We start from the raw sequence: 130,627 nt of genomic DNA on the forward strand, positions 1-130,627 counted from the left end.
AGCTCTTTTTCTTTGGCTTCAGCACGGAAATGCTTTCAGTGCTGACCTGTGGATGCTAGCTCCCTTCTGCAGTTAGAACTCTGCTGAAAGTCAGTGATTGCAGTTGGGCACAGACTGTGATCCTTTCATGGTCTATCACCAAATACTCTTTTGACATAAGATTCATGGCAGAAGCCAGGGGTGCTTCACCTCTAAGTACAGCAGTTTGTGCCCTAGAACCCCAGGCCTTCCCAGCTAGAGGTGACTGAGACCAAATATCTCTCCTTGATAGCTGTAACCCCTTGTCCTGTGCTCTATAGGATGACGCGGTCCTGTCTCTTACTTTTCAAGGACCAAATCTCAACACTGCTATGACAAGCATGGGGACCTAGATCCAGATCACAGGGTCCTGCATGACAGCCATAGTCACAACTGCTGAGCACTAAAGATATGGGACTCTACACAAAGTGTAGAAAATAACAGTTGCAAAGACTTCATACAAAAGAAAGGGGCACTATCTCAGTAATTTTATATATTGACTACGTGTTAAAATATTTGGGATATATTGAGTTAAATAAAACGTGTTAAAGTCATTTTCACTCTATTAGCTTTTTGTTGTTGTAGCAGAATACCTTAAAAAAAAAAAAAAAAAAAAAAACTGGAGTGTACACCTTTAATCCAAGCAAAACGCAGAGACAGGCAAGTCTCTGTCTTGAAAAACCAAAAACAAACAGAACAAAACCAAAAAAAAAAAAAAAAAACTTGGGAAGGTTGACTTGGCCCGTGGGTTCCAAGGCTTCTATCTGAGCTCATCTGTCTCTTGTCACCCTGCAGTGAGGCAGGATGTCATGGTGGGACCCTGTGAGCCAGACTGCACAGTTGACAATGGCAAGGGAGCAGAAGGGAAAGACAGGCAGCCAACAGGACAGACTTATCCAGGGCATAGCTGGGAGCTGCTTTCTCCAGCCAGTCCCCACCTCCTGATAATAGCATCAAATGGTAGATTGGTGGCTGGGTTGGTTGGAGCCCTAATGATCCAATCAGTTCCTAAAAGCTCACAGCCAAACCTCTAACACACACACCTTTGCGGCCACTTATATCCAAACCACAACACACATCAGTGTGGTTACTAGAGATTTTTTAATTACATACATGGTGTGCATTGTTTCCCTTGGCTAGTGCTGGAGTAGATGAGACACTGGCCTCCATTTCAAACCCAGCTCCCCCTGGCTTCCATAAATAAAGTCTTATTGAATCTCAGCCTCATCCTCGTTTCTGTTGTGAACTTTTTTATCAACTGTTTTCTAGTGTGTTACTGTGTTTGGGCGGTAGATTGTCTGACCCACAAAGCCCACGTATTTACTAGCTGATACAGCTGCTGAGCCATAGCTCTTGAAATCTGGGCTCTACAGCTACCAGAAATGGAAATACGTTATAAAGAAAGCTGTGTCACGGTGGTGTTCAGAGCCGGGTTGCGGTCCGTCCTTCGCAGCTGTGCCACAGTGAGTCTGCGGGTCAGAAGAAAAGGGTGGGGTGGGTTCTCTCCTGCATGCTTTCCTGGGATCAGACTCGGGTCGCCAGGCTGCCACAGCACACGCCTTCACCTACCAAGCCATCTCACCGGCCCCTCCGTCATCTTCATTATCTGCCTTTTCCAGAACTCTACAGTCAGTACCTCAGGTGATAGGTTTGTAAAGCCAAACAATTTGTTTAAAATAGCCGAATAAGTAAATAGTAGACCACGCTGCGCTGGAGCTCATCCTGTCACCGTGTCTGCGTCGCCCTCCAGGCTTCATCCTTAGTGCTGTGGCCCTTCAGTAGTGACTTGGTGGTCACAGCCTGCCTTTGTCAGCGTGGTGCAGAGTGTGCTCAGTAAACTCACGGGGGCGGGCAGGCTGACCCCTGGCTGGAGTCTGGCGGGCACTGCAGCAAGGAGCATCACCACCTACAGCCAGGTCCACTGGTGCCGAGGAAGGGCCTTGGCTCTGCTGTGAAGGGGCTGGGGACAAGTCAGGTTTCTTTCAAATCAACCAGCCAGAATGTCAGATGAGAACATTGCCAGCTCAATAAAGCGTCAGACAAGTCTGGTGTTTGAAGGTTGTTATTTTTAAGGATTTATTTTTATTTATGAGTGCGTCTATGACGTGGATGCAGCGCCCACAGAGGCCAGAAGAGAATATTAGATTTCCTAGAGCTGCAGTTGTGAGCAGCACAGGTGGGTGCCCTGGAAGAGGACTTCTTAACCTCTGAGCCAGCTCTCCAGCCCTGGCCAGTGTGCGTATAGTCATACTAAGCAACAGCTTGCTTAGGTAAAACAGGTGTAGAGCTCAGGCTCCAGCTCGAGCAACAGACCCCAGTTTGTGTTTTGTGTTAGAAGCTGTAGGCCCATTTTCCTGGCAGTAACAATACATTTACTATCTATCCATAAAGTGTAGAAAAAATTACACCAGCTTAAAGAGTGTTTTTCAATAACAGGTAATCACTTTGAACTGTTTAACTTACTAAAGATTACAGTAGGTCTTCAGATTAAAAAGTCTAATTTTAGACGTCTATTATAAAATGATGCACTGAAACACCATGCTATATAATGAAGTCGTCGGGTTGGTCTTTTTGTGTACCACGTAACCAAATTTATACCAGTTGGGTTGCACTGAATGCAACATCCAGCAAAGGTGTCATTTTACAACAGTTTGCAAAATTGAGTATGTGACAGATACCTCTACAGTAACACTCAGGGACATGAACTCTTCAGATTAAGTAGATAGTTTTTATTTACACAGATCAGAAAGTGAGGAACCCTTGTGAGTTCAGGCCCCAACTAACTATTCCAGGGAGCTGACAGCCCAGTGACATAGAACATCTTCACTTCAATTCCGGTACGAGTATTTCTCAGTTCTGCCCTTCCTGAAAGTGAAGTACCTATAAATAGCCATGTCATTGCCATTGGCATCGGTAGCAGTTTTAAATTAGTGCTACAGATGGGGTGGATGGGGTGTAGCTCAGTGGTAGACAATGTGTGTGGCATACATAAGGCTCTAGGTTCCATCCTCAGAATAAAATAGAGAAGGAGAATTAATAAAAATACTATCTTAGGGTTGTTGAGATGGCAGAGCTCATGTCTAATATATGGAAAACCCTGGGGTCCAAGCCCAAGTCACACACAAGAAAAACAATTCTTATCTATAAAGTGTGTGCACAGTGACCTGGAAAGGCCCTTGCCAAATAAAACACTCAACATGGTGATGCACAGCTGTTACCCAACACTTGGGAGGCGGAGGCAAGAGGATCAGGAGTTCAAGCCCAGGCTCCACTACATTGTGAGTGGGGGCTAGCCTGGCCTACAATGCAAACTTGTCTCTAAATACAAATAAAAAAGCATGTTACTCATTTTTTTTGGTCTTTTATTAACACCTGCTGGTGTTATTTAAAGACTTATCACTACAGGACACATCTCCAAATTCTGGGCCTTTTCTACTTGTCATTTTATTAATTTTAGTTTCCATATTCAGAAATAATGTGGCTGCGTTTCACTGAAATAGACACATCAATCCACAGCTTGCTCTTTTTGTTTATAGCCACAGGCCTATTTAAATTCAGTGTATCCAGGCACAAAAGGTGTTAGAAATTTTATTTCAGGCCTGCGAGAGAAAGTATAGTGGAGTGTGATTGAAATCTTGAGCTGGGTTTTATTTCTGATCCCCTGCAGCTAAGATTCTTCTCCCCTGCAGTAGTCATTGGAGACAGGCACACACCTGTGGTTCCCATGAAAACTGAGGCAGAAGGATCAAGTGTTCAAGGCCAGTCTGAGGTACATAGCAAGACCCTGTCTCAAAAGTCCCAAAAGATAGGGCTGGAGCAGTGGCTTGGCAGTTAAGAGCTCCAGCTGCTTTTCCTGAGGACCTGAGTTCTCTTCCCAGCCCCACGTGGCTTTTCATAACCACCTGGAACTACAGTTCCAGGGAATCCAACACTCTTCTGGCCTCCACGAGTCACCAGCAAATACATGGCATACATATACAGACGAAATGCGTAAAAATCTTCAAAAAAAAAAAAAAAGGAGACATTAAAAGGGCAGAGAAGTCACAGCTCTTGTTCACTATTTAAGGTGGAGTTATCGCCAACACTTCAGTCCCAACTTCTGCGTCTCTATCTGAGATGAGAGGTGTCCCCAGCCTTCATCCAAGAAGCCTTTTACTGCCGTGGGAAGGGGTTAATGACTGTCCAAAATGTGGAGAGTAAAAGATAGAGGAATACAAAGTCCTGTCCCAGGACAGCCATGTCACCTCTTTGGAGACTCAGGAAATGTCACGGAAGGGGCAGGGGACGGGCAGGAGGCGTCTTCCGCACACAACGTCACCATGGCATTCGTGAGCCCACTGCAGCTGGGGTTGTCTGCAAGACTGGGCCTGTGGGCACCTCATCATGGACGAGGTACCGTTGGCAGCGGTGTAGCCGCGGAGCAGTTGCCCGGGCTCCCACACTTATGTCAGTAACCTGATTAAACTCAGCGGGTCACAGTGAAAAGGGAGACATGATGCGGGCTTGTTGAAAGAAGAATGGCTTCAGTGGGAGCGGGCAGGGTGCGAGAGAGAACGGGGTGAACACAACTAACATCCCTCGTATCTGGGAATAAAACTGCCAAGGAGTGAAAAAGGGTATTAAACGGGCAGAGCTTAACAACACTTCCCGGCTGCGTTGCTCGTGCTGAATGAATGAGAATGTCCCCCATAGGCCCGTTATCTCAACACTTAGTCCCCAGCTGGTGGCACTGCTTAGGGTTAGGGCTAGGAGGTGTGGCCTCGTTGGAGGACATATGTGCCTCTGGACCTGCATGGCCTTGGATAGTTTAAAGACTCACACGCTTTGCAGTTGGCTCTCTCTGCGTCATGCTTGCACTAGAGGATGGGAGCACTTGGCTTCCTGCTTCAGCCGCCATGGCTGACACTGGCTGCTCCACTCTCTGCCCCCCGCCACACACACACACACACACACACATACACAGACACACACACACACACAAACACACATACACACATACACAGACACACACACATACACACACACACACAGACACACAGACACACACACATACACACACACACATACACACACAGACACACACACACACACAAACACACATACACACATACACAGACACACACACATACACACACACACACAGACACACAGACACACACACATACACACACACACATACACACACAGACACACACACACACACACACACACACACAGAGACGGTGGACTCTTCTCCCCCTGGAACGGTAATACCCATAAACCCTTCCTTCCTTCCTTCCTTCTGTGAGTTACTTTGGAACAGTTTACTAAATCATTTAACAAACGTCTATTAGTTGAGTTTCTATGTCCCCGAGATAGCTCTTCAAGAAGAACTTACCTCATAAAATTCTATTTCCCATTTAAAAGGAGAAATTCAGAACTGTAGGTGTGGCTCAGTGGTAAGCCCCTGCCTAGAATCCCCCAGTGAGGGGTGGCTGGGGGTGTGGCTCAGTGGTAGAGCCCCTGCCTAGAATCCCCCAGTGAGGGGTGGCTGGGGGTGTGGCTCAGTGGTAGAGCCCCTGCTTAGAATCCCCCCAATGAGGGGCTGGGGGGATGTGGTTCAGTGGTAGAGCCCCTGCCTAGAGTCCCCCCAGTGAGGGGCTGGGGGGATGTGGTTCAGTGGTAGAGCCCCTGCCTGGAATCCCCCCAGTGAGGGGCTGGGGGGCGTGGCTCAGTGGTGGAGCCCCTGCCTAGAATCCCCCCAATGAGGGGCTGGGGGTGTGGCTCAGTGGTAGAGCCCCTGCCTAGAATCCCCCCAATGAGGGGCTGGGGGGATGTGGTTCAGTGGTAGAGCCCCTGCCTAGAATCCCCCAGTGAGGGGCTGGGGGCGTGGCTCAGTGGTAGAGCCCCTGCCTAGAATCCCCCAGTGAGGGGCTGGGGGTGTGGCTCAGTGGTAGAGCCCCTGCCTAGAATCCCCCAGTGAGGGGCTGGGGGTGTGGCTCAGTGGTAGAGCCCCTGCCTAGAATCCCCCAGTGAGGGGCTGGGGGTGTGGCTCAGTGGTAGAGCCCCTGCCTAGAATCCCCCAGTGAGGGGCTGGGGTGTGGCTCAGTGGTAGAGCCCCTGCCTAGAATCCCCCAGTGAGGGGCTGGGGTGGCCTGCCTAGTGGTAGTGGTAGCCCCTGCCTAGAATCCCCCAGTGAGGGGCTGGCTCAGTGGTGGAGCCCCTGCCTAGAATCCCCCAGTGAGGGGCTGGGGTGTGGCTCAGTGGTAGAGCCCCTGCCTAGAATCCCCCAGTGAGGGGCTGGGGTGTGGCTCAGTGGTAGAGCCCCTGCCTAGAATCCCCCAGTGAGGGGCTGGGTGTGGTTCAGTGGTAGTGTTTTTAGAACTAATGCTGAGGAAAAGTCTATTCTTCCATAAAAAGAGAAACATGTACTGCATTTCATACCAAATTAGATAATCAGTCATTTTTAGATTGCCTTTGGACCATTCACTGGTATTTAGTTATTTTGGCTCTGCTCTCCTGTTCCAAGCCATTCCCACACACTAGCTTTATTAATCATGCTGCTTAAGATGCTGACAAAGAGTTGAAGAAACAAGACTTCCAGTGTACATCACACAAAACACCTTTGACGCTGGCCTTGAGTAGAAATGTTTTCCACTTGAATTGGGCCAGACAAACTGACAGTTCTTCTGCAGCCTCCATTCTTCTCTTCCACAGAGTAGAACTTAAAAACGACACAAAAAAAAAAAAAAAACACGTAAAAATTATGCTATGAAAAAAATTACACTACAAAATGTTTGGTTGTTTAATCACTACATATTGTTTAAATCAATTAAACATATTTATCTTCTCATGTATAAAATCTTTTAAAGATTTTTTAAAATTATTACTATTTATTTTGTGTGGGGTGGGTGGGGGTATTTTGCCTATTTGAATGTCTGGTGACCTTGGAGTTCAGGATAGAGCATCAGATTCCCTGGAACTGGAGTTAGAGACAGTTCCAAGCTACCATGTGCATGCGTGGAATCAAACTCCTGTCCCCAACAAGAGCAGCAAATGCTTTAACTGGTGAGCCATCTCTCCATCCCTCATGTACCAACTCTTTATGGTGGGTGGGCATCTGCAGATCTTCTCTTGTGGTTTTTGGAATGTATTACACAAATTTCTGTCTGCACAGTAGTGCCTGTTAACGTTTGATTATGAAATTTTTCCCAAGGAGCATGTGGAGAACTCATCTGGACCATGATGCTATTTGAGGAAGTTTCTGGAAGTGCTGGGAGATGGGGCATGGTTAGAAGAGATGGTTCACCGAGCCTCAGACCTTGGAGGTCCTCTGTAGCCTCCAGATCCTTCCTGGCTCTCTGATTCCTGTTCACTCTGAGGTAAAGAAAATTAGCTTCCACTCACTGCTTCTGCCATGATGTTCTGGCCAAGCCAAGTAAGCATGGGCCGACCCCTCTGCACCTGTGGGCTAAACAAATCCTTCCTGCCCTGCTGTTTTCTGAGATACTTTTGGCATAGCCATGTAAAAGTAAAAGCAAATACAGAACCCAGCAGCCTTTACTGGTGTGTAAATAGAATATAGCAGCTATTGATCCCCAGGGGTAAGATATTATAGGTGTGTGTGTGTGTGTGTGTGTGTGTGTGTGTGTGTGTGTGTGTGTGTGTGTGTGTGTGTGTGTGTGTGTTCTGTGTGTTTGAAGGCTTGCCTGAATTTTGTGCGCCATGTGTATGCACTGCCTGTGGCGGCCAGGAGAGGGCATCAGAGCCCTGGGAACTGGAGTTACAGATGGCTCTGCCCCACCACCCAGGTGCCGGCAACCAAACCTAGATCTTCTGGGAGAGGAGCCATCTCTCCAGCCTCCAAAGTGGGTACGACTTTCAGCTGAGTATGGGGTTCCCAGCCTCTCTTGTTGCCCTACAGGATATGTGGAAACACTGTGGTAATGAGATCCGTGATGGTCCATCAGCACCAAGGGTACTTTCATTATCCTACCTTCAAAAATGGGCAAAGAGCGTCAGTAGACATTCCCTGAAGGAGATGCATGAGTGGTCATAGTTAAATGTACACCATAACCACAGTCAGGGTGTGGGGAGACAATTATTGGCTAAGGCCCTTGTACTTCAAGCAGCAAGCATTAATAGTGTTGTTGGGATCTTCAGAACCCACATAAATGCCAGGTGGGCACAGTGGCCTGCCTGTAACTACAGTGCTCAGAAGTCTGAGACTGGAGCCATAGGGCGAGCTAGCTGGATCTGTGAGCTCTGGATTCGACTGAGAGACCCTGTCGCTGGCTCAGTGGGTTATGGCACTCACCGCCCAAGCCTGGCAACTTGAGTTTGATCCCAGGAACCCACACGGTGGAAAGTGATAACTGACTCCCAGAAGTTATCCTCTGACCTACACACACACACACACACACACATACACACACACACGCACGCACGCACGCGCACACACACACACACACACACACACACACACACACACACACACGAAATGTATGGCAGAAAGGAGGCAAGGGAAAGGGGGAGGAGGAAACTCATCCCCACCCTGGGCTCTCAAGAAGATTCTAGGGCAACAATTGAAGAATGTCAGTGAAAACCTAGCCCAACGCTATATTGGGATGATAAAATAGCCGGACTCGAGGGTTCTGGAAACACATCCATTTCCAACTCCAAGTTCAAAAAGAATCTGACCCCTGACGATATGCCTCCACATCTGTCACCAGGGAGACCTCGCTTCTGGGTCTCAGCACCCAGACCGATCTGTTGCACAGGGAGTGGCGCTCAAGTAGGTCCAGAAAAAACAAGCCGGAAGGCCCAGCCAAGGCCAATGGATGAGAATTGCCATTAAGTGGGAAGGATCACCCTTGAACAGCGTCTGCGACTGAGAACCATCGCCTGCTGCAGTTGGATAGTTCATGCCGTTCGTGTCCCTCATTCAGAGACACAACACTGGGAGCCCCGAAGATGAAAACAAGTGTAGGAGGTAACCATGGAGATGGGGGCGGGGGAAGCACAGAGAAGTCAAGGTAAGAAGAATAGCAGGTGCGAAGTAAGAAAATAAAACAAGCCGGATGCTTCAAAGCTCTGTGAACTTAACTCTGCCCGGCCCCGCCCTTAGCTTCTGGGATGCTGCGGATGGCGACCCACCCTTGTAGTTCAGTTTCAGACCATTGTGAATCTAATCAATACAAAGTTTACAAAAGAAGAGAAAAGTAGTAACAATATTTCAAAATGCCTGGTCTACAGACTCTCACAGAGCAGGGGTCACACTGGCTGGAAAGAAGAAGCCAGGATGATGTCACTTCCCACGCAATTATGCAATGATCTCTGAGCACTGGCAAAGCTCAGAGACCGTTGTATGGCTTCCTACAGAAGTAAGAATTAGGACTGCGAGCACTGCTCAGTGGTAGAACCCCACCTTAGACTCCCCCAGTGCGGGGCTAGGGTGTGGCTCAGTGGTAGAGCCCCTGCCTAGAATCCCCCAGTGAGGGGCTGGGGTGTGTCTCAGTGGTAGAGCCCCTACCTAGAATCCCCCAGTGAGGGGCTGGGAGTGTGACTCAGTGGTAGAGCCCCTGCCTAGAATCCCCCCAGTGAGGGGCTGGGGGCGTGGCTCAGTGGTAGAACCCCTGCCTAGAATCCCCAGTGAGGGGCTGGGGGTGTGGCTCAGTGGTAGAGCCCCTGCCTAGAATCCCCCAGTGGGGGGCTGGGGGCGTGGCTCAGGAATAGAGCACTTGTCAGCTCTGCATAAAGGCCCGAGTTCATTCTCAGCATTACCAAAACCACAAAAGCCTTAAGTGAGTCAAACCAGGCTGAGAAGAATGTCAAAGACAGACCCTATCTCTGTGGTTGCTGACATGGAGCCATACACAAGGAAGGTGAGGAACAAACCAGGAGGAAATAATTAGTATTTCCACTTGTGCTGGCTTTAGTTGAACACATTTAAATGTATACAGAGAGAAGCCGAAGAGAAGTAACTGGCACATGCTAAACCTCTGCGGAAGACACTGGAAGGCACGGATGATGGCACCCATCTGTAGTCCCAGCACCAGGGAGGCACCGATCCACAAGGGCAGCGAGCCCAGCCTGGCTCCTCAGCAAAGACAGCAAGTGCTCTTAACTACTGAGCTGTCTCTACAGCCCGGGGCCAGCTGTCTTGAAACATGCATACGCTCCTGTCATGGACACTGTGTTGTGAGGACCCCATTTTCCCCACATATGTCTAAGTGTTCAATACTAGTTATGAATTGTTTCACAGAACCTGGAAAATGATTACAAGATTTATCGAAACAGTGTACACAGTGGCTGAACTATTTGCCATGCTTAAGAGTAGACTGCTCTCTCCGATTTTGGAGAGCATTCTTCTGCAGAGAGAGAGGACTTTCAGTCTTGTGGCACTGCAATGCTGGTTCTGGTTGCTGTGTACTTTCTCCCTGGTGCAGGGAATCAGACCCAAGGCCTTGTGCGCATAGGTAGGAGCTCTACCATTTAGCTACAAACCCAGCCTTTGTTGTTGGTTTGTTTCATTTTTGTTTTCACCAAAAATTCTTATTACTGCTCTTATTATTCTTATTATCTTGGTTTTCTGAGACAGGGTTTTCTCTGTAGCTTTGGAGCCTGTCCTGGAACTCGCTCTGTAGACCAGGCTGGCCTCGTACTCACAGAGATCCGCCTGCCTCTGCCTCCCGAGTGCTGGAATCAAAGGCGTGCACTGGAACCACCTGGCTTCTTCTTATTTTTAAATTATGTGTGTGGGAGGAGGGGTGTGTGGATGCAGGTACCCTCAGAGACCAAACAGGGTTCCCAGTGCCCTGAAACTAGAGTTGTAGGTGCTTGTGAGCGGCTGGCGTGAGTGTTGGGGACCTGACTGGAGTCCTCTGCAAGGAAATGCTCTGACTCATCGATCTTTCTCTCCAGCCCCATCTATCCTTCAGCCTTAGCCTCTGAAGTGCTGGGATTATAGGCATGCCCTATTGGTTCTTTTTATTAAAGAGTATTTAAGCAGGGGCCAGAGAATAGCTAAGTGGTTCGGAACACTTGGTCTTCCCGTAGAGGACCCAGGTTTGGTTTAAGGCCCCCACATGGCAGCTCACAATTGCCTTTAACTCCAGTTCTGGGAGGCTCCATCACCATCTTCTGGTCACACACACACACACACACACACACACACACACACACACACACACACTAAAATAAAAAAAAAACCTCTTTTTTAAAAAAGAACGTGATTTGGGTTTTAAAATACTCAGGTATAGTTCACAAGCTGGCTGTAAACCTGTGAGAATTTATTATACAGTATAAGTAATTTAGAGCATCACAGTATGGGTCATGAAAAAATTGTACACTTAGAAAAAGATTATGTTGGGCTGGAGAGATGGCTCAGAGGTTAAGAGCACTGACTGCTCTTCCAGAGGTCCTGAGTTCAATTCCCAGCAACCACATGGTGGCTCACAGCCATCCGTTATGAGATCTGGTGCCCTCTTCTGGTGTGCAGATAGACATGGAAGCAGAATGTTGTATACATAATAAATAAAGTCTTTAAAAAAAGATTATGGTACATCTCTCATTCTGTATGAAAAAGATTCTGAAGCCAGACAGTGGTGGCGCAACCCTTTAATCCCAGCACTCGGGAGGCAGAGGCAGGCAGATCTCTGTGAGTTCAAAGCCAGCCTGGTCTACAGAGTGAGTGCCAGGATAGGCTCCAAAGCTACACCGAGAAACCCTGTCTCGGAAAACAAAACTAAACAAAAAAAGAGTAATTTCCAGGCCAGTTTGGGCTACACGGAGAAACCGTGTCTTGAACTATCACCCCCCCAAATAAGACCCTGTATTTCAAATTATGAGAAAAAAGGACTCAAGAAAAATTGATATTGAAAAGAGAGAACTTGTTTACATTATGAGCTAAAAGAAAAACAGATTTATGAGAGCTGGAGAGATGGCTCAGCCATTAAGAGCATTGGCTGCTCTCCCAAAGGACTACTGTTCAATTCCTAGCACCCACATGGCAGCTCACAACTGCCTGTAACTCCAGTTCCAAGGAATCCCAACACCCTCATACAGATATACATGCAGGCAAAGCATCAATGCACATATAAACAAACAAATAAATAGCAGACTTAATCACAGAAACCTAGGAGATTCCTAAATAGCAAAAGACACACAACAGAGAATGCAATAATGAGAAGCCATCTGTGATATATATGACAAACATTCACAGTGAACAAATGATAATTTCTCGGCATTGAACACCTGAGCAGGACAAAGAATATAAAAAGAGTGATATTAGCAAAAATAAATAAATAATTAAAATCCCTGATATCATCACGTCTACCTAATAAAACATACAGGGGTGTGGAGGTACACACCTATAATCCCATGGCTTAGAAGGATGTTTCAGAATAATCCTGAGTTCACAGTCAGCCTGGACTACTTGATGAGTTCAAGGCTAGCCTGGGCTATAAACCAGATTCAAGGTCCTGCTGCAAAAATAAGACACTGAGGAGTAAGGCTGTAAATAAATGGTAGAGCATTTGCCCAGCATGAGCAAAGTCTTGTGTGCTATTCCCAGCAGGCCATCCCCACACCTCAAGATCCTGTAAGATAATAATATATTATTTTTCATTTAACATAGGCAAAGATGAAATGTGTCCACTGTTGGCAAAGGCACAGAGAAACCCGAGCTGTAATACAAACTGGTAATACAAATTAAAGTAATGGAAGCATTCATCCTTTTGGAACGTACTTTGCCAGCTTCCATCACAAATTAGAACATGGGTTCTTTCAATTCTATTTCTAGAAACATTTCCTAAAGAATTATATATGTCTAAGAATATTCTTGCAGCATTGCTTAAACTTGCATAAAACCAGAAACAGTACGGTGGGTGCTACATGTCTTTAAACCTAGCCCTGGAAAAGCAAAGGCAGGTCTTGGAGTCTAACCTGGTCTACAGAGACAGTTCCAGGCCAGCCTGAGCTACCGAGACCCTGTCTCAGAAACAACAGAAAGACAGAGGCTGGGGAGGTGGTTCAGTAGTTAAGAGACCTTGCTGCTCTTGCAGAGAGAGACCTGGGTTTGACTCCCTGCACCCACATGGTGGCTCAGAGCGGCCTGTAACTCCAGTTCCAGAAGATCCAATACTCTATTCTGGCCTCCTGGGGCATCAGGCATGTTTGTCGTGCACAGACACACGTGTGGGCAAAACATTCATACACGCAATGTATCAGAAACAACCCAGATGTCTAGCTCGGTGGGAATGCATATGTCATGATATATCCATATGGTGGTTAGTATTGTAGGATGTATCTGTCACTGTATAACACCCCCAAGTCTCCCCCTCACAGCAGCAACGTGAGTCTATTGTCCCCAGAGTTCCATTGTGTGAGTGATGAGCAGAGATGGTTCAACCCAGGATCCATCCTGATGTCCACCAAAGCTGACCTCAGCTGCCTGATGGGATAACCAACAGCTCACTCCATGGCTGCCAGGTGGCTGGCTAGAGGCCAGTTGCTGCTCCCATGGCTCTCTCCATAGGCTGTCGGGGTAGCCTCAATGGAACCACTGAGATTCTCCCCTCGGTGAGCAGCAAGCCAGCCGAAGGCTGACGACGACATAAGGACATTGGATGAGTTAGCTTTCCACCACTGTGACCACAGTACCCGGAAGGACACCTTAAGGGAGGAACCTCCATTTACAGTCACCGTGACAGGGGGATGTGCGGAGCTCACTGCTCGCTGTAAGACGGACAGGAAGAAAAGAAGCCCCGAGTCCATGGAGGCGATTGGTGAAGCATATCCAGGGTATCTTTGAGAAAAAGGATTAACTGAGTGTGAAGACCTGCCCTGAGCGTGCATGGTTCCATCCCCCAGGCCCAGGTCCAGACCGGGTGACCTCAAAAAAGGAAGAAACCCGCCCTCTGCTGCCACCTCCTTTCTGCACGCCTAGCACTGGCTCTCCTCTTCATTGCCCTCCCTCTACCATAGACGCCTCAGAAGCCCCAGAGTCCAGAGTCTTGAGGCACTTCCAACAGTCTGTGGAGAAAGCCCCGAAAGCAGCCACTGGCATCTAGGAGGCCCCTTGCCAGCCACACAGTGGCCCATCAGACAGCTCCAGTCAGCCTTGACTGGTATCTGCATTGACCCTCGTCAGAACCCCCTCTGCCTATGAGAACCCCCCTCCTTTAAGTTGTCACAAGCCCCAAGCCTGCTTTTCTGTTGGTGTATCCCACTGGCCTGACTGCTCAAGTCAGAAACGTAGGAGCCAGCATAGCTTCCTCCCTCTTGGGTGACTGTCACCCAAGTTAATATCCTTTATTTATTAAAATTTTTAAATATTTTATTTATTTATTATGTATATCTGCACACCAGAAGAGGGCACCAGGTCTCATAACAGATGGTTGTGAGCCACCATGTGGTTGCTGGGAATTGAACTCAGGACCTCTGGAAGAGCAGTCAGTGCTCTTAACCTCTGAGCCATCTCTCTAGGCCCTTTATTAAATTTTTAGAAAGATTTATTTTATATATATATGAGTGTTGTGCCTGTAAGTCTGTGCACCCTATCCATGTTTTGCCCTCTGAGGCCAGAAGAGGGCATCGGATCCCCGGGACAGGCGTTGCCAGCACGGGAGCCCTGGGAATCAAAGGGCGGTCCTTCAGAGGGCCAGCCCATGCCCTTAACTGCTTAGCCCCTGACTTATATTTTTTATGTGTGTTTTGCCTGCCAGTACGCGCACCTCATGGATGTCTGTTGCCGTAGGGGACCAGAAGAGGGCATTAGATTTCCTGGAATGGGAGTTGCAGATGCCGGTGCTGGGTTTGGGAACCAAACCTGTGTCTTCTGCGAGGGCAGCAAGTGCTGAGCCATGTCTGCAGCCCCGGGGTAGGATGTCTTCTTTGAGATTCCCGGGTGTCTGGGGGACATGAGTGAGGCCTAAACAAAGATCAAACACGGAAACATCCTTTCTCTGTGTGCAGCCTTTAGTTACAGCGAGCTGAGATGACTGCGGGGAGACCGGGGTTGGCTGGGGGTGGGGGGAAGGACAGGGACGGGACAGGACTGGGGGGACTGGGACTATTAGCCGGCTGCACAGACGCCTGTGCATGGCTCTGGGCGCAGGAAGGCCGGGCTGCAGTGTGGTGCCCTTAGGGCGGTTCCTGCCTCGGCTTACACAAACTGTCAGGTTTCAAAGCCAGCACCGACGGCTGTGGTGCCTCTTTAACATATCAAAGCCAACCAGGGTCTCTCTCCCACCACACACACACTCACACACACACACACACACACACACACACACACTCACACACACACACAGAGACACACACAGACATACACAGAGACACACAGACATACACAGACATACACAGACACACACACAGAGACACACCCAGACACACACACACACACACACAGAGACACACACACACACACACAGACACACACACAGACACACACACACACACACACAGAGACACACACACACACACAGACACACACACAGACACACACACACACACAGACACACCCAGACACACACACATACACACAGACACACCCAGACACACACACATACACACAGAGACACACACACAGACACACACACACACACACAGACACACCCACACACACACACATACACACAGAGACACACACACAGACACACACACACACAGACACACACACACACACACACATACACACAGAGACACACACATACACACACACACAGAGACACACCCAGACACACACACACAGACACAGACACACACGCACGCACACACACTCACCTGTCACGGGGCCCCCTGGCTGGCACAGCCTGCTCTACCCTGAACTCAGCCCACTCTCTTGTACCTTTGGACCTGATGGCCGCTGTACCGGGTTCCCCTCCGTCCCCTCCCCTGTGTCCCCAGGTTCGGGGTCACGGCCGCTCTGCACGCTCCCAGATGTCCCTGCCCGCCCGTGGCCCTGCCCGCCCGTGGCCCTGCCCGCCCGTGGCCCTGCTCGCCCTCTCGTCCACAGTGGGCCTCCTCCTCCTCCTCCTCCTCCTCCTCCTCCTCCTCCTCCTCCTCCTCCTCCTCTCCTCCTCTCCTCCTCTCTCCTCCTCCTCCTCCTCCTCCTCCTCCTCCTCCTCATGCCCAGGCACAGCTCATCTTTCCCTTTTGTTTCTTCCTTTTCCCTTCAGCCATCAGGCAGCGGCTGAACCCCGTTCCCGTCACCTGAGGAGGACGGGGAGGAGAAAGCCCTGTGAGAAGCCAGCTCCAGCTCGCGGTGTTGACACCCCGGGGACAAAGGTCTGCAGGGTCTGTGTGAACTGTGCAGGGCGCCGGGACATCAGCGCGGCTACACACTGGAGGAGCGCGCTAGGGAGCACAGCGAAGCCCGGAGCACAGGCATGGGGGAGGGGGACGGGTGGGTGGGTCGCGGGTGGGAGGACAAGTGGGGGGATCGCGGGGGAGGAGGACGGATGGGGGGATCGCGGGGAGGACGGATGGTGGGAGGACGGGTGGGAGGACGGATTAGGGGGATCGCGGGGAGGACGGATGGGGGATCACGGGTGGGAGGACGGATGGGAGGACGGATGGGGGATCGCGGGTGGGGGGACGAGTGGGGGAGATCACGGGGGAGGACGGATGGGGGATCATGGGGGAGGACGGGTGAGAGGACGAATGGGGGATCACGGGGAGGACGGGTGGGAGGACGGATGGGGGATCGCGGGTGGGGGGACGAGTGGGGGAGATCACGGGGGAGGACGGATGGGGGATCATGGGGGAGGACGGGTGAGAGGACGAATGGGGGATCACGGGGAGGACGGGTGGGAGGACGGATGGGGGATCGCGGGTGGGGGGACGAGTGGGGGAGATCACGGGGGAGGACGGGATGAGGGGGATCACGGTGGGAGGACGGATGAGGGGGATCACGGTGGGAGGACGGGTGGGGGGACGGATAGGGGGATCGCGGGTGGGAGGACGGATGAGGGGGATCACGAGTGGGAGGACGGGTGGGAGGACGGATAGGGGGATCGCGGGTGGGAGGACGGATGGTGGGGGGATCGCGGGTGGGAGGACGGGTGGGAGGACGGATGGGGGGATCGCGGGCGCACATGCATCTGCGGGTTCCGTCACTACACGTCTAAGCACGGTGGGGGACACTGGGGACACTGGGGACAGGCGGCAGCGCCGGTAAAGCCGCCCCCCACCCCACCCCGGGCGAGCAGCCCCCGGGCGAGCAGGGCCTCCCAGGACAGAGCCCGGCCGAGCTTAAGAATCGCCTGCGAACGCAGCTCGCCCAGCAAGCCCCTGAGCGGAAGTGCGCCTCTTCCTTCCGGTCTGCGCCGCACGGGACGGGGCGGGGCGGCGCGGGCGGCAGGGGCGGGGCCCGGCGTTGACGGGCAGCTCCCGGGGCCAATGGATGCAGCGGCCGCGGCCCGGCCTCCCCGGCGCGCCCCTTCCCGGGGCTGTGACGCCCCCCAGGCCCAGCCCGGCTCGCACCGCGCCTCCCGCTCCCGGAGTCGCCGGCCGAGGGTGCTCCGCGTCCCCGCCTCGCTCCGGCCCGTGGTGCGGGCGGGCGCGCGCGTCCCCAAGGCCCGGGTGCCGGCGCGCAGGCTTCCTCGGCAACCCCAAGCCGCCGCCGCGCCCGCCGCCCGCCCGCGAGGACCGCGAGGCCGCAGGTCTGTGGCTGCGGGTCGGGCCGCGAGGGAACCGGGCGAGCCGGGGCTGCGGGACACGTGGGTGGGGCGGGGGTGGGAGCGGGAGCGGGCGCCTCCGGCCCCCGGGGTTGGCCCGCACCTGGCACCTGGCCCGCCTTCTCGTGGGCTCGCCCGGTGCGCAGGAGGAGGGTCTCCAGGTGCGCAGGAGGAGGGTCTCCAGGTGCGCGGGGGAGGGGTCTCCAGGTGTGCAGGGGGAGGGTCTCCAGGTGCGCCGGGGAGGGTCTCCAGGTGCGCGGGGGAGGGTCTCCAGGTGCGCGGGGGAGGGGTCTCCAGGTGTGCGGGGGAGGGTTTCCAGGTGCGCCGGGGAGGGTCTCCAGGTGCGCCGGGGAGGGTCTCCAGGTGTGCAGGGGGAGGGTCTCCGGGTGTGCAGGGGGAGGGTCTCCGGGTGAGCCGGGGAGGGTCTCCGGGTGCTGCCTGCAGGTCCCTTAGGTAAAGTGTGGCCTGGGCTTTGCGTCTTGTTTCCTAGTTCCTACTGGGGCTGCTGCCATCCTGACGCACCCGCGCGTTTAAGTTTGTGTCTCACCAGGCTCAGGGTGATGCGCGATGGGCCCTCGGTAGCCCCTGCCCCGCCTGTAGCACTCTTTAGCCAAGGTGGGACGGGATCCCTCCCAGCTGTGGCTGCAAGACTTTGGAAAGATCCCTGCACACACACACACACACACGCACACGCACGCACGCACGCACACACACACACACACACACACACACACACACACACCAGTTTCTTGTGCTTTGAGGAACAGCATATGTGGTTGGCTCGCCCTGTTGTGTTGAGCAGGTGGCTTCACCGTTAGGTGAACATGGACTTGGGTACCTCGGGTGCAGGTTGGATTAGCTGCCTGAACCATCGCGTCTCGCTACTCCTCGTCTTTAGTAGATAATTAGTAAAACGCTGTTCATTATTCCAAGGAACTAGGCGAGATGTCCTGGGGGAGCCGAAGCCAGCTTACTCACCCCGCCTCCCCCTCGCTGCTGCTTCCAAACGGGGAGCTGCGGCCACCCACCGCCCGCCGCAGCTACTCCCACCCTGCAGCTATACCCGCAGCTACACCCACCGCCCACCCCGCAGCTACACCCACCCCGCAGCTACACCCACCACCCACCGTTGCACCCCAGGGAGAGCAGCCCCTGGATGGGCCCAGCCCCGCACTGTCTGTGACACCCAGCCTTACAGAGACACACACAGGTGCTAAAATTCAGCTTTCAGAAACAATGTTTCAGTTCTTCAAAACCCGGCTGTCACAATTTTGCCAGGAATCCCTCCCACGTGGTCAGTTCTGCGGGAGACCCAGACCCACTACTTTGTGTAGGAACTGTAGAAAATAATGTAAAACCACATAGTGTTACAGATTCCGGGGAGGCAAATGTCACAAGACTTGGAGCATCCTGGGAGAAGGGCTGGGCTTCACAAATGTGGTCGAGTTAAATATCTACGTTGTGTCTTTAAAGGCTGCTCAAGATTTGTGTGGTCTACCAGGAGACCCTTGAGTGGAGCCATTTACACGTAAGGGTGTGCTGGGGTAGAGAGGATGCTGACATTTACCTGGGTGGTGTTTGTAGGAGTGCTTGGAAGAACAGTGCCCATGAATCTCTGACACCATGATGTACATCCGGCAAAGAAAAGAGACCAAAACCATAGAAGTTTCTGAGGATTTTCCGTCACCAAAAGGAAATGTGAAGCTGGAAGAGAAACCGCCATCTGGTAGGTCATGTGAGCTAAAGCAGCATTTGGGATTGCTTTTACTTCTGCATATTAACGAATGCCACACTCTAATAGGGTTAAAAAAACCAAAAAAATTGGTGAGACTTAAGAAGGACACTTATTCCCACACCCACATCTTCTGATTGTGCTTTGACTATGCTGGCTTTCCAGCTGTAATCAGGAGAAGAGCTTTGATGAGAATTCTTGGTAAGTTGTCTGTTAATTAACTTACGGTGGCAATGACATCGGGTCCCTGGCTCTTCACGGTGATGCTTGGCCTGCCCCACCTGACCATCTCTTTCTCTAGTACCTTGTCTGGTTTGTGAGTGCCGTACCATCCATGCGGTCTTATCTCATTTGAGTCCCATTTTATTATAGTCCCTGAAAAAGACATTTAGCGTTTTATATTCAGTCAGATTCCTGAAGTCATCTCTTTTGCTTTATTTGGGGGGGGGGCAGGTAGGTAGGAATGGACGGGGGAGGAGGGAAGAAACGAGAACTTGGTGAGGCGTTTATATAATGTCAGAACAGTTGCTAAGTGACCCCCGGTCACGGTTTGTAATTAAATATGGCCAAAATTTTAAAAGCTAGCCTGTCAGCTATTTTCGGTATCGGACATAATTAATCCTTTGTAGCTAGATGAATTCTTAGCAGCCAGAGCTAATAGCAGAAAAAGCTGTTTAAAAAGATAAATGAGGCCTGTGTTGGAAAGCCAGATCACTCAGCTAAGTTGATTGGAGCCAATGCATGGTAGGTAACTTGGAGTAGTTTCTGGAGATGTTATGCAGTTAAAATGTATGTTAGATTGTGCCTTTCTTTTTTTTTAAAAAAAAATTGCATTTACATATTTACGTTATGTGTATGGCGGCTCGACTGTGTGCATGTGAAGGTTTGAGGACAGCTAGCGGGAATCTGTCCTCTCCTCCCACCTTCTGTATTGCAGAAATCAAACCCAGGTCACCAGCTGTGGCAGGCAGCAAGTGAGCGGCCCCAGCAGCCCTTAGGTTGTTTATTGGTTTGCTTTTAAGTTTGTATTTATTTATTTTTATGTGTATTAGTGTTTTGCCTGCATGTGTGTATATACACTTCCAGTGTGCCTAGTGCCTATCAAGGTCAGGCTTGGGTACTGGATCCCCTGGAACTGGAGTGACAAGCGGTTGTGAGCCACCTTGTGGGTGAGAGGGACTGAACCTGGGTCCCCCTCAAGAGTGTTAAGCGCTCTTAAACTGCTGAGCCATGGCTCCAGCCCCATTTTGGTTTGTTTTATTTTATTTTATTTATTTATTTATTTTTGGTTTTTTGAGACAGGGTTTCTCTGTGTAGCTTTGGAGCCTATCCTGGCACTCGCTCTGGAGACCAGGCTGGCCTCGAACTCACAGAGATCCGCCTGCCTCTGCCTCCCGAGTGTTGGGATTAAAGGCGTGTGCCACCAACGCCTGGCTTTTTTTTTTTTTAATTTAAAAAGAAAACAAAAACTTTGAAGATTGCCCATTTTATGGAATCATGTTAGAAAGAAAAGCAACCCTGAACATTGAAGACAAATTTAAAAAAAAGAAGGAAACACTGCTTCACCAACCTCCTCATCCTGAGAGTAGCACGATGACCGTGTTTATCTTGCTGTCTGAATGTCGCTGTCTCCACACGGTTGCCCTCATGCGGTCATATGTAGCTTTACAAAACCGAGTAAGATCCATGTACCCTTTGGAAAGGTGCTGCTCTGCCACTACCATGCCCTCAGCCTTTTCATAAGTACGCCCTGTGCACGTGCCTGGTGCCCTCGGAGGGCAGAAGGAGGGCATCGGGTTCCCTGGAACTGGAGTTCCAGACACTTTCAGCCACCGTGTGAGTGCTGGGAGTGAAACCAGAGTCCTTCGTAAGAGCAACAAGTGCTTTTAATTCCCGAGCCATCTCTCCAGCCCGAAAGAAGTGATGAAACACCCTGAACAAAAGCAACTTGGAAACTATATAGTGTTTTCTTATGTAGCCCAGGCTGTCCCCCAGGTGATGGTGACAGTGTATTTCCTGCTTCCTGAGTGCCCAGACTGCTGGTGTGTGTTAAAGGCCTGTGTTACTGTTAAGTTTTCAGAACTAACTTCTCATCAGTTATCATTTTCATTAAATAAAATGATTTTGAATAAGAAAAAAAAAGCCACTTGGGGAGGAAAGGGTTTGTTTTGCTGACATTTCCATAGCAGTGTTCATCACCAAAGGAAGTTGTTAAAAACTCAGGCAGGGCAGGAAGCTGGAGGCAGAGCTGAGGCAGAGGCCACAGAGGGGAGCTGCTCACCGGTGTGCTCCTCAGGGCTGGCTCAGCCTGCTTTCTTCTAGGACCCAGGACCCAGCCGCTGCACAGCTCACAATGACTGGGCCTGCCAATATCAGTCGCTAATTAGGAACTGCAGACTGGCCTACAGCCAATCTTACCGGGGCAATTTCTCAAGTGAAGTCCCCTCCTGTCATCTGAATCCAACTTGTGTCAAGTTGATATAAAAACTAGCCAGGCCATTTCCCAAGCAGTTTTCTGCTCCGTTACCATTTATCTCTCTTGCCATGTTGGTCATACAGTGCAGGGGCTCTACCACTGAGCCACGCCCCCAGCCCCTCACTGGGGGGATTCTAGGCAGGGGCTCTACCACTGAGCCACGCCCCCAGCCCCTCACTGGGGGATTCTAGGCAGGGGCTCTACCACTGAGCCACGCCCCCAGCCCCTCACTGGGGGATTCTAGGCAGGGGCTCTACCACTGAGCCACGCCCCCAGCCCCTCACTGGGGGATTCTAGGCAGGGGCTCTACCACTGAGCCACGCCCCCAGCCCCTCACTGGGGGATCCTAGGCAGGGGCTCTACCACTGAGCCACGCCCCCAGCCCCTCACTGGGGGATTCTAGGCAGGGGCTCTACCACTGAGCCACGCCCCCAGCCCCTCACTGGGGGATCCTAGGCAGGGGCTCTACCACTGAGCCACGCCCCCAGCCCCTCACTGGGGGATTCTAGGCAGGGGCTCTACCACTGAGCCACGCCCCCAGCCCCTCACTGGGGGATCCTAGGCAGGGGCTCTACCACTGAGCCACGCCCCCAGCCCCTCACTGGGGGGGATCCTAGGCAGGGGCTCTACCACTGAGCCACGCCCCCAGCCCCTCACTGTGGCAGGGGATCCTACTGGCAGGCTCTACCACAGCAGCCACGCCCCCAGCCCCTCACTGGGGGATCCTAGGCAGGGGCTCTACCACTGAGCCACGCCCCCAGGCCTAGGCCTCTACTGTCACTGGGGGGATTCTAGGCAGGAACTCTACCACAGAGCCACGCCCCCAGCCCCTCACTGTGGGGGATCCTAGGCAGGAACTCTACCACAGAGCCACGCCCCCAGCCCCTCACTGTGGGGGATCCTAGGCAGGAACTCTACCACAGAGCCACGCCCCCAACCCCTCACTGGGGGGGGATTCTAGGCAGGAACTCTACCACAGAGCCACGCCCCAGCCCCTCACTGGGGGATTCTAGGCAGGAACTCTACCACAGAGCCACGCCCCAGCCCCTCACTGGGGGATTCTAGGAATGTGTTTTACCACTGAGCCACGCCCCAGCCCCTCACTGGGGGATTCTAAGCAGGGGCTCCACCACTGAGCTACACCCCCAGCTCATGTATTAGCAATTTTAAATTTCATATTCAACAAGAATTTTTTAAAGTTCCAGCTCATTCTTTTGTCAATGCTAGAGAATTTGAATGAATTTTAACATGTTTTCTTCTGTCTGTTACATTTATTGGCCATTTTTTCCATTGACTATCCATGTCCCTACTAGAATATTCATCCTTTCTTATTTTCCTTAAAATCTGCTATATTTGTCCTTTTTTGTATTTTGTTTGTTCTATGGTCAGTGCTATATTGTTTCTGTGAAATTTATTTTTATTTTTCGCATGTGTCTATGTGTGTCTATGTGTGTATAGGTTGTACCTATAAGCACAGGCCAGAAGAGGGCATCAGGTCCCTGCAGCTGGAATTACAGGCAGCTGGGAACTGCCTGATGTGGGTGCTGGGAACCAGCTCAGGCCTTCTTCAAGCGCAGCCAGTGGCCTTAGCGATGGCAATGTCTCACCCGCCCCAAATTCTATATTCCTGTTTGATGTGTTTCACTTTTGTAAAAGGTTGTGCCTCTGGAAGGTTCTGGAAGATCCTGTCGTCTGTGGTTGGTGGAATCGTGGCCCTTTGCATTGGACTTCTTACGTCTGTCTACCTGGCTACCCTGCATGAGAATGACCTGTGGTTTTCCAATATTAAGGTATGGGCTACTTTGGACGGTTACTACATGATTTGCTCATTTGTTTCCCCAGTAGTTAACCCTGTAAGTGGATGACCAAGACCACACAGTTTAACCACGAGAGAGAATCTAACCATGTTCTTATCCTGGCATGGTAGTGCATATCTTTAATCCCAGTATTCAGGTGGACAAAAGAAAGAGCAAGCATTCAAAGGCCAGCCTGGGCTACGTGAGACCTTGTCCTCCCCCCAGACGAAAAGAATCCCGGATTTTGAAAAGGTTTGACTCAAGGATAAAACGACTTACTTGTCCATCAAAGTTTGTATAATTGAATGAGTTTCTCACTCATGGTGGTGGTTCCCTCATTGTCCCAGCACCAGGGAGACAGAGGCAGAAGGGTTGAGAGTTGAGAGTTCAGGATAGCCTGGGCACATAATTGCTGAACCACCTTTCCAGCCCTTTATATAATGTTTCTTTCTGAACATTAACATCTTTATTCTGAATAAAGGCTGAAATGCCCCATGGGACTTTGTAGCCAAAGTTAAATGCTAGTGACAGTGTGCCAGGAAGACATGTTGAAAGGAGTCATATAATTAATTGCAAAGCACTAAGTTAAGCTGTTTAAAGTTTATGATTGCCCTTGCTCATATCTTTCAAGAACCATTCTCCACCATCAGGATGGTTGGGCCCCCTTGGCTTTCCGTGGGTCGCAGTGGTCACTGTGCTATGTTTTCAATAGGGTTGAGTCGTTCTGTGGGTAACACTGAACAAAATCCTGTGGAGAAAGTGGAGAGACTAACAAAGGCCTCAGCTTGTTTAGCACACTAAAGAAGTAAACAGGTACTAGACAACTAGACAACTGCAGTGCTTAGCAGGCACTGTGCTTAGCGGTGTCGGGACAAACGAGTGAGACAAGACCCTTCCTCCCTGTGGGGAGACGGCTTCAGATGGTGGCACATACCCAGAATCTGTGCTCTGAGCTGGGCAGAGCTCTCAGGAAGCCCACCGGAGGGCCAGGGAAGGTTTTCTACACGTATTAGGTAAGGAATCCTGAAGGGTGAACAAAGGAAGAGACCCGGAGGTTGGGGTGGGGGGGTGATGCGATCGGGGAGAAACATGTGCCAAGGCCAGGGGCAGGGGAGACTTGGGTGGGCCGACAGCAGTGCGGCGTGGCTGGGGAACAGAGGGGGAAAGGGTGGACTAAGTGTGGCCACAGCTGATGGTGACGGGACTGTGCTCGCTCCTGTCAGACAGAATGGCCTTTGAGCCTGTGGTGAGCCCTGCTCCCTGCTCTACGTCTCCGGCTGCGGTGTGGAGAATGGATTGAGGAGGGCAGAATAAAGCTTGAGCCCACCGCTGAGTTAATCTTGTTCAGTGGATTCTGTGAGACCTGAATATCCAATTAGGATATCCAATAAGCGATTATCTTCTGTGCGCCAGCCCTCCTCCAGGCCTGGGAATCCGGCATGGAAGGAGGTTTAACTGTCATGAGAGGGACAAAAACAGAAAGAAAAATCAAAGCAGACGATGAGTGACTAGGGGCTCCTTAGAGTCGGGGTAAAGCTGAGCCCTCAGGGGTTAAGACGTGAAAACCAGGACCTACGTGGTAAAAAAGGAGTAGATGCCATCGCAGGGACGTGGCTCCAAAGTGGGAATGAAGTTGGCAGGTCCAGAGTCACCGGGGAGGCCGCGCCTGGGGCCAGATCCGTGAGCATATTAAGGAGGCGTAAGGGGCTGTTAAAAACCAAAAACAGCACAGCTCTGGCTCCAGAGGGAATGAGAGATTGTTTATTTTGAGCCAAATGTGAGTTGAGCATGTCCTGGATACGGAGTCATGCTGCTGAGGAGAGGTTATGGGAACTTCTGTGGTCACAGATGGGAGGAATCCTAAATCAGAGCATTTGCCCAAATAATTTGGTGGGGACTCAGTTTTTTTGTCAACTTGACACAAGCTGGAGTCATCTGGGAAGGGGAAACCTCGCTGGAGACGATGCCGCCGTCAGCCTGGCCTGTCAGGAAGTCCCTGGGGCATTTTCTTGATTGATGATGGGCGTGGGAGGGGACGGTGCCGTCCCCAGGCAGGTGGTCCGGGTTCTGTAAGAAAGCAGGTTGAGTTTGCATTAAGCAGCTCCGCTCCATGGCCTCAGCTTTAATTCCTTCCCTGAGCTTCTGCCCTGGTTTCCCTTCATGATGGATTGATGCGTGAGGTGGCGGTGTTTTCTCACAGCAATAGAAACCGAAGACATGGGTTACAGCAAAGCGGGGCGATCTCTGCTGTGGGTTCCAGATGCTGTCTGATGACATTCTTAGTTTTGAATCTGGAGAAGCTAGTGGTTTGCTAAGTGAGGGCCTGCCAAAAGTTTCACCTGCTAGACAGACGTCTTAGGTGGGGTAGCAAGGTTGGGGATAAATGACTGAGACGAGATGAGTTGGCTGTGGGTCTGCAGCCGTCCGTTTCCCCACAGGCGTGGAGCTTCTGGTCAGCTCTGATCTGTGAAACCTTCCACTCCAATGTGCCTTCTCTGGGGAACTCGAGTTTGCACTCCCTGAAGGAATTGGAGAGAAGACAGTGGAGTCAGAATTTTCTAGGAAGTTGATTTGGAAGACATTTTGCCATTTTTATTGAGGGTGACTGACAGGGCACATTTTGCCATTTTTATTGAGGGTGACTGACAGGGCAGAAAGATAGTGACAGCTCAGTGTCTCCTGTGAGCAGTGTGGTGGCTGGCTGGATGCTTCTACCACTCCCTGTGACAATACAGACTGCACCATGCAGTTCTCCGAGGCACAGGGACTTCTCTCCAGGTACCACCGTTAGTCCAGACTTTCCAGGTTGAGAACTAGCCCTCGGCAAAACCGCCCTGGCTGCAGACTCCAGTTGCTGCTGGGTGGTGATGGCATACACTTTAATCCCAGCACTTGGGAGGCAGTTGAATGTCTTGAGTTTCAGGCCAGCCTGGTCTGCAGAGGTCCAGGCCAGCCAGGGTGACAGCCAGACCCAGTTTCAAAAAGCCAGTCTCAAACTGAGGAGTCCCCAAGTGGCTGTCACCTCTGAGTGTTTGGCTATACATTCTGAAGTGCCCACTAGCCGTCCAGGAAGAGCCGTTAGGTAGAATGTCTTGTAGAGCTCAGGGGCACGCGTCCTGGAAAGATACAGACTAGAATCAGCTAAAGGGAAAGACGCCCCAAGCATCCACCACCCTTCCTCGTGAGCTCAGGTTCAAGTACTCTCTTGGCACAGTGTGGCAGTGTGTGGTTTGATGCCAGCTCACCTGGACAGCTCACCTAAGCCCCATATAGACAAGTGTCTAGGGTTTCTTTTGCTGTGATGAAATGCCATGACCAAAAGCAACTTGAGGAGGAGAGGGTTTATTTCAGTCTGTGTGTCTGTCTATATCACGGTCCGTCATTGTGGGAAGCCAGGGCAGGAATCTGGAGGCAGGCTCTCAAGCAGAGGCCATGGCGGAGTGCTGACCACTGGCCTACTCATGGTGGCTTGCTGAGGCTCCTGGCGTGTACTGTATGCTTAGGGGTGGCGCCTCTCACGGTGAGTTGAGCCCTGCCACATGGATCAAGAAAATGTACCACAGGCTAGTCTGCTGAGCTCATTTCCTTAATTGAGGTTCTGTCTTTTATAAGGACTAGGTGGTGTCAAATTGACATAAAAATAAAAACTACCTGGCGGAACGTTGGCCACGGCTGAACACAGTCTGCAGCCTACAGAGGTCACATTGATACCGGGTGGCTCTCACCTTCTAGTTATTGGCCAGACTTACTGATGTCCTGAGTCATCTTTGTACAAACAAGCGGCCCATTCTGAGTCAGCAGCAGCAGCTGTCAGATGGGGACTTTAGAGAAAGGACACTGGTCACTGAGGAGTTAAGGGCTGCCTTCCAGGAACAGAGGGCTGAGAACAGCCGAATTCTTGATTTCTGGAGCTTGGAAGTTCCTTCCAAGGACACGCGGTCTCAACTGTGTAGTCCAGGCTGGCTCTGAACTCAGGATTCTCCTGCCGCCACCGCCAGCTGACTTTTGATACTGAAGGCACTTTCAGAGTCATCGTGCCAAAGACAGGGAGTTGAGGAAGCTGGATTTGTGCTCCGAAGGCAGCACTCCATCTGTGTTGAAAAACGGACATTTTCATGTTACCAGCTTGTAGATGTGTGGGTGAGATTGTTTCAGAAGTGTGTAGAATGGGAACGAAGGAGAAGCCTGGACAGCCCCTTTCTGAGCCTCCGATGCCATCTGGGAAGCCACAAGCTGGCATATCCTCTAACAGGTTTCTTCCACCCACCACCCCCTGTCTTGTGGAGGCTACAACTGAGCGCAGTCTTCCCGGCTCCCCTCCCCCACTCCTCCTCTTTGTTTCAACACAGGGTTTCTCTCTGTAATCCTGGCGGGCCTGGAACTCGCTCTATAGAACAGGCTGGCCTGGAACTCAGAGATCCTTCTGCCTCTGCCTCTGCCTCCCAAATGCTGAGATTAAAGGTGTGCGCAAGTACTCTTGGTACTAAGTTATTTTTCAGTGAAAATACTTTCATTTTGAGTACTTGGAATTGTTAATTATTCAGATACCAAAAATAATTCCTTGTAAGATAAAGAGCTCATGTGTTGAGTTTCTGTGTTCCATATGATCTACTGGTTTAATTTTTTTTAAAGATTTTATTTATTTATTATGGATACAACATTCTGCTTCTATGTATATCACACACCAGCAGAGGGCACCAGATCTCATAACGGATGGCTGTGAGCCACCATGTGGTTGCTGGGAATTGAACTCAGGACCTCTGGAAGAGCAGTTGGTGCTTTTAACCTCTGAGCCATCTCTCCAGCCCTACTGGTTTAATTTTTGCTTGATTTTAGGATAACATCCAGCTATTGGTCCTCCAGACTCATCCTTGAGTGCTGGGGTTACAAGTATACACCTCAATACCATGGCCTGGTGTTAACAGCCCTTTTGAGAAAGTCATGGACTGCCATACATAGAAGGCCAACTTGAGGTCTTTATTAGTTGCCAATGAAGAGTAGGCTCTTGCCCCAAAGAACTCTTGGCCCCAAAGCTCAGGGGTAAAGCGTTTCTAAAAGCAAACGCCACGATGACGTCATTGTCAGGCGTGGGCCAGGGGAACTGTAGCTTTTTTTTTTTTTTTTTTTTTTGCCAGAACACATCAGATGTTTTGCTGACACATTTGGGCTATGGTTTGGGTCATGGAAAATCTCAAGTGTTGCCCAAGAGGAGATGGTCGTCAGGGGTGCTTGGGGCTGAGACATGTCTGAACAGACACAGAGTCTGGGTAAGATGAGGACACGATGGTGTCACCTCAGTCACTTCACTGGAACTCTGAGAATAAGCCAGGCTCACCTTGACTGTATGACAGTCTCCTTCAAAGTGACTGTGGGAGTGTTCTTTGCAGTGTCAGAGTTTGAAAAGTGGGAACCTGCAGGCGTCAACTTGGAAACCGAAGGGAAAGATACTGGCTTAAGCAGTATAGAAAATCTATTTCAAACCCCTTCTCAGCCTCGTGTGGGTTAGAGGGTTTATGTCCTCCTGTTCAGTCACTGTGCTTTTATCTTCCTTGGCACGAAACTTTAAACGTTACAGATTAAAAAAATACATATCCTATGTTGAATGTCTGTAGTGTGCCTGGTACATTTTATGGTTTTCCTTGTTTCCTCAGTAAACACCTTAGCTTTAAATTGGCCTTTAAAATGCAGCCTGCTTTTTCTACTGTCCTTTATCATAATCAGAACAAACCAAAAGGGCATTGCCCTTAAAGCCCAGTGCGTTAGTGGGGCTAAGTAAATAAGCCGTGTTTAAAGCATGTGGACCTCTGGGGTTGCAGGAAGGGAAGGCTGAGGAGTTGGGAGGCAGCCGGCTGCTGGGAAGATCTGGCCGGAGCCGGATCAGAAGGAGCAGCTTAGTTTGGCTGACCGAGGGGGTGTTGTTAGTCCTGGCAAGTGGGGGACAGCCAGTGCATTTTAATGATCGCTGTCGAAAAGGCTATGGGAAAGCCATGTTGCCATGATGCTTCTATTTATTGAACATTTCTTATGCTCTATTTGTTGTTGGCATACGTGTTACACTGTGGTGGTGGAACAGACTTGCAGGTGAAAAATATCGCTACGACTTTTAGTTTGTTTATAATTACATCACTTCTCCCTTCCCTTTCCTTTTAACCCTCCCAGATGCTTAAAATCATGTTTTTTTTTTATTAATTGTTGTTATAGATAGGGAAGGGCATACCGATTGATTATCAATACCAAATGATCGAGCCTGAAAGCATACACACAAATAACATTATAGAGACTGAACAGGTTGTACTTAGGAACACAATTGAAGATAAAAATGTGGTTTAGTGTAGAGCGTTTGGCTAGTCTGTGCATGCCTGGGTTTCATTTCTGCCGTCACCACCAAAGACAAATATTTTCCCTTCCATTTCATCCTGCCTGCATATGTGTCTTACCTGGCAAACCTAATGTCATATGTACAGTTTGCCATATCTGATGTCACGTCATACACTTTTTACACAGTGACATGTCTTCACCAAGCTTGCACCATTATTAGATTTAAAATGTATGCTTATGGAATTCAGCGGATTTGACATGCGTATACTCTTTATTTATTTCACTCTTTGAATGTGCCCCAATTTTGGAGAGTTAGATTGTTTCTAATTGTGTCATTAAATTCCCAAAATTACTTACTTAACTTCTCACTTTAAAGTGGCAGTAAAAACATGTCACTTTCTACTCGTCTTGAAATTGTGTCAGAACAATTAAGGAAAATGAAGAGAGCTGGATTCTCCTTTCCCTCCCTCCCTCCCTCCCTCCCTTCTAAGGCTTGTGCATGCAAAGCTACTCTGCCACACTGTGCCCCAGACTTTGCATCTCCTGAATTTAAGAAGCCTATTATCCGAATTCCAGGCAAATCCGGTTAGGCCCAGAGGAGAGTAAAAGGTGCTGAGCGAGGGCTCTCCAGCTGGCCCTCCTTTAAAGCTGCAGTGTGTATAGATGTGCCTGAGGTACTGGATGACCACCCATGGGGGCCGTGGGAATGGGCACGAGGAGCCACAAAGCCGTTTTCCTAGCTGTGCATCTGGGCAGTTTGAAAGGAGCCCTACCAGGGTTTGACCATATCCGTACGACAGGTCTTCTCCTGCCCACTGTGGATTTAGTAGACCAGGACCTGCGGTTTGAACAGCCCTGACAATGCCAATCACTGTTCACTAAACTCAGGAAAACTAAAGAAATCATTATTGATTGTGTTGTCCTGGCTGGCCTGGGACCCACCGTGTAGCCCAGGCTGACCTTGAACTCAGATTTTCTCCCTACCTCTGACTCTGCTTCCTGAGTGCTGGGATTAAAGGCCTGCACCCCCAGGGCAGGCTAAGAAATCACTGTTGAGAAGTAACCTCTATCCTAAAGCCATTTTTGCTGGTCTGAGTATGTTCCTCACCTCTCCCCACCACAGCCATTTTGGAAAGAAATGATCAAGAACTTGCCAGGTATAAAAATGGAAGAACTGATCAAGAAAGAACTTGTCAGGTATATTCACAATGACTAGTGACCCAGAAGGAGCTAGCAGAAGGTTGTGAAACAGTAGAGTAAGAGAAAAAGGGAGAAGAAGCCAGCCAAAGTTGATAGCAAAGACTTGAAGACAGAGACCAAATACATCACAAATCGCCAGGCACAGTAGTACAGGCCTGTAACCCCAGCACTCAGGAGGCTAAGGCAAGGGAATAGAGCTTTAAGGCCAGACTCAATTACAGTGAGACTATCCCCAAAGTAAAAAGTATTTGCCAGTTTGGAAGATAGACTTTTTAAAATTTAATTTCTGTTTATGAGTATGAGTGCTTGCTTGCATGTCTGTCTGTACCAGGCATCAGATCACCTGGAACTGCAGTTACCTGGTTGTAAGCCTCCATATGGACACAGGTCTTCTACAATTATTCCTGCCCACTGTGGGGGTTTGAAAGAAAATGGCCCCAGAGGCCCATGGGAGTGGCACTATTAGGAGGTGTGGCCTTGTTGGAGTGGGTGTGGCCTTGTTGGAGGAAGTGTGTCACTGGGGAGGCCGACTTTGAGGTCTCCTTTGCTCAGGCTACACCCAAGTTGCTCAAGCAACACAAGTTGCTTCTGCTGCCTGAGAGGCGAGATGTAGAGCTCTCGGCTCCTTCTCCAGCACCACGTCTCCCTGCATGCCGCCATGCCAACTGCCAGGACGATAATGGACCAAACTTCTGAATTGTCAGTCAGCCCCAATTAAATGTTTTCCTTTATAAGAGTTGCTGTGGTCATGATGTCCCTTTACGGAAATAGAAACCCTGCCCCGATCCAGCTCTCAAAGGGATAGAGAGGAGGACCACAAAGGGAAAGGAAACAGAGTCAACGGAATTTAGAAAAGAAACAGAAAATAGGACCAAACAGGATTGAGCGCCCTACAGATGCAACTGTGGGAAGAGACAGAGTTGGACAGGCATGCGAATGGAAGAAGCAAGTGTTGGCGGGAAAGAGGTAGCCAGGGAAGACGAAGATTAGCAAACATACCACACTGTTGTCCCAACAAAAGAGGAGGGAAAGGGTGACACAGAAATTTGTTGCCCTAAAAATTCAAGGATAAAGGGAAATTTGGGTATCCAAACTGAAAGGACATCAGTGGTCCCAGGGAATGTTAACCCAACAAAACCACAAAACCGTTAGCTTGAAGTAACACCTTGAGAATGTGATGAGGCAGAGCAGACCTGCGATCCCAGCAATTGAGAGGAAGAGGCAGGGAGATCAGAGGTTCAAGGCTACCCTGGGCTACATAACGGGTTTGAAGCCAGCCTAGGATATGTGAGACTGTGTGTGTGTGTGTGTGTGTGTGTGTGTGTGTGAGAGAGAGAGAGAGAGAGAGAGAGAGAGAGAGAGAGAGAGAGAGAGGAGAGAGAGGGGGGAGGGAGGGAGGGAGGAAGGAGGGAGGGAGGGAGGGAGGGAGGGAGGGAGGGAGGGAGGGAGAGGGAGAGAAAGAGAGAGACAGAGATGGCCTGGTGTGTGGAAGCACTTTGGACATAAGCCTAATGATCAGAGTTTGATTTCTGGAATCCATGTAAAAAGGGGAAAGAGGGGCTGGAGAGATGGCTCAGAGGTTAAGAGCACTGGCTGCTCTTCCAGAGGTCCTGAGTTCAATTCCCAGCAACCACATGGTGGCTCACAACCATCCCTTATGAGATCTGGTGCCCTCTTCTGGTGTGCAGATATACATGGAGGCAGAATATTGTATACATAATAAATAAATAAAATCTTTTTTTAAAAGGGGGGGGGAAGAGCCAACTCTACAAAGTGGTCTACTGAACTCTGTGTGTATGAGGCGTGCACAGAAGAATAAAAAGTATAGGACAGTGTGAAATTGTAAGACTTAGCCTTGGGGATATAGCTAAGTGATAGCGTGATTGGCTCACACAGCCCCTCAGTTTCAGAGAGTGAGAAGACGGGGGAGGTGGATTGCAGGACTTCATAAAGAAACCAGTGCGCATTCCAGATCACATGACCTAAGGGGGGGGCGTCGTGGGTTAATCTCGCTTCTAACTTTTCATAATCCCATATGAAACTCAGGGGCCACGAGTGGAATTGAGTGTGGTGGTACAATACCTATAATGCCAACACTCAAAAGGCTGAGGCAGGGGATCTCAAGTTTAGAGCTAATCTAGGCTTACAATAGTGGTGCGTATTAGCCTGTCACACACACACAAATCAATTCTGAATGATACTTACAGAATATTATAAGCGATTTACATGTTAACCTCCTCATTTCGTCATATATAAAGGCATCGTCTTAGTCACTGTTCTGTTTCTACGAGGAGACACCATCACCAAGGCAGCGTTTTAAAGAGAAAACATTTAATGGGGGCTCATTTACAGTTTTAGAGGTTTAGTCCATTATCATCACGGCAGGGAACGTGGCAGAATGCGTGGCTCTAGAACAGCTGAGAGCTACAAGCCAAAGAGAGAGCGTGGACCTGTCATGGGCTTTTGAAACCTCAGTGCCCACTCCAGTGACATACCTTCTCCAAGAAGGCCACACTCCAGTGAGGCAACACCTCCTAATCCTACTAATCCTTTCAAATAATGTCACCTATTAACTAAGCATTCAAACATCAGCCTGTGGGGGACATTCTTATTCCAACCACCCCAGTCATTATATAAGCACTTATTATCCTGGGAAATTATTTCCAAGCTACTAAAGAAATTGAAAGAGGAAATACTTAACCCAGCCTTTAGACAGATTTTAAAACAGTGACCGAGGCCGGGCAGGCCTTTAACCCCAGTACTCGGGAGGCAGAAGCAGGCAGATAGAGGTCAGTCTGCTCTCCATTGTGAGTTTCAAGGCAGAGGCTATATAGCTAGATTTCATCTCAAAAACCAAATAAATATATGTGGAATAGAAGAAAGGAGTGTCAGAAATGCTCTCAGTGGAACTCGTATTTATTTACTGTAGGACCAAGGCTGCATAACGTCACATCACAGAGTGTATTGGATGTAAGTGGCGCAGGCTTACGTGTGTAGTGATTGTGTGATATGACTCAGTAATGGCGTGTTCGTAGCGTAACATACGAGAAAGAGAGGAAGGCAGTGGAGACATCCTGAATTCTCTCTTATAGCTAGAAGCAAACTATTCCAAATGGTAGTTGGTCTGCAGATAGGTCTTTGGTGGAGGGCTTGCATAGCATGCAGAAGCCCTGGCTTGTCTCCAGCATCATATAAACCGTGCGTTGTGGCGCACACCTGTGATCTCAGCAGTGGCAGGCGGAAGCAAGAGGATCAGGAGTTCAAGGACATCTTCAGCTAGAGATTTTGGAGTCAGCCTGGGCTCCATGAGAGCCTGTCTCAAAACAACAACTCGATAAACCAACAGATAGATCTGGGTTCCTGTAATCCTAGCACTGAGGAAGTGGAAATAGGAGACTTGAGAGACCTGGGTTCAAGACCAGCCTGGGCTCCATGGTGATACTGTCCCAAAACACCCCCCCCATAGGTGTTGTTATAAAGGAGAACTACTCAAAAGCACGGGAGAGAATACCCAGCATATGACGTGGTTACTCATTGCAGAGTGTCAGTAGGTAATACACTGAGGTGGACAAGTTGTCCTGTGTCGTCATAGTTGAAAAGGTCACCCTATAAACCTTCCTAATTAGAAGGCAGGACACAAACAGAGAGAGGAAAAGGGGATAAAGAGAGAGAGGGAGAGAGAAAACAGACACTATCAAAGATGTATTCCCAAAAGCAGAACTTAAAAGGCATGAGCACAGGTGCATCAAATATAGCCAAACCTTTCTTTTTTCTTTCAAATTGAAACGGGATCTCTCTACTCCTGGCTGGTCTAGAACTCATATTGTAGACCAGGCTGGCCTCAAACTGACAGGGGTGCACTACCATATTCCAACTTCCAGATTTTTATTGTTTTTATTTTATTTTTTTAAGATTTTATTTATTTATTATGTATACAACACTCTGCTTCCATGTATATCTGCATACCAGAAGAGAGCACCAGGTCTCATAACGGATGGTTGTGAGCCACCATGTGGTTGCTGGGAATTGAACTCAGGACCTCTGGAAGAGCAGACTTTTATTTTTAAGTTACATGTACAGGTGTGTGTATATGCAGGCACACACGAGTGTTATGCCCCCAGGGGCCAGAAGAGGGCGACGGATCACCTGGAACTGCAGTGACAGGCAATTGTGAGCCTGCAGATGTCGGCGCTGGGAACTGAACCCAGGTCTGCTACAAGAGCAGAAAGTGCTCTCGACTGCTGAGCCGTCTCTCTGGCTCCCCAGAGTTTGTTTTTGTTTTATTTTGTTTTTAGCAGACAAAATAGACCTTACTCACCCAGAAAAGTAAGCACCCTGGTTCCTGCCTCAGGATAAAATAACACTTGTCTCTTTGATTCATACATTCCTTTAAATGAAAATTCAGGCTAACCAAAACAAACATCTTTGCTACTTGTAATTTTAAAAGTTTCATTCCCTCCCTCCCCCTTCTTCCATTCCCTTTCCTTCCTTTTCACTTGGTTGTACCCCTGAGGATTGAACCCAGAGCCTGGTACTTTGCAGGTAAGTGTCTAAAAGTTGAATATTTAGAAATTAGAAATGAGATCTAGAAAGCAGAGATGCATTTCAAAGCAGTGTGCAGAGTTTTGTTGCTTTAGGTAGCAGTATCGTATAGAAAAAGCATGAGTACCCAGAAATGAATGGAATTAGAAAGAGAACCATCCGGCAGGAGGGTACAGCTAAAAAGCAGAGTGGGAAACAGGCAAATGTTTGGTTAAAATGGAAGCTTCCAGTGTGGCCTCATCCACCAAAGCACTGAGATGGACGGAATGAAATAGAAATACAGAAACTAAAACCCAGAAGCAGGTCAGAACTTCACAGGTGGCTTGTCTGTGCAACTCTGAGGTCTTAGAGCAAAGTGGATTCTATTCTAGGTAGGTAGCAATCGCCAAGTGTGGCCCCAGAAAAAACAGTTTCTGTATTTTTAATAGGAAATACTTGGCCGATTCTTCTCCCTAAAAATACTAGTGATATTTTTTTAAAGATTTTATTTATTTATTATGTATACAACATTCTGCTTCCGTGTATATCTGCACACCAGAAGAGGGCACCAGATCTCATCACGGATGGCTGTGAGCCACCATGTGGCTGCTGGGAATTGAACTCAGGACCTCTGGAAGAGCAGTCGGTGCTCTTAACCTCTGAGCCATCTCTCCAGTCCCTGTGATTTTTTATTTTAATGAGAAATTTCCCCTGAACTAGGGATGCAAGGAAGGGCTTTCTTTGCCTGTTGGGGAAATGATCTACTTCTGAACCAACCCCCACACACACACTGGTAGGTTCTAGGTGGGCACTCCACTCTTGAGCCATAGCTGTCGTCATACAAACGCTTAAAAAACAAACAAAAAACCAAGTACTCCTATAGTATTCAAACCATTCTAGAACACATTTTATGAAGCTGTTGGAGTGCCGGCATCAGAACTGCCCACCCCACCCCACCCCCACCCACCACCCCCCCACCCCCTGTACTCCTGTGTGGCTTAGCATCTATGCAGTGGCTGAGAACACAGACCTGGCCAACGCTGAAGCATTGCTCCTGGAGGAAGCACGTTTATACACATGGATGTGTGCGTGACATATAGGTTATACCCTGAAATCTTGAAGCCCTCCTCCTCATAGAGTGTGTTGTATTTTATGAAAGAGAAGGTTGAGGTTCAAAGGACTGAGTGACGCCACTGTTTCTCCACGCTAACGTCACAACTGAGTCCTTGCTACACTGACCCCCCCCCATCCTCTTCATCCTCTGTCTTCATCTGTGTGTGAGAGCTGAAAAGGGCGACTCACTCCACCTAGGACCCCTGGACGCCGGGCGTCTTGGAGCTGTCACAGCCCCGAGTTTGAGCACAAATGACTGCACGCCTACTGGGCGCAGCCTCTGCAGCTCTGAGGTTAGCGTGTGCGACCAGACCCAGCTCCTAGCTCGGATCCTCATCCCGCCTGTGGACTGGAGGGCAAGGCCTCACGCTGCGCCTGACTGCTGCTTGTGCCCGTAGCTGAGCCTTTGGCTTCTCTCCACCTCTGCAAATGACGCTTTCACCTCCGCCCTGTCTGGGGGGCGTGTCCGCTGTGCCCCTTTTCCTTTTGAGCTGCTGTCTCGTTTTAATTACCCATAGGCCCTGTTCGGAACCCTTTCCAGTTGGGCTTGAGTTCATAGCCCTGCTCTAAAAAGGCGCTTAGTGAGATGACCAGTGATCTCCCAGATGCTAAATCCAGCGTAGTTACCCAGCCTTGCTTGGACTTAGTCTGTCGCCATCCTGTCCTGGCTTGCAGGACACATTTGGGAGTTGGCTGCTGCCTCTGCAGCTGAGCCCTTGGGTCTTCTAAGGCTGACCCTCAGCCTCCAACCTCTTCTTGGCTGAGACCCCAGGTCTCTTCTATCCATCTTCATTTCTAAGATCTTCGTGCCGGGGGCTCCCAGTGAGGACCCCACTCTGGTATCCCCTGATCGAGACCCTTAGCGGGCCACCGGCGGGCATTTCGGATGCAGCAGGCCAAAGCCCTGGTCTTCCCGGGCCATGGTGTTTCCCACACCTGTAGCTCACAACTTCATGTCTGACTGGGATAGACCAGAAGGCTTTGAAAGGTCTTGTTCTTGCAGACCCTACATGAAGTCCCTGAGCAAATCGCACTCCTGAACACGTACCATGTGCAGAAGGTAACCGTCCTGAGACAGACTGTCCGTCTGTCACTACAGACACATTAATGCAAGCCCAGCTTTGTTCCTTTATTTATTTATTTATTTATTTATTTATTTATTTATTTATTTTGGTTTTTCAATGCGGGCTTTCTCTGTATTGCTTTGGAGCCTATCCTGGCACTCGCTCTGTAGTCCAGGCTGACCTCGAACTCACAGAGATCTGCCTGCCTCTGCCTCCCGAGTGCTGGGATTAAAGGCGTGCGCCACCACCGCCCGGCTTGCTCCTTTATTTTTTAAAAACGCGTATAAATAGTGGCTTTCATTATGAAATGTCAAACATGCTGTCATTGTACTTGGCTCCATTCGCCTCCCGTGACTCTCTGCTGTCCCTGCTCGTCTCCTTCCTGCTCCTGCTTTCATGACTATGTCTGTTTTGAAAATCTAAGACTCTGCATATGAGGGAAAAGTTGAAATATTTGGTCTGGTTTTGTTTGTCCGTTTACCCCGTCCTGTCTTGCTCCCCTTCGCTCCAATACCCCTCCCCTCCACCCCACAGAGCTACCCTTGTGCTCCCCCTCTCACACATGTGTGCCGTACGGACAGCTCCTGCATGTGAGGGAATGCGTGCACTAGTTACCTTTCTGAGGCTGCCTTATTTCACCCAGTGATCCACTTGGACCACTGAATTCTGCAGGGTTTTTTGTTTTGTTTTGTTTTTTTAAAGCCTTTTAAAACCCAAAGGGCCGGACTTTCAGAGGACTGGATTTTGATTTCCAGCTCCTTGGGATCTGACGCCTTCTTCTGGCCACTGTGGGCACCTGCACAAATGTGGCATACACTCACACAGACACATAGACACATAAATAAAAATCTTCAGGTTTACAATGCCTATGTATTATATAAGGGTGGGTCTGTGCGTGCGTGCGTGTGTGTGTGTAAGCATAGTGGTACGTGTCTATAATCCTTACATGAGTTAGAAGCACAAAGATCAGCTCAGTGCCAGCCAGCTTGAGCTTCCCAGTGAGACTCTGTGTCTAAATAAAGTATAAATCGCCCATGCTTTTCGAGTCTAGTGTAAAAACAAACTCCTAACTCCCCTCTGCACACTTCCCCTTCCTAGCTCTCAAGCACAGGACCAGAGTCTGTGTCACCTGTGGGAGCAGGAGAGGCAGCCTCCGTTTCCTGCTCCTGACCCCAATGCCCGCTCTTCGTCTGCCTCCATCTGCACACAGGTTGCCATGCCGTCCTGCCTGGTTCTGTACGGTTGGCAGACCTTCCCCTCAGGTGTCCACGTGGCCCACGGTTACCTCTGACCTCTGCACAGACACCTCCTCACCACTCTGTCTGTCAGTCTCCCTCCCTCCGTCCCTCCTTCCTTTCTTTGAGACAGGGTTAAACTATATTAGACCCATCTAGCTTGGAACTCGCTTTGCAAACCAGGAACTCAAAAAGATCCACCTGCCTCAGCCTCCCAAGTGCTGTGATTAAAGCGTGCACCACCACACCCAGCTACTTAATTTTTTTTTTTTAGTTATTTTTTTATGTGTGAGTGTTTTATACCTGGTGACGGTGGAAGTCAGAGGAGGGGTTGGATCCACTGGAACTGGACTTACTTGTGAGCTGCCAGGAACCCTTTCGTTAGTTCACTGTGCATTGTCCCTTCTTGTTCTTTTGGGTCTGGGGCTGATTCTCAGATCTCCTGTGTGTCCACCATCCAAACATGCTCGGCTCTCTTGCCTTCTTCCCAGGCCGTTTCCTCGGGCTTGTGTTTCACCAGCATGCCTGCCGTTATAGGTTCCATGCTGTGGAATTTGCAGGCTTCTTCAAAGCGAGGCGTCTCTGGAGTAGCCGGGGTTAATCCACAGATGCTGATGGCTTCTGGGCAGGCCCAGTGCGAGCTGGTAGAGCCTGCACGACTTAACCTTCTCACCAGCGCTGCTTGTCAGCTGTCACGTGTCACAGCTTTAATCAACTCTGGGGCAGGAATCCTTACATCCTAACAGATGGATGCGAATTTAACCAGACAATAAACCATGGACGTGCCGTAAATACGTTTGCCAAGGGCATGGTTCCCAGCGCGGCTTTCTGCACAGCTGTCTTCCCTTCAACTCCCGATATCTCGGGGAGATGATTTGTTAGTCTAACTCTGAAACAGCGTTGCAGAGAGTAAATGCGTCGTTGGCTTCTCCATTCCCAGCAGCTTAACTATTGGGGGGTGGGGGGGGACAGTTTTTTATTAACAAAAGCTACTGATGTGAAATTTTAAGACATGAGCTTGATGTCTACCCGAATTGGGTGTCATTTGTCTCAAAGGGGCTGCTAACCTTTCAGGCATGGCCAGAAGCTTGCTTGCACACCCCTGGGGTACCGACCAGGAACTGTGTTTTCCCTTTGAGTACTTAAATTGCTAACCAAGCTACTGCTGCAGTGTTTTTAGAGATGCAGATTCACAGGTCTAGAGAGGTGAGTTGGAGGTTAAGAGCTGAGGACCTGAGTTCAGTTTCCAGCATCCAGAGGTCTGACGCCCTCTGCTGGCTCTGCGGATTTGTGCTTGGGAGTGCGCGTGTGTACACACACACACACACACACACACACACACACACACACACACACACACACACCTAAAAAAGAATCCAGTTCATCTGTCTTTGTTCTTTCCGTCATTATTTTCAGACACGTTTTTTAAATTCTTCTACCAAATACTGCTCTCCCCTCAGAACCTATGCAAATTAAACTGTGGAATATTTGTCCGCTTTGCATTCTGCCGAGGGTGGCTTCTACTGATGTACACTTTCATTGGCCCAAACCACCAGACAAAGTATAAATTGCCGTAGAACTGGGAAAGCGTTTGAGTGAAGCAGATGTTGTCTTAGCATGAAGCAGATGTAAAACTTGCGAGTGTCTGTCTAATAAAGGGATAGCATTTGGTTCTAGACAGCTGGTGCCAAGATTACCAATTAATCATGTCTGAATGCGTTTTTTACTAATTAGATCCCCCTTTGGTTTTTACTGCTCTGGGTGTAGTAAAGAGGAGTGAAGGCGTAAGAAAGCTTTCTACTTTTTACACTTTGAATAACCCCATCTTTCTAAGACTTTTTTTTTTAATTCTTAGAATCCTATAGGAAGTGAAGCCAAAGATGTGAATGACTGAGCTGGCTCCCCCACTGGGAGTCAGAGTTCCCTGTGAAGGCAGTTAGTCCCCTGTGAACACTGGGAGGCAGCTGGCAGAAAAGAGGAGTGTAATTACACTTAATGTGGGTTTATTTTCGTTTCATTCTCTTGCACGGACAAAAGCTAGTATTTGCTCAGTTAACACCAATAGGCAGTCTCCATGGTTATCTGCCTGAGTGGGAGTTTGAACAGCACAGGAACACAGAGTACCAGTTTGGTTTTACATGATCAAGAGCAACAGAGCCTGCGTTCACAAAGATGGGGATGGCCGGGTTGGGGTAATTACTGAGAAGTCAGCACCACTGTGGAAGCTGAGGAGGCGGGGGCGCTGGCCCCCAGAGTCCACTCCACAAAGCAGGGGTGCTGAGGCTGAGGGATGTGTGGGGCTTTTGCACTACAGGGATAGAACCCATGTGTAGGCCAGGCTAGTGTGAACTTCCGTGTCTGTAGCGCCCTTTGTTGTTTGTTTTTTGAGACAGGGTTTCTCTGTGTAGCCCTGGATGTCCTGGAACTCGCTCTGTAGACCAGGCTGGCCTTGAACTCACAGAGATCCACCTGCCTCTGCCTCCCGAGTGCTGGGATTAAAGGCGTGTACCTACATCCCTTTTTAAACTTTTATTTTGAAATGAAGTATCACTATGTAGCCCAGGCTGGACTTCCAACTTGTGATCCTTTCTCTACCCCCTGGGTACCAGAACTACAGACCTGAGCCACGCTGCCTAGAAGACTCCTCCTCGTCGTCCTCTTCTTCTGTCTGCCTCCCTCCGTCCCTCCCACCCCTCTCCCTCACTCTTCCTCCCCTCTCTTCCTTAATGCCTGACTTCCCCAGGATACGCTTATTTGCTATGAAATCACATTCAATATATAAACTTTGTCCTCACATGTTTCTAGAAGGAGTAAATACCAGCTAATAGTTTCTTAGAGTCAATAGTTGGATATTTTGACATTCTTATAAAATTTCTTTGTGTGTGTGTGTGTGTTGTATTGTGCCACCTCTATGGCAGTCAGAAGTCAGAGAACCTCTTGCAAGAGTCTGTTCTCTCCTTCAGCTGTGTGGGCTCAGGGAATGAAACTCAGGTCATCAGGCTTCATGGCAGGCTACCTGCTGAGCCATCTCAACAGCTTGTGTTTGCACACTGTTAGTTATTAGTAATATTTTATTAGTGGTTTTTCCATAGGCACATGAGTGGGTTCTTAGTTTTTGTATATTTTACTCTATTTTTTTGTTTTGCATTTCTCTCTCTCTCTCTCTCTCTCTCTCTCTCTCTCTCTCTCTGTGTGTGTGTGTGTGTGTGTGTGTGTGTGTGTGTGTGCGCGCGTGTGTGTGTACATGCATGTGTAGGTCAGAGGATAGCTTATGGGAGTATGATTTCTATTTCTGCCAAGTGGATCCTAGGGATGGAACTCAGATTGTCAGGCTTAGCAGCTTTATCTGCTGAGCCTACTCACTGGCCCGAATTCATAGTATTTTTAAAGGATGGGTAGAAGAAACACATTAATTTACATGTCTGAAGATAAATAGCCCAAGCGGTTCCCCTTTTAGAAAATTACTATTTTTTAAAAATGTTATTGTGTGTTGGGCGTTGGTGGCGCATGCCTTTAATCCCAGCACTCGGGAAGCAGAGGCAGGCGGATCTCTGTGAGTTCGAGGCCAGCCTGGTCTCCAGAGCGAGTTCCAGGATAGGCTCCAAAGCCACAGAGAAACCCTGTCTCAAGAAACCAAAAAGAAAAAGAAAAAAACGTTATTGTGTATGACTGTGTACCTTGCGTGTTTCTACGTGTATCATGTTTGTGCAGTGCCCACAGAGGCCAGAAGGAGGCGTCAGATCCCCCTGGAACCAGAGTTACAGACAGACGTGAGCAGCCATGTGCTTGCTGGGAATTGAACCCATGTCCTCTTCGAGAGCAGCCAATACTCTTAACCACTGAGCAGGCCTCCAGCCCATAAACGATTCTTTTAATAAAATGCTTATTACTCTTTGAATGGCTCATGGCAGGCAGAGATGAGCAAAGAAGAGCTGAAATGAGGATTTTTAGCAGCAAGTGGTGCGTGTCCATGGCCTCACCTGGCTACCCAAGGTGCGTGGGATGCAAGCCTGTGGTGACGTGCACGACACCACTTTTCACAGAGCGATCTCAGCTCTATGACCTGGCTTTCGGAACACTGGTGTAAAGGTGTCTGTGGTAGCATAGATTAAATACTTTCTTTTAAAAGTGTGTCTGGAGTCTCTTCATTGCTGAGCCATCTCTCCAGCCCCCAGGCTCTGAGCTATTGTTAATATTACTTGGGTCTGGGGTGATTTTTGAGAGTTTTGTGTGTGTGTGTGTGTGTGTGTGTGTGTGTGTGTGTGTGTGTGTGTGTGTAACTTTGAAAATGCCCACTTAAATGGAGCAAATTCTGTCAGGTTTTAAAAAACGGTTTCTTACGGAATTACACCTCCAGGACATCAGGCCTGTCCCCCCAGCATCAGCATCCTCAGCCTTCTTTTGGCGGTTTTGAGGCAGGATCTCTTCATATAATCTCCAGACCAGTCTTGAACTCATGATCCCCCTATCTCTGCCTCCTGCTGCCGGGATTGCAGGCAATTGCCTGCATGCCTCCCTGTGTCGAGACTTCTGGAATTTGCAGAGTGTCTCTTTCCCTTCCCAAGTTCTGTAGTTCTGCATCTCGTTTCTATGGTAACGGTGGGTGTTTCAACAGAACTAGGTCAAGTAAACCCAGTAGTTCTCACTTTGTTTCAGGAAGTAGAGCGAGAAATCTCATTCAGGACAGAGTGCGGACTGTACTATTCATACTACAAGGAGATGCTGCAGGCGCCGACCCTCCTGCAAGGTACTGGTAACTGCTGCCTCTGGGGGCTGTGCTTCTCTGCCATCAGTCAAGGCCTGCTTTGCACTGATGCGTGCGTGCGTGTGTGTATGTACGCGTACGCTCGCGTGTGCATGCGTTTGTGCTCTTTTTTTTTTTTTCTTTTGAGGTAGAGTACTCACTCTGTACACCAGGCTGGCCTCAAACTCAGAGATCCTCCTGCCTCTGCCTCCCCAGTGCTGGGATAAAGCCATGAGTAACACACCCGGCTCATAATTTTAAATGTATGAATGTCTCGTGTACTGTGTGTGTTCCTGGTATGTTCCTGTGGAGGTCAGAAGAGACGACCAGGTTCCCTAGAACTGGAGTTAGAGATAGCTGTGAGCTGCCATGTGAGTTCTGGGAATCAAGCTGGGGTCCTCTGGAAGACCCCTGAGCCGTCTCTCCATTCCCATAGCCCCTGGTTTTATTTTATCAGATTGTAACCCCGTTCAAGGCCCCACTGGAGCCAACCTGTCTTCTCAACTTTTCAAAGAGGGAAACAGAGGCAAAGGAGGCAGATGGTGTCCCAAGAAACAGAGGGCAGTGAAATCCCCACAGCTCCTAACACCTTCCACACTTCACCTTGGAGCACAAGAAACAGCGAGCTCTCTTACAGCAGCCACAATCTGTGTCTGGGTGTGTCTGGGATGTGTTCACCCTCTCTTCTTTTTTTTTTTTTTTTTTTTTTGTTTTTTTTGGTTTTCGAGACAGGGTTTCTCTGTGGCTTTGGAGGCTGTCCTGGAACTAGCTCTTGTAGACCAGGCTGGTCTTGAACTCACAGAGATCCGCCTGCCTCTGCCTCCCGAGTGCTGGGATTAAAGGCGTGCACCACCACCGCTTAGCCACTTTTTTTTTTTCTAACACGTTTCCGATGTTTCGTCAAGTTGGGATGCCGTCTTTGCATGGGTTTATTGCTGGGTCCTTTGCTGTTTCCCGTTGTCCTACACGTCTGTTTTTTAACTTACCGTCACGCTGTCTTTGTCACCATAGTGCTGCAGTTTACTTTGAAGTCAGTTGTTTTCTCAACAAAATACTGAATAGTGTATGCGTTGTGTTGAATGGATGGAGAGGCGTGGTTGTGATTTTTTCCTCTTGATTTTTTTTTTTTTTCAAATACCCTTAGGTTTTCATGGCTTAATCTATGATAATAAAACTGAATCCATGAGGACAATTAACCTCCTTCAGCGAATGAATATTTACCAAGAGGTTTTCCTCAGTGTTTTATATAGAGTTCTCCCCATACAGGTATGTAACAGTCTCTTCATTGGATTCTCAGTGTCTGAGGAAGGTCCTCACCTGCGCTGGTCAGAGTGGAAGTCTCACTGTGGTCTTCAGTTTCTGCTGATTTGTAGACAGTTGTCACCACGGGCTTCCATGGTTTTGCTTTTTTAATCCTGAAAAATACTGTTATTTATTTTCACCAGTGGATGCTTCCTGGCTTATATACTATGCATGCAGTCTACAAGCTTTAGAAGTAGTTTCACTTAAAAATGTGTAACCATTCCTGACTAACCTGTTTTTTTTCTATGACATCTTTTTGTGGAGGAGGGATTTCAAGACAGGGTTTCTCTGTGCAGCTTTGGAGCCTATCCTGGCACTCGCTCTGGAGACCAGGCTGGTCTCGAACTCACAGAGATCTGCCTGCCTCTGCCTCCCGAGTGCTGGGATTAAAGGCGTGCGCCACCACTGGTCTTTATGATTTAAAAAAAAAAAATACATAACACTATCAGATCACAGTGACCACTTCTCTCGTTAATGAGGCAGATTAGGCAAAGTTGGTTTGTCTAGAGGTCTCCTTTGTATCTTCTTTTGCTAGCTTGAAGAAAGACAGCTGCCCTTGAGAGGTCTAAATTTCCCCCATTTTATAGCCGGATCAAGGTTTCATTTTTTAAAGAGTAAACAAGTTTTTTTTTTTTTTTTTTCAACAAAGGGCCATTAGTCAAGACTGCCCCTGATAGCAGAGACAAGGAAAGCACACTTGAGGCCTGAGCTTGCCCCACAGTGTCCCAAGTCAGTGACAAAAAAGGACAGCTCTTATAAACCCTGAAACAGGCCGTACTTGCCCCGGTATGCCCAAAGATGGAAAAAGTAAAACCTCAGCCAATCAAAACTATGTTAATGTTACCTGCTCCAGCCTGCCTGCCGCCATGAGTCACCCTCTGAAACTGCACCCAAAGGAAACTGTTTCTTCTTAACCACTGAGCCATCTCTCCAGCCCTGGAAACTGTTTCTTATGTGTGTTGCCATGGTCACAATGTCTCTTCACAGCAAGAGAAAAGTAACTAAGACACCAGGCAAATAGGCTGCCACAGAGTTGCACCCCCTGCCCTGATGATCAGTTTGTTTGTTTTTTTTTTAAGATTTTATTTATATATTATGTATACAGTCTTCTGTCTGCAGGCCAGCAGAGGGCACCGGATCTCATTCAAGGTGGTTGTGAGCCACCATGTGGTTGCTGGGAATTGAACTCAGGTCCTCTGGAAGAACAGTCAGTGCTCTTAACCTCTGAGCCATCTCTCCAGCCCTGATGATCAGTTTTTATTGTTGCCTTTTACAGAAGTATCTAGAACCTGTTTATTTTTATATCTACACTCTTTTCGGGCTCCAAGCAGTCTACGTGGCAGCCCTTTATATGACCAGCTGGCTCCTTAGCGGCACCTGGCTGTCAGGACTGCTGGCGGCTCTCTGGTACGTCACCAACAGGTGAGTTGCCCCCGTTTGCTCTTCGTCCTTTCCTGGTTTTGGGTGAGAGTGAAGAGTGGCTGTGAACAGTGTGGTTGGTGAGCCAGTGCGCATTTCCTGGATTGAGAGGGCTTTTCTTGTGTCGTGAGACAGAAAGCCCTGTTGAGAAGATTTCCCTCTGAGAAGCGAGGAGCATCGCACCACAGCCCATCCTTACAGTCGTTAGCCACTCGATCTGTGGTCAGGCTTTCTTTAGCCACACAGCTCATCTCCGCACAGCTAAATGACAGCAGAGGTGTGTGAGAGAGAGTGTGAGTGTGTGTGTGTGAGAGTGTGAGAATGTGACTGTGTGTGAAAGTGTGTGTGTGTGTGTGTGAGAGAGAGAGTGTGAGAATGTGACTGTGTGTGAAAGTGTGTGTGTGTGTGTGTGTGTGTGAGAGTGTGAGAATGTGACTGTGTGTGAAAGTGTGTGTGTGAAAGTGTGTGTGAGTGTATGTATGTATGAGTGTGTGTGTGTGTGTGAGTGCATGTATGTGAGTGTGAGAATGTGACTGTGTGTGAAAGTGTGTGTGTATGAAAGTGTGTGTGTGTGAGAGAGAGTGTGAGAATGTGACTGTGAAAGTGTGTGTGTGTGTGTGTGTGTGTGAGTGTATGTATGAGTGTGTGTGTGAGTGCATGTATGTGAGTGTGAGAATGTGACTGTGAAAGTGTGTGTGTGTGACTGTGTGTATGAGTGTGACTGTGTGTATGAGTGTGTGAGTGTGTGTGTGTGTGAGTGTATGTATGAGAGTGTGAGAATGTGACTGTGTGTGAAAGTGTGTGTGTGAGTGTATGTATGAGTGTGTGTGTGAGTGCATGTATGTGAGTGTGAGAATGTGACTGAAAGTGTGTGTGTGTGTGTGAGAGTGTGTATGAGTGTGTGTGTATGAGAGTGTGTGTGTGTGTGTGTGTGTGTGTGTGTGTGTGTTGAACCCATGGCATTGTATTCACCCTGCAGGTGTTCTTCTACTAAACTATGTCCCAAACTCTTTGTAATTTTTAAATTTTGTGGCAGGCTCTCACTAAGTTGTCTTTGAACTCATTCCGTGGCTGAGGCATTGTTTGAATTCAGCTCCTCCTGCCTCATAGGCTTCCCCACCACACCTGACTTCCCTGTCCCTCATAATAGGATTTGCAGAAAAATATACAGTGCTGTGTATATGCAATGCCTTTATTATTTATTATTATCAATGTATATTTCCATATTAATTTGTAAATGTGGAAGCCTTATCAAATAGCAGTTTAAAAACATTCAGGATTACTAGATTGGCATGTTGGTTTATGCCTTGTAATCCTAGCACTCAGGAGGCTGAGGCAGGGGGAGTACTACAAGTACAAGGGCAGCCTGGACTAAATAGCAAGTAATGGGCCAGTCTGGACTACATACTAGGTCTTGAAAAAAGACTTACTAGCTTGTTACCCAGCTTACAGTAGCAGCAGCAGCAATAGTTAGAAAGGCCCTTAATGTTTTAACATGAATTACCATATAGATTTTCTTCTTAACCATATGGAAATTATTTTTTTTAATTTTTTTTAATTGTATTTATTTATTATGTATACAACATTCTGCTTCCATGTCTATCTGCACACCAGAAGAAGGCACCAGATCTCATAACGGATGGTTGTGAGCCACCATGTGGTTGCTGGGAATCGAACTCAGGACCTCTGGAAGAGCAGTCGGTGCTCTTAACCTCTGAGCCATCTCTCCAGCCCCGAAAAATTATTTTTTAAATTAATCATATTTTATGTATTTGTTACCTGCATGTGTGTATATGCACGATGTATGTTCCTTTTACCTCTTAAGGCCAGAAGAGGGCATCACAGCCTCTGTAACTAGCATCAGAGACAGTTGTGAGCCTCCCTGTGGGTGCTGTGACCTAAGGCTGGGTTCTCTGTGAGAGCAGCTAGGGCTCTTAACCTTTGAGCCCTCTCTACATTGTAAGTCTAGCGAATGCTTGTAACGTGCTCAGCACCTTACAAAGTCTTGCCTTTTAACAACCCTATAAGGGGCTGGGTTGGGTAGTATACCAAAAATAGAGTTCAAGTCCAGCCTGGTCTACATCGTGAGCTCCAGGACAGCCAGGGCTACAGAGAGAGACCCTGTCTCAAAACAAAACAGCAGCAGCCTCACTAGGTGGACACTGTCACCTGAGTTTTAGAGCTATGAACCTTGAGACTGCGCTCACGCACTCTGAACGGCACTGTCGATCTTTGTGGTTGGCATCAACCCAAGTGTAGGTGTGTGTGTCTCAGTACTGCACACAGGCGGAAGTTTACCTCCTCTTGCCCACTGGAGGGGGACATTCTACTGGGATAAGCCATTTGAGAAGTTCCTGCCATCAGCAAGTTTCAGATATAAAGCACTAAGGAAAATAGGGTCTTAGAGCTGGAGAGAGGACTTGGCACTGGCTGTCCTGTCAGAGGACCCAGGTTGGGTTCACTGACATGCAGCTCTCAACTGCCTGTGACTCCAGTTCTAGGGGATCCAGTGCCCTCTTCTGGTCACTGCTGGCAAAACACTCGTATACATAAAATAAAAATCGATCCTTAAAAGAAAAAGCAAAGAAAATTTTGCCTGCAGCATCTAGAGAAAAATATAAAGGGGAGTTTGGCATGGATCTCAGTGTCTGAGTATCCTCGAAGCCATGGGCTTGAACCCCGATCCCACCAGTTAGTTAATGAGCGCAAGGGATTTCATGTCCTGGGGGGTAATAGTGATGAAGACGGTGATGACAGTTGCCATTGAGAGCCCATGGCCGGAATCTGTGTGTCCTGAAGAAAAGAAAATGCCCTGTAGCTTTCCCCTGTTGAATTTCTTGAGGAAATGATTACAAGAACTGTTTGTTATTCTGGTTGTCTGTGTTCTCTTCCTATAGAACAGATACCACGAGAGTGGAGTTCACCATCCCTCTGAGGGAGAACTGGGCTCTGCCTTTCTTTGCAATTCAGATTGCAGCAATTACCTACTTCCTGAGACCAAACTTACAGCCTCTTTCTGAAGTAAGTTTCTAGAACACTTTAATTACTGAGTCGTGTGTGTGTGTGTGTGTGTGTGTGTGTGTGTGTGTGTGTGTGTGTGTGTGTTTCTATGAGTGAGTGTGTGTCCAGGTGTGCGTGTCTCTGGTGTGTGCACCCCACTCATGGAGGCCCACCACTTTAAAGACCCAGGGATTAACCCAGGGCTCTCAGTGTCTCTTCTCAGTCAGGTATTTTGCCAACCCGAAGTTTCTAGAGTACTTTTTGATCCCCTAGTTTTGATTAAGAAGCACGATGCTGTGTTTCACAGAGACAGCTCTCATTCCATGGCCAAACTTATTTTTTACTTTTTATTATTTTGGTTTTTTGAGACAGGGTTTCCCTGTGGCTTTGGAGCCTGTCCTGGAACTCGCTCTGTAGACCAGGCCTCTGTAGACCCTGCCTCTGCCTGAAGAGTACTGAGATTAAAGGCGTGCTACCCACCACCTGCTTCACATGTATTATTTTAAGGATGCCTGCAGGCGTGTGTCTGGGTCGGGGTATAGGCCCTTGGGTTCCAGTGCCTGTGGAAGCCAGAGAAGGGCACTGATCTCCTCAAGCTGGAGTCACAGATAGCTGTGAGCGGCCCCTGGTGGGTGTTGGAAACCATACTCGAGCGGCAAGCACTCTTGACGGCTCAGCCAGCTCTGCACTTCCAAGTTGAGCTCTCTTCCTCCGAGCTTTTTCCTCCTTTGCAAGGAAAATGTTTTCAAGTTAAAAATGTCTTCTTTACAGTCTACCTTCAAGCAGTTGCAGGAAGCCCACACACAGTTCTGTGAAGCTGTCAGAGTTTCTGAGCCATTGCTCTTCAGCTGCGGCTTGGTATATTACGGCCTGTAGATCAGCGTGGAGCGCACATACCATATGTGAATATTTATGTGAGAATGTCACCTCGGCATATTTAGAGCTTAAGTAACAAATACAAGGGTTTCAAAGCAGTTTATGCTTTCTGTACTTTTATTTGGTTTATAGGGATATGGGCTACTTTCAAGAAAGCTTAACTGTGAGGTTTTTTATTTTTTTATAACTGGAGACATGTAAATTATCCAAAGTTTTTTTTTTTTTTTTTTTTTTTTTTCCTCAGAGGCTGACACTTCTTGCCATTTTCATATCAACTTTTCTCTTCAGCCTGGCATGGCAATTTAATCAATTCATGATGCTGCTGCAGGCGCTGGTGCTCTTCATCCTGGACTCCCTGGACATGCTGCCGGCCATGAAGGTGAGCGCTGGCTGCCCTGACACCACCGAGTGGCTCTGGTCGTCGGTTGGGATGGAAACTGGTACAGACTTGTGACAGAGATGAAGCTCTGTGTAGACCTGTGTGATTACACTGTGTTCGCCTGATGCTGAGTACTGTGTGCAGCCCAGTTTGACAACCTCAGCTTTTTTTTTTTTTTTTTTTTTGGAGATTTATTTACTTTTTTTTTTTTTTAATGTATACATATAAGTGCATATAAGTGTGTGGTCCATGTGCGTACATGCAGTACCCACAGAGGCCAAAAGAGGGCGTTGGGTACCCTTGGAACTGGAATTACAGATTTTGTTAGCTGTCTTGTGGGTGCTGGGAATTGAACTTGGGTCCTCTGTAAGAGTTGTTAGTGCTCTTAACCACTGAGCCATTTCTCCAGCCCCTCAGCAATTTTTTCAAGTTAAGTAGTGCCTCTAGACACTTGAGGGATAGCTGAATGGTTTACTGCTCTTTCAGAGGACCTGGGTTCAAGTCCCCTTACATAGCAGCTCATATGGAGTTTACATATCTGAAAATCCAACTCCAGGAGATCCAGTGCCCTCTTCTGGTCTCCATGGGTATTGCATGCTTGTGATCCACAGTAAACTCATGCAGGCAAATAAATTTATATTAAATTTATATTAAATCATTTGATAGTACATCTATTGGAGGCCCAGGAATCTCAGTCAGTTACCATTTATAAACATGGCTTACAGTTTAAAATATAGCGTAACTTAAAATTTCCTAATATAGAGTACTTTTTTTTTAATGCAAAAACTCAGTTGGGCATATAATTCTTTTGTTTTCATTTTTTTTAAAAAAAGGATTTAATTTTACTGTACATATATGAGTGTTTTGCTTGCATGTGTATGTGTATGCTGCATGCATGCCTGGTACGGCAGAGGCCAGAGGGGCTCCGGATCCCCTGTAATTGAAGTTATGAATGGTTATCTGATGGCAAATGGATGCTGAGAACCAAACCTGAGTCTTCTGAAGAGCAGCCAGTGCTCTTAACTGCTGAGCTGTCTTGAGACAAAGCCTTACTCTAATCCAGGCTGACCTGGAGCCTCCAGCAGCCCCTGACCTCAGCCTTCTAAGTGCTGGGGTTACAGATAAGAGTCACTGTTCCAGACTGAACAATTACTTTCTTCCATAATGTTTTATAGAATTTTCAGTCACGTTCATGTGTGCTCTTGTTGACTGGTCAAACCCTACATATAAAATAGACAGAGCCATATCTGTCTCCTAGTGTGTATGCTGTCCTTTAATCACGGTTTGGTTTGCTCATTCTTGACTGTATGTACTTACATATACATATATGTATACATATACATACCTACACATGGATGCTTGCTTATAGACATAATTAAAAATAAAATAAAATCTTGTCCGGCAGTAGTGGTGCAAGCCTTTAATCCCAGCACTTGGGAGGCGGAGGCAGGAGGATCTCTGTGAGTTTGAGACCAGCCTGGTCTACAGAGCGAGTTCCAGGACAGCCAGGACTGTTACACAGAGAATCCCTGCCTTGAAAAACCAAAATTAATTAAGTCTTTTAAAAAGAGAGTAGGCTGGAGGAAAGGCTTAGCAGTTAATGCTTACTGGTTTGCAGAGGACCCCAGGTTCAATTCCTGGCACCCACTTGGTAGCTCATAGCTACCTGTAACTGTAGTTTCAGGGAATCGGACGTCGTCTTCTGACCGCCACAGGCTCCCGCCCTTACATACATCAGGTGCTCACACATATCCATACCGTGAAGTCTTTTGAAAGCGAAGGCTGAGTGCAGGCAAGGTAGTGCACACACTTCTTGTTCCTGTTCCAAGAATAATGTAAAACCATGGACATATACACAAAGCAAGCGCTTGACCATGGAGTTAAAAAAGGAGATGACCAGTATGGTGATCTGAGTGAAAAAGGCCCCCACGGGCTCATAGGGAGTGGCACCATTAGGAGGTGTGACCTTGTTGGAGGAAGCATGTCACAGGGGCTTTGAGGTGTCAGATGCTCAAGCCGGGCCCAGTGTCTCTCTCTGTTCTGGCTGCCTGCTGATCCAGACGTAGAGCTCTTAGCTCCTTCTCCAATACCGAGTCTACCTGCAGTCACCATGCTTCTCACCATGACAATAATGGGCTAAACCTCTGAACTGTAAGCCAGTCCCAATGAAATGTTTTCCAACCTGGGACAGCCGAACGGGCGCCAGTGGGTTGAGTGCTACTGTAGGGGATTGTGAGGGGAGCACGGATGGGCCCGGAAGCCACAGCATGATGAGAGCAATCAAGAAACTGGATAGAGAGACGCCTGCAGCCCCTCAGCGGACCGCCTATCCAGGGATACATTGCCTGCTGTTTGCATCTCTTCCTTGAGCTGACTGTTGGGGAATGGCGTTGCCAACAGTGTCTAGCATCTTGGACCTGAGCCTCAACACACAGTGCACCAGATCCCCAGAGGAAAGCCATGAGGCTTGGGCACAACGCATAGATGCTGGCAAGCAGCCTCCTGAGTACAAGCTAGTGGTGGTGGGTGCTAGTGGTGTTGGCAAAAGTGCTCTCACTATCCAGATGACCCACCACTGCTTCGTGAAAGACCACGACCCCACTATCCGGGATTGCTACTGGAAGGAGGTGGCCCTGGACAATGGTGGCTACATTTGAATGTGCTGGACACAGCAGGGCAGGACGTCCTCAGGGCCCTGCGTGACCAGTGCCTGGCAGCTGGTGATGGTGTGCTGGGTGTCTTTGCTCTTGATGACCCCTCATCTCTGGACCAGCTGCAGCAGATATGGTCCACCTGGAGCCTGCATCAGAAGCAGCAGTTGCCCCTGGTACTCGTGGGCAGCAAGTGTGACCTAGTGATGACTTCTGGAGATGCTCACACTGCTGCAGCAAACGTGGCTCATAAGTGGGGAGTCCCCTTTGTGAAGACCTCAGCTAAGACACGGCAAGGTGTAGAGGAAGCCTTTGCTCTCATTGTCCATGAGATTCAGAGGGCCCAGGAGTCTGTGGCTGAACCAAGCATGGAGAAGACCCGACAACACAAAGCCACGTGTCACTGTGGCTGCTCTGTAGCCTGAAGATCTTAGTCAAGCAAATTGACCCTTCTCTCATGTCATGTCAAGATGACAATTCCCTTGGCATAAGAGTTCCCTCCCCCACCAAATAAGTTGCCATGGACACCTTTTTATTCTCATTTGGTGAGGAGTAAGGTGGTAACAATGGGGTGTCCAGCACTGGCTGTGGTCTATGAAGCTCTGTGCAAAATTGAATAAATGTTGTTCATACTTTAAGAAAAAGAGAAAGAAACTAAATAATGGACAGACTTTATCTTGAAAACAAATTGCTATAGTTACAGTAGCTGAACAGAAATAGATGTGGGTAAGCTGTTGTGCCCTGCCTAAGAGGACAGTTATTTTTCTGGGTTTAGATGTTAAGTCTGACCAGAAAAGGTTTGAGAAATCCTTGATGTGCTCCAAGAGAAATCCCTACTCTTACAGTGAAACCAGTATTTATCCCTAGTGTACAAATGGAATTTGGTAGATTATTACCTAAGGAGGGATACTCTCTCAACTCACATAAATGGAGGAGGTTCTAGGCCCTCCCCCAAATGATAGGACAGGCTTTGAAAAAAAATCCCCCATGGAAGGCCTCGCCCTCCTTGGGGTTTGGATGAGGGGGCTGGTGGGGGGCATGGGAGGTCGGGAGGGAGAGGGAATTGGGATTGACATGAAAAATGATTGTTACTAAACTAAATAAAAAATAAAAGAGAGAGAGCGGGGCGTTGGTGGCGCACGCCTTTAATCCCAGCACTCGGGAGGCAGAGGCAGGCAGATCTCTGTGAGTTCAAGACCAGCCTGGTCTACAAGAGCGAGTGCCAGGATAGGCTCCAAAGCTACACAGAAGAAACCCTGTCTCAAAAAAACAAAAAACAAACAAACAAAAAAAAAAGAGTTGCCATGGTCATGGTGTCTCTTCACAGCAGTAGAAACCCTGCCTAAGGAAACTAGAAACCAGACCGGAAGGAAAACGTGGCAACAAGTCACCTGTGTTTCCTTTTTCCTTCACAGATCCCAGAGTAGGCACTTGAAAACTCACAAACCCAGAAATAGCAGTAGACTCAGAGAGAAAAGCACAAGAAAAACCCTTTCTGTAGCAGAGGACCAGAAAGGAGAGAACTTAGCAAGACAGAAAACTAACAGCTCACGGCGGCCAGCGCCTTCCAAACGCGAGAGCCCCGCTCCCAACTCTGCCAGCAGCTGGTCGTGGGAGCACCTGGATGTCTTCCCGCCCCTGGCTCTACTGGAGCACGTCTGCTTCATGTCAGGGCCATGTCAGAAAATCTGCCGTTGTCACCAGCTCCCACAAGCCACATGGGGAGTCTGACTTCAGCCAACACTTAGCTGTGACGACATCTTTTCCCTCCCTGCCAGGATGGTATCAGAGGAGGCCACTGCCAAGATCAGAACACTAAGAAACTTCACAGTCAGAAAACCACCTGGTCCTCCGTGCTCAGCCCTAAAAGGGGCATCCATCTCAACCCCTTTCTCCCAAGAAGGGGGCAGAAAAAAATGTAAGAGCTGGAGGATGGACAGGAGGGCCGTGAACTGCTGTCTTGGGGACATGACATGGCTGCTACACCGTGAACTCAACACAGCTATGGCCCCCTGCACTAAGTGACTGGTATCCCAGCAGGCATTGCACTCAGTGGAGGGGGCATGAAGGGGGCAGGGAGGCATGTTAGGAGTGCCTGGGGTGGGTGGGGGGTAGGAGCTGGTGTGCATAAGGCCAAGCTCACACACATGAATTTGAAAAATTAAAAGCAGATATACCCACATGAGGTAGCTGTGCCATCGTGGCCTGCGGCGAAACTTTGTGATCTTAGTGACTTTTCTCGCTGCCGGGACAAAACAAGTTCGGGATGAGAGGTTTATTTTTTGTTCCGTTCGCTGCAGAGAGATGGAGATGGGTGGTGTCCGGAGCACAAGGCAGCATTAGTTAAGAGTCAGCAGGCAGGAAGCAGAAGTGAGGGTCGGAACCAGGCCTGGGGCCGGTGACCGCCTTCGGTTGCTGGGCCCCATCCAAGACTCAGCTCTTTGGCCTCTGTCAGCTGTGGTTGCCTGCACAAAAAGATCAAACCAGCCAAAATCCTGGCATCACCCCCCCACCACCCCAGTAGCTGCTGCCGGAGAATAATTGCTGAGGGCGGGAGAATCGCTCCTCACAGAGGATGTGGCCCTACCAGGGCTTACACACTATGACGGGTATCTCACACCCGTAGGCCTCACTGAAGGGACCAGCCCCCCATTTCTGCAGCCATGACAGTAACACGTGCTCGCTATGACCTTGCCTTAGTCACTGGAGGTTAGGTGCCTGCTTCGTGACAAGGAACCAATCAGAAGTTAGCTGGTGGCGCTATGCTTTACGACCCTGGGTGTGCTTTACGGACAAATGCACAGCAATGATGCACAGAGCATAGCAACCACCCTGGGAGGGCCTATGGGCCATAACAACCAGTTGGCCAATCAACACAGGGTGAGCCCTCCAAGCCTGGAGGCACACCAATCCTGAGCCTGTGCGTACCCCTAGACACTCCCCTTACGCTGCCCTATAAGATCTCTATGCAGACCTTCGAGCTGTCTTTGCTAGCCATCCGCCATGGCAGGTGGGTGAAAGGCCCGAGCTAACATGGGGTTAGCTCGTTAAAAAAAAATAAAGCCTCATGCAGTTTGCATCAAGCTCTCGAATATGCCTAGTGATTGGGGTGACCGAGGTCGTGGGCTGAGACCCCAGAGGGAGGCCTGAGTTTTTCCGGGGGTCTAACATCACCTCTCTGTGCTTGAAGTAGATTGGTTTCCTTTAAGGCTAAAACCATGAACCATGAGGGGGGACTGGGATTGGAATGTAAAAAAGTAAATAAAACAAAAATAGTGTGAACCATTAGGGAGGTCAGGTCTGTCTGATGAACAAAACTGCCATTTTCTGTAGGTCCGTGTGAATATGGAATTGAAGAATGATCAACTTGCTTTGAAAAAGATTTATGTATTTTTTTCCTATGGGTGTGAGTGTTTGTTTGCCTGTATTTCTACACCATGTGCATGCAGTACCCACAGAGGCCACAAGAGGGCGGGGATCCCCAGAGCTGGAATTACAGACAGTTGTGAGCCGTGGTGAGGGTTTTCAGGCTGAACTGGGGATGATTATTAACTAAATGGAGTCATGCGTGGCACGGTCCTGATGTGGACGGTCTGGAAAGCAATGGGGGCAGATGGAGTCTGACTGCTGGTTGTAGATACTAATTATAAAAAGAAGAAAACTGAAAATATAAATTGCATTTCGCCATTTCCCCAAACACCCCTTTGCTTCCCTTTTCATCAGTGTCACACAATTTAAAACATTCTGTTACTGTGCAGTAGAGATGTCTCAGTGGATAAAGAAACCTACCCTAAACCTACCCACACCAGGTGGCTCACAACCACATGTAACTATTGTGGTGACCCGGCATGTCTCAGACCCAAACCACAGATGCCACAAGGTCCAGCCTGAGCGGGGAAGTGTGGACTTGGAAATTCCTAGCAACCCAACGGCGATAAAGACCAGACACAGCATCTTGTCATCTTTGGAGAGCGCTCAGTTCCCTCCTGCAAAACTGGAGTCTCCCCTTTATTCCAGCATCTTTCTCAGCTGCTTTCTGACCGTTCTCCCTTGACCCTGAGACCATTTCTCTTCAGTCTCTCTCTAGACCCTCTAAGCAGATACCTCAAAACAGTCTCTCCTCGTGTACACCTAGCCCTCTGCCCTGGTGCAGGCCGATTCAAATGCCTAGTTCTGTAGAGATGCAAATCTAGGGGACATTCTCCACTGAGGCTGTGCCATTCCACAGCAAATCAGCTAGCGTCTGCAATACAGCGCAGACCAGAGCTCCCAAAAACTGGAACCCGAAATTCTCTAATGGAATTGTTCTCGGCTCCCGACAAACTCCAGCTCCAGGGGATCTGGCGCCCTCTCCTGGCCCCCGTAGGCACTGTATGCATGCACACATGCTCAAACTGACATGCACACACACACATATATGCATAATTAAAGAGGAATCGTTAGAACTTTTCCTGTTGGTAAAAGTGAAAGACCAATGGAATTTATACAGTGTTGTGGCCTTTTATAGACGGTGTTTCTTGGAGCTAGGTATGTGTTCTGCGGTGTTGGTGACCTGAAATGTGGCCACCGTGCCACCGTGTCTTGGTCTCCTGATGAAGTCTCCATCGTGTCATCTTTGTTGCAGGCCACCTGGCTGTATGGCATCCAGATAAGCTGCTTGCTCCTTGTCTGCACCCTTCAGTTCTTCAACTCCATGATTCTGGGGTCGTTGCTCATCAGTTTTAACCTTTCCGTACTAATTGTAAGAAAGCTTCAGGTAGGACTTTTTAATTTTTATGAACTGTATTTATTTTAAAGGATTTTAAGGTTTTGCTCTGTGTGTGTGTGTGTGTGTGTGTGTGTGTGTGTGTGTGTGTGTGTGTGTTGTGAATGTTCATGAGTGCAATTCCTATAGAGGACACAAGAGGGCACCAGATCCCTTGGACCTGGAGTTATATGCTGTTGTGAGCTGCCCAAACTGAGTGCTGGCCCCAAACTGCGGTCCTGTGCAAAAGCAGTACACAATCTTAACTGCTGAGCCGGGTCTCACTGGACCTTATTTTCATCCTGAATTCTGATGAAAACGACTCAGTTCCAGTAAAGAGCACCGTCAATGTCACATGCTTGCTTTTCCTTTTGAAATGCATGCGGAAACATTTGTTTCAAACTTTCTAGGTTCCATGTGTTGTTCTTTGCTCTTAGCAGTGATTGTTTCTATGCAAACGAAACCCTAATTCCTACATTAGCCACTTATAACAATAAGTCTTTCCTGCCACAAGCACCCGAGCCTGCTGCCATGTGGGCGCTTTCTGCCAGGCTGCCCCAGTTCCACCCGCCGGCTTGTTAAGGTCCCAAGTAACACACAGAGACTTATATTAGGTACAAATGCTGCTTGGCCAATGACTACGATTTCTCATCTGCTAGCTCAGTCTTAATTATCATAAATCTACATATTTTATAAGACTTATCTTACAGAGGACACCTTCCACTGGTACCCTCTCTTGCAAGCAGATCACATGGCAACTCCAGAGCAGAGAGCAGGAGGAAGAGCAAGAGAAAAAGGGAATGACTTCCTTCTTGCCCTTGCTTATATATGAGTCTCCTTGCTATGTCACTTCCTGCCTGGATCACCACTTTTTACTACATTTCCCAGAATCCTCCTCAACTCCTAGTCCTGCCTAACTTGCTGCCTCATTGGCCAAACAGTACTTTATCATCCAATAAGACAAACACATACACAGAAGGACCCCATCAGCCAGGGTTCTTTATTTGAATGACATCATTCTATGTCATAGACTTAAAGCTGCAATACAAGATAAAAAAACTTGTAAATATATTCAGTAGTGCCAGCATGACCGTTGCAGTCTTCCAGGTCTGGGCCCCTTGCTGTTTGATTGCAACACCACCATCCTCTCCTGTGTTCACACAGCCTGTTAGTGACATTGAGGTGAATTAAAATGGACGGTTGTCAAAACTCAGAGAATCCAAATAAATGCTTACAAAGGCATGGGCATCCTGTGAGGTATTATAATAGCATGTAAAGTACTTTTATATTTTGAATTCTTTGAGAGTTTTATATATGTATACCATATATTTTCATTCTATCTACGCCCACTCCTCACCCTTCAGTATCTCCCCAGGATCCCCAACATGTCCCCTTCCCAACTTTGTGTCTCCTCCCTGGTTTATAAAATTACCCACGGAATGCAGAGAGTTCTAACTTATGCCATATGGCTGTGGGGCCATCCACGGCCCCATGGGCAACCTGCCAGGAGCCATACCGTCTCCCAGCAGCCATCAGCTGCCAGTAGTTCCTCAGTTAGGGGTGGGCCGAACCAGCCCCTCCCTGTCCGTGCTGGAATCTGTCTGACTTGATCTGTATAGGTCTTTTGAAGGTAATCACACCTGCTGGGAGTTCATGAGTGCAATCCCCATGCCATGTATGAAGGTAGCATTTCAGAACTTTCCTCTCTATCCTGCTACCACCCTGTCCTGCTGTTCCCTGAGCCTCGGGGGTGCGGTGTGTTAAACATTTAAACACTCACGGTCAATTAATTCTCTATACGTGGTCACTTATGAGTCTCTGCATTAACCACTGCCCACTGCAGAAGGAGTTTGAGAGACTGACAGATCTGTAGACAGAAACATAAATATTTAGAAGACAGTTTGGCAGCATGACTATTCAACAAAACAACAACCATAGGTTTTTCCCAGGACTAATGACCTCCCCGGCCATGCACTCTTGATTAAGTTTACAGAAGCAGGCATGAATTCCCTCCTGGGGCATCAACCTCATGTAATCAGAAATCAGTAGGTTACTCCTGTAACTGGTTTTCCCCACCCCACCCCCACCCTCTGCCCTCCCCAGCAACTCCCCAATAATGTCATTACAGTGGGCAGCCAAGAATTTGTGTTGTCTTAGGGTCTGCTGTGCTGGGGCCTTCCTATCCAGTGACTTAACAGGGAGCTCTCCCAGGCACTCACACCAGGCTTTTCTTTTAATGACCTGTGTCTTATAGGGACAACCTTGTTCACCCGTGCAGGTGGCCTCTGCTCACAGTCCCTCTTTATTTAATTGCAGTTTAAATTACCTTGCAAACCAGTAGGTTCCCAAAAGGCTTTTTCATGTATCCTTGGTGTCTTCTCTACAGCCCTCCACACCTCTCATCCCCTCGTCCCTACTTAGACTTTAACTATGATATTCCCCCCTTTTCATATCCCATGTAAAATTACTAAAAGAAAAAGAGACCCCATGAAGTCAGGTTTGTTCTCCACATGTTTCTGTGTGTGTGGCGTGAGCCGACATCTTAAATCTTGAGCTAATCTCAAGTGATCATGAAATTATAGTTGACATTAAAATTTATTTAAATATTCATTAAAAATTAAAACACGATTCTTTCAATTTCTAGAAAAACCTAAAAACTGGGACCTTCCTGACTAGGGTCGGCAAACTCTTGTTGCATTTACTTCTGGTTTTCTGTTTGACACTTTTTCTCAACAACGTTATTAAGGTAAGTTAATAAGTGGGATTTAATCCATTTTGAAATGTATTTGTGGTATTGGAGATACGTTCATGGTATTTATGGCTTTGAACTTTTAATTAGAAATAGTTAAAGCATACTTGAGTCACTGAGTCGTGATTGACCTAGCAAGGGCCACACTTGGCTTCATTGGTTTTAATTATTCATTTCTCTTCCCTTTCACGACACGTCTGTATTACTTATTTTTCTGTTGCCGAGACAGAGCAACATGGCCAAAGCAATTCAGAGACGTTTATTTGGGCTCATGGTTCCAGAGGCTTAGAGTCCATGATGGTGGGCCAAGCAAGGAAACAGAGAGATCAAACTGGGAGTGGGGTGAGGCCTTAAACCCTCAAAGCCCACCCCAGTGACAACACACTTCCTCCAGCAAGGCCACACCTCCTGAGCCTCCTCAGACAGGGCCACCAGCTAAAGCACCAGGTGTTCAAATGCCTGAGACTCTGGGGGACATCTCATTCAAATCACTGTGGTATCTGTCTTAGTTAGGGTTACTATTGACACGAAACTCCAGGACCAAAGGCAAATTGGGGAGGAAAGGGTTTATTTGGCTTCTGCTTTTACATTGTAGTCCATCACTGAGGGAAGGCAGGACAGGAGCTCAAACAGGGCAGGAACCTGGAGGCAGGAACTGGAGCAGAGGCCATGGAGGGGAGCTGCTCACTGGCGTGCTCCTCAGGGCTTGCTCAGCCTGCTTTCCTATACACCAAGGACCACCACCCACAGGTTTGGGCCTTTCCCGAATCCATCATTAATTAAGAAAATGCCCCACAGGTTTGCCTATAGCCTGGTCTTATGGCAGCATTCTCTCAGTTGAGGCCTCCAGCACAGTGTGTCTGTCCCCTTGAACTCACCAGATTTAAAGCTCAACTTAAAAACTGTTTCCTATGAGCACCATGGTATTTTTTTTTTTTTTAATGATCACTTTCTATTTGTTTTGTTTGGGAGGTTTTTGAGACAGGGTGTTGAAGGCAGGGGTTGTAATGAGTTCACTAGACCCAAGATAAATGATAAATGGTGTTGTATTGGGGAACACTTACACACATAATAGTAAAGAGCTCTAGGACTTCCTGCTCCAGAAGGTGCGCCTCTGCCCTTCCGAGGCAATCTGAAATCCCAGCGCTCAATTGAGAGACCGCCCCACGCTTCCCTCCCACCCAGTTCCGTCCATACCCGAAGCCACGCCCAAAGGGTGTGGCCACTAAGAAAATACTCTGGCAAGGACAATAGGCTGCTGCAGCTGACCTTGAACTCCGGATCCCACTGCCTAAGCCACTCTTGTGCTGGGACTACCGGTGTGCTCTACCATGCGCCACAAGGTGGGGTTTATTGGGAATTTTTTTTTCAAACGATGTGAGTTCATTTTTACTAAGTTAAAATGAACAACCCCAGGCTGGGATGTCATTGCGGGCGTATATGAACTTGGCGCGTACAGGGCCCTGAGTTCTATTCTCACCACCAAAATCAATTTAAAAATAACTAGATAGTAGAACATAACTCATTTAGTAACCTGGTCACTGGGCAGAATAGGCCGGCCTACAGTTCACAGAGCTCCGCCTGACTGCCTGCCATTAAAAGTGAGCACATCATGCAGCTTTACTAAGATCTTGGTTTCAGTGCTCTGTGGCATGGCTTTGTTTACTGTTTGTCTGGTTGTTTCTGTTCTGTTTTGTTTTCCGAGGTCAGGCTTTCCCTCAGGGTATATGTCTTGGAACTTGGTTTTTTATTTTATTATTTTTATTTTATGTATATGGTTGTTTTGCCTGCATGTGTGTCTGATGCTCCAGGAGAAGTACCGGGCTCTCTGAACTAGAGTTACAGATGGCTGTGAGCCACCATGTGGGTGCTGGGAATCGAACTTGGGTCCTCTGGAAGGGCAAACAGTGCTCTTAACTGCTGCGCTGCCTTCCCAGTGCCCCACTTGTTCTTAAGCTAGAGCAAAGCTGCAGTCCACGCCTGTCCCCCCCCCCCACTCCTATTCTTGGAGGCTGGTCTAGCATGAGAGGCATCTGCGAACATCTTTCTTCTCCTCCAGAGGAGCCCGGCAGTCTCTGTTTTTTCTCCATGTTGACTGTCAAAAAGAAAAAGAAAATTAGTCATCAAACCGCAATGAACATGACACTTTCTTTTTCATTCTGCTTTGTTTTGGTTTTTCCAGACAGGGTTTCTCTGTGTCACTACAGCTTGTCCTGGAACTAACTCACTCTGTAGACCAGGCTGGCCTCGAACTCACGGAGAGCCGCCCTCCTCTGCCTCCCGGCTGCCACTGTTTTCTGAAACTCCATGTCATATCTAGAGTTTCCTAATTGAAGGACTTGAAATTATTCCGAAAAGGGGCTGCAGAGATGGCTTAGTTGGTGAGGTGCTTGTCACCTGAGCACAAAGACCAAGGTTCAGACCTTCGGGTGTGAAAGGCTGGGCGTGGCGGCACATGTCTGTAGTCCCAGGGCCTGGGAGGCAGACGGGCATAGCCCTGGAAGTCACTGGTCAGCCCGGTCTCAAATACGAAGACACCTCACATTAACATCAGCCTTTACAATGTGCATGCTCACACACACACACACACACACACACACACACACACACTCTCTCTCTCTCTCTCTCTCTCTCTCTCACACACACACACACACAACACTCACACACACCCCCACAAACATCCACATACTCACACACACATTCACACACAAACATCCACATACACATCCACATGCACACACTCACACACACACTCACACACACACTCTCATACATACACACTCACACACACTCTCACATGCACACACGCACACACAACAGTCACACACACTCACACACAAACATCCACATACACACAACACTCACACACAACACTCACACACAAACATACACACACACATGCACACACACACTCATACACACAACACTCACACACACTCACACACACACATGCACACACTCACACACAACACACACACACACGCGCGCACACACTCACACACATACACACACACACGCACACACACACTCACACACTCACACACTCACACACTCACACACAATCAGAAAATATGCCTCAAACATGAGTAGATTTTTCTTTTATGTTTTCCTAAATAATATAGTATAACGTCCACTATGTGCGGGGCCCTAAGTGTCCCATACCTCAAACTGTACTGCCCACTACCCCCTCCAAGAAAAAAAGAGTCCAGAAGAATGTTTGTAAACACTACATTGAACACTGGACGTCTGAAGGATTCCCTGAACCAATTTCTGCGATCATAGCAAGGATTGACTGTGCGCCCTCAAAGCTTATGTGTGCAAAGCTCATCCACTTCCTGCTTGCCAGACTCGGCGAACTGCTCTCTGATTTAACCAGTAGAGACCTTTGAGCCTGGACTTCTGTTTTTGACACTCCAAAGGATAAGAGTCTATTGATCGACCCTCGCTGAATGTTTCAGCAGAAACCTGCAACAGCAAATCGGAAACACACACACACACACACACACACACACACACACACACACACACACACACACAGAGTCTGGCACTCCTTGCTCATACGGGACCCACAGGAAGCGTTTCCCTTGCTCCGAACAGTTCTGTTTCTCACTCAGAGCCACATTTTTGCCTCATTGTTAATTAATATATTTTGTTTTCTAATCTCAGTTCTGACTTTATCTTATTTCCCCCCTGCCTCTCTTTATCTGGTACTGTTTTCCCCATTTTTGTCTTTAAGATTTTATTTTTGTTGTTTTTAGTGATGCATTTGTGAGGGGGGGAGGGGTGTGCCTATGAGCACAATGCCCACAAAGGCCAGAAGAGGGCGTCAGGTCCCCTGAAGTTGGGGTCACACACAGTTCTGATTGTTCTACCTGAGCCCCACTCACATCCTCTGCAAGAGCAGTACAGGCTCTTAACCTCTCCAGCTACCACTGTTTGTACTTCGTGGGTTTTTTGTAATCCATAAATAAAAAATAAAACTATATAAATTAAAATTACCATCACTAATGATGAACCCTGGAATTGGGCTTATCTACGCCTTAGGATCACTTCTGTCCAGAGTTATCTGAGAATGAATGACCCAGTCCTGTGTCATTCTGGTCTTCAGAACCAAAACCCGAAAGCCACGTGGGCTGTGTGCCTGCTTGAGATTCCAGATCATTTTGTTGATGGTTCTGATATAAAACCAAAAGTCACCGTTGTATCATCCACTTCACATGTCGAGTGCATGCAGATGTGAGGGGTCGCCCTGTAACGGGGAGGGTAGATGAGGAGGAGGTGAGGGTTTGGGGACTGACCACCGGCCGGCCTCGTGTGCACTGTTTTCATCACAGGCTGTCTGGGAGGCACTAATAGCTCACTTCCTTTTCTCTCTTCCTAATAGAAAATTCTTAACCTGAAGTCAGACGAACACATCTTTAAGTTTCTGAAGGCCAAATTTGGGTTTGGAGCGACCAGGTAGGACCAGCGGGAGACTCTGCCCGCTATTTCGTACGGAAGCCCTAAGCGTCAGCCCTGCCTGCAGTTCCCTTGGCTCACCTCACATCTTGTCCTGCCTTCCGTCCCCAGGGATTTCGATGCAAACCTCTACCTGTGTGAAGAAGCCTTCGGCCTCCTGCCCCTCAACACATTCCAGAGGCTCTCAGAGACACTGCTGTTTTACGCCTACGTGTTTGTCCTGTTTGTCACAGTGATCACAGCATCGGTTGTGGCCTTCCATAATCTCAGGTAGGACTTTGTTCCCATGGGAGCTGGGGGAGGGAGGGAGGGAGGGAGGGAGGGAGGGAAGGAGGGAAGGAGGGAAGGAGGGAAGGAAGGATGGATGAAAACCCAAACGGCAAACACAGAACAGAAAAGCACTGTGTTAATTAAACAACAGTAGTTTCTTAATGTGTCTTGACTTAGTGGTCAAAGGGTGATTTTTTTTTAAGGCTTATTTACTTTTATTTAATGTATGCATGTTATGCCTGTGTAACATGTTTGCAGTACACTCAGAGGCCTGAAGAGGGTGTTGGGTCCTCTGGAACTGGAATTACAGACTACTGTTAGCTGCCATGTAGGTGCTGGGAACCAAACCCAGATCCTCTGTAAGAGCAGTCAGTGCTATTAATCACCGAGCCATCTCTCCAGCCCTTGGATTCTATTTTTTTTTTTTGTTTAAAAATATATGTTTTTTAAAAATTGGAGCCAAAGAGATTGATCAGAAGTTAACAGCAGGAGTTCAATTCCCAGTGCTCACACGGTGGCTCACAGCAAGGACATCAGGCACGCACAACGTACACACACACACACACACACACACATGCATACAGACAAAAATGCCCATACACATAAAATCAAAACAAAAAGGAACAAAGAACCTAATTCCTGAAGCCGGACCTGGGGCACTCGGGAACTGAAACGGGAAATCTAAGGAGTTTAAATCCAGCCGGAGCTACTTGTGAGACCCTGTTCAAAAATTAACAAGTAAAGAAATAGATAAGTAAGAACACAGTTAAATGGTGTTTAGAGTTAGTGTTCATTCTCCTGGGTGTGTTAGTACCATCCACACTATCCGGTTGTGTGCCTGGAGCACCCTTTAGCCATGATAACATTCATCTAATGAGGCTTTGGTAGGTGAAATGGCCCTTGAGCCATTAACTGAATTCAAAGATACATAATTTTTTGTTGTTGATTTTTCCAGACAAGATTTCTCTGTGTGGTCCTGGCTGTCCTTGAACTCACCCTGTAGATCAGGCTGCCCCCGAACTCATTCTATAGACCAGGCCTCAAATTCGAATCACCCCCATATGAAGCATCTCCAGAGGATTTGTTGCTGTAATTCTTGAAATAGTTGAATCTGTTTAAATTTTTATCTAGAAGCTTCTGTGAAGTTGTAGTTGCTTAATTGCTGATGCGTTTATATCATGTGTGACATCAAGTCTCAAATTCCACACTGACGATGCTGATTCATTCCCACGTAGGGAAAATAGCAGGGTCTGCCTAAAGCAGAGTTACACATCCGGTTCACTGTGTGCTCCTTTGCTGTTTTCTCCAGCGATTCCGCAAATCCGCAGGCCGTGGGTCAGACAAGAAAGTGTGCCGTTGACCTGAAACCTGAAGCCGCTTACAACTTAATCCACACCCTTCTGTTTGGGGTCTTGGCGATGAGTACAATGAGGTAAGCTCCATCTCCATCTCAGCTGATTTCTTTGATTTCACTTGACGGCTTTTTAATTGAAACTGCCTGGCGGTGTGATTCGGAACCCGCAGCCACGGTTGCTGTGAGTGTGTCCTGTACATCAAACCCCGTGTATTCTCTTCCCTCCATGAAATGCCATTGCCAGGGTTTCTTTCTCTCAGCTTGCAAACATTCTCCAGTGGTTCACTTGCGTGACTCTCCCTGGGACGTGATGGGATGGATAAGCCACGCTCTGGCTGGTGGCTTCTGTGCGGATTGACCGGGCAGTCTCAGTGTGGGGCTTCCCTCCCACTTGCTCGAGCACCCACACCAGCAGGCACTGCTGACGGCCGTCTCTCTGCTCTTGCAGGATGAAATACCTATGGATCTCTCATATGTGTGTGTTCGCGTCATTTGGCCTGTGCAGCTCTGAGATCTGGGAATTGCTCCTGAGGCTGCTTCATCTCTGTAACCCAAAGAGGGTTAGTGCCGTCCGTCCTCTGTCCGTCCGGTTGGAAGTGAGCTGTAGGGTTTCAGTGTTTCAGTGGGTGCCAGGTGTCGAGTAGAGTGGATACAAACTCTGGATTGTTTTGTTTTGTGATGGGGTTTCCCTGTATAGCCCTAGGGTCCTGGAACTCACTCTGTGACCAGGCTGGCCTCAAACTCACAGCAATCCATCTGCCCTTGTCTCCTGAGTGCTGGGATTAAAGGCGTGTGCGCCGACACCGCCGGTCTCAAAATCTGGATCTTGAATTCATTCACTTCATCTTTTATAAGGATTGATTTTTAAAATGTGTTTATTATTTTGGTTTTATCGTTTATTATTTTATACATGTATGTAATGTATTCTAGCTCCTATCTCTACATTCCTTCAAACTCCCTCACACGCCTGGGAGTCCCCTCTGTCCTAATTTGCTTTCCGTTGCTGTCGTAAAACACCATGACCAAAAGCAGCTTGGGAAGGAAGGGCTCTGTATAGTATATATGTTCCAGGTCACAGCCCATCACCACGAGAAGTCAGAGCAGCAACTCAAGGCAGGAAAAAAGCAAGCCACGGAGGAGTGCCGCTTTCTGGCGTGCTCCCCATGGCGGGCTCAGCCTGCCCCCTTGAGCATCGCCCACAGTGGGCTGGGCCCTCTCACATCAATCTCGAGTCAAGAAAATGCCCCCCTGACTTGAGCACAGGCCTGTCTGATGAAGACATCTGCTCAGTTTAGGCTTCCTCTTCCCAGGCCACCATAGCTTATACCGAGGTGAGCAAAACCTAGCCAGCAGACTGTTACCTTCCTGTCCCTCATTAGATTTATGACTTTGGGTTTTTGTTTTATGGCATATTTAGTTTAACCAAGGCCGTCTGCATGACCAGGACTGGGGCTATGCAATGGAGTTTGGTCATCAATTTTTGTTGTTACTGTTGTTCAAGACAGGGTTTCTCTGTGTAACAGCCCTGGCTGTCCTCAAACTCAACTTGTAGACCAGGCTGGCCTGGAACTCCCAAAGATCCAGTTTCCTCTGCCTTCCAGGTGCTGGGATTAAAAGTGTGTGCCACCACTGCTTGGCCCTATCAAATATATATATATATATATATATATATATATATAATATATATATATATGGTTTTTTCGAGACAGGGATTCTCTGTGACTTTGGAGGCTGTCCTGGAACTAGCTCTTGTAGGCCAGGCTGGTCTTGAACTCAAAGAGATCCACTTTCCTCTGCCTTCCAGGTGCTGGGATTAAAAGTGTGTGCCACCACTGCCTGGCCCTGTCAATTATATTTTTAAGTCACTTGTGTCAGAAGTGATCACTATACACAGAACTTAGGAATGCAGTAAAAAGCACAAAATGTGAAATTAAAATTTTCCAATAGTTCCATTGTCCAGAGTTACCATTTTTATTATAAGGTATTTCCCTGAAGGTAATTTACCGGCGTCTACACAGTAGAGTTGACCAGCCCATAGCCATGAACCGCTCTGCCCTCTGCGCTCATTAGGTGGCAACAGCGAGCTCAGCTGTCATTCTGTTTGTTTGCTTTTGCTGTCTTTGGAAGGTGTGCTCGCACAAAGCCACAGAGGTCCAGAGAGGTATGGTCTAACAGAGTCTTTGTCTCACAGATCTGGGTCATGCGGTATTCGGTGCCCATACTCACGCTGCTGTACCTGTGCTGTAAGGTAAGGCTGGTCTCACCCACTCCGTTTGGCAGCAGAGGGAGGGGGACTTGTGGCATCCCCAAAGACCTCCTTTGAGTCTAGTTGAGTTGGCATTGATAGGAAAAGCAGTCTTCCAACTTGTAGTTTTTAGAGGTTAAGTGTTACAGTATAAAAGCCATTCAGAAAAGAAAAAAAAAAAAAACTTAGAAAAAACCGTTCCATTAGTTTCAACCCTCACTGAAAAGCAGATCTTGAAAATGTTTTCAGACCTAGTTTGAAACAAATAAGGCAGGAAAATTTGGTTTATGTAGAGTGGAAGGTCATAAGGTAGGACCAACTTAACCTGTACGTTTCATTAGATGTCTTCACGGGGACTGGACACATGGGATAAACCGTGAGTAGTGGTACCCGACAATAATCTCAACACTGAGATTCTGAGGTCGGAGGATCCAGCGTTCAAAGCCAGCCTGGGCTTCATAATGAGATCCAAACAAAAACAAGACAATGGAAAGAAAGGTTGACCCCTCTCCCCAACCCAAAGACATTTTAATGACACAGAGAAAACTGTCATATTCTCCTTTAACTGACTTAAAAGTGTTCCAAGACACCCCTCAGGGACACCTGTCATTGATCATTTGGCCATTGAGTGTGATTCATTTGTTATGTCTTTGAGATTTATAGGCCTTAGGCTATCACCTGAGAACATAACAGAGAATACGTAATTCTTGCCCTTTTTCTTTTCTTTCTTTTTTTTTTTTTTTTTTTTTTTTTTGGCGGAGGGGTGGGTGGTGCTTTTTCGAGACAGGCTTTCTCTGTGTAGCCGTGGCTGTCCTGTAATTCGCTTTGTAGACCAGGCTGGTCTTGAACTCACAGAGACCCGCCTGCCTCTGACTCCGGAGTGCTGGGATTAAAGGTGCATGCAGCGACCATCCAGCTCTCTTGCCCTTTCTTAGACCAGAACCAAACTCAAACAAAACAAACACATGTTTGCTATTTTCCTGTGCTGTTTTAAGTTAGAGCAGTGGACTAGAGGTTGCTATGGAGAGGCCCTGATTTGGCAGAATCGAAGAGAGAGTCTTCCCGCAGCTCAGCCTCCAGACGGGCCTGCTTCTGTTGTAACGTGAGGGTGTATAAACTGAAGGCTTTAGGCGTGGAGCCTGCAATTGATAGTCCATGCCCTGTCAGAACAGCTGCCATTAAAGGCAGAGCCCACCAGTCCCAGAAACTTATTCTTTCATGTAAATAAGTGAAACAAGGTAAATGTTCAGTAGCAACTTGGCAGCTTCACCTTTACATGGAATTAATGAGTGTTAAACCCCTGCAAGGTCAGCATTATTCTGTTGTTGCCACTACAGCTTTTGGAACAGGACGGTATGGGGCTAGGGACTGACTGACTGTGTGTGTGTGTGGGGGGGGGTATGTTTGTGTCTGAGTGTGTGAGTGTTGAATTTCCCACTACTTGTTGAAATTTTTTTTTAATATTTACTTTTCTTTTTTTTTAAGATTTTATTTATTATGTATACAACATTCTGCTTCCATGTCTATCTATCTGCACACCAGAAGAGGGCACCAGATCTCTTTACAGATGGTTGTGAGCCACCATGTGGTTGCTGGGAATTGAACTCAGGACCTCAGGAAGAGCAGTCGGTGCTCTTAACCTCTGAGCCATCTCTCCAGCCCACTTGTTGAAATTTGATGAATCTTTTTATGTTATTTAAGGATTTAGCGATAAGATTAAGGAAGGGTTCAGAGAATAAGTACAACATGTTCTAGAACTTTGGTTCTTTTTGTTGTTGTTGTTGTTGTTGTTGTTTTTCAAGACAGGGTTTCTCTGTGTAGCTTTGGAGCCTATCCTGGCACTCGCTCTGGAGACCAGGCTGGCCCCGAACTCACAGAGATCCGCCTGCCTCTGCCTCCCGAGTGCTGGGATTAAAGGCGTGCGCCACCAACGCCCGGCTGGTTCTTAAACATGGTCCCCAGGCAGGCAGAAGCATCAGCATCATTGATCTAGGAAATATAAGATGTGGGTTGCACTCTGTCAGACCTGCTAAGTCAGACGTTGACATGCAGCGGTGTGCTGACGAGAACGGCATCAGGTTTGCCAGGCCTGCTGCTGTGCCTCTCTGTACCCTAGGGCTTTCCCACAGACAGCCGTGTCTCAGGGTGCTGACCCTTGTCTCCAAGAACCCCTGCTGTAGGGGACCGGTGGAACTAGGAAAGCTGCCATCCCCAGCATCGGCCAGCAGTGGTCCTGGGGTGAGAGAATTGGGATTCTGATGAGTTTATCAAGACCAATGCTCAGGCCTTGGGCAGATAGCCTGATGACTCTACTCACACTGTACAAAATACTTTAGATACTTTATCTCAAATTTGCAAAGTAAAGCCAGGCTTGGTGGCACGTGACTTCAATCCCAGCATTGGGGAGACAGAGGCAGGGGAACTCTGTTCAGTTGCCAGCCTGGTCCAGACAGCCAGGGCTACCTAGTGAGTAAGGCTCTGATACTTTAAAAAGAATTGTAGCCGGCGTGCACACCTTTAATCCCAGCAGAGGCAGGTGGGTCTCTGTGAGTTCGAGGCCAGCCTGGTCTACAGAGCAAAGTTCCAGGACAGCCAGAACTACACAGAGAAACCTTGTCTCAAGAAGGAAAAAAAAGGTTGGTCGAGGGGAGGGGAGGATGGCTCAGAGGTTAAGAGCACTGACTGTTCTTCCAGAGGACCTGAGTTCAATTCCCAGCAGCCATATAGTGGCTCACAACCATCCGTTATGAGATCTGGTGCCCTGTTCTGGCCTGCAGGCAGAACATTGTATACATAATAAATAAATAAATAAATAAATAAATAAATCTTTTTAAAAAATTAAAAAAGAAGGAAAAAATGTAAAGTATAAAACCAGAGAGATCATGAACAACATAGACATTGGGAATTTTTCCCTGGCACTAAAACTGTTTTCCATCTATTAAGATTTTTGTGTCAGTGATGTCTTTATTTGAAGCCTGGCTTGAGTTTCACTGACAGTTATAATGTGGGTTGAGTTCTTTCCTAGGATAATTCCATTCAGAGAGAAAAGCATGTGGTAGGCTCCTCGGAGCCAGAGATTAAAAGCATTTACCCTGGTCTCCATTCGCTTATCGGATTGGTGAAATCCCAGCTAATCTATTTCATTCTGTTAAAGGTGACATTTAGTTTTTATTTGCAGGTTATTTAGGGAGCTTCCCTCAGGATGCACAAGGGTTTAACACCGAGTCCGAATCAGCAACTTTAGATTTAGAAAAATATCCAGTACCCATTGATTTAACACATTTACCAAAATAATTGGAGCATTTTATTAGATAAAATGTTGGTATTTAGTTGGTTGTCAAGTAACAGGGACAACATAATTAATCTCCAAAGTACTTAGTAGAGCAAGTTAGGAGTTTGAGGCTAGCCTGGGCTACATAGTAAGACCATCTCAAAACAACAAAATAAGAATTAACAGGGGAAATGTTGCTTAGTCCACCGTCAGTTGAGAATCATTAAGACTTAATTGATTAATGAACTAGAACTTACATTAGGTAAGTGATGGGTAGGAATGTTCTTTTTATATCATGCCTTCGTGCCCTTAAATGACTTGAGTTGACCAGTGGCATAAATAATGAAGTCAAGTACATGAGATTCTCGTGGAGAGTCTGATTGCCAGCATTTCTATTAACATATATCAAACCATTTGCCCAGAACCCTAGCAGCAGAACAGTGTTGTGGCCCTGTGATGGCCGGGGGACTGAGTTCAGAAGCAGGTTCTGAGACACACACAGCTCCGATACTTCTGAGCCTGCTTGTCAGCCACTTCCCCAAGCCACAGTGATGGTGATGTCCTCTGCCTGCCATCCGTCCTGTGGGTTACCATGAGGACAGGATGTTTTCTGTATTGGAAGCTTTGGGGGTGGGGGTGGGGGTGTCTATGTGTTTGTCAGTGCCCCAGATGCACACAACACCCACAGAGGCCAGAAGAGGGCAGCGGATCCTCTGGAACTGGAGTTACAGGTTGGTGTCTGCTGTGAGCTACCTTGTGGGTGCAGGTTCCCCCTGCAGGAGCCGGAAATGCTCTCAGTCACTGAGCCCTCTCTCCAGGCCCAACAGTAGTCTTTTTTTTAAAAGCCACATAAAAGTCCACATGTAAAAGCTAACAGCGACTGACCCCGCTTAGCTTCAGCTGGGATGAATCTGGAATTTTCAGAGGTAAATTGGTTCTGGGGTTCGGTTGCTGTTTGTGTTTGGCTCTGAGTGCAAGATACACAGTTTCTCTTTCTCTGCTATTTCCTCTCTGTGACTGGTACAGGGCTCATTTTGTTTTTAATTTCAGTCCTGGCCAGGGATGATGGATGAACTCTCGGAATTGAAAGAATTCTATGACCCAGACACGGTGGAGCTGATGGACTGGATTAGGTAAGAGGAACTGTTCCAGTTTAAAACTTTGAATGCCTTTCTGAAGTCAACTGTACTTCTCAATTGTTTGGGGGACAGAGTTTATTTTCTATTTGTGAAGAAACAGCCTCCTTTTTTAAAATCAAACTTTAATACTCTAAATTTGGAGGAAACTTCCTACCAGGGTGTGGTGTCACACACCTGTGACCCCAGCACTGAGACAAAGGCACAGCCATGAGTTGGAGGCCAGCCCAGGCCACATAGTGAGACCCCGTCTGTAGACAACAGAAGGGTTCTCTGCAGCTGCATTCCCTGAAGGAAAGGAGCAGGATCGGAATGTAAACCTCGGCACCGGCAGACGGGAGACTGGGGTTTTATTTCCCCATGAGCTTAGCAGTTGAGAGCAGGCACTGTTCTTGTAGACGACCCAAGCTCAGAGCCAGCACCCGCACCTGGTAGCTCACAGCCACCTGGGAGTCTAGCTTCAGGGCCTCTGACTCCACCCCGGCTACACAGATACATAGATGCTGTTTCGTATTGAAAATCTCTATGGGCTGGAGGGACGGCTCAGCGGTTAAGAGCACTTGTTGCTTTTCCAGAGGACTTGGATGTAATTCCCAGTACAAACAGGGGGGCTCTCAACCAACCATCGAGGGCACCAGTCACATATGCAGGCAAAACACCTTAACACGTAAAAATATAATTAAAACAATTCTAAAAAGGGAAATAGATGTACATACACACGGGGACACACACACACACACACACACACAAACACACACACACACGTATGTTACGGGGCCTCTGACTCCACCCTCTAGTCTCCCCAAGCAGTTCTTTCACAGGTGTGCCCCACACAGATGTACACACATGTTTGAAAACAAACATAACACCTTTCACAAAATTTTATTTAACATGTTACAACTTAGTTTCTGCTTTTGTTGATCGTATCTTTATCATCTGGTGGGAACCCTCTTCAGCTTTGCTGTTAACACTGACACACACCTGAAGGTGTCCTTTCCGTGGAAGTTTTAAATTATAGCTCACTGCAGACTTCATGGGACTCATTGCACTGCCTAAGTTCTTAGATTAGAGAAAAGTTTATTTCATTTTACTTAAAACATTTTCCTTAGCAGGGCATAGTGGCGCAGGCCTTTAATCCCAGCACTGGGGAGGCAGAGGCAGGCGGATCGCATGAGTTTGAGGCCAGCCTGGTCTCCATAGAGGGTTCCAGGACAGCCAGGGCTACACAGAGAGATCATGTTTCAAAATTTTAAAAACTAATTAATTAATTAAAAACTAAGACACTTTCCTTCCCCCGCCCTGCTTCCCCCAGAGACAGGGTTTCTCTGTGTAGCCCTGACTGTCCTGGCACTCACTCTGTAGACCAGGCTGGTCTCCAATTCACAGAGATCCGCCTGCCTCTGCCTCCTGAGTACTAGGGTTAAAGGTGTGCGCCACCACCACCCAGAAAACATTTCCCTTTTTAGAATTGTTTTAGTTATATATTTTTATGTGTTAAGGTGTTTTGCCTCATATGTGACTGGTGCCCTCAATGGTTGAGAGAGCCACCCTGTTTGTACTGGGAATTACACCCAAGTCCTCTGGAAAAGCAACAAGTGCTCTTAACGGCTGAGCCGTCCCTCCGGCCCATAGAGATTTTCAATATGAAACAGCATCAGAACGAATGATATTGCTCCCTTTTCCTTTTCTCTCTCTCTCTTTTTTTTTCTTTTTCCTCTTTTTGTCTGAACTTGGTTGCTTTGCCTCAACCTCCAGCCTCAGAATGAAGCTAGTGTGCTAACAGGTTCTGTTCAGGAACCCTGACTCTCACTAGCAGAGACAAACTTCTGTACCTAAGCGATGTGCCCATACTCTGTAGAGTGAGCTCTCCTGCTTTAAGAGCGGGAGTCACCTGTCCGTACACAGGTGAGTCTTGAAGGCCTGTCCACTGTCTCCAGTGGCAGCCTCGTGGGTACCTGCCATGACTAGTGCTTACTGGCCAGTACCGGTTAGTACTGAGTCAAGTTAAGAGATGATGACTGCTTGCTGCTTAGGCCTCTGGAGCACCATGCATGGCTTCTGTAGAGACTCAAGTCTAAATACCTATGCGGCTTTGGTCTCGGTGTCAGACTGCATTTGACTGGACAAGAGTGTAGTTTTTGATTCGTTTCTGGATGCAGGGGAGCACAGCACTTCGACCTATTTATTAACCTTAAGTCATGACGGGTAATATAGAAGTAAAACAATTCTTTTGTTATTGTAAATAGGAAAAGATTATTTATATATATAAAAGAAAAGCTACTTATTTTTGTACTAACTAATCAATGTGTATCTGAAAGCAAGGCTGGTCCTCTCTGCATTTTTTTTTTTTTAATGTATTGCATGTGCATTGATGTGGGGGTGTCAGATCCCCTGGAACTGGAGTTGCAGACAGTTGTGAGCTGCCGTGTGGTTGCTGGGGATTGAACCCGGGTTCTCTGGAAGAGCAGCCAGTGCTCCTAACCACTGAGCCCTATCTCCAGCCCCTCTGTATTTTTTTAAGGATTTATTTTATCTTTGTTACGAGCATGTGGGGATGTGGGCTGGTGTAGAGATGCCTCGGAATCTATAGAAGGGTGTTGGGACCCCAGAGCTGAAGTTGTAGGACACTGTGAGCCACGTCTCCAGCGCTGGTCCTCTGTGTTTCTAACACGACCTTGTTGAAGGTGGCGCCAGGGGCTGCATCTCGTAGGTGGTGGCTGTCCTCTCCCTGGGCCGTCCTTCCCATCTCTGCCTGTGTTCCTTGGCCAATTATAGTCCAGACGATTGCAGGGGAGCCCAGGCTTCTCTGACTTATCTCTGACTCCATAGCTACTATTTTCAAGTTTTCCCCTCAAAAATGTATCTAAAGCAGTGTTTCTGATACTGTGAAAGTATGGTTGAGGCGATATTCCGGTATAAAGAAGGTAGCATGGGCTGTTGCTCCTCCCTGCTGGGGCGGCCTTGGCATCGTTGAGCCGCCTTTAGCTGGTGGCATCTTTGCCTATCTCTGACTTGTTCTCCTTTCCTCACTGTCAGCAACTGAAAAATTCATGTTGTTCTAAAAAATATTAGTGACATTGTCATCTAATCTTGCCTGTTGTCTCTGAAAATTTCTCAAATTGAAATGATCTTTTTTTTTTTTTTTGGAAAAAAAATAGCTGCTTGGCATGTTTGTAAATTACACTTAAGTGATGATGAATGTATGCCAAAGTAGGGTCTATTTAGACACAAAATATGTTTATTTAAATCAACATTCCAATCAGCTGTGGTCGGCAGGCTTCGATTCTCCCTGTAAGGGAGTACATTTAATATTCTTATTTTCTTAGTGCTACAGGTTGAACCTAGGGTTTCATGCGTGCTAAGCAAGCATCATTCTATGACTGACTGCCATCCGCAGACCTCTTTTTACTTTTTCTTTTGAGGTGGGATCTCCCAAAGTTGCCCAGGCTGGCCTTGAACTCACTCTGTAGCCCAAGCTAGACCTTGACCTTTGAGCCTCCTGCCTCAACCTCCCCAGTAGCCAGACCTAGCATGGCCACCTGCAGCTCACCACTCCAGCTTCTCCGTCCCTGGATGCTGTCCTTTGTGGATGCAGTTGGTTTCTGTTAGAGCGAGAGGAGACACTCAGGTTCAAGATGGCTAGCCCTGTGATGACAGGCCAGCGATCCAGAGACACAGCCAGTGGCCTTCCGCGATAGTGTAAGAAGACTCTATCAGAGTCAGCCTGTCACCACACCCACACCCCCACTCCCAGCCCCCAGGCTCCACTCTGTGGGAGCCACACACACCTGCTCCAGGCTTCACTGCTGAACTCCAGGGCTGTGAAGGTCTGGGCTTCCTGCAGGTTGACTGCTGAGGACACATAGAAAGATGACATCACCTTGGGGGGGGGTTAGTGATTGTCCGGTCTCTTTTGGTTTGTTTGTTTGTTTGTTTGTTTGTTTTGGTTTCTCTGTGTAGCTTTGGAGCCTATCCTAGAATTCACTCTGTAGACCAGGCTGGCCTCGAACTCACAGAGATCCCCCTGCCTCTGCCTCCCGAGTGCTGGGATTAAAGGCGTGGGCCACCATGCCTGGTGGTTCCCCAAGCTCTCACTTCACTCAGCCTCACAGTCTGTAGACCTTCACAAGTGTAGTCGGAAGGTGTTTGGAATTTAGTTTCCTAATGAAACAGACATGTAAATTTATAAACCGGGAGCACCCAGGCTGTAACCATAGCACTTCCCAGTACTCCTCGTACTTGGAGGTGGAGCCAGGAATGTTGAATGTTCAAGACCACCCTTAGCAACACAGTGAGTTGACAGCTTGGGATATATGAGACCTTGTCTCAGAGACAGACAGAGAGAGAGAGAGAGAGAGAGAGAGAGAGAGAGAGAGAGAGAGAGAGAGAATTGCCTTTTATTTCTTTCCCTCCCCCCTTCCTGCCTTTCCCCAGATGGGGCCTTGCTCTGTAGCCCTAGCCTTGTGCCACAACTCTCAGCAGATTTTAATTAACTACATTTTATAAAGGCATGTTAGCCTGCAGGGACCTTTTGTGGAGATCAGGTCCCTGGGTGTGTAGCCCCAGCGGCCTCCCAGTACCTTACCTCCTAGAAGCTGCTCAGAGCGTCCTCTTCTCTGACACCAGGCACAGGGATTAGATCCCTGTACTCTTCTGCCTTCTTGTGTCTTTCAGCAAAAGCCAGGTGGTGCCTCTGTAGGCTTTAGGTGTGACCAGGAGATACCTCTACATGCTTTCAGTGTGACCAGGTGATGCCTTTACATGCTTTCAGTGTGACCAGATGGTGCCTCTACAGGCTTTAGGTATTACTAAAAAGCATGTTTACTCCAGCAAGGATGACTCTGACAGCTGCCTGGCTGGGTCATGCCTTGTGGTGGTCTATGCTGGAATGCAACATTTTTGTTGCCTAGAAATTTTCTTGTGTAGGTGGGGTTATTTTGAAAGATGGCACTTTAATGACTTGCCTTTAGAAGATTGTCACTAGACGTAGTCTCTCTGCAATCAAGAAGCTTTCCATATGTAGCATGTTCTCAGCACAACTGAAAAGCACACGCTGACTTGCTTTTGCTTTTAATCAGAGTAGAAAGAGTTGTTTTAAAGATGGTGCCTTCTAAGTTCAGACTTGAAGTGCTGGTGAGCCTCTTATTGATTAAATGTGTGTGTGCTTACCCACCTGTTTTTACAGGTGTGTGTTTTTACCCACATGCATGTGCACCATGCGTGTGCAGTGCCCTCCGAGTCCTGAAAGGGATGTCAGCTCCCCAGAACTGTAGCTACGGACGTGTGTATTCCTATGTGGGTGTTGGGAATCAAACCAGGGTCCTGGAAAAGCAGCCAGGGCTCTTAACCACTCCAGCACCCCACCCCACCCCCAAACCATTTCTCTTATCCACATAATCCTATAAATTATTTGAAGTGTTCCGTTAGCCCATTAGTTTAGGGGTCATTGTTGAAGCTTGGCACTTCAAGACGAAATGAAATTGGGGCCACCTGTGTCTCCCGCTCTGCCAGACATGGAAGCAGGCTCCTTTTCCCGTGTAGTCTAAGTGGATATGTTATGTAGACTGACCGCAGTGGGAAGGCTGATACCCTGGGGGATCCAGGGGGAGTGAAGACTGGCCTGGGGAAATAATGGCTCAGCCTTTCATTCGTGTCAATCCCCTTAGCAACTGTGGTACAGTCTAAAGTTCATAGTATATCTGAAACTGAGACTCTAAATGGAGGTCGGAAGAACGACAAGGCCCAGGGCAAGAGTTAAGTGAGCCTTAATAGGAGTAAGCTGAATCCCCCAAGTTCCTGTCCTGAGGCGTTCTCTGCCTCGCCAAGCCTTTATTTAACCCCCACCCCACCCCCCATGCCTTCACAACCCTCCGGTTCCTCTTACCACGTGGGACTCCTGTCAAACTTCCCTGTAAATTGCAGATCTGGGGACAGAGCAAGCGGCTCTCTGGTCTGCTAAGAATGCTGACAGCCCCGTCAGGCCCGCCAAGCTCACGCTGAAGTTTCAGACTTCAGTGAGGGCGAGGGCGGTGCGGGGATGTGTCTGTCATTCCTTCCCCGCTCATTGTAATTCCATCCCCTCGCCCGCCCGAGGAGCCTTATTGGAACGCAGCAGTAGATGCATGTCATGCTTAGAAAGAAACCTCGAATTTCCTAAACGGAATTTATCTGTAAGTGTCATCACTCGAAGCATGGCGTGTCTTGCCCCCAGACATCCACAGGCCTCTGTTGGCCTGCGTTCAGGCTGTATTCTTAGTGCTAAGTTGGAATAAAGATAGGAATCTGAGGGGGCGGCCGCAGAGCAGGGTGCGGGCCTTGCTTCCCGAAGACGGCAGCCGCCAGCTCTGGCTTTCTTTTTAAATTTCAAATAGTCTTCAGGATTACCTCCATGTCATCTGGGTCTTAGCACAGATCAGCAGCCCCCTGCTTATTTTCTTCTCAGTCTTTTATTCTGTTCTGTTTTTGAGACAGGGTCTTTCTATGCAGTCAGTGCCTGGCTGGCCTGGAACTCCCAGAGAGCCACCTGCCTCTACCTGTCTGAGAGTGCTGGGGTTAAGGGTGTGTAGATAGCCATGCCAGCAACCTCTTCTTTCTTTCTTCCTTTCCCTCTTTCTTTCTTTCTTTCTTTCTTTCTTTCTTTCTTTCTTTCTTTCTTCTTTCCCTGTTTCTTTCTTTCTCCCCCCCCCCTTTCTCCCTTTTTAGTTTTTTGAGACAAGGTTTCTCTGTGTAGCCCTAGCTGCCCTGGAACACACTCTGTAGACCAGGCTGGCCTCGAACTCACAGAGACCCCCAACTGCCTCTGCCTAAAGACATGAGCCGCTACTGCCCAGCTCAGCCCTCCTGTTTCTTAACTCAAAGATAAACATGTCTTGGGATGTTCCTAGTGAAAACACCCTCCTTTCGGGCAGAGCCTGGAGGAGCCCTCCCTAACAGCTCCCAGCTTTCCCTAGAAGGACGGGAGGAGAGTCAGTTACAGGCTCTTATTTTGCCAGACACATCTGTCATCACGTCACCCAAGAAGCTGAAACAAGAGGATGGTGATTTAGAGGCTAGCCTGGGCTACGTGGCAAGACTCAGTGTCAAAATTCAAAAGAAGAAAAAAGACCCTTTCTTTCCTGGGCTGAGGAAGGGAGGGACCTTCCACGTGACGTCTTTCCCATGTTCTCTCTCATGGCTCCTCACAGCCCACAAGGAAACAGAGTCAGAGCTTGGTAGTCGTTGGAAAGCAAGTTCTTGGGACCGTCTTAGGGTACCCTATATTACATTAGAAAATCAGTTTATGGGATAGTCTTGGGGTACCCCACACTATTTTAGCTTTGGCTTTGTATATTGTTTTTTTGTTTGTTTGTTTTTTGTTTTTTTGTTTTTGTTTTTGTTCTTTATCAGGGTTAAGGAAGAAGAATGCTCCTATGTCAGATAATGTACATCCTCTTAGAGGTGTCTTCCCAACGCTACCTCTATGGTTGCAGGGCTTTCTGCTTCAAATGTCATCCACAGTACTACTGCATTCTGTGTTTCATTTTTCTCTTCTAAACCCACAGAATTGAGTCACGACTTCTCATTACTTTATTATTTCTTTTGCTTTTTTGTGTATGAGTTTCTGCTTGTCTATGAGTGTATATGTGTCTGTATATACATATACACATATGTATGTATATATACATACACACTCACACACACACACACACACACACACACACACGCATCAGATGCATTCATGGCTTGAGGAAGCCAGAAAAGGGAATATGAAAAGGGAATCCTGTCCCCTGGAATGGGAGTTGCAGTCAGTTGTGAAACACTGAGCAGGCGCTGGGAACTGAACCTCCGTCCCCTGCAAGAGCAGTCAGTGTCCTTAACGAGTGAGCCGTCTCTGCAGACACTTCTCATGTCTTACCGAACTCTCAACGGCCCTTTAATTGAGGTCAAAGAGCTGCTGCAGCCCCTGAGATCTTGTGTTGGCCCTCGCCTCTCTGGGCAGTGGTGGGAGGGTCCCTGCAGACTGCGGGCTCAGGAGCTACCTTCCTGCCTCCTTCAGGACTGTCTTAGCAGTCCATCCATCATCATAAAAGCCCGTCCTTCAAAGTGGAGAGTGAGACGCTCCCCAGCCCTTGCACTAGGGAACAGAAAACACATAGGAAGTGGGCAGAAGGTGAGGCCGTAAGATCCCAAGCCCCAGGCAAGCCTGAGCTACATATCATTCGACTGTGTCAGAATAAGCTGGTTAGAGTCGTTCATGTAAACCCCACACACACACACTCTCTCTCTCTCTTCATACTCCCTCTCAGAGCTGGGGAGATGTCTCCTTGGAAGTTTCAGTGTTGGGGTTGATTCATACTCTGAAACCTTGTAGCTCTAACACGCCAAGAAAGGCCGTGTTCGCTGGGAGCATGCAGTTGCTGGCTGGAGTGAAGCTGTGCACGGGACGGACCCTGACCAACCACCCACACTATGAGGACAAAAGCCTGAGAGAGAGGACCCAAGCGGTGAGGCCCGTCTTTGCACGTGCTCGCTTTTCCCTCCCTGTCCTGCAGGCCACGGAGGGCAGAGGGCGGGTCTCCCTGTGCCATGATGAGGGGCTGCATGCTACAGGCCTCCAGCCTGTAGCTTAGGAAGCAGCCAGAGCATAAGGGCGTGGGGCTGGCGTCTCCTGACTCTGCCTTTTAGGGTGGGTACAGCACGTACTCCCCTTAGGCAGGGAAAGGGCTGAGAGCATAAACACCCGGGAATGTGTGGGAGGCAGCATTTAGGCGGAAGCCCTTGGAGCTTGTGACTTTGGAAGGAACGGAATAGAAGCGGAGACATGCTGGTTATGTCTCATAAACCAGCTGTGGGCCATTTCTGGTGTGTGCATTCGTGTGTGTGTGTGTGTGTGTGTGTGTGTGTGTGTGTGTGTGTGTGTGTGTGTGCTGTTGCTGTTTGCTTAAATAGGTAATACAGTCACATAGTTAAAACTTCAGAGCATACAGAAGGGATTGGCCCAAAACATGTTCACCCCATCCCTGTGTCCTAGCTACCCACTGCCTTCCCAGAAGTCAGATAGCATGTGTGTATGTTTGTGTGTGTCTGTTTGTGGGTATGTGCCCTTGAGTGCAGGGCCCACAGAGGCCAGGAGAGGTCATCAGACCCCACTGAAGCCTGCCTGCGGTGAGTTGGTTATGAGCCTCCTGACGTGGATTCCGGCAGCTGAACTCGCGTCCTCTTCATGAACAGTACCTGCTCTTAACCACTGAGCCGTCTCTCCAGCCCTTGCTTCATAATGTTATCAGATTGCTAAAAAGGTTTTCATCTGGCTGAAGCATTAGCAGATTGACCCCATGTGCTAGAAGGACGGAAGGTTCCATTGGGAGTTAGCCAGCCCCACTTAGCCTGCAGAGATGCAGAAAGATAGCTGTGTGCCACCCTCCCGAGAGGTACCAACTGTAAAGCCCTAAAAACCGATGTCCACGGACGCCAGGGCTCCCCTTCTGTCAGGACTCAGATATTCAGTATACTCAGCCGAGGCCTCCTGCCCACCTAAGCGGCCATAGGAGCAAATCACCACCTTACCTGTCCCTGTGGGTACCTCACTGGGCATCAAGCCCCCCCTCACACACAGCCACGTGTCAGGACTCAGGGCCACACCCTTCACAGCCCTGTGCCATGCCCCAAACTGCCTTCTCCCAGAAGCGTTTGCTCAGGGTGCGTGGTGGTGGACTTGAAGAGGGCAGGGCACCCCCAGGGAGAAGCTGCTGCTGCAGATTCCCTGGGTCTTGGGCCAGCAGGACACAATGTAACCACCACAAAGCAGCAGCAAGGCCTGCTCCAGCCAAGGTCAGCAGCCCAAATAGTACCACCAGTCTGCTTGTATTGTTGACTCAGTCGTGCTTAGTAATTCTTAGAATTATCATCTGATAGATATATTCAAAACCTGAAATGATTCGCTCTGAATCCAGGGTGAGTTCTGGATGCATTCGGTGTGACCCCCGTTCCCTCTTCCTATTAAATAATTACAATATCCATTTGGAAATCCCCTATGCTCCCACTCCAGACTGTGATTGACAGGACAAGAGTGGCCCGGGCAGCAAGGGGATTTGAGTGTCAGGTCTTAGCACTGCCCCCTGGGATTGGATGTCCCCTCCCTCCCTCCATTAACTCCCAGGCAATTGAGAGGCAGCGTGCCCTTTTCCGGTTTTGTCTCCTTTTGAAGGTCTATCAGATATACGCGAAAAGGTCCCCAGAGGAAGTGCACTCGCTCCTGAGGTCGTTTGGCACTGACTTTGTGATCCTAGAAGATAGCATCTGCTTTGAACGCAGGCACCAGAGGGGCTGCCGGCTGCGCGATTTGCTGGACGTCGCTAACGGACACGTGAGCTTGTTGCTTCTTCATCTCAGGGAGCTTTCAGAGAGGGTAGAAATCCAGGGCGAATCCCACGTGGTGCATGTCACTTTAGACCACATGTGTGAACCACAGTGTGAGTTTGTAGAAGTCCTGCTTGTTAGTGACAGCAGGGGCTGGGCCAGGGGACAGGGGACGGGGAAGGTCCAGCCCGCCTGCCGCCTGCCGCCTGCCGAGTGACTCGGAAAGAGCACCTCCTCCTGCCTTGGCTGTTTTGGGTGATATAGCACTGCATACATCTTATTTGTAAAGAATATTTTTCTGCTCTGTACAGCACATCTGCCTATAAACACACTGCTCCAAAATGTCCTGTTGGCACGTCTTGAAGTGTCAGGCAGTGGGTCACCCACACATCCTGAGGCCCACACACCCTGCTCCCTCTTATCCACCACCCACACACAGCCTCAGGGGAGCTGAGCTTGCCCTCCACAGCAGAGCAAGCTGTGTCTCCCTCAGAGAAAGGGAAATTCCCTTGGAGCTGAGCCAGGTCAGGGTCTTTGTCCTTTGGGGATGACTAACGGTGTGGGGAAACTAGCCTAAGTCTGAAAACAACCTGAAGGAGAGGGTTAGAAATTCAGATTTTTGCCCAAGGGAAGTAATGAGCAGTGACTGCCTTGAACTCGGAGGGGGCCGAATGGTGCATGCTCCTGCATGTGTGTGAGCCTGCGGGTAGCCATGATGGTAATGGGCTGAACCTCTGAAACTGTAAGTGCGTGGTGTCTCCTCACAGCAATAAAACCCTAACTAAGACAAAGGGAAAGGATTTATTTCATCTTACAGCTGATGGTCCTTCATGAAGGAAGTCAGGCCAGGGGCTGAAGCAGAGGCTATAGAGGGGAGCTGCTTACTGACTGGCTTTCCCGTGGATGACTCAGCCTGCTTTCATGTAGAACCCAGGACCACCAGGTCAGCGGTGGTGCAGAGGACACCCACAGTAGACTGTTCCCTCTCATGTCAGTCAGCAGAACGCCCCGCAGGCTTGATTGCAGGCAGTCTGTTGGGGGCTGTCTCAGATGTCATGTTGGCCAAAGACTAACCAGGACACAGGGAGACCCGAGTTCTGCTTCTGATCCTCCTTTAATGGTGACAAGTCTCATGACGCAGAATTCTTTCCAGCCATCCCATCTCTGAATGGGGTTGACACTGAAACACCCTTTACTGATCAGCACCCAGAAAGTCCAGCACCTACCCTGATTTTTGCTGCCTTTATAAATGTGACTATTTCTTTCCGGCGGCTGTGGTGACAGATGCCTTCAGTACCAGCATTCATGAAGCTAGAGCGAGAGCATTAAGATTTCTAAGCCAGCCTGGCCACATGGTGAGGTCTTGTCCCCCCAAAACCAGGATCTAGGATGTAGTGGTACATGCCTTTAATCCCAGCACTCAAGAGGGGCGGAGGCAGGCATTTATCTGGAGATCCAGGCTACCTAAGGCTACATTGAGAGAACCGGTTTCAAAATTAAGCAAAGCAGTAAACAAAAGCCAGGTTGCGTGGGTAGACGCATAGGCAGGTGGGTGGATGGGCGGACAGATGGACGGATGGATGGACAGTCGGGCGGTCGGGCGAACAAGGTCTCACCACCACCACTCAAGTTGTTTTGGGTTTGTTTTGGTTTCAGGAGATGGATGGGCCAGGAGAGAGTGACCCCGACTTGAGACCTGCCGACCACCCTCGCTTCTGTGAGGAGATTAAAAGGAACCCTCCTTCCTACAAAGCTCACTTCACTAGAGTATTCCAGAACAAGACATTCCACGTCTACAAACTGTCCCGAAACAAGTAAAACCACAGTGCATCTACAGCTGACTGAGACGGTGTCTGAGTGAGGAGCAGGGCGTGAATGCAGGAATTGCAGCCGCTGCAGGCAACCCTGCCTTCATCCAAACCCTTCACTGCCGTCAGTCTTTTCCATCCTGTCTGTCTTTCCCGTGAGTGTTCCTTTAGCCTGATTATGTGCACCTGGCCAAGGCTGGTTGGGGATTTTGCCACCAAGGGAGTCGTGTGTGACCCTCTGGTGGCCTGGAAAATGAGAGCCTATTTAAGATCTGAAACACTTGTGATTTTTCAGTGAACCTGAGCCACTTATGAATGAATATAGTTGACGGGCTGCATGGTTCAGTTACTGATACTTCTTCACCACCGAAACCAATCGGTGGCTTTTTAAAAGCTTATTGTCCTGTCTCTTTAAAATTTTATAACATTTTCCAATGTATCATGTTTTCATGCGTGAAGAAACAAATCATGTTAGGTCTTTCTCTAAAATGCCACATGTGCAGAAGTGTGGGGCAGGCTTAGAGTATGTGTGTGTTTTAATTCTGGGCACACAATCAGGGTGCTACCGGGCCAAGTGTCATAGCACACTTCTTTAATCCCAGCGCTCAAAGCCGGGGCCGGGCAAATCTCTTGAGAGCTCAAGGCCAGCCTGGTCTACATAGTGAGTTCCGGGCCAGCCTGGGCTATGTAGAGAGACCTTGTCTCAAATAAGCAAAGTGTCCCAGGTCTCATACTAGAAGTCTGCAAGGGGCAGAAGCTGGGTAGCCTGAGCTACTGGTACAGGCGCTTTTTAAAACCCATCTGTGCTGTTTAGTCTCTCTTGCAAGTAAACTAGTTTTGCTTCATTTTTTACTCATTTCAATGTACTGGGTTTGCAAAACTTTGTAAACTTTTTTGTGTTTTTAGCCTTTGTATTTTTTCATAGACTAGGAACTTGCAACGTATGGGGGGTTTTTTAGATGCTGTGTCTGGACCCTGAAATTCAGTCTGGTGTTTTCATACCCTTGGACCTGTGGTCTCCAGTCTTCCCTCTCGGCCCCAGAGATGCCACTTTTCTCCCTAAGAGGTGACCAAGTGCCTCCAAGCCGCGCTCGATTGTAAACAGCAAAGAGGAGTGGTGTACCTGCTCAGAGTTTTTTGATAATTGCTTTTGTAATTCATTTCTAATGGTGGGGGCATGTCAAAGCTGCTGATAGAGGCATATCGTCCACTTAATTAAATCAAGAAAGCTAATGAAATCACCCTCCTCGCCTGCTCTTGCCACTTGGAAATGATTTAAACCTTTCTCCTCACCTGTCCGTGCAATAAATCCCCTTGAGCGTTGGGTCGGAGAGCACCACGTACTCTGGCGATTCGCTGTTTGGTTACCACTTAAGTAGCTTTCAAAAATGCATTTCATTGTCTCATCGGGCTCAGGGTTTTTATGCAAAACTCATTTAAATAAACCATCAACAGCTAGGTTTTTAAATTAGGCCCCTGGAACTTTGTAATCCAGCCTTTTCTGGACCCCATCATAAGGTTGGAGACCACCGAAGTTCGGGGTAACGCAGCAAGAAAACAGGATCATCAATGCCAAAACTTTAATGAAGCCAGCAACATCGAATGCCCGACACAGCTGCCAGCGCTGGTGGTGGAACATTCTGGGCCAGTGCCTTACTCTTAAGGGAAAGCAAGGACAGGAAGGCACAGTGTATCGAGACCCCGTGACTGTTACTTTGTGGGTGGGTTTGCATTTGTTTTACACATTCCTATATGTATTCGTATCATCGCGCAGTGTTTGGCGTCTTGGTATCCAAGAGCCTCCGACTTAACTTGGATGCCCATCCTTACCGAGGTGACAGTCACACTAGTGGGCGCCGGCTTTCTCCACAGCACCACTGCTGCCAAACCATTTCCTAAAAACTGAGAAGTGCCAAACCCCGTCTTCACACAGGCGCTCTCCCGAGACACTGTGATGTGTACAGGACAAGTTTTTACTCTTGGTGAGCAAATCTTTCAGCGAATCATGTTTGATACTTTTAGCTCTGATGAGGACTTTATATAGCTTGTGGCCTTGTCATCAAGCACACAGTGAGAAAAGAGGACCCACCCTTGCCTGTTGCCCCCACACCGTGCAGGCTGAAGCTGGAGCCCTGTAGGCCTCACTCCCTGCTGTTTGGGCCCTGGGGACTGTTACATCTGGGTAATAAGGTTCAGCTGTGGCTCCAGATAGAACAAGCACTAGGCTTCGCTTCTGAGTTCTCGGAAGAACCTCTAAGTACAACAGAAGTGCTCTTAATTAACGCTGCTGTGACTCCTCAGAGCTTCAAGTCTCCAGCCCTCTTGGGAGCCACCTGCTGCAATCCGGCAGGTGGCCACTGCCTTGTGTCTGCACTCCTGGTGCCTGGCTCCAGTCATGGTCCAACCCGGATCTCGGGGTTCACTTTCTGCTTCTGATTGTAAGTACAGCGCCCAACCACAAGAGGCTGCAGTGTGGCTTGACCGTAGAGTGTTTGCCTGGCCTTGCACAAGGCCCTAGGCTTGATTGCCATCCAGCACTGCAGAAGACAGACAGGCAGGCAGGCAGAGAAAAAGAGATTCGTTTGCAAAAATGTAAATCGGATACTTTGATAAAGTGGGTTTCCCATGAAAATTGCTTTTAAATTTAACGTCTGCAGAGATGGCTTGGTAGTTAAGAGTGTATGACCCGTGCAGAAGACCCTAGTTTGATCACACGTTGGCCAGCTCACAACTGCCTGTAACTCCAGCTCCAGGGGCACCCAGGGCCTTCTGCAGGCCTCAGCAGGCACTTCACTCATGTGCCCATTCCCATACACAGACAAACAATTTTAAAAAAAGGAAAATAGTTTTTAAAAACTAAATGTGATCAGGAAAGTCATTAAATATGGGGGGGGAGAGATAAAAATGAAGGGAATGAATGAGCTTAGATCCCTCATGTGCTGGTCCTGCCTTTCCCAGGATCTACACTGGAAGCTGTGTGTGTGTCTCAGAGGTAGAGAACTTGCCTGGCTCGAGTGAGGCCCTCCGTTCTGTCCCCAGCACTGGAGGAAAAACGTTCTTCCCAAATCATGTGATTGGTGTGATTTATGCAAGAAAGAACCACAGACAAGGACTCCCATGAAGTAAGAGTCCCTGGCTTCTCATCGAAAGATCAGTGAGTGACATACCGCTGTCCACTGCTGGTGACAGGTCCCCCATTAACCATTAGTCAGACAGTTACTGTTCCCGTGGATGACAGATGTCCTGCTTGTAAGGACAGCCTTTGCCCCACCACTTGATTTCCGATGTGTTAGCGAAGCCTAACAACGAGGCCACCAAAGATACAAAGATATTTCCCCCAAAATGTAGCTCCTCTTTAGCCAAAGTGTACTTGAAACATTGGTTTTAATCCCAGCTGGGGACCAGAGGAAGAGCATGAAGTGTTCTCGGATCCTGTCTGCCGTATCACACGCCTACAGCTGCTCCAGCCATGGCAGCCTGTGGCTGCGGGGAGAGTGACGCTCTGTTGTCAGGTCCAGACACGGCCAGCAGCGTCTGCTGGGGAAAAGCTTACAAAGAGCATCTCTAATTTGTTGTACTGAATTGTATGGAGATTATATACTAAATAAAGCTCTTTTCAATGATCCCGGTGCCTTTTGTTGCTTTGGAGGGTCATCTGTGCCAGTAGAGTAAATGAGCAGAGACGAGAGCACTGAGGTTCTGTTCCCTGCTCTCTCTCTCTCTGGCTCTCCTCTTCCCCCCTCTCCCATACCTGACTGTGTAGCCCAAGCTAGCCCCAAACTCAGGACACCCCTCCCTCGCCTTCCAAACACCAGACTTAACAGGGCTGCATCACCACACCCAGCCGTATAAAAGCATCTAAAGATTTACTGATTTTATGCATATGGGTTTTTTTTACCTGCACATACGTTTGTATAGTACGTTCAGTGACCATGGAAGCCAGAAGTCGGCACCAGATCCCCTGGAACTAGAGTTGTGTTTGTGAGCCATCTCGTGAGTGACGGGAAGCAAACCCTGGTCCTCCAAAAGAGCAGCCAGCGCTCATAACTGCCAAAATAAACACATAACAAACAAACAAAAGCATGGTGGGTCAGAGTATGACCAGACAAGCATGAAGATCCATATAAAAATCCAGATGCGGGAGCTGGGGAGATGGCTGGGTAGTTAAGAGCACCGGCTGCTCTTCCGGAGGACCCTAGTTCAATTCCCAGCTCACGACTGTGTGTAACTCCAGTTTCAGAGGTTCTAATATCCTCACACGGATATGCATGCAGGTAGAACACCAATGTACATAAAACAAAAAGAAATCATAAATAATTGAGCACATCTTAAAGACAAAATCAAGACACATCTGTGACTGTGTGCGTGAGCACACGAAGGGAGGGGAAACTGGGAAGGAGCCGTTGACAAAGGCGAAGACTGACAGATTGCTTTCCGAACGAACGTCACCACTTTGTGCTGCGTGATTGACAGGCGCGGATGTGTGCACATGCCCAGAAGTGCATATTCATCACGGAGGGAAGGGGTGCGGGAAAATGATTTCAGGCCCCCGCACAATAATTAGAACAGCAGTGTGCTAATTAAGACTCATAAATTGAATGAAGCTATTAGCGTTTTCTCTCAGAAGAAAAGGTGGGTTTTTCCCCAGGAAATGACACCTGTGAGCAATTATCTCTCTTATTATTGCTACTAAGATTATTTACATAAGCGGTGCTCATTTAGTGCTCAATGATGTGGGTTTTATTCCAGCACCTGATCTCACCCAGGGGGTTGTGGGTAATGGTCAGTGCAGCCGTTTTGAGGCAGCCTTCTGTATGGTGGTCTGCTGTCTTTGTGAGCAGCCGTCTTGCCTGTTTCGTCTCCGTCCTCTTTTCTTTTTATGTGTATGGGCGCTTGTCTGTGCACATGTGTGCAGTGCCAGAAGAATCCAGGAGAGGGTAGCAGGTCACCCTGGAAGGGAGCTGCTGTGGAGGTGCTGGGAATTGAACCTGAGTCCTCTTGAAGACCAGCCAGCGCTCTTAACTGCTAAACCACCTCTCCAGTCTTCACACTTCTGCACGAGCCTGTTGGGTTGCAGACACCAGGAGTGTAAGAATTTACCTAGTCCTCTGAGCCTGAGGATACCTGATGATAAAGTATTAGAAAAATAGTTTTATGATACTAACAGGAATGAAAAAGATTCCAAAGCTGGGCATGGTGATCCACGCCTGCAGTCTTAAAAGTCTCATCATTTGTAAGGCTGAGGCACAATGACCACTGTAAGTTCACATCTGCTCTGATCTGTGAGTCCAGGTCAGCCTGAACTAGTGTGAGACTGTCTCCACAGCAGAGAAGAAGAAAAACAAACAAGCAAACAAACAAAAAAAAACCAAGTTTTATTGAATAAAAAGGTATGGCTAGAGGCGTGTCTCAGTGGCAGAGCCCCTGCCTAGAATCCCCCCAGTGAGGGGCTGGGGGCGTGGCTCAGTGGTAGAGCCCCTGCCTAGAATCCCCCAGGGAGGGGCTGGGGGCGTGGCTCAGTGGTAGAGCCCCTGCCTAGAATCCCCCAGTGAGGGGCTGGGGGCGTGGCTCAGTGGTAGAGCCCCTGCCTAGAATCCCCCAGTGAGGGGCTGGGGGCGTGGCTCAGTGGTAGAGCCCCTGCCTAGAATCTAGAATGCCCCCAGTGAGGGGCTGGGGGCGTGGCTCAGTGGTAGAGCCCCTGCCTAGAATCCCCCAGTGAGGGGCTGGGGGCGTGGCTCAGTGGTAGAGCCCCTGCCTAGAATCCCCCAGTGAGGGGCTGGGGGCGTGGCTCAGTGGTAGAGCCCCTGCCTAGAATCCCCCAGTGAGGGGCTGGGGGCGTGGCTCAGTGGTAGAGCCCCTGCCTAGAATCCCCCAGTGAGGGGCTGGGGGCGTGGCTCAGTGGTAGAGCACTTTCCTGGCTTGTCCGAGCCCGTGAGCTGCATCCCTAGAACTGTAAGAAGTAAATCTGTGACCATGACCTTTAAGGAAGAATGCCGGCTGGGGGCTCTTACTCACTTAGAGAGGTTGGCTTACACTGTCCGTGGAGGTTTGAGCGCATTTAAACCAGCAGACCTTCAGATAACATTTAATAGCCCAGTTGGCTAAATTCATTCATTGGTCTCTTGTTTCTGCTGTATTTCGTTGAGCTCCGGTGTTTTGATGCAGGGTCTCTCTGTGAAGCCCAGGTTGGCCGGGAACTCACGATCCCCCATCCTCGCGTTCCTGCCTGTTGGGACCCAGGTGTGCGCCCCGCCACCAAGCTCTGCTCACTTGATAGTTTTTGAGCCGTGGCAGTTTTTAAGGCTTTGGTTCCCATCAGAAGACGGTGCGGATAAAGTCCATAGTCTCTCTGAACTCAACATTATAGTGGAAGGCCGGGCATCGGGTAAAGAAAGTACAAGGATAAGCCAAACGCTTGAAGAGAAGAGCGGTGCTGTGAGACCCTCAGGTCCAGTGGCTGAGGTGATGGTTAAGTGAACGTTTGACCTGACGAGGTGAAGCCTACTGAGTCACCAAGCTGAGCGAAGAAGTTCCCAGGTCGATGAGCCGGGTATCATCCACCCCGAGGCCAGAAAGAGTGTTGCACCCATGGGTGGAAATGAACAGGGTAGGAAAGGGACAGAGGGGGACAGAGGACAGGGAGGCCACAGATGCCACACTTGATCACTTTTCAAAAAAAAAACAAAAACAAAAACAAAAACAAAAAAAAAACATGTCCTTGTAGTTTTTGTAAGCTACCGCGTCAGACCTTAAGAGGAGAAGATTTCAAGTGTGTGGGTTGTGGGGGCGCACGCCTTTAATCCGGCCAGAGGCAGAGGCAGAGGCAGAGGCAGGTGGATCTCAGGGCTGTGCTGGCCTGATCTGTGTTAAGTTCTAAGCCAGCCAAGGCTACCTGGGGAGATCCTCAAGTCTCAAACCACAAAGCAAAACAAAGCCTACCCGTGTGTTTAGCAACAACAAAAGACTGGAAATAGAGTCCGCCTGTAGTGCACACCTGTAATCCCAGCTGGGGGTTGGGGGGTGCGGGGGAGGCTGGAGTTACATTCTAACTCTGGAGGCTGGAGGCGGGGGTTACATTCTAAACCAACCTGTGCAACATAATGAGACCTTGTCTCAAAAACCCAGTCACTCAATAATAAAGTGTTTGCTTAGCATGCCCAAGGCTTGAATTCCAGGCCCAGCACTAACAGAAACAAAGCAAAATGTCACAAATGCATTGTCTCATAGAACCCTAATCTGTCTCCAGTGCCATCTTGAGTCAGGCTGGAGCTGCCATGTGCATGCCACCCAAAGTCACGTGCAATTTGCAGTGTACTAAAGCGTAGCAATGGCAGCTGCAGGGGGGGGCGGGGGAACAGGGGGGGGCACTGCAATGATGGCTTTTGGCCTAGGGGTGCACACAATTTTTGCAGAGGCCAGAGTTAAGTTGACAGCACCAACACTGGGCAGCTCACAACAGCCTATTACTCCAGCTCCAGGAATCTGGCTCTCCTGGACTCAGCTGGCACCTGCACACACACACACATAAACATAAATAAATAATTTTTTTTAAGTAGCAATGAAAGACTGGTTTCAAGCCGGCCGTTGGTGGCACACACCTTTAATTCCAGCATTGGGAGGCAGAGGCAGACGGATCTGTGAGTTCGAGACCAGCCTGGTCTCCAGAGCGAGTGCCAGGATAGGCTCCAAAGCTACACAGAGAAACCCTGTCTCGAAAAACAAAAAAAAGAAAGAAAGAAAGAAAGAAAGAAAGAAAGAAAGAAAGAAAGAAAGAAAGACAGGTTTCAATGAGTCAGGAAGACTGTACGCTATGGACTCTTTTGTGAGTCTCAGCCATGGTTCATCTTGGACTCCACAAACCACTGATGTCCTGTTTCCAATAGGTGACTTCTTTGCCTTGGTCTAACAGAACAGACATCTATCCCTTCTAACCACACTCTCCTCGTTCTTGTTCTGTGCGAATGGATTTCTCTCTTCTTTGTTTTTCTTTTTAAAATTTATTTTATTTTTATTTGTATATGTGTGCACATATATATATCTGCAAATACACATGATAATATAATAATAATAAAAGAAGATGTCCTGGATTTGAGAGGGAGTAGGGGATGCCAAGAGGGGTTGGAGAGGAAGAGGAAGGAGGAGACGCGAGCATAATACTCAGCTATGAATTTTTCAAAGTTTTTATAAATTAAAAACGAGGGGAAATGGCGAAAGTTTGAAAAACCTGTGGAAAACAGGGAAAATAGCTCAAATGCAGCAACAAAAATGTCTTGCAAATATTGTTGGTGGTCTGACAAAGATGGGGGGGAACCAGTGGGTTCCTCCCAAAGAGAGAAACAGAATGAGAACGGGGCCCGTGTTGCCTGACAAACTAACTAGCCCTTCCCACTGCCTGTCAGAGAAACTGACTGAGCTGTACATTCTGAAGGAGTGCATAAATATGAAAATCCCCCTAAAAATAATGCGGTCGCTCAAGCCGACAGGCTCTAAATATGCAGCCGTGGCAGGAGTAATGACAGAATGTATTTATTTTTAAAGATTATAAGACACGAGAAGGCCCAGGAATGTGCGTCCCACAGGCTGAGAAGATGCAGGCAACGGAGATGGCCTGTAAGATTGCCAAATGTCAACTTCAGCAGAGATGTCAAGATGGCCGTTTAAAACTTGTTCAGAGAAGGAAAGAGAGCCTCTAGGCATCCGTCCCTAGGGCAGAGTGACTGGGCCAGTTGGTTTTTGTCAAATCGATGCAAACCTAGACAGAGAGAGAAAAGGGAACCTCAGTGGAGAAAAGGCCTCCATCAGACTGGCCTGGGGGCAAATTTGTAGGGCATTTTCATGATTGCTGATAGGTCAGGTAGGTAGGAGCGTCCTGCCCACTATGGGTATTTAAATTGTAAAGGTTTATTTTTAATTGTGTGTGTGTGTGTGTCTGTCTCTGTGTTTGTGTGTCTGTCTGTCTGTCTGTCTCTGTGTGTGTGTGTCTGTCTCTGTGTGTGTGTGTGTGTGTCTGTCTGTCCCTGTGTGTGTGTCTGTCTGTCTGTCTCTGTCTGTCTGTCTGTGTGTGTCTGTGTGTGTGTCTGTCTGTCTGTGTGTATCTGTGGGTATGTGTGTGTGTGTATGTCAGCGTGTCTGTGTGTAAGTCTGTCTGTCTCTGTGTGTGTGTGTCTGTGTGTATCTGTGCATCTGTGTGTGTCTGTGTGTGTGTGTGTGTGTGTGTGTATGTCTGTCTGTCTGTGTGTATCTGTGCATCTGTGTGTGTCTGTCTCTGTGTGTGTGTGTGTCTGTCTGTCTGTGTGTGTGTGTCTCTGTGTGTGTCTGTCTGTCTGTCTGTGTGTATCTGTGCATCTGTGTGTGTCTGTTTCTGTGTGTGTGTGTGTCTGTCTGTCTGTCTGTCTGTCTCTGTGTGTCTGTCTGTCTGTCTGTGTGTATCTGTGTGTGTGTGTGTCTGTCTGTGTGTATCTGTGCATCTGTGTGTGTCTGTTTCTGTGTGTGTGTGTCTGTCTGTCTGTCTGTCTGTGTGTGTGTGAATGCATGTGCCCGTGGAGACTAGAATAGAGCGCCAGATCCCCTGGAGCTGGAGTTAACAGATGGTTGTGAGACGCCAGATGTGTTGGAAACTCAGCTTGGGTCCTCTGTATGATCTGTAGGCTCTCTTAACTACACAGAGCCATCTTTTCAGCCCCTATTGGGGTGGGGGGTGGAGTGTGGGGGTGGGGCAGGGGTGGGGCAGGGGGTGGGGGTGGAGTGGTGTTTTTCCCAGTTCATGTCTTCTGGAAGAGAAGACTTCAGCAAAGAGACTGGACAGCTTACGCAGATGTGGATTTGGCAAAGAAAGGTGACAGTAACTTGATGAGCCTTGATCCCTGCTGACACTGGGCAGGAATTGCCAGCAGGACACTGTGGCTTTGCTGTTTTGTAAGGGAGGGTTACAAACATTTAGAAGGTTGGTGTCGCACATGGGAATCAAGATTCGATAGACCCAGTACAGGTTAAACAGGTTTATTCAGAGAGATAACACCTACATAAGAGGCGGGCGGCTGCCACAGGTTCCAGCTCCAAGGATCCTCCCAGGCTCTGTTCTGTGACCAGGTCAGCAGCCAGAGAGAGAGAGAGAGAGAGAGAGAGAGAGGGAGAGAGAGAGAGAGAGAACACCTTCCAGTGCCAACCTAAAACCTCCCCTCCTGTACACACCAGTGACAACTCCCAAAGGGGCGTGGTCCCCGCCACAGGTGAGTAGTTAGATCTCTAGCTCCAGTTCCCTTTTAGTCTAAAGAGAAGATGTAGACTTGACACGAAACTGTATACAAACATAATAGATATCGAATTAAGAACAAACACACCTAATACCTATAGCCAGTGATTCAACTAGAGCAAGTGGCAAGCACTACCTATCCGATCATTACTATAGGTTATCCTAAGCTGGAAAGTTTAAGTCTTGTACCTAATATTTCTATCTAGGAAGAGAGAGAACAATAATTGTGACAGTCTAATCTTCAACCTCATCAAAGACCTGAGAAGGAAGACAGCAATACCAGGGTAGACAGGAAGTGTGTGTGAGCGACTTCCAAAGGTGCAGCGAAGACAGAAACAGCAGGACAGTCACCCAGAGTCTCACAGCAGTGCAGGGGCGACCAGCTTCTGCTAAGGCCTAGAGTATCTGACTGACCAACACAGAAGCAGGGTGGTGGAAAGACTGTCTTACCCTGCCTTGGCAAGGTTCAGCAGTTTTCTAAGTTTATCTCCTGCAAGCACAGTAGGACAGCATGTCGAGGTGGGGGCAGTTCTTTGCCAAAGAGGCCATGAGCCGAAGAAAGAATGGACTCCAGAAGGAGTGACATTGGTGCCCAACATTTTCTCGAGAGTAGCTTGGTGCTTTCGGGAGCAATTGTGTCTCGTGTCAACAGAGTACTAATATTAAAACATTTAAATGCCACAATCCGCAGGTCTATGAAGTGTTTGAAGATCTGTGTCTGACTAAGCTAGCCACCAAGGTCTAGTCCCATGTTTGGCCACTCCCCCGCCTGAGGCAGACTTCTAAGGTCCAGCAATAAAAAGCCCCCTTTGACTCACCTAATTAAAATTAAACACCTCACCCTAACACGGGCTTCCCCTTTACCTTTGTAAACCATTTGCCTGTGGGCCACATCTGTCTCCTCCATCCCGTCAGTCCTTTTTCCCTCGGGGACAAACACCCCTGACCCCTTTCTCTCGTTCCCTTCCCCTTCTTCCTTGCCCTCTATCCCGAGTTTGTCTTTTATTCCCTGCTCTCCGTCCTTCTGGGACAAAGAAATCTCCTTTGTGCTGAGAACCTGGCCTTGGGGCTCCTGGGCCAATACTCCCCCCTCCTCACTCCTGGTTCGCCGAGTTGGACTTCACTGGTTCTACCCCTGGCTCTGTAATGGGCCCCCTGTCTGGGGTAAGTAGATGCGTGTGCAGGTTCTCAGCCTTCCTAACGCCGGGACCCTTTCATATAGTTCCCCATGTTGTAGTGACCCCATCCCAATTTTTTTTTCTTGCTATGTCACAGCTCTGATCTCGCTGCTGTTAAGAATCGTAATGTAAACACCTATGGTTCTCGATGGTCTTGAATGACTCCCATGAATGGATCTTTGACTCCCAAAGGGGCCAGGACCCAGAGGCTGAGAACCGCTGCCGTAGAGTCTTCCCCAGGAAACGTTTTGTCACACAACGGTGCTGTGACAAAGGCCCTCATATACACACAACAAATCGAAACTGTAATTTTTACAATGGATCAAACCCTGCTAAGGTAACCTTTTCCTAGACTCCCCCATTTAGGAGCAGGGGTGTGGCTAGGAGCGTTAGGACCTTTGATGTCTGTCCAAATGAGTTGAAAACTTTAGTCCACGCTAAAATTTGCACACTTATAGATCTTTATAGAAAACTTAATAGAAGTGAAAAACGCAGAAGCAACAAAGAGATTTTCAGTGGGTGTGCATCTAGACAAGGAAACATTCATTATTCAGCACTAAGAAAGTGTCCACCCACCATTGGAAGTTACAGAGTAATTCCAGACCCATGCCCCTGGATGGAAGCAGGCACTCTGAAAATGCTGTGATCTGGATAGGGCTGGAATGTGTCCTCCAAGGCAGAAACTGCGCTGTTACCACTCAGCACCCGAAAGCATGCTGCTCATGCAGAAAATGGGGGTTTGGTTCGCAGTGCCTACATCAGGCAGGGCACAACCAACTGCAACTCCCGTTCCAGGAAAGCTGACGCCCTCTGCTGGCCTCTATGGGCACTGCACTCATGTGCACACACACACACACACACACACACACACACACACACACACACACACACACACACCCATAAAAAATTAATAGTAAATAAGGTGGGTCCTAAGTAAGAGTCTTTGCTGGGCAAGCAAAAAGACCTATGTTCAGATGGCCAGCACACTCACAAAACCAGGAACAGTCATGCACTCTCCCAGTGCTAGGGCTAGGCAGAGATGGGGAGAACTGGGACTTGGTGGCTGTCAGACTGGTGTCAAAATTTTTCTAGGTCCAAATTCAATGAGAGACCTTCCTCCAGGGGGTTAAGGCAGAGGGACACTCAGATCTGGTCACTGTGTATGAAAGGTTCAGGCTTTAATGCTGATCAGCTCTACCTCTTGAAGAGACAGACCCCACCCCCTGACAACAGTCAGGGCACCCACAGGGACGTGCCATCACCATGTCACCCGCCACACATTACAGCCTGTGTGAGGACTCTCGGCGTGCGTGGAAACTCAGTGCACATGTGCAGTCTTCCCTTTAAAAGTCCCAACTTCCCTGCCTCTCTCTCTCTCTCTCTCTCTCTCTCTCTCTCTCTCTCTCTCTCCTGCTTCGCTCTCTCTCTGCCTCTCTGTCCTGTCCTGTTCTTCTATTTCTCTCTCGGTAGCTTTCCCAGGCCTATAATAAACTGGTTAATAGTCTCGTGTCTCATCTCACGTCTCATCCTGCGTCCTCTTCTTTATTTCTAATTTAAACAAAAGAATAACCGTGTACATATGCAAGCACACAAAGAAGGTAGGAATTTAATCCACGTTGATGTTTGGGGGTAGAACTTTTAGGGATGGCGCTTCAAGTTATACGCCCTCTTCTGTCCTCTGTGGGTACTGCACACACCGCTCATACATGTACATGCCTGTGAAACGTATACATATGAAATTAAAATAATGTATCTTTTATTTTTGTTTTGTCTTGAGACAGGGTTTCTCTGTGTAGCTTTGGAGGCTGTCCTGGAACTCACTCTGGAGACCAGGCTGACCTCGAACTCACAGAGATCCGCCTGCCTCTGCCTCCCGAGTGCTGGGATTAAAGGCGTGCGCCACCACCACCTGGTTATAATACATCTTTTAAAATGTAAGAGATAGAAGGTTGAAGAAGTGCCACTGGCAGAATCTTTAATTGTGTGTGTACATGTGTGTGTGTACATGTGTGTGTAGGTGTGTGTGTGTGTACATATGTGTGTACATGTGTGTAGGTTGTGTGTATGTGTGTGGACATGTGTGTGGACATATGTGTGCATATGTGTATACAAATGTGTGTATGTGTGTGCATGTGTGTACAGGTGTGTGTACATGTGTGTGCATGTGTGTGTGTACATGTGTGTGTACGTGTGTGGACATGTGTGTGCATATGTGTATACAAATGTGTGTATGTGTGTGCATGTGTGTACATGTGTGTGTACATGTGTGTGTGTGTACGTGTGTGTGTGTGTGTGTGTGTGTGTGTGTGTGTGTGTGTGTGTGTGGAACACATGTGGAGGTCACAGGACAGCTTTTGAGAGCCAGTTCTCCCATCGTGTGGGTCCTGGGGATCAAACCCACGTCATCAGGCTTGGCAGCAAGCCCCTGTATGTGCTGAGCCCTCTCACAGACCCAACAAGGAGGACGTGTGAAGCAGTGAGCGCTGTCTCGGATGTCTAGGTCTAAGGGCACCTGTCTAGGTCTAAGCGTGCGCCTGACGGGTTACGGTGTCCATGGCATCTCCGCCATGGGGCGGTGTCTCTGTGGTGGAGAGGAGTGTGCATCGCTCTAACAACCAGGAGTGGAGGGAACCAAGTCCAGATCCCAGCACTGTGGAGGGCAAGGCAGGAACACATCTCCGTTATCACACTCTGTGTTTTCTACTGTTATATACTTATTTTTAAATGTACCTTAATCGTGCGTGTGCCTGTTTGTTTGAGTGCAGTGTCCTTGGAGGCCAGCAAAGGGCGTAGCATCCTCTTGACCTTAGAAGAGGCTGCACACTGCCCAACAAGTCTGCAGGACTAGCACGTTCTCTTGACCCTGAGTCGTCTCTCTAAACCCATTTTCTATTATGTTTCCATGTCCTTCCGAGAGGCTTGGAGGAAAAGCCAGCATTCTGTCCCGGCTCAGTGCTTGCCCGGAGCATAACCTTGGGCGCATCGCCTGTGTGTTGACTGTAAATAGATTAAGTCAGCAGTCTTATCCCATGGAGTTTTTGAAAGGATTAAATTAGTTAATAATTTAAAGCTTTTAGAACAGCACTGAGCAGACTAAACACCTAATAAATATTTATTGCTATTATTAACACAATTCTGACGATTCCTAACAGGGAGGTTAGCTCCCACGATTACTCCTTCACCCTTCTCTATAAAGTGTCTACCCCGCACGCAGCTAAAGTGTATATTGATGTTTGTTCCCAACTCTGTGCCTGTTTTTGAAACACTTTCTTCCATCAGCAAAAAAGCAAATCCAACTTGACAGATCGCAGGTGCCACTCAACACAGAGGTGCAGTGCCTCAGGTGGGCCTCTCTCTCTGCCGCCCTAGATGCACCTGGGATGTAGCTTTGCTTGTCCGGTTTTTATTTTCTTATACATACAGTGGGAGGGGTTGCATCAGACGCCGTCTGATCAATGCTTCTCAAATTCTGGGCTTTCGGGTTGGTGGGGGCTCCTGACCTGGTTGGTACATCCCAAAAGATTTTCCTTGAGAGTTAAAAAGACGTTAGGTGAAGCTGGGCAGTTCACGCCTTTAATCCCAGCACTCGGGAGGCAGAGGCAGGCGGATCTCCGTGAGTTCGAGGCCAGCCTGGTCTACAAGAGCGAGTTCCAGGACAGCCTCCAAAGCTACACAGAGAAACCCTGTCTCATAGGTGAGATACGGCAGCAGGAAAGAAATGGCCCATTTGGCAGTTTGGCTCTAGATCTGCAATATTTCAACTCTCCACAATTCTAATAGTCAATCAGCCTTGTAGAATCTTTGACATAGGTGTGGATTCTTTGTTTCTGGGAACTTCACGCTTCCTTAGCTCCCGTGGATCTTGGCCTATAGCTATTTTTATGTATATTTCACATATATCTCATATCTTCCTCTCAGAAGGTCCCAGAATCATCCAGAATGTTCTCAAGATTCTTTTAAAAGATATTTTTATTCGTAAACACGCGTGTGTATGTGTGTGTCTGTGTGTGTGTGTGTGTGTGCACATGTGAGCACAGGTCCCCAGAAGAGGGCATTTAATTCCCCTGAAGATGGACTTACAAACAGCTGTGAACTGCCCAACATTGTTGTCAGGTCCTCTGGAACTGAACCCAGGGCCTCTGGAAGAGAAGTCAGTGCTCTTAACCCCCGGAACCGTCTCTCCAGTCCCAAGACTCTTCTTTCTTTCTTTCTTTCTTTCTTTCTTTCTTTCTTTCTTCCTTTCTGTCTGTCTATGCATTGATTTTTTGCCTGCATGTCTGTCTCTGTGAGAGTATCACATCTTGGGGTTACAGACAAGCATGAATAGCCATAAGGGTGCTGGGAATTGAACCCTGGTCCTCTGAAAGTGCTCTTAAGCACTGAGCCATCTCTCCAGTCCCAACTTCTTAATTGCATCCACAAAAACTCTTCTCCAGGTGGATGTGTGTTCTGAGACACGCAGCCCATGGCAGGATGGCGTGTATCTGTGTGAACAGCACCACTGTCCACCCTGTTGCTCCAGCCAGAATCCCAGATACTGTATCCATACATCTTTTCATGTGTCCAAAGAATCCACAGTCAGTCTCACTTCTCTAGCTGTCTGGGGCCAGCCAGTGGCTGCAGGAGGGACGCTCACTGCCAACTGCAGCCTGAGGAACTGACCTACTTCAGAACTCCACCCACAAGCCATGGGGTCCCAACTGAATTTTAGGATGAGTCTGGATGATGCAGAGACAGAATCGCTAAGAAAAGAGACAGGACACCCCTAGATTCAAGTGCAGGAGGCTGGAGAGATGGCTCAGCAGTTAAGAGCACACACTGCTCTTGCAGAGGACCTGGGTTCAGTTCCCAGTGCCCAGGCAGCTCACAACTGCCTGTAATTCCAGCTCCCTGGGAAGCTGGTGCCCTCCTCTGGCCCCTGTTGGTACTGCACTCATGTGCACATACCCTCTTTATTTATAATATAAAATTATTGTAAAAATAATTTTAATTTTATAATTAAAATAAACCTATTTTAAAAAACACTTCACCAGGAGGTGGTGGCGGCTCAAGCCTTTAATCCAGCACTGAGGAAACAGAAGCAGGCAGATATCTGAGTTCAAAGCCAGCCTGATCTACAGAGAAGTTTCAGGATAGTCAGGGATACCCTGTCTTGAAAAAACAAAGCCAAAAACCACTTCAAAAATTGATAGTTTTAGCCAGGCTTCATACTTGCAATCCTAGCACTTGGGAGGCTGAGGCAGGAGGATTCTTATTATTTCCAGGCCAACCTGGGCCTAGAGGGTGAAAACCTATCTCAAGCCAGGTGTGGTGGCCCCTGCTGTGCTGGCTGGAGTCGTCTGAGAGGAGAGACCCCAACTGAAAAAATGTCTCCATCAGATAGGGCTGTAGGTGAGCCTGTAGAACTTAATTTTCTTAATTTGTCACTGACCGGGGAGGGCCCAGCCCTTTGTGAATGGTACCATCCCTGGGCTGGTGGTCCTATTTTCTGTAAGAAAGTAGGTTGAGCAAGCCACAAAGAGCAAGCCAGTAAGCAGCACTCCTCCATGGCTTCTGCATCAGCTCCTGACTCCAGGACCCTGCTGTTTGAGTTCCTGTCCTGACTTCCTTAAACAACAGACTACAATGTAAGTCAAATAAACCCTTTCCTCCCCAGCTTGCTTTTTGGTCCTGGTGTTTCATTGCAGCAACAGAAACCCTAATTAAAACACACCTTTAATCCCAGCACTTGGGAGGCAAAAGCAGGCGGACCTCTGTGACTCACAGGCCAGCCTGGGCTCCATAGTGAGACCCTGTCTCAAAACCTAAACAAAACAGCTCCTCGGCCTTCTCAAGGTTCTCAGTCTCGATAAAGGTGGGCATTAACTGCTCGCTAGAGTTCTTGCTGAGGGACTAACACAGAATTCAAGCCTTGTTATTTTTAAAAAAGATCCAAAACAGAAAGTAAGTCGGTCTGTGACTATTCCACCCCCAAACATCATGTCTCTATGACAAAGAACAATCCAGAAAGAAAGCCGGGAGCTCCCGTAACAGAGGCACCGGCTGCCACAAGTCTAATGGACTATTAGCGCCAAGATGAAGATGGAAAATTGCCTGATAAAAAATGGCAATTTGCATAGATTTGCCCCATAATTATAAAACTTATTAAGCTCCATTTTCCCGATGCCGTAATGGGGTTCACCTTTCATTTAATGGAATTTGTGATCTCTGACTACCGCAGGCAGCAACAGTCGGCAAAATCAAATCAGTAATTACATTCTCGGCTCATACGTGAAAGACTGAAATATTCATTAGCTGATATATATTCTATTTGTTAAAATTAAGCAGAATGAAAAACCTTGAAGAGAGCTCCCCCATCCTCTAAGTACCCTTTCCAGGGCTCCCAGTCCATTGACTGCAAGGTGAGGTTGTGGAGGAGACGAGCCTGTGCCCTTCAAGCCGGACAGACAAACGTCCCGGAGATCAGCTCAGATGCCAGGGCCTGCAGGAGCCAGGCAGGCGGCAAATACCTGATGCCTGTTACATGCTTGTGTGAGAGACCTTTCCAGGGGAGACACAACACACATACCATATACACCACACACACCACAAACATATACATGCCACACACACACACACACCACACAAACACATATAAACAAATACCACACACAGACACACAGACACACACACACACACACATATACATACACACAAACTCACCTACGTACATGCACACACAAACTCACATACCCATATACACACCAACACTCGCACACACACATACACAAACATGCATACACAGTAGACACAGTATGAGCCAAGTGCCTGGCTCTAAGTTTTCCCAGAGAGTTAGTATGCGTGGGTTTATGGGCAGCACCAGATGGACGCAGTGGGAATTAAATTAAAAATAAAGAAAGAGCGCATGAAGTTGGGAGCGAACCGGGTGAGGGGCACAGGGGAGGGGAGGGCACGGGAGGTATTTGATCAAAACACATCACATATTGGGCTGGAGAGATGGCTCTGCAGTTAGAGCATTGGCTGCTCCTACAGAGGGCCCAGGTTCAGTTCCCAGCAGCCGCGTGGTCAGTCACAGTCAGCAAGCAGAGAGAAACGAGTTCGTACTTCCCTTTGTCCACCTTATCCAGTCCGCAGTCCCTGTGGAATGGTCCTTCCCACCGCTGAGATGAGTCTCACCCAGTTCACACAATCGAGACACACAGACACGCCCAGAGGCTCACCTCCCGGGCGACTCCATTTTCTGGTAACTTGCTATTTTCCACCGACCACCGCAGAATATAATAAAATCATGCAGTCTTTGGAGAAGTCAAAAAATAGCCAGTGCTGTCTATGGCTTTTCTAATTCCTTTCCTAATACCACCTCTTACAGGCTAAAAGTGTGTGTGTGTGTGTGTGTGTGTGTGTGTGTGTGTGTGTGTGTGTGTGTACAGATGAGTGTGCATTTGGGAGCGTGGATGACTGTGACTGTTGCAGGGCACAGGGTGTGTCAGTGTGAGCGAGTGTGCACATCTGAAGCAGCGAGCACGGGAATGAGAGTCTCAGGTGGGATCAGTCTCCGCAGCTCTGTGGAGCAGGCCCCCGCAGTGGTTCTCTTCCGCATTTTGTCCCCAGCACCAAGCATGGTGGCCGGAGCTCGGCATACACTGCAATGGATGAATGGTCACCAGGCTAAGGAAACCCACGGTTTCGTTTGACGTGACTTTGAGCCAGGAATATTAACTTCCTGGTGAAGATAGCCGAGTCGCTAACACAAATGTCAGTTACTGAAGCTAAAGTATAATGACACCTCACATACTCTGTACGAAACTGGGGGATGAAAGCTGGAAAGAAAATCACAGCGAGATGCTTTGGTGTGAAGGTCTCCATTCGAGGTAAGTTCAAGCAGGAGCACAAAAGAGTTTGTGGCTCTGCAGCGCTGACTGACAGGCCACACGACTTCCTTGCTTATGCGTAATCAACTTAATCACGGGAGGGAATGTCTAATTCCATCACAGGATGTGCCGGTTTGGTAAAACTAGAAATCACCTGTAAGAGGTTAATTTTTTAAAACCCAAATCTGGAATTTAAAGATGCCTTTCAAAAACGGCCCTCTGTCAAGGAGGACGCCCAGGAGCCTTAGGCGCTAACACGATGGGGACGACAGAGCCCAGCCAACAGCTAAGAGAGCCACAGCGTCTCTCAGAAGCACCTACATTGTCGTGCAAGAAAAATAAATGGGTTTTTCTCTCAACAAAAAGTTGCAAAGGTCAAAATAAATGCAATGAGAGGAGATAAAAGTAAAGGAGAAAAAAGCCAGAACACACACACACACACACACACACACACACACGCACGCACGCACGCACGCACGCACACACGCACACACACATACATACACACACACATGCACACATATGCACACGCACACGCGTGCATACACACGTATGTATATATACTGCCATATATGCATATAATATTGGGGGTTGCATATTTTTATGTTTATGAGTGCTTGCCTGCATGTATGTTTGTGTACCAGTGTGTGCAGTGCCCACAGAGGCCAGAAGAGAATGTTAAATCTCCAGCCCAAAAAATACAGTCATAAAAAATAAAAGCAGAAGAGATGACTTGGTGCTTAGGAGTGTTCTTGTAAAGGATCTGAGTTCAGTTCCCAGCAGATCTGATAGGGATCTGATGCCCTCTTCTGGCCTCTGTGGGTACTGCATTCACACACACACACACACACACACACACACACACACACACACACACACACGGGGGGGGGGGGGTGCGCGTTCCTCTGCCACCTGAGTCACTTTCAGAGTTTTAATCCACACATGATCTCCTGAATGTCATGAAAAGTGCAGGTGCCATTTCCCCCTTATAAAAAATAACTCATTGCCCTGGCAGTGTTAGCGGGCCAGTCAAGTGACAAACAGCATGCTATGGCCAGAGAAAGGGACAATGGAGAGAGATGGCGGGCAGAGACATAAAGGCAGTGTGTTCCAGTGCACAAAATGCTTCTTCCCAGAGTTAGAGCCTGTGTTTAAGGAGCAGTAAACACATGCTGAAGGGCTGAGCCCAGCCAGCAGAGAGCCTGCTGTCTTAGAGAAAACATATCTTGTTTCACAGATATGAGCAGGCTCCTGCTGAGTCCAAGATGCCAGAGGGAGGCAGGAGATGACCACCCAGCGTTGAGCAGCGTCTCCAGATCTCAGAAGAAAAACAAATGCCCCCAGGAACAGAGGGAGCCGGTGAAGTCTGCATGCTGTGCACTTCCATGGTGACCAACTAAACACAAAGCCAAGTCCTTTGTTTTCATAAAACTCAAATGCTACCCTGAAGACTGAGGTTGTCATGGTAACTCTTTCAAAGCCAGAGTCTTTCCCAGAGACCGGTTGTCTCACTCTGGAGAACAATCCATTCTTTTGCGATGACAATTAAAACCCACTGGGAAGACTGGTCCTGGCCTTCTAAGTCAACCTTATTACACAGCCCTTCACTTTCAGACCCGAGGCAGTGCGAGACCCACAACAACCCAGTGGGAAGGCTAGACCCACAGCCCTAGTCGGAACCACATGGAAAAACTGACTGGCTTTCAAAATTCTTCAAAATTCAACCAAACACAAGGATGTAAAACACATGATAGCTTTTAATTTTTTAAGATTTGTTTAATTGATTATTTTATGCGAATGAGTGTTTTAGCCTGCATGTTTGTCTGTGCATTGCACGCATGCCTGGCGCCTGTGGAGGTCAGGAAGAACATGAGATTCCCTGGAGCTGGAGTTACAGAGGGTTGTGAGCCACCATGTGGGCACTTGCAATTGAACCCAGGTCCTCTACAAGAGCGACAAATGTTCTTAACCCCTGTGCAAAATCTCCAGCCTGACTTGACACCTTTTTTTTTTAATTCTATTTTTATTTATATATATATGTCTGTATAGGGGGTGTGCATATTAGTGCAGAGCCCTCAGAGGCCAGAAGAGGTGAGATCCCCTGGAGCTGGAGTTGCATGGTGTTGTGACCTGTCTGATGCGGATGCCGAGACCCAAACTCAGGTCCTCTGGAAGGGCCCTCCAGCCCTTAATTTATCTTTAATCTTTATTCTATATGTCTGAGTGCTTGTCTGCGTGTATTTATGTGAACCATGTATGCGCCTGGTGCCCTTGAAGGCCAGAAAACGACTTCCGATCTCCCAGGCTGGAGTTATGAGCTGCCATGTGGGTCCTGGGAACTGAACCCAGGTCCTCTGCGAGAGCAGCAAGTGCTCCTAGCTGCTGAGCCAGCTCTCTTGTGCCCATGACTCCTTGTTTAAAAACCTAACTCAGTGCATTGTTTAGGCTGACTGTTTTACTGCACAGATATAAAATAGCAATATAAAAACATGACAGGATGAATGGTGGGATCGCTATAACAGGATTCTACCAAGTTGGTTTGGTAAAACATGGAGACATTCAGCATTACGTTTGAATGTGTGTAGGCACACATACAGCTCGTGTTAAACACCAGTGTTAAAGAAACTAAGGCAAGGGGAGCCCAAGCTTCAAACTCTGTCTCAAAAAACAAAACAAAAAAGATAAAATTCACAAGCCTAAGCTTTCTCCGTCTTTGTGTGTGGCGTACACACTAGTGCCTTGGATAGCTTCAACCCATGAACCACAGGTCTCTGTCCACAGTGACTGTGCATGTGCAGGTGGTGAGGACTGAGTTTGTGGGGACGGACTTCAGTGGAGAAGCATTCTGGGTCCAGGCTGTCGGGCCTGAAGGGCTCAGGGAGCCCCTGGGAACTGGAGTTGTTGAGAGGATCCCCCTGTGTGGGGGTAGCCTTGGATGGAAGGTGGACACCAGGAGGCAGGAGGTGGTTCTGAAGTCAAAGTCCTGCCTGGACAAAACTGTGTGTTTTCCCTCCCACTGCCAAAGGAAGGGAATTAGGACTAGGACTAAGGAACTTCCTAGTCAGAAAAGCATCTGGTACCCAGCGCTCGGCCCTAAATGGGACATCCATCTCAACCTTCATCCCCAGGTTCAAGAACATCACACAAGTGGGGGGTGGGGGGGAGGCAGAAAGATGTCAGAGCTGGAGGATGGGACTGTTGAAAGGCTCAGGCATTATGCTGGCCTGCCCCTGTCACCTGGTGGAACAGGCAGTACCCTGGTCAGCCCAAGGTTCCATGGGAACTAAATCTGCACGCAGGTGCAGAGGACCCCTTTAAAAGATAAGTCCCTGCCCCTTTACGCTCTCTGTTTCTCTGTCTCTCTGTTTCTCTGTCCCTCTCTGTTCCTCTGTCCCGCTCTCTCTGTTTCCCCGCTCTGTCTGTCTATGGTGACCGGCCGTGGTGGTCAGCCATTTACCCCTGTCCTCTTCTTAGTCTCCCCATTCTGCCGGGCCTTATAATAAACTTATAGTCAATATGTCTGTCTCAGCATTTCTCTTTTCTTCTTTTTAAACAAAAGAACAACAACTGTGAAATGCTGTCTTTCGGACATGGTGTGGTAGCCACTGCACCCATGAACTCAGCACCTGCACAGGACATACACAAGATCAGTCAAGGAGCAGCAATAACTGGAGAGAGAGATGGGACGGGGAGAGGGAGAGAGGGAGGCGTCGAAGGAGAGGCAGGGAGATGGAGAAGGGAGAATATGAAGGGGGAGCACACGGTGAGGTACCTGGAAAAGGCGCAAGGGGAGCGTGTGAGTTTGGGGTATATACGATTAAGATCTATTGTTTACATGAACGAACTTACTGAAGAATAGATGAAAGGTACTCTGCACACACACACACACACACACACACCAGAGGAGCATGGTGGTACGAGTTTGTAATCCCAGAACTCGGGAGGCTGTTTCAGGAGAATAGTACGTTTAAGGCTATCCCTGACTACACAGCGAGTTCCAGGCCGGCTTAAAGGCACTTGGAGCTATGCTTGGCGCTGATAATTGGTCTTCACTCGTTTACTGCTTAGTAAAAACGGATAAAGAAATGAATCTAGCAAGCCACACAGGTGAAATCATTTTGACCAGAAAACTTCTAGCACAGGGCACATATCAGGTGCCCACGGAGGCCAGAACTGGAAGTCGGATCTCTCAGAACTGAAGTTATAAATGGCTATGATCTGCCCAGTATGACTGCTGGGAATTGGATTCCCGTAAGGACAACGAGCGCTCTTAACCTCTGGGTCATCTCTCCAGACCCTCAATTCAACCCTGTGCAGGTGTCTGCGAGTGTCTGGGACAGTGTACCAATGCTTTGTGTGTAGGCCAGGGTGGCCTTGAGCTCGTCAATCTCCTGCCTCAGACTCCCAAGTACTGGGATTGCCGGTGTGCATCTCCGGGCCCAACTGGATCCTAGGGGTTTTGTTTTGGTTTTGGTTTTGTCAACATAAACTTTTTCTGTGTAGCCCTGGCTATCCTGGAATTACCTCTGTAGACCAGGCTGGCCTTGAATTTAGAGATCTGCCTGCCTCTTTCTCCCTAGTGCTGGGATTAAAGGTGTGTACCACTATGCCTGGCTCGTTTTTAAAATTATTCTCTAGACCTATTGGGGCAAACTAGTTATGAGGGGCATGAAAGTTGTTGTGTTGGCCATGCAGAAAGTAAAAGGTGTGCAGCAGCTATCTGTAGCTTAGGGAGGAGCGGAGAGGCAAGCTTCGCAGGGAACTCCCCTTAGGGACAACCCTGGAGACACCACGCTCTGGGGATTTCTACATAGAGTTAAGCCCATACTGCCGCCCCGACCCCACGATCATTTGAGGTGTCAAGCCTGAGACTCCACTTAGAATGACAAAGCCAGATCAGACAGTGTGGGCTAAGACCTAGGATCCAGAACTAGACAGGATCAGTGTCTACAAGAAGTACTTCATAAATGTTTAACTAAGTATGCAGGAGTCAAAGCAATGATCCTCCAAAAAGTAGTAACTCCCCTCCCCCAAGATAAGAGAAAAATCTGTTGATAAAGGCCATACTGAAAAAATATCAAAACCGGGCGTTGGTGGAGCACGCCTTTAGTCCCAGCACTCGGGAGGCAGAGGCAGGCGGATCTTTGTGAGTTCCAGACCAGCCTGGTCTCCAGAGCGAGTGCCAGGATAGGTTCCAAAGCTACACAGAGAAACCCTGTCTCGAAAAAAAAAAAAAAAAAACTATATATATATATATATATATATATATATATATATATATCAATACATGAGTTTGTTTTTTGTTGTTGTTGTTGTTGTTATGGTCTGGATGTCTGTATCCAGCGTTGAAATGCTACACCCACAAAGTGATGGCATTAACAGGCAGGGAAGCCTCAGAAGACTACAGCATGAACACAGGACCTCTGCGGCGTTTGGGATTAGGGCCTTATGAAAATGGGAGCTGACTGAAGATGCGGCTTAATTATAGAGTGCTAGCCTAGTGAGCGCAGACATGAGGTCCTGAGTTCAAATCCCCAGCGTCCATGTAACACACACACACACACACACACACACACACACACACACACACTAAGACATGCTGTCTGAATTGTAACCTCAGTGTTGCAGGGTGAAGACAGGCAGATTCTGAGAGCTCACCAGCCAGGAGCCTAGCTGCAACAGCAGACTTCATGTTCGAGGGGAGACCCTGCCTCAAGGGAATAAGAGGGAGGAAGGCAACTGATACCCTCCTATGGCCTCCACATGCTCGCACACACCACATACATACTACAGGCTACATATACACTCACAAATACACTATATGCCACACGGCGAACACACACAACAAATACAAACACACTACACAGACACCACACACACATACTGCACACACACCTACACACATGCCCTACAAACACAACACGTGAGCACCACAAACAAGCCACGAAACCCACACAAACACACGAGAGAAAATATGTAAACTTAGACGTAAAGAGGGATCGGCACCGCAGACCTGACAAGGCGCCACATAAATTGCTTCAGCTGAAGTGAGACACTCAATTAGACATTTAATTACCCTGGAGTGTATCGATGCCCTGCTTGAAGCGGCCCACCCCTTAGACTTCACACAGACACATGGGTCAGCTCGCTCAGGAAGTCAGGCATGCGGAGAGGGGAGGTGGCATTAATCGAGGCTCCGGGCCGCCTCCCCTCCCACGGACCTGTCACGCACCGAAGCTCCCTTTTGAGAACTGTGAAATCTGAACGCTGTTAATTGTGGATTTCATTCAGGACTCCAAGCAGAAGTCGCTCTGCAGGCCCCGCCGTGAGGACGTCAACCTTCAGCGACGGCTGATCCTTCTGGTCACCGAGGGCCATCCTGGGGACTTCTTGTTAAGCCTTCGGGGTGAGGCCCGGGTTGATGGAGTCTATTAATGGCCGAGCTGTGACTCACAGCTGGGGCAGTGGCTTGGGTCCCTGCTCCTAATATCACATTATACTCAGATTAGTGCTAATTTGGATTCTTAGACATTAAAATCTTATAAAGTTCTCAAGCAACTGACATTAGGCTCAGGTTCCTCCTCTCAATGTTCTGTCAGGACAAATATGTGAGCATCTGCTTCCTGCAGAGAGCAGATTCCTCAGTTAGTGAGGCAGTGGCTGTAATCACACATTCCTCTATAGGCAGCAGGGTTGTGTGTGTGTGTGTGTGTGTGTGTGTGTGTGCACTGAACCTGGAGCCTTGCCTATGCTGGGTTGCCAGGTAACCAGTTAACAATCACTGAGCTACAACACCAGCCCTCTTGGTTCACTTTTTGAAAATTTTAGTTTTAAATTTTTTCTATGCGTGCAGGCGTCTTGCCTGCATGTATGTCTATGCACTGTGTGTGTGTGTGTGTGTGTGTGTGTGTGTGTGTGTGTGTGTGTGTGTGTGCTGGTGCCCATGTTGGGTCTCCTGGAACAGGAGTTACAGACGGTTGTGAGCTGCCATATGGGTGCTGGGAACTGAACCTGGGTCCTCAGGAAGAGCAGCCCGAGCTCTTAACCCCTGAGTCGTAGTCTCTCCAGCATCTTAAAAGTTATCTTTAGATTTATTTATTTAATTGTATGTGTGTCACGTGCATGTATTCGCACTGTGTGCATGCCCGGTGCCTGTGGAGGTCAGCAGAGGGCGCTGCATCTCCCAGAGTTGGAGTCACAGGCGCTAACCCTGGGAATTGAACTTGGGCCTCTGCGATACATGCTCTTAACTGCTGAAACCATCTCTCCAGCCCCAGGGAATTCTTTTGTAACCTTTCCGTTTTCAGCCACGCGAATATATTTTTATTCAGAAGTTAAATATGCATGAAAGTCAATTAGCTGTTAATTGAAGAAAAGCAAGTCATGCTACAATGATTTTACATTCATTTAATAATTCATTAGTAAAAATAAATCCATTATTTTTGTTAAGACCTACCTAGCATATTTAGATAAATAAAGTAATAGGGAACTAACCAGGTCGTTCCTTTCGACTTTTCATTTAAAATTTATTTATCTATCTACTTATTCATTTATTTTTGTTGAAACCAATGGGTTTCTCGGACTTCGTCTGCAGCACTGCGAGGGGTTACTTATAGGAGCATAGGGGACCCTCAGGCAGCTGCCTCACCCCAAAGGAAGGCACACAGAGTCCCGCTTGGCATAGCTTTTTACTTCCTATAGAATCCCAAGCTCACTTCAGTCATTTGTATTATGTTTAGCCCTTCAGAAATATCGAGATAGTAGTGTGGTGAGCCTCTACGTATCACTTTTCATTTTTAATATTTTTTAATGGGGGGGAGGGCGTGTTCATTAGTGCAGTGCCACAGAGCCCAGAAGAGGGCGCCAGACTCCCTGGACCTGGAGTTCCAAGAAGTCGGATGTGGGAACTGAACTCAAGTCCTCTGCAAGAGCAGTGTGCGCGCCTAACCACTGAGCTGTCACTCCAGCCTTGCTTTGGAGAGTCGTGCTTGTTTGCTTCGAGACAGGGTTTCTCTGTGTCACAGCCCTGGCTGTCCTGGAACTCGTTCTGTAGACCAGGCTGGTCTCGAACTCACAGAGATCCCCCCTGCCCCTGCCCCTGCCCCTGCCTCCTGAATGCTGGAATTAAAGGTGTGGCTGCCCCTCCCGACCCCTGTCTTGAAGCTGACATTTTTAGAATCTGAGCGCGCTGTTTTATAGAATGTCACCCTTTTGAATTGTTCCGATGGATCCCCACGATTAGGTTAAGTTCAGCGTCTTTGGCATCTGAGAGGCCTCAGTGCTTACAGGGAGCTCTTGATTGTGGTATCTGGCAGACCTCTCACAGAGGAGACCTCGTTTCCTCTTTTTATCTTAGATTAATTGTGTGTGTGTGTGTGTGTGTGTGTGTGTGTGTGTGTGTGTGAATGTTTTGCCTGCATGTACATACGTGTACCACGTGCCTGCCTGGCGTACTTCAGAGACCAGAAGGAGGCACTAGACCCCCCTGAAAACGCAGTCCCAAATGGCTGTGAGCTCCCATGTCAGGGCTGGGAACCAGACCTGCATTCTGCACAAGAGCAGCCAGTGCGCTCACCTGCTGAGCCCCGATGAATAAGTCTTTGAGGTGACACTCAAGTGTCACAACTCTGCTCCAGGTCCTTATCCTAGTGAATAGATCTCATCCCTGTGCCCACCCCAGCTTTTAGTTCATCTTCTCATGAGGCGAGCAGCTTGGCTTCATTGCTACTCCCAACCATGATGCTCTATTCTCCACACAGATACCTAAGTGACCACCCTCTGAAACCCATGGCTTTAGGTCAAAATAAACTTGTTTTCCTCCTGTGGCTGTTCCTTGGTGTTCTGTCACAGTTCTGGGCAACTTCACACTTGGCACACTTCAGATATGAAGTATCTCCCAGAGGATCACGTGTTTGAACAATTGGTACCCTGGCTGGTGGTGCTGTTCTGGGAGAATTTGGAACCATTAGGAGGGAGGGCCTACCTGGAGGAGATGGGTTCCCTGTCTCCGCTTCCAGCCAGTTGTCCTTTGTGTCCTGTCTTCCAGGGCCATGTGGCAGGCTGCTGCAAGCTCAAGCCTCCACAGAAAAGCTAGTCCATGCACCATGCCTTCCCCATCACGAAACCGTGAGCCAAACCACCTCTCCCTCCTTGCCTTGCTCCTATCAGAAATCTTGTCACCATGAGTAGAAAGGCAACTGAAAGGATATCCACTGAGAAATTTTGCTTAAGTCAGTTACAAGGAAACTTGCTTCAAGAAGCTATTTCTTAGGCTGGAGAGACACGGCTCAGTGGTTAGGAGCAGTTGCTGCTCTTACAGAGGACCTAAGTTTGGTTCCCAGAACACAGGTTGGGTGGCTCCAGGGAATATGATGCCCTCTTCTGGCCTCCCCAGGCACCTGCACTTACGTGCGCACACCCACAGTTTAAACTAAGTCTGGTGTCCTCTGAACGTGTCTCACCAATCCTGAGTATGTCCAAGTTTGATTTGTGCACATATATGTACTTTCTGTTTTTCTCCACGTCTGGAGTCCATCATTCCAAAGAAGCCTTGGTTCCTTTTAAGAAGGAATGGTGCTTAGGGACCATGATCCAGGTGTTGGGTTTTCATAGTTTCCAAGCCTTCTATTGCTTACTTCCTCTGAAAAAATACACACAAACCACTACAGCACCACCACCACCACCACCACCACCACCACCACCACCACCAACAACAACAACAACAACAACACTAAAACCCAGAAAACAAAATGAAACTCGTCTTTGGTGACTGCTTGTCTCTTCCATTTATCTGCCTTATTTTCTTCCCAACTTCCTTTGGGCATCAAATCTTTGACAAAATGTTAAAACACTTGAAGACCATGAACCCCTGACCCTCGAATATGGGGGAGTCAATGTCATTTCTTTCCCACTGCATCCCGCAAGCTGAAATGGGTCACAAGCATCTATTTTGGGGGGACGCCTTATGAAGAAAGGAACCACAGAAGGTCATTTCCTAGTCAGATGTTTTCCCGGGGCTTGGGGAAGAGGAGGAATTTCATCTAATACAAATAGGATTTGAATTTTAAAACTCTATGTCTAATTGCTACTTATGACTATAGTAAAAATTGATTTTATACCCAGTAATTGTATGGTTTGAATATGTAATCAGAGATGCAAAGTTTGAAGCCTTTGGTTTTAATTTACATAACTAATGTCTTTTAGCTCAGCTCACTTGTTTCAGCAGTGTCTGGAGAGGAACATGTTTTTCTAATTAGTGGTCAGATGGGCACAGTAGGTCAAGATCTTCAGGGGTCGGAACCTCCCCAAGTGATGTAATCCATTCCTTGTCATTATTGTGTTTGGCTCGTTACTGAGTTGGTCCTTACTTTAGTCATAGAAAGACATCCCTACTGAGAATCGGTTCTGGAATACTTAAGTGTCCCAAGATTTGGGTAATCCTGACAGACAAAAGGGTCAAATTTGCCTACCACCTAACACACATTAAAAAGAAGGGTTAAAAACCATAGCTGGGGGCTGGAGAGATGGCTCAGTGGTTAAGTGCACCCGCTGCTGCTTCGGAGGACCAGGTCTCAGGTCCCAGCACCCACAGGCAAAGTTTTGATGCCTTTGGTTTTAATTTACATCTTTAATTTAAATGAATAAATTACATGCTCCATTTACTAAGCTCACTTATTTCAGCTGTGTCTGGGTAGGAACACGTTTTTTTTTTTTCTGATTAGTGATCAGATGCACATACTAGGTCTAGATCTCAGTTACCTGTAACTCCAGTTTCCGGGAATATGATGCCCTCATCTGGCCTCTGAAGGTAACTGTATATATATATACACACATGCAAACACGTGCGTACATAAATAAACCTTGTAAAAGTGTAGTTTGTAACAGTTGTACTCTATAGTGTTTTGATGAAAAGTTGTTCATTCATAAACAAGAGATCGGGACATCTCATAATTCCCACAAGGTGTAGGATAAGCCGTGGGATACCTGTCTTTCTGGCCGCTCGGAAGTAATAAAGCATGATAGTGTATTTGCTTGGGTTTAGAAGTCCATTAGAGGGGTTGAAAAGAGAGCCCAGTGGTTAGAGCGCACGCTGTTCCCGCAGAGGACTGGAGTTTGGTTGCACTCACTTGGTGGCTCTCAACTATCTGTCACTGCAGTTCCAAGGGATCTAGTGGCCCCTTCTGCCATCTGAATACATTCTTTGCACCTGGTGCACATACATGCACTCACGTACATACATGTAAAATAAATAATTAAGAAAAAACCAAACGATGATCAGATCATAAGGGCTCTGACTTGCTCCATGATTTAATCTCCTTACAAGCAGACTATTAGGAGATGAGGGGATCGTGGCAGCCAGAGCTTGGTCACTGGGGTCATGCCCTTGGTACTCTGTCTAGCCTGGTCCCTCACTATCTCCTCTTGTCTGCCATGGAGGCAAACACTCTTCTTTGTCTCCCTGCCCCGAGTGACTGGAAACTTTTCCTTACTTACATTGTTTGTGTGTGGTATTTCGTCTCAGCAGAGTCTTGATGGGGGATGTCCTTCTGTATATATGTTTTTCTTATTGGTTGATGAATAAATCACGGGTTGGCAAATAGCCAGGCAGGAAGCTACCAGACCAGGAGCAGGCTGGGGACAGAGAGGCAGAGAGAGGCCTCGAGGAGACGCCACGCTGAGGAAGGAGTAACATGCCAGATTATGGGTAAGCCACAGCCTCGTGACAATACATAGATCAATAGAAATAGGTTAAGACAGAGCTAGCCCATAAGAAGCCCTAGCCTTATATCCGCCAACAGTTTATAAATTAATATAAGTCTTCATGTGTTTATTTGGGGCTAAATGGCTGCAGGACCAGGGGGGACAGAGTTTTCATCCACAGAGTCTGGCTGGCTCAGTCCCCAGAGCAGCCGTGACAAGACGCAGAGCTTTGGCGGGATGCTTGGATTCTGAGGGCTCTGACTTCATCAGAGGATCTGCCCTTTGACGGCACCACAATCTGTGGGCTAACGGGGGACGATGGAAAGCCAGGAGTGGGAGAGGACGGGTCCTTGCAGGCATCGAGCTGTATCTCACCCTAGGCCCTTCCTCTTGCTTTCTTCCTCCGTCCTGGTCACAATGAGGTAATCCCTTAGCTCCAGCTGCCACCAAGACACTCAGCCTCATCATGGACCCCCTGAAGAGAGAAATGATAACCGTGGTCTGAGGCCGTGGACCAAAGTTAACTTCCCTGTAAGCTGAGTCTCTCAAGTGTTCTGTCACAGTGACAGAATGCTAACACGCAGCCTTTATCCAGATACTTTATAATCACCTAATCTTGTGATATGTACATATCAATATATATCAAGCTTTTTTACTTTTGACAATGACACTTTTTTGTTGTTTTTTATCCAAATACACCCTCTTGGGAGAAAGAAAACAATGGTATTCTTCTGAAGAAAAAAAAAAAAACAACTAGAAATTGTGACCTAACCTCAGTAAAACAAACAAAAGGCTAAATGATACATGATGAGATTTAGAGTCAGACACAGGGGGCTTTTAATTTTAGAAAACAATTAATTCAACTCAAAATCAATTAAGGAGAAGCTTCTATTTCTCCAAACATTGGATACATTACTTTATAAACTAACCCTATGTCATTGGCCTCCTATGAAAAGAGTGTCAGTTGAGGGGCTGAGGAATAACTCGGGGTTGAAGAGCTTGCAGACCAAGTGTGAGGACTGGAGGTGGGATCCCCAGAACCCACTGGATGCTGGGTGGGTGTGGTAGCCCACCTGTAAGTCCAGATTCAGAAGGAAGAGACCCTTGGGTGTGGTAGCCCACCTGTAAGTCCAGCCTCAGAAGCAAGAGACAGGATCTCCAGAGCAAGCTGCCTATGGAGAGTAGCCACATCAGTGAGCTCTGGGTTTGACTCAAAGACCTGCCTCAATGACTAAGGTGGAAGAGTGATTGAGGATGAGGCTACCAAACACACACACACACACACACACACCACACACGCACACACACCACACACACACACACACACACACACACACCACACACACACACACACACACATACACACACACACACACACAGACACACACCACACACACACACACACACACACACACACACATACATACACACACACACACACACACACACACACCACACACACACACATACATACATACACACACACACACACATACATACACACACACATACATACACACACACACACCACACACACACATACACACACGCATACACACACACCACACACACATACATACACACACACACATGCATACACACCACACACACACACACACACACACACGCATACACACACACCACACACACACACACCACACACACACATACATACACACACACACACACACACACACACACACACACCACACACACACACGAAAATGGAAAATAAAGGATGGTTAAAGAATATAAGTAGGGCCCAAAGAAACAGGACAGGAAGTGATGTCACACAGTCACATAGCCTTGGTAAATGACAACCTGTTTCCAAGGCTCTGGTCTCTTAATGGGCGACCTTAGTGGTATTCTGGGATAGTCACCTCTTTAACTGGTGTATTGAGGAGGTGGCTGTTGGACACCAATGCGCCTGGCTTTGGTTTGAAATTCCAGGAGCAGGAATTCACTGAAGGCACAGAGAGGAGATCCATCTACCAGGCCTCAGAAGAAACCAAGCAGAACTGTGACAAAACCTGTTTCTCTTGTTCTGTCGTCACATAGCCAGTGGCTCACTGCAGCCTTTGAGGGGCCCAGAGGTGCCGTCTGCTCTTCCTCAGCCAGCCCCTTGCTCTTCTGGAAGGATTCTGAGGAAGGAGACCACTGTCTCCTGTCTGCTCACATTCTCCATCCTTCTTCTCCTCAGTCTGCCTCCTCCAGCGGTAGATGGACCTGTAGGCGGACCTTGGGGGACTTCTCTGGGGTAAGGATCGGGGACGTTTCTAGAACTGTTTGTTGAGTGTTCATCTTTCCAAGAAGCATAATAAACACACCTTCGCTGTCCTGAAAATGCTCGCTGATTGACCCATTGATGTTCATAATCTTTGATTTGGGGTGCCGGCCGTAAAATTAGCGGGAGGATTTTCATTCACAAACACAATAGGTAAAACCATTTGGCCCTTTCCCAGAAGCATTTATCTTGTTACGAGAGCCGTGCGTGCATACACATATATTCATATGCGTACATTCTGCGTGGCACACTTAGCTTAATTATGAATGAACGCATAGATGTAAGAAGTCTCCTCACACTGAACAGTAATTTTCTCTGACTTAACAAAACGAAATTTAGATCAATCACTTAGATTTGCTCAATTTTTGCTTTTTATTGTTCTCAGCATTGGGGAATCAAACCCAGGTCTCTGCACGTGGTAGACAAGTACTTTCTCACCCAGCTACAGGCCTTGGGGTTTTGAGGACAGGGTCTCGCGATGTACCTCAGGCTGGCCTTGAACTTCATGGTCTTCCTGCCTCCGTTTCTTCTTTTCTGATGGTACCAGTGTGGGCATCAGGCCTGTTAAAAAACATTTTCAAAAATCAGCTTACATGTTAGGATTTTTTTTTTTTTTAGAGAGATCAGAGTTAAGAGAGTTGCATTGCCATAGGAGGAAGATGGAAAAAGGCCACAGCTGTGGGAGAGGAGTTGAGGGTGCTTAGAACTGATACGGAGTGCTCACCCGTGTGAGCACGCCATCGGACACTGAGTAGATGGAGAATGGCTCACCCATGTGAGCACGCCATCGGACACTGAGTAGATGGAGAATGGCTCACCCGTGTGAGCACGCCATCGGACACTGAGTAGATGGAGAATGGCTCACCCATGTGAGCACGCCATCGGACACTGAGTAGATGAGAATGGCTCACCCGTGTGAGCACGCCATCGGACACTGAGTAGATGAGAATGGCTCACCCGTGTGAGCACGCCATCGGACACTGAGTAGATGAGAATGGCTCACCCACTCATCCACCCATCCATCTATCCACCCACCTACTCACCCATCCATCCATCCACCCATCCATCCTTCCTTCCTTTAGATTTTAGATTGAGATGGGATCTTGACATGCAGTCCAACCCTCAAACTCATGATCCTCCTGCCTCAGCTGCATAAGTGCTAGGATTATAGGCGTGCATTACCATACCTGTCGATTTATATACTGTGATGGCTATTCTTGGCTGTCAACTTGACTCATCTGGAATGAACCATAATCCAGAAATGGAGGCACACTTGTGCTCCGGACCTCGAGGCAAGAAGACAACACGCCTTTGATCCAGGTCTCGAGGCTGGAAGGCACACCTTAATCTGGGCCACCCTTTCTGGGGAAGGACAATGGAAGAAGGAAGGGTTGTTCATTCCTTCACCTGCTTGTCAGCAATCCACCTCCTCACTGGCATGGGAGCCTAGTCCTTTGGGATTCCAGCATAGACAGAAGACCAGCTGGGACACCCAGCCTTGTGGGACTGAGCAACTACTGAATTCTTGGACTTTCCACTCACAGTCAGCCATTGTTTCATGGCAGCCTGTAAGTCGTCCCAACACATTCTCTCTCTCCTCTCTCTCTCTCTCTCTCCTCTCTCTCTCTCTCTCTCTCTCTCTCTCTCTCTCTCTCTCTCTCTCTCTCTCTCTCCCCAGAGAGAAACAGAGACAGAGACAGAGACTCATTCTATAAGCTGTGACTCCACGAACCCTGACTAACACATTTGTGGTGATATATTATTTATGATTTAATAAACATTGCCTGAAGTATCAGAATGCAAAGACAGTCACACTATTTAGCCATAGAAGCTGGGCAGTGGTGGCACATACCTTTAATCCCAGGATTCAGAAGACAGAGGTAGATGGATCTCTGTGAGTCCAAGGCCACATAGATCTACACAAGAGTGAACCAATCTAAAAGAGAATTAGAGCTCACACCTTTAATCCCAGCCCTAGAGAGGTCCAGAAAAAGACAGGAACCCAGTGTCTCAGGCTGCATTCTGAGAATTTGTCTCCAGCCACACTGAGGAGGAGAGGCAGCAGTCTGGGATTGCAGTCTGAGGCTTGGTTGGGACAGGATTACCATTTCATCCTGAGGTAGAGGTAAGAGCTAGTGCTGGTCTGCTTTGCTTCTCTGATCTTCAGCTGGAAGCTTGAACCCTAGTATCTGTCCCTGGGTTTTTATTATTCATGCTACATACATCTACTTATCCATGTGTTGAGACACAGTCTGTCTGTGCTTCCCAGCCCTGTCCTGAACCCCGGGGCTCACAAGATCTTCCTTCCACACACACACCCCACCACCGAGTAGCTAAAACTACAGGCACATGCTACTGCCCAGCTTAAAATACTTCTTGAATGAGTAAGTGGATGATTGAGTGTGGAGACCAGGCTGTCCCCTCCCTTGAGTTACTCCATATTATGAAAACAATAGATTTTCAGATTGTGCTTTACCCGAGAGACTCACTTTGACAAGCAGATGCTGACTTCATTTTGAGTGTGGTGGGTAGCAGCTCTGTACCTATGTGGACACATAAATATCACCAAACACACGGCACAGACTGGTAACAACTTATTCCCAAAAAGAGAAAGAGGGTAGAGAAATGAGTCAGTGGTTAAGACCGTTGGATGCTCTTCCAGAGGTCCTGGGTTCAATTTCCATCATCCACATGGCAACTCACAACCATCTAAAACATAGATCATATCCAGGGGGATAGGGTGCCTCCTTCCGGCTTCTCAGGGACTGCACACGCACGGTGCATAGTCAGACATGTAGGCAAAATACCCACCCAGGCATTGCCAGTAATGCACACTGCTATCAATAAAGGGTTTTTAACCCAAAGGACACTGGATGTCCAATAAAGTGTTCTTTATAGATTCAACGCTGTCCACTTAAACCACGTTATAGGACAAGTGTTTGTTTTCTGTTGCTGTGACAACATTATCAAAAGTACCTTGGAAAGGGTTTGTTTAGCTTCTACACAACAGTTCATTGCTGAGCGACAGACATCAGGACTGAAACTCAAGGCAGGAGCCTGGAGGCAGGAACTGAAGCAGAGACCATGAAGGAAAACTACTTACTGGCTTCCTCCCTGTGGCTTGCTCAGCCTGTTTCCTTATTCAGCTCAGGATTGCCTGCCCAGGGGTGGCACCACCATAGTGAGCAGGGCCCTCCCAACTCAACCATCAGTCAAGAAAATGCCCCCACAGACTTGCCTGCAGGACAATCTAATGAAGCCTTTTTCCCAGTGGAAAGTCCTGTTTCCAAGTGACTCTGGCTCATAGCAAGCTGATTAAAGCTAATCAGCACGGTAAACATACATTTAAAATATTGTTTTATTTGTGTGTGTGTGTGTGTGTGTGTGTGTGTGTGTGTGTGTGTGTGTGTGGTATGTGTGTGCCTTAGTGTGGACGTGTGCAAGTAGGTGCCTCCCAGAGGCCAGAAGAGGACATTGGATGCCCTGGAACTGAAGTCATCGGTTGCGAGACTCTGCACGTGGATACTGGGAACAAAACCCTGGTCTTCACAAGAGCAACGAGCGCTCTTAACTGTTGAGCCATCTCTCCAGTCCTGTAAGAATAACTTTCATATTCACTGGGGAGAAATCATTTGATTGGCTTTAGTGCAATGGCCTGCATGCAAGCTTGCCACGTCCCCAGGCGGTACCCGTGTGGTCCAAAAAGCATTTGTGGACTAGTAAGTATCTCAGCCTCTGCCATCACCAATCATCTACTTATACACACTGGGTTTGATGTTGGGAGAAGAGTGCGTTGCTCTGTGTGATAGTTTCTAGAGCAAAAGCACCAAAAGTCAAAGGGTCAGGGGGGGTGCTTACCAAGACGCTCTGCCAGGGAGCTTCCTAGCTACCAGAGAGAAGTCCTGACCGGGCCAACTAGCTAGCGTTCACCTCCAACTACTGAGGTAGGAGACTCTGAGCAGCTGGCCTGCCTCTTGCATTTTGCCATCGTTGGTGACTTTCATGGTGTGTCTTCCATGACATGACAGATCAGCTGATGCTGCATAGCTAAGAGACAGCCAGGAAGCAGTCAGTAAAGGTACAAACCCCGAGCATGGCACATGAGAGCACACTGTAAAACGTGCAAGCAGCAAGAGACGCCCTGAAACCCCAACCCACCCACCAAGCCGGCTGAGGCTTTTGAAGTGAATCTGTGCACATGGACCCCAAATGGATCGTGGATTTGCAGCAACAGAGACGTGCGGGGGAGATTCGAGTTCTATCTGGGAGGACAGAGCTGGTGAGGCACAGAGCAGCTTTGGAGTGTAACTAGGAACCTGATCCCTTTTGGTAGAGTATGGGCTCCCTCTGCTGCTGACAGGAGACAGCCAAGGCTTTGCTTCGTGGGACTCGAGGACATTTGAGCAGAGAAGGTGGCCCAGGGAAAAGAAGGATGGGACTAGGCACTGCAGAGGGACCAATGGGTGCTCTAAGCATTGGCCCATGGGATCTAGGATAGCTGTCCGGCCCGGCTGCTGTCACATAAGCAGCAAGAATTGAAAGCCATGGTCAGCACAAGGAGACCACGAAATACCCTGTGTGTGTGTGTGTGTGTGTGTGTGTGTGTGTGTGTGTGTGTGTGTGTGTGTGTGTCACCTGTGTTCACGCCAAATGCATTTTCCCCATCTTTTCCCTCCACCCTTCCCTCCCTTGCTCCTTCTTTTCCTGTTTGTCCATGTCCGTGCGTCAATATCCTCCGGATTAATCCTCTAGAGGGGAAGCTCATGAGACTGAGGCGGTGTAGCACCATGCCCCAGAGCAACTTATAGAAGGGCTCACTGGGGCTTAAATTAAATAAATTAAAAAGCCCCCCCCAATGATATACTTCTTCAGCAAGGCTCCTCTTCCTAAAGGTTCCATAACCTCCCCCAAACAGCGCCACCAACTGGGGACCAAGTGTTCAAACACGAGCAACGGGATACATTTCTCACTCCAACCACTAAATGTCACATGTCACACAAAAATTTGGGAGATTCTGGAGGGACCCTCCCCAGGAAACACCTGGTGGGAGGGGAGACTGTCACCAGGTGAGGTGATTTGATGGTGAGAGGTTACTCCAGCCTAGATACTGCCTGCAAGTTGGGCAGAGAGCTCCAGGTTTGCAGCTTTCCTGAGTCCTCATCACCCATGCTGACACGGGCTTCCCCGTGATGTGTCTGCTTTTTGAGACACCCCCCACTCCTAGAAGTAACCCTTGCTTACACTTCTGTCCAAATCCCCAGTAAAAACCGCTGAGATTCACAAAGTTGGACTTGGGTGTAATCATTACTTTGGTCGGTCTTTATGGTTCCCTTTGTGGGCTAAATAGATTTGTACTGTGTCTTCCTAGGGGAAATCCATCATACAAGAGTGTACTTGTGTGTTCAGACGTGCATGCATGCATGTGGGGGACAGAGGTGGACATCCCTGTCTTTCTCTATCATTCTTCACTTTATTTTTGGAGATAAGAGTCTTCTACTGAGCCTGGACGCTGCACGGTGGTCAGACTGGTTGTCCAGCAAGTCCCAGAGATCTGTCTCTGCCTCCCAGGGCTGGGGTCCTAGACTGAATTCAACTTTGTATGTGGATGTGAAGGGACCAGCCCCCCCATTTCGGCAGCCATGACAGTAACACGTGCTCGCTATGACCTTGCCTTGGTCACTAAGAGGTCAGATGCCTGCCTCGTGGCAAGGAACCAATCAGAAGTTAGCTGGTGGTGCTATGCTTTACAGCTCTGGGTGTACGTTATGGACAAGCACACAGCAATGACGCACAGAGCATAGCAACCACCCTGGGAGGGTCTATGGCCATAACAACCAATTGGCCAATCAACAAAGGGCAAGCCCCCCAAGCCTGGAGGCGCACCAATAGTGAGCCTGTGCGTACCCCTAGACACTCCCCTTATACTGCCCTACAAGATCACTAGGCAGCCGGTTTGAGCTGTCTTTGGTAGCCATCAGCCATGGCAGGTGGGTGAAAGACCCGAGCTAACATGGGGTTAGCTCATTAAAAAAACAATAAAGCCTCATGCAGTTTGCATCAAGCTCTGGAATCTGCCTGGTGATTGGGGTGACCGCAGTCATGGGCTGAGACCCCGGAGGCCTGAGTTTTTCCAGGGGTCTAACATTTGGGGGCTCGTCTGGGACTTGTGACCACCCCTCACCTGAGTGGATTCGATCTTGGAGGTAAGATGATGATTCGAGCTCGCAACTTATATGTTCAATGTTCTGTATGTCTCTTGCTGTTTAGTTGGTTTGGTGCCATGAATTTGTAATTTGGACCTCAGGGGGAAACAGACATATTTCGAGATTCTGAAGTCCCGGCTGGGACGAAAGTCCGAGGGTCGTTTGATTTGGACCATAGGGAAAGCAGACGTGCCCAGAAACAGAAGTGTTTCTAGAATCCTTGATTCCACCCTGGATTAAAGTCCAAGGGTTGTTTGTAATTTTGGTTTGGGGCACCATTACTCTGCCGTGTGGTTTGTCCTGTCTGATGTCTGTCCTGTTTTTGCTGTTCGTGTCTGTCTCTGTACTAACCACCCCATCCCTGGATTCCACCTCAACTGTGATCGGCAGATGTGCCCGGAGGATTACAGACTGCTGCTCTGAGGACACCCAGGAGGTACGAACGGAGGCCAAGGACACTTGGACCCTCCTCAGTTAGAGGCGATTGTAGCCGCCTGGTTCTGCTGCCCGTCTTCCCAGCGCCATTGCCCTATAAGCAGTGCGGACGCATTGGGTTGGCGTCTGTTATGCATGGAGGGTTGGAACGGGCTGGGCGACTGAGCAGGTTTGTTATCTGATCTGTTGCAGTCCACACCCTCACCACCTGCTTTTCGGTGGTGTGTCAGTTTTACTATTTCTGTTAATTTTATAAATGTAAAGGTCCTGTATTAGGGTTTCTATCGACTGTGAGTAGGCCTACAAGAATCGTTTAGGACAGAGGTTTGGGCGGCAGCCTTCCGAAATCTATAGGGGAGACTTGGTTTTGGACCAAGTTGATCTCCATGGGGCTAGCCATATGAAATTCCGAAAAGGACCCTAGTCTGTGTTAAACATCTCTTTCTATCCCTACTGCCAACACACATGGCATGCATGGGTCAGGGGTCTTTTCTTGATGCCCTGAGCACGTGGTGTGGGACAGGACTTTCTCTGCCATGCGCCACGGGCTAGGGTTAGAGTGTGCTGCAGGGGAATCCCCTGAGGCTGCTACTCTGAACTCCGACCATTGCTGCAGCACTCGCAGCTGAGCCTGGCCGATGAAGGTGAGTCTTTTTCTATCTGCACCTGCGGGTCTGTGAGGCATGTGAAGTGGAGCTGTCTCTTCCCCAGCTGCCATCCTGCCGTGGGTCCTGGCTTGTGGAGGGGGTTTCTCTGCTCTGAGGGAACATGACTGCAAGCCCACCATCTGCCTGGCTGCCCGGCCTTCTCTGTGCTCCACACACATGGTATGCAGGGGGGCCGCGGGGGTCTTTTTCCCACCCCTGCATTGGCCGAGGGTCTGGGGTTACCAGCAGCATCCCCACCCCAGGTCTCTTCCCTGAGCACGTGGAGCTCGAGCTATCTGGTCTGATTTAGATGTTCTGAAAAAAAAATGGCCTTAAAGTTATTAAAAACTATGGAAAGGACTTTGATAAAAATTTTTATGTTGACTGAGAAATGAGAGAGAATGTACTAAAGTGATAGAGAGAAAGGGAAAGAGAAATTTGCCTAAGAATGTCTAAGAAAATCAGAGGAGTAAACCACAGGTATATAGGAAGTTATAGAGGGTTAAAGCAAGTCGTAGGTCAGAGACAAGGTTGTTAAAAGAGAAAAACGTAAACTGTTTGTTATGGTTTCTCATGCCTACAAATAGTAAATTTTAAAAAATGATAATATAGTTAAAATTTTAACCATATTAAGCTAATTCTGTTTAAAAAGTCCTGTTTATTTCTCAAGTAATTTATGTATACTGTATACTTGTTTTAAAATGTTCTGTTTCCTGGCATAACCTAAGTTCTGTTACAAGCATGTAGCTAAAACCAAAGGATGAGCGTCACCGCTATTTTGTAGCCAGCCATGTGGCACAAAATGACTGGTAGCCATTCTGCTAAAGTTGAAAAAAGATACTTAAACCGCCATCTTGACTAAAGGTGACCTCATGGAAATTAGAGGTACCATCTTAGAAACAAGTTTTTCAGTTAAGCTTTAAAATGTTAATGCTTCTATATATTACAGAAAGACATTAAGGGAATTTAAATTTCTTTTTAAAATCAGTTTTTAAAAAATGTTTATGTTTTTAAATGTCTTTTTATTAATGTTTGTACTTAAAGAGCTTCAATTTAGAATCATTTGTGAGCAAAGCCTGACAATGTAAAGTTCTTGTTTTATAAAAGATGCTAATCTACTATAAGATGTTACAGTTTATGCTTTCAGAAGTTAAGTTTAGGGCATTGGTGATACAAACCTTTAAGTTTAGGGCGTTGGTGGCACAAGCCTTTGATCCCACCACTCGGAGGCAGAGGGGGGAGGATCTTTGTGAGTTCGTGGCCAGCCTGGTCGGCAGATCGAATTCCAGGACAGGCTCCAAAGCCACAGAAAAAACCCTGACTCAGAAAGAAGTTAAGTTTAAACAAAGTAGCTAAAATGTGTACATGTAGCTACTGTTTAAGGAATATAAGGTAACTCTATGTAGTTTTAAATTCAGCTGTGCTAAGTTTCAAATATTTTACTAAGTTAAAACCAGTTACAGTCAGGCTGAAAATTAATTACAGAAATAAGACCTTACCTAGCCACCTGTATGCTTCTGGTGTGCTTAAAGCAAGTAACTAAAACAGACAGACAGACCTCTGATGCTTCAGAGATCTTCAGAATATGGAATTTAAATTGTTATCTTTAAAGTTTATAATATCAGACAGACTGCCAGATCCTGACAGTGACCCAAAGTCTCCAAAGAAGATTATGAGGCACCCCAGTTCCTGCACCTGGACCAGTGAGCGAGATGCTCAGATGTGATACCTGCCGCCTGCCAGGACTTGGCCGAGACTGTGGACAAAGCTGCTGGACACTGGAAAATTGATTGCACCCCCTTTGCCTAGACAAAACAAGGTCAGTCTTTTCCATGTCCCTCTTCCACAGAGAAGAAAAAAACCTCTTACCTTATAGGCCTGGCAAAGATTGCTGTTCTTTGAGACAGCTGCCTCCAGCGGTAATGGAGAAACTTGGGTGTGGCTAACTGTATATGTGGCTTCTAACTGGCTTCTGTCACTTTTTAGTTTCGGATAGAATATACCCTTCTCAGATCTCTAAAGTATTAATGGTTGTCAACTTGGCAGCATCAGAGTCAGATCCACTATAGGCTATAGTCAGCTTGGTAGCTGATAAAGTAGTCACTATCTACTGTTCAGGCTACAAGCTCAAGGTTTTTAGGTTTATTTTGGTTGTCATCTAAGTATAAACTTAAAGGGCTTTTCACCAGGCCAGAGGCACCTCTGTCCAATCCATACCTGGCTCTCTGGACAGAAGAAAAATGTACATGCTTCTAGCCCAAATCTGTATTTTTTCTAGGACTGAAAGTTATAAATATGTTCCTGCTGTTTGAACAGAGATCCAGATATCTGCTTTTTCTCCACTGTGGGCTCCAGTAAATAAGTTTTAACCTCTGTTCCTAGTTTAAACATGTCTTAAACAGGTTTCTGCTTCTGGCAGACACATCTGAGTATATCAGTTGCTGACTACAGGCTGTTCTAAGTAGACTGCGAGCCCTGGACTTGCTGTGGATGTGAACCAGTCCAGCTGATGTGGACACCCCCTGTCTCTGCAACAGAGTCTGCCAACAGCCCCTGATGGATTCCCCATTGCCTAAATTCCTTTTTTGATTTTGACTAGCATTTCAACCTTCTGGGTCCCTAACTTCATCCCAAAGTCAGCAGGAAGTACCATGGGAAAGAATTCGCTGCCCATTTTCCCTGGTTAAAATGCTAAGTCAGAAGAGACTCCCTTGCATGGGGTTGCCACAGAGACAGCAATTCCATGATTGGAATTTCAAAAAGAAAATGGGGGAATGAAGAGACCAGCCCCCCATTTCGGCAGCCATGACAGTAACAGTGCTCGCTATGACCTTGCCTTGGTCACTAAGAGGTCAGATGCCTGCCTCGTGGCAAGGAACCAATCAGAAGTTAGTTAGTCACTAGAAAGTCAGATGCCTGCCTCGTGGCAAGGAACCAATCAGAAGTTAGCTGGTGGCGCTATGCTTTATGGCTCTGGGTGTGCTTTACAGACAAGTGCACAGCAATGACGCACAGAGCATAGCAACCACCCTGGGAGGGCCTATGGCCATAACAACCAACTGGCCAATCAACACAGGGCAAGCCCTCCAAGCCTGGAGGCACACCAATCCTGAGCCTGTGTGTACCCCTAGACACTCCCCTTACACTGCCCTACAAGATTGCTAGGCAGCCGGTTCAAGCTGTCTTTTCTAGCCATCAGCCATGGCAGGTGGGTGAAAGACCCGAGCTAACATGGGGTTAGCTCATTAAAAAAAAAATAAAGCCTCATGCAGTTTGCATCAAGCTCTGGAATCTGCCTGGTGATTGGGGTGACTGCAGTCATGGGCTGAGACCCCGGAGGCCTGAGTTTTTCCAGGGGTCTAACAGATGGAGGACATGTGAACTCAAGTCCCTGCACTTATGTGACAGGCACCTTACAGACTAAGCCATTTTCTCAGCTCAAGATGCCTGTGTTCTGACTTAGTTAATCGGGGTGTCATTTACCAAGGTAATGAGCAATGGAAGGGCTGGCTAGTGAAGAAGTCAGGGGTTGCTTGGGAGTATGCTGAATTTCAGATTCTACCAGAACAACAGAGTCAGACAGTGATGGCTCATGCCTTTAATCCCAGGATTCCGGTGGCAGAGGCAGGTGGATCTTTGAGTTCGAGGCCAGCCTGGTCTACAGACAGAGTTGTAGGACAGTCAAGGCTACTCTAAGGAGAGGTTGAGACAGGTATATGTGTGAGAAGGATTGGGGGGTGTGGTCTTCTTGTTGGAGGAGGTGTGTTACTGAGGGCTCAGCTTCCAGGTTTCAGAATCCCAAGCCATTCCTCATGCGTGTTGTGTCAGAGCTCAGCTACTGTTGCAATCCCAAGCCTGCCCGCCTGTTGTCACACTCACCATTGTGCTGGCCATGGACTCCAGCCCCCTAGAACCGTGAGCTCCAAATTAAAATGCTCTTTTGTAAATTGCCTTGGTCATAGCACTATGTCATAGCAATAGAAAAGTAACGCCTTGGTTAGGGCTGTGAAGGGACACCATGACCCCAGCAATTCTTATAAAGGAAACATGTACCTGGGGCTGGATGACAGCTTAGAGTCTTAGTCCATTATCGTCATGGCAGCGAGCAAGCAGACATGATGCTGGAGAAGGAGCTGAGAGCTTTACATCTGGATCAGCAGGCAGCAGGAAGAGAGAGAGA

At 48.1% G+C, this 130,627-nt stretch overlaps 2 protein-coding genes and 1 pseudogene across 4 annotated transcripts; 2 read left to right on the forward strand and 1 right to left on the reverse strand.

Moving 5' to 3' along the window:
- Positions 1-12,178: 12,178 nt before the first annotated feature.
- On the reverse strand, positions 12,179-16,328 carry LOC118239346. The gene is made up of 4 exons (XM_035449468.1): positions 16,213-16,328; positions 15,848-15,977; positions 14,733-14,929; positions 12,179-13,804 (listed from the first exon to the last, which is right to left on the reverse strand). Exons 1-4 carry the CDS (start codon positions 16,326-16,328, stop codon positions 13,471-13,473), a joined length of 777 nt encoding a protein of 258 aa, XP_035305359.1. The 3' UTR covers positions 12,179-13,470.
- A 1,141-nt stretch (positions 16,329-17,469) lies between these two features.
- Positions 17,470-89,500, forward strand: Dpy19l3 (dpy-19 like C-mannosyltransferase 3). 3 transcript variants are annotated; one of them, XM_027430297.2, is made up of 19 exons: positions 17,470-17,663; positions 19,263-19,404; positions 23,543-23,676; positions 43,790-43,880; positions 45,022-45,143; positions 46,456-46,601; positions 49,496-49,619; positions 50,719-50,853; positions 58,129-58,260; positions 60,893-60,994; positions 65,382-65,455; positions 65,567-65,725; positions 67,035-67,157; positions 67,528-67,639; positions 69,271-69,327; positions 73,646-73,728; positions 82,082-82,214; positions 83,918-84,076; positions 85,726-89,500. In XM_027430297.2, the coding sequence occupies exons 2-19, from the start codon at positions 19,302-19,304 to the stop codon at positions 85,885-85,887; spliced, it is 2,151 nt and encodes a 716-aa protein (XP_027286098.1). In that variant the 5' UTR covers positions 17,470-17,663; positions 19,263-19,301; the 3' UTR covers positions 85,888-89,500. The 3 variants fall into 3 exon arrangements, with proteins under 3 accessions (XP_027286098.1, XP_035305179.1, XP_027286099.1); XM_027430298.2 differs by lacking the exon at positions 17,470-17,663 and adding an exon at positions 17,766-17,862 and having other exon boundaries at positions 85,726-85,887; XM_035449288.1 differs by lacking the exons at positions 43,790-43,880; positions 45,022-45,143.
- Positions 52,366-54,465, forward strand: LOC100756735 (annotated as a pseudogene).
- Positions 89,501-130,627: the final 41,127 nt, after the last annotated feature.

The sequence above is a fragment of the Cricetulus griseus genome, chromosome 9 (assembly GCF_003668045.3).
Source record: "Cricetulus griseus strain 17A/GY chromosome 9, alternate assembly CriGri-PICRH-1.0, whole genome shotgun sequence".
NCBI classification, from domain to species: domain Eukaryota; kingdom Metazoa; phylum Chordata; class Mammalia; order Rodentia; family Cricetidae; genus Cricetulus; species Cricetulus griseus.

What these genes read in the sequence shown, in the direction of transcription:
- LOC118239346 (XM_035449468.1), bottom strand. Translation starts at nt 16,328, where the DNA reads ATGTCCCGGCGCCCTGCACAGTTCACACAGACCCTGCAGACCTTTGTC. An exon ending in CTCCTCCCCGTCCTCCTCAG is followed by an intron (nt 15,978 to 16,212) that starts GTGACGGGAACG and finishes ACGGGCGGGCAG; the next exon opens with GGCCACGGGCGGGCAGGGCC. An exon ending in AGCGGCCATCAGGTCCAAAG is followed by an intron (nt 14,930 to 15,847) that starts GTACAAGAGAGT and finishes ATCTTTGTTTAG; the next exon opens with GCCTCACTCATGTCCCCCAG.
- Dpy19l3 (XM_027430297.2), top strand. Translation starts at nt 19,302, where the DNA reads ATGATGTACATCCGGCAAAGAAAAGAGACCAAAACCATAGAAGTTTCT. An exon ending in CTCTGGTACGTCACCAACAG is followed by an intron (nt 46,602 to 49,495) that starts GTGAGTTGCCCC and finishes CTCTTCCTATAG; the next exon opens with AACAGATACCACGAGAGTGG. An exon ending in TTTGGGTTTGGAGCGACCAG is followed by an intron (nt 65,456 to 65,566) that starts GTAGGACCAGCG and finishes TTCCGTCCCCAG; the next exon opens with GGATTTCGATGCAAACCTCT.